The sequence below is a fragment of the Apodemus sylvaticus genome, chromosome 4 (genome assembly GCF_947179515.1).
Source record: "Apodemus sylvaticus chromosome 4, mApoSyl1.1, whole genome shotgun sequence".
Classification (NCBI taxonomy): Eukaryota; Metazoa; Chordata; class Mammalia; order Rodentia; family Muridae; genus Apodemus; species Apodemus sylvaticus.
This window is the reverse complement of record NC_067475.1, coordinates 142462446-142591301: the sequence shown is the minus strand read 5'-3', so window position 1 is coordinate 142591301 and position 128856 is coordinate 142462446. Positions and strand designations below refer to the sequence as shown.

Genomic DNA, 128856 nt, shown 5'->3' with positions numbered 1-128856 from the left:
GCAGGCAGAACTGAGAGTTCTACATCTTCATCTGAAGGCTGCTAGTGGAAGACTGACTTCCAGATAGCTAGGATGAGGGTCTTAAGCCCACACCCACAGTGATACACTAAGTCCAACAGGGCCGTACATTCTAATAGTGCCACACCCAGGGCAGAGCATATACAACCCATCACAGGGTCTTGTGTAGTTCAGGCTAGCTTCTAACTGACTATGTATCTGATTGAGCCTCTGATCCACCTGGCTCTACTTCATGAGTGTTGGGGCTACGGATATTTACCAACCACCACAACAGGCTCATAATTATGAAAATCATAAGTTTCAAATATTACCTTAGCTGTGCATGCTGGGGAACAGCTATATCACCAGCACTGGAGGAGATGAGGCAAAAAGATTGTTTAAGGTTAGCCTGGACTACAAAGCAAATTCAGAGTCCTATCTAAAACTAAGCAAAGAAAAATCTCAAATTTTACATACACTTTTAGCAAACTGTAATTATAAAATTATGTTTATAGCAAAAAATATTACTATTTTTAAACTTCACCTGTTAAAAAGCATTACGTTTGTGGATACGAATGTGTGCTTTCTACTGCTTCTGTATGATTATCATTATTATTTTTGGTTCTCCATAGGTGATGTCTCCCTGGAGTTTGCCATAACCTTTAGGGTTATGGTATCCAATGAACATGGCACAGCTAGCGATGCAGAGTAACCCAGGCTCCGAGGGCCAGCGTGCTGGGCCTGGCTGATCTTCCCAGAGCTGAGCTACTAGCCTTCCACAGCTTACATTTCTTCTGATGTTTTAGTTTTTCATGAAATAGTCTATAGTGGAACTTAGATCTTTCATGTAGGTGGGATAAAAATCAATAAGAACAGACACCTGGCTAGAATTTTAATTTATATGAAGATGTTACAAAAATAAGCATCATGGGGGTATTGCGACTTCCAACTGTAATTCTAGAACTCGAGGAGGCTGGTGCTGGAGACGGTCCAGTTCCAGGGCAGGCCGAACCACTTAGCTAGGACCTTATCTCAAAAGAAAGATTTCAGAGCATAGCTAGGAACATAGCTCAGCAGTAGAATGCTTGTGTGGTGTTCATGAAGTCTTTGTAGGGAAGAAAGAGTAATGCCGGGCTGGAGAGATGGCTCAGTGGCTAGAGCACCGACTGCTCTTACAAAGGTCCTGAGTTCAAATCCCAGCAACCACATGGTGGCTCACAACCATCCATAATGAGATCTGACGCCCACAACCATCCACAATGAAAGCTGATGCCCTCTTCTGGTGTGTCTAAAGACAGCTACAGTGTACTCACATATAACAATAGATAAAGGCCAGAGCAAGTGGGCTAGAGCCAGCAGAGGTCCTGAGTTCAATTCCCAGAAACCACGTGATGGCTCACAACCATCTGTACAGCTACTGTGTACCCATATACATAAAATAAATAAATAAATCTAAAAAAAGAAAAAGTAATCCCCAGTTCACTACAAGAAAAGTAAGAATACAACCTGAACTTCAAAAGCAAATCTCTAAAATGAAACACTACACACACACACACACACACACACACACACACACACACACACACACACACCTTCTGATACCAATCCCAGAAGGTGCTATTGTAGGCTGCTGAGAGGAAAGACACCAAAGGATTACTCAGCCCCGCCTGCTGTGGTGCTGACTGGGCAGGCAGGATGGAAGTACTCACAGCTGCAATCGTGGCATGTCTGTTATCGGGGAGAACAGATTGCTTTCTTTTGTTTTTTAATTCAATACATTTTTTATTTACATTTCAAATGATTTCCCCTTTTCAGGACCCCCACTCCCCAAAAGTCACATAAGCCCCCTTCCCTCCCCCTGTTCTCCCACCCACCCCTTCCCACTTCCCCGTTCTGGTTTTGCCGAATACTGCTTCACTGAGTCTTTCCAGAACAAGGGGCCACTCCTCCGTTCTTCTTGTACCTCATTTGATGTGTGGATTATGTTTTGGGTATTCCAGTTTTCTAGGTGACTGATTGCTTTCTGATTGGATTGGAGGTGTGTTCCAGAACATGGAGTTCATGTTTTCTACCAGAATCCCGGTCAGAAGGCCATGGCTGCGCAGGTCATAGGTCCCAGAGTTAAATCCACTATTGTTATCTGCTTCAGCGGTCGCGTTGTCAAATCGCCTCCTAAATACTGAGGTTCATACCTACAGACATGGGGTGTTGCCTCCTAAATACTGAGGTTCATACCTACAGACATGGGCTGCTGTTCTCAGTCTTGGTCACAGAGGCTTCTGGTCATAGAAGCTTCCATTTTGCAGTGGGCAGTCAGTCAACATAGAGACGTAATTGATCAAAGTCCCGTGAATAAGGGACTGAGTACTCCTAGCTAATTAACATGGCCTGTCTCTGTCAAGTCTTCCCACACTCTCCCACCCTGACTCTGCCAGCCCTCCCCCACCGACCAGGCGCAGGAAATAGCTCAGAAGAGGAGGAAGAAAGACGCTAGGAGCAGGACAGTGGGGAGCAGGGCTAGGAAATGCTTCTGGATATGCCATTACTGTCACACGCACAGACGGAGGGCAGCGTGGTTATTGGCACAAGCCTAGCATGAGATCAACCCAGCCAGGATTCAGGCAGAGATGGGGAAGGCGTTCTCCAGGCCTCACCCCTCCCGAGGAGCTGCTGGAGGGGGGAAATCACTGTTCTGAGTGTGTTCCAAATGAGAGGTTCCATGCTCCAGGGGATGAGCCCGCACTCATCCACATATGGACTGCACTAACTAATTAGACTTAGTGAGTGAGGAAGAAGAGGCAGAAGAGGAAGAGAAGGAGAAGGAGGAAGAAAACACGAGGTTAGGAGGAGGACATGCTGGGGAGGATTTGGGGAGGGAAATGGGGCCTGGATATGATCATAATTTAATATATGTATATGCAATTCTCAAAAATAAGAAAAAGTATAATTAGAAAAAAATTCTTCTGGGCTGGAGAGATGGCTCAGTGGTTTAGAGCACTGACCGCTCTTCCACTCCTGAATTCAAATTCCAGCAACCACATGGTGGCTCACAACCATCTGTAATGAGATCTGTCGCCCTCTTCTGGTGTGTCTGAAGACAGCAACAGTGTACTTACATATAATAAATCAATCTTAAAAAAAGAAAAAAGAAAAAAATCTTCTGCAGAGCTGACAATGGACACATTGCATCTGTGCATTTGAAGCAAGTCGTCTTCCATTGATCCAACCCCCTAGCCCCAAGATAGAGTTAAAAAGAACCCAAACAGCTGTTCTTCACCTGAGCCACTAAAGCCTGGTGTTAACTGTGAGCAGGTATCATGTGAAGAGGCAGGAAAACTCATAGCCAACCGCAGGCCGACCTCCCCCGCCTGCTCTTCTGCAGGCTACGTAAGGTTGTCATTTCTGGCCTAACTCACTTGTCATACTTTCAGTCTCTTAAATAGTCAGATCTCTCTCTACCTCAGATCTCTCCTGAGATCTAAATCCACACATTGAACTGCCCGCCAAAATATCTCCTTGGAAACACAAGTTTTCAGAAGAAGAGAGATAGCACAAGTTTTTAAACTTTAGCTTTAAATAGCTCCCCGATATAACCCTTTTCCCCCACACACAGACCTTCCTCTCTGCCTTAGCCACTCTGCTGTTGCTGTGAAGACATGCCGTGACCAAGGCAACTCTTCAGAAAGAGGAGGGCTTGCTTACAGTTTCAGAGGGGGAATTCATGGAGATCTTGGTGGGGAGCCCGGCAGCATGCAGGCATGCAGACAGTGCTAGAGCAGGAACTGAGCCCTCCATCTTCATCCCTAGGCAGACAGAGAGTCTGAGCCTGACATGGGTCTTTGATACTCAAAACCCATCCCCCACCCCAGTGACACACTTCCTTCAGCAAGACCTCGCCTTCTAATATTTTTAATGCGGTTCCCTAGTGACTAAGCGTGCAAATATACGAGTCTATGAGAGCCAATCTTATTCAAACCACCACATTCTTCTATAGTTTTTTTCTTGTGTTTTGGTTTTGTTCATTTGTTTCGACACGGGTGTCATATGTAGCCTAGGCTGGCCATAAACTATGTAACAAGTTATCCTGAACTTCTGCATTTCTGCTTCCACCAGCCAAGTGCTGAGATTACAGGTGTGTACCACAACACCCAGTTCACTGCCTGTGGGTACCATCTACCCAGCTGCCCATAATTCTGAGAACCTTGGGGTCCTGCAATATCCTTCCCTTTCTCAAAGCTCTAATAGCAATCCAGCAAAGCATCCCCTTCTGAAATCCATCAGGTCAGGGGAGCTCATTCCTAGAAGCCCTCTTAGCCAGGACTAAGGCAGGAGGATCTCTAGTTCAGAGTGAGCCTCGGGTATTAGGCAAGGCAGTGAGTGTCTCTAGAATCTAAAACAACGAAATCAAACCAAAATAAAATCTGTCACATACTGTCCAGGCCTTCTCCAGGTTGACATCCTTTCTTCTAGCCAATTAGCAAGTAGTCACTATCAGAAGGACGCCTTTTAAAATGCAAATTTGAAGGCTGTACCCAGTCTCTAACCCTCAAGCCAATTTAATCTGCATAGCTGCAAAAGCAAGGCTCTCTCTCCTCCTCCTTTATGTCTCCCACATCCTGTGGCATGGGAAAAGGCTCTGCCCAGAGTTTGTTGGGTATCAGAGATGAGGAACGCGCACGCGTGTATATGTGTGTGTGTGTGTGCTTGTTCATATATACAAAATAAAGTATCTCCCCAATGATTGGTTAGAGTGGCTTACAGTCTGTGGTCCAGCTAGTCCCATAATGGCTGTATCCCAACAGAATGTCCGAGCATCCAGCGGTTGTTCAGTCCAGAAGCTAGGTGTCTCAGCAGGTCTTCAATGGATGTCAGGATCTTGAAGGCATCGTCTCCGATTCCAGTGAAGGAATGAATGCCTCAGGAGCTTGATCTAGGAACATGCTAGTGACACTGAGGGACAGGAGAAGGTGTGGCCCAGATCTAAGGTGGGTCTTCTGACTTCAAAAACGCCTCAGAGGTGTGCCCAGCTGTTTGAGTTTTTAATCAATCGCAGATGTAGTCAAGCTGAGAACCAAGAAGAGCCATCCCACGTGCGCACCTTGGAACTTTACCACTGCCAGGCGGCCTTCCTACAAATGAGAATCACATCTAAAATGAAATGATCCGCTAGGCACTGTGGCATGAGCCTTTTACCTCAGCGTTGTGGGCCTGTCAGCTAGCATCCTGGGTGTCCTGTCATGATGCTCTCAGCCTTATTCTGAGTTGCTGAAACAGAGTCTTTCCCTGAACCTGGAGCTGGACCGGCAGCCAGTGAGCCTGGCTGTATTTTTGCTTCAACCTCCTACAGGGCGGAGGTTACCGGCACTTGGGGCCATGCGTAGCTTTTTACATTGAGGTTGTGGATTCAAAGTCAGGTCTAAGTTTGCACTGCATTCTTACCACCTTCTGAGCCCGCTCCCCAGTTCTTGGCTGATTTTTATCATTTACAAGCTTTTTTTTTTTTTTTAATAATAAAGCTTATTATCTTTTGGAAAGCAGAGAGCAAGTAGATCCTCATCCTTCAACTCAAACACAGCAGATCAAAGGGACTAAAGACTTAAGAGTGACAACTGAGTGCTTTACACAGTCTGTGAGGCAGAAGTGAGCCTGTCTGGTTGGGAGACAAATCTTGTGTCGTAAACTAAAAGACACAGAGAGGCAGTCATGTAAGAGCAAGGTTTTGTAAAGCCAAAGAGCTTCCGTAGAGCAAAATAACCTACAGAGGGCACATGTAAGGCGGAGGATCTAAGCAGATCCTTACACTTGATGAGGTAAATGTCCAGAATATATGTAAGTTCAAGGCCATCTAACGGAATGGGCAAAGGATATGAAGAGGTCTTTCTGAAAAGGAGATTCAGAATACCCAGCAGGCTATGCTAAGTACAGCATTCCTAATTCCTATCACATTCCTAATTATAATGTAAACACATTAAAGATAGTTTAAAGCTCACAGCTGACGGACGGACAGACGGGCTGATAGAGAACACAGAAGAATCTTCATGGAAATCAGAGCCCTTTGAGGACAGCCATGGTGTATAAATCCAATGATCTTATGGAGACTTCTCCCTACTTCTAAAAGGGGCAGAACGAGAGTACTAAAGACAGCTCGAGAGAGTTTGGATCCAGACCCACAGCACCCCACAATCGCTAAGTTCTAGTTAATGAGCATTAAAGAACCTCTGACACACTCATAGCTTTTCCCCCTCCGAATTTCAGTTTATAAGATACTCAAATGGCATTTGCTCTCACGGCCTCCTGACCAACCAACACAATATTGTCGACAGGTTAACCATCCGCTTTGCGATCGCTTCAAACTATGCACTATGCACTTGGCTTGTTTGATTTAAGCGACCTTTAAGGAAACAATGCGATCAACCTTACGATGCTGAGGACTCGCCACGCGGACTCGCCACGCGGACTCGCCACACAATCAATGTCCTCAAGCGGACCAGCAGCTTTGACCTTAAACCTTGTTCCCTATTTCTCCCGCTCCCAGCTTGTTCCCAACTCCTCCACGCCTCTGAATCAGAGCATGTGTGGTGTGTAAAGTGTGGTACTTAGACCCAAGACCCCCAGAAAGCAATGATTTGAAAGCGAGGAGTGATCCAGAGAAAGGTTGAAAGCGACAGGTTGGTAGCATCCGTCTGCGGTTTTGCAGTTCTGGGTCAGGGAGGTCAGAAGATCAATCTCTTCAAGAAGTAGAGCCTTTGTAACAGATGACGACAAGGCTCCTCCATCCATTCCCACGCCACGTTTGATGTGCTGTGCCTTCCTTGGGGGGCAGGCCCACTCTTGGATAGCCTGGTCTGGGAGTAGGTCTCCTTTCTTTGCCTTGGTCCTGCCACAGCCAGGCAAGCCTTGACCTTCTGACCTGCCTACCTGCTGAGTGCTGGGCTGACAAGCACCTGCCCGTCTTTCACTCTTTCATGCAGGGCTGAGGTTCAAGCCAGGGAGGGGGGGATCTTTGCAGGCTGGGCAAGCATTCCACCAAGAGAGCGTTATCCTCAGCCTGGGTTCCTTATTTCAGAGCAGGAGAGGTGAGTGATAGACCATCAGGATCCCTGGATATGGACTTGACTTAAATCCTAGCTCTCGCCAGCTGGATGGCTACGGGTGAAAAGCCTCTCCCTCTGTTTCTCGGTCTCTCTCTCTCTCTCTCTCTCTCTCTCTCTCTCTCTCTTTTTCTGTCTCTTTCTGTGTGTGTCTCTGTCTCTCAGTCTCTTTCTGTCTCTCTCTGTGTCTCTCTGTCTCTGTCTCTGTCTCTGTCTCTCTGTCTCTCTCTCTTTCCCATCCTTTCTTTGACAAGACCTTACTATGTAGCCCTGGCTGGCCTAGGACTCACTATGTAGACCAGGCTGGCCTTAAACTCCTAGAAATCATCCTGCCTCTGTCTCTCAAGTCCTGGTATTAAAGGCCCCCATGCCTGGCCACTTGTTTCAACGACTCTGTTTTCAGAGTAACAAGAACGGTTCCCAGAATTGTTATGAAAACTAAATCCATTAATCCTTTTAGAGTGATTACCACAGGATTTAGCTCACAGTAAGCTATTATTGTTATTTGGTCTCCCTTGTGTATTTTCCTTGCACTTCACAACCACACTCCAATAACAACACACACACACACACACACAAATTAAAAAGAGCAAGTGCAGCCTGTTAGCACATGACAGTAGCCCTACTTGGGAAGTTCAGGTAGATAGGAGGATTCAGAGTCCCCTACAGCTATAGAAAAGGGCTAGCCTGGGCTACATGTAACCCTGTCTCAACAAGCCAAAAATTTAAAAGCAAAAAATAAATAGAAAGTTTGGGTGGTGGGGGCACATACATTTAATCCCAGTACTTGGGAGGTAAAAGCAGGTAAATCTCTCTGAGTTCGAGGCCAGCCTGGTCTTCAGAACAAGTTCTAGGACAGCCAGGGACATACCAAGAAACCTTGTCTTGAAAAACATATACATGCCTTGCTACATGTGGTGGCAAGTGCCTGTAAAGTCGGTATTACGGTCTGAAACAAGAGGATGATTCTATGCTGGGAGATCCTGTCTCAAAAAACAAACACTAACATAAAACAAAAAACAAAACAAAAACCAAACCCCCAGGGTTGGGACGCAGTTCAGTGGTAAAATGCACGCCTGACGCAGGCGGGAATCTGCACCGAGCACGGAGAGTCGGTTCCTTGGTCTCGTTCTTCAGCCCTTGTCGTTCCCAGTGTCATTTGTGGGGTGAATTGAAGCAAAAGAAAGGATGATGAAAGGGTTTTCATTTATCTTAAGTTTTTTAATCATTAAAAACCCTACTAAGAAGAAAACAAAACAGCCGGGCGGTGGTGGCGCACGCCTGTAATCCCAGCACTCTGGGAGGCAGAGGCAGGTGAATTTCTGAATTCGAGGCCAGCCTGGTCTACAAAGTGAGTTCCAGGACAGCCAGGGCTACACAGAGAAACCTTGTCTTGAAAAAACTAAATCCAAAAAAAGAAAGAAAGAAAGAAAGAAAGAAAGAAAGAAAGAAAGAAAGAAAAAGAAAAGAAAAAGAAAAAACAAAATTCCTTCCCAAGCTATGAAGAAAGCACCAAGAATCACTGTACTTTCTTAAAACAAGAGCAGTCACTTAGGGGTGAAGGGATGACTTGGTAGTTAAGAGCTCGCTGATTTTCAAAGTATTGCAAAGGACCAGAGTCCAGTTCCTAGCACCCATGTCAGGCTGCTCAGAATCACCAGTGGATCCAGTGGATCACCAGGGGATCTGGTGCCTGGTGCTCTCCTCCACAAGCACTTGCTCTCCTGTCTGTCTGTCTGTCTGTCTGTCTCTCTCTCTCTCTTTCTCTCCAGACAGTTTTTTTTCTGTGTATCTGTAGATCAGGCTGGCCTCAAACTCAGAATTTCACCTGCCTCTGCCTCCCAAGAGCCGGGATTAAAGGCACACGACACTTGTTATATTGTCCAGGATGACCGTGGCCTTCCTTCATCCTTATATCTCCTCCTTTCCAAACCAAGGATAACAGTTATGTGTGCCAAACCCAACTGATTCATTGTTTGTTCGTTACAGTTCGTTTCCCTTCTGAGACTTTCTTTTCTTTTCTTTTCTTTTCTTTTCTTTTCTTTTCTTTTCTTTTCTTTTCTTTCTTTTCTTTTCTTTTCTTTCTTGGATTTGTTTTTTTCAAGACAGGGTTTCTCTGTGTAGCCCTGGCTGTCCTGGAGCTCACTCTGTAGACCAGGCTGGCCTCGAATTCAGAAATCCGCCTGCCTCTGCCTCCCAGAGTGCTGGGATCCCAGGCGTGCACCACCACCGCCCCGACTTCTGAGCCGGTTTCAAGTAGCTTATGCTGACCCGGAACGCCTCTTGCCACGCAACACCTTCAGAGGCAGCTTGGCATCGCAGGCAGTCATACCCGCAGTGTCCGCCAGGGGTTGCTGTGCGTCCTCCGGGCCTCACCACCCTGCTTCCTGCAACCTGGCGAGCCCGCAGCTCTTTGCAAGGACACAGCGGAGGGGGCACATCCGCGCTCCCACTTCCTCCCGACGCAGCCTGTGATTGGCTCGCAGCCTGAGGAGGAACACGTGAAACAGCTGCGGCTGGCAGAAACTTGCTGCTCGTCTCCCGGGTGGCATCGCACGGTACCGCGGACAGCCCGGCCTGGGGACGATGAGGTCGTCTTGCGTTCTACTGGCCGCGCTGCTGGCGCTGGCCGCCTACTACGTGTACATCCCACTGCCCGGCGCCGTGTCCGACCCCTGGAAACTGATGCTGCTGGACGCCACTTTCCGCGGCGCGCAGCAAGTGGTGAGCAGAGCGAAAGGGGATGCCCCGTGTCGCCCCTGCTCCCCTAACCGAAACCCCCATCGCTTCTCCCGGTTGCCCATGGGCCCTTCGAGGATGTCACATTTGCATCCTTCTCCTGCAGTAGGGATATCCCATGTTCCCGTGAACGCGCATTGCCTCTCCCTGCTTCTTCTGATCCCCGGGCTCAGAGGGTATCGTGTTTGCATCCTTGTAATGCAGTGGGGGCACCCGGTGTCACCCGTGTTTTCCCAGGGTGCACGCTTCCCCAGGACCCCTAATCCTGGCACCGAGGGTGTTCTTTTCGCATCCTTGAAGCCCGTGGGCTGATAGGGGAAACGGGTGAAGTTCTCCTCGTCTGGCGTCTCTTGACAGCTGTTTAACCTTTCCTAGGTTCTAATTCGCTCCCCTGCTTTCATGGTTCTGCTGTGGCTTGAACCAAAGCCTCTAGCAATTTATAAACCACCCCGCCCCCACCTCAGTTGTCCCACCCGCAGGCAACGGAGGAGTTAAATGTTTTGAGCTAAGGGGATGGTGGTTTCCCTACGGGCAGAAGCGGGCGCGGGCAGCCTCCTAACGTCCCCAGGCCTTAGCGATCTGTTCTGGGGACCGCAGGCAAGGAGGGACCGGCTCTGACCTTCGCCTCTCTCCCTGGCACCTCTCAGCTCGGCGGAAGAAAAGAAGGCTGGGAGGCTGGCAGGCCCGGAGGGCTGTAAAAGGTCCCTGTGTGAAGGCTGTTTTCTGTTTGCCTGCAACATTTGTTTTGCGTCCTTCGATGTCTGGGAGATAACCTTGGCCTGAGGCAGAGCGGGGTGGCCTTCTTTAACCTGCAGGGTGGCTTTTCTCTGCACTGGATCCTGCTGGTGTACACTGCTCCCCCGTGGGGAGGACCGTGTCATTGGTTTATTCCATGCTAGGAGGATTGTTTTTAGTGTCAGAAGCACAGTCTGCAGCTAAGGCTGAACGTCATGACTGCATTGTATTTTTGGGTAGTCTGTTATGCAGGTTTCCAGCGCTCCTCTACCCTCTGTCTCTGCCCAACAGTGAGCCTTAATACTGGTTTTGTTTTGTTTTGTTTTTTTTCAAGACAAAGTTTCTTTATAACCCTGGCTATCCTGGAACTTGCTCTATAGACCAGGGTAGCTGCCAACTGGCCTGCAGCTGTCCCAGGAACGCTGAGAGGCAGGTGTCACTCCCCACCTGCTCTTTTTTTCTTTTCCCTTCTTTTTAAATAAGATAGATGAACATGCATTAACATTTTTTATTAATTTTCGTGTATGGTGTTTTGCCCGCATGTATGTCTGTATACCACGTGGGTGGAGTGCCCACAGAGACCAGAAGAGGATGCTGGGTCTGTAGTTAAAGAGGGTTGTGAGCCTCTATGTGGGTGTTGGGAATGAACCCAGGGCCAGTGCTCTTAACCCATTAGCTCCAGCTGGTTTTGCTTTGTTTGTTGGTTGGTTGGTTTTGTAGACAGAGGCTCCGTCTGTAGTTCTGGCTGGACTCTGTGTAACCTAGACTAGTCTTAAACTCTTGATCCTGCTTCTGCCTCCCAAGTGTTGAAATTGACTATGTGGGTCAAAGTGGCACTTTCTCATGCTGACATTACAGACCTGTCTGCACTCTGTGTGTGTTGTGGGGTGTTGTCTTGTAGCTGAGGCGCAGTCCTTGAACTATCCCTAGTGTTCAGAATTGCAGGTTGTTGTTGTTTTCTCTTAATTTTTGGTTTTTAGAATCCACACCTTGCTACCTTCACAAGCAAGCTGGCCTCAAACTTGCTATGCTATTCATGCTGGTCCTCTGGTCACAGTTTTCCTGCCTCAGCCTCCTGAGTGTCCTGGGAGTTTATTTAAAGGCACCTTCCACAGAGATCCACTGTGGTGTGTGAGACTTTAACAAAATGTGGAACAGTGAGTGCTCTGTTCTCGTCTCTACTTGCAACTGAGAAAGCCAGCCTTTCCTAGGAAGCACTCATGAAGTTGAGTGCGCACTTGACAGAGATTCTGGAGTCTAGAGGTGCATCCTATACTGGGCGGGCCATCTTCAGTAGGTTAGCATCAGGAAGGAACAGTGCCGTGCTGGTGAGGAGATCTTTGTCTATCCCGTGTTTCAGGTCACCGAAGAACTCTTCCGTGTCACGGTCATTTAGGAAAGTCCAGGTTTAGAGGAAAGCTTTTCTTCCCCAGCATACCTTCCAAACCACCAGGGCAAGGCTGTGCTTGGCTTCCATGGTGGGCCCTGCAACGTGCCAGGAACCCAGGGTGTGCGTGATGCCAGGCAGTCCCAGGAACTGAGGAAGTCATGTGTGTTCTCACCTGATGCCAGAGTGGGAGAAGATTTTCAGAGAGTGGCTCTGGTCACCTCCTTGCTAAACTGAGAATATTGGCAATAGCATGCGGACCAGAAGGAAGCCTAGCCTATTTGGAAAGCAATTTCCCTGAGATTTCCCCCAGACAGAGACTAGACTCAGGGTTCTGTGCACGCAGGGCAGATAGTGGGCACCGAGCTCCTCTCCTCTTGGCCCAGTTATGTCCGTGGGTCCTTCCTCCTCCAGCCCCCCTTCAGGGTCTCAGCATGCAGGTCTTTCTGGCTGGCCTAGAGGTTTCTATGTATACCAGGCTGGCCTTGAACCCATAGAGATCCACCTCCCAAGTGCTGGAATTAAAATTATATACCACCATACCCCTCGACTGTTGTTATAACTTCTGTTTGTTTGGTTCTTTTGAGACTTGATCTCTCTCACTGTATATAGTCCAGACTGACCTGAAATTTATTATAAGTTCTTTTTGTTTTCCTTAGTTTTTAGAATCCAGACCTTGCTTCCTGCCACAGGTTGGCCTCCGACTTGCTCTGTTGCTCAAGCTGGCCTTCAGCTCATAGTTTTCCTGCCTCAGCCTGGCATTTTATTTAAAGGCCGATAGCCTGTCACATGGAGAGTGCCTTCCACAGAGACCCACCATGGGTTGTGAGGAAAATCTGTAGGATTGTCCCAATTTTGTTCAAACTCTAAGGTCAACTGATTTATAGCTTTAGAAGCCACCATGAAATTGACATGGGCTTGTTTGCCAAATAATTTTGGTTTAGATCGCTTGGCTCGATTTAAAAAAGCAATTGAAGTTATTTAAGAGACTAAGCTTGGCCTTCTTTCTGATGTCAAGAAATTTGATCGAGAAATCACTAACACGTATTCACTGATACGCTAAAGCCAACGTAGAGCTCCAGCATTCACCTCTCCTTCCGGGCTACGGAGGCAGTGTGAGCAGCTGCCTCCGATTCCCATGCTACCCCTGCCCCATGGACTGCGTCTCCTTAACCCACACGCCAAAAGAGGTACTGCCTCTACTTAGAAAGTTAACACTTACCTGATATGGGTACAGTTTTCCAGTATGGCAAAGATCAGTACACTGGCGTCCTGAAGTTTCTAGCTAGGCTGTAATTTCAGTCACACCCTCACAATACAGGAGCACAGCACTCAGGAGGCAGAGGCAGGCAGATCTCTGTGGGTTCAAGGCCAGCCTGGTCTACATAGTAAGTTTCAGGCTAGCCAGGGCTATGTATTGGGACCCTGTCTCCAGATAGTTAGCTGAGTGCTTCCTTGTTCTGTCGCCTCCAGCCGCTCACGTTTTCTCGTGCCTCATGTCAGATTATTCTGATTATGTTGATTGCACTTTCCTTCATGGAAGCTGCTAGGGTCTCTCGCTGCTTTCTTTTGCTTTTTGTTGTCTGTCTTAGGAAGTGCTTCTTGAAGCAGGGGCTAGCCTTGAACCCCTTATCCTCCAGTCTTCAGCTCCCTAGTGCTGGGGCTGCCGAAAGCTCCTCCTGCCTGGGTCAGCCTCCACACCACATTTAACTTGGAATTCTGGATGCCTTCAGTGTTCTGAGCAGTTATTTTCCTGTGGCTGTAGGACCAGCATTTCACCCCAGCTAGGCAAGCACTGAGCTGTATTTCCTGCCCGGGAAGTGGTCTTTTATTTTTTATTTTTTTGAAAGTCCCCCAGGTGATTTCAGTTATAGCAAAACAACTTGCACTCCTAAGGTTGTTCCTGTATCATAAGGTGGGGCAAGATGGGTGCTTCAAATTCAAGGCCAACCTATGGTCTATACTGATACCATCTGTCAAAAAAAAAAAGGAGATTCCCTCAAATTGTATTATCATGTAAATAGGACATAATACATGTAATGGATACATTTATTTAGGATATTATTGGATATAGTAATGATAATACATATTTTGCTTAATCTATCCTGGTAATCCAGCCCATATGGCTAGGTTATAAGATTAGTTGGGTGAACTTCAAGGTCTAAATCAATGGTTCTCAACCTGTGGGGAGGAGCATCACACTTATCAGATATCTTGCATATCAGATATTTACATTGTAATTCATAATAGGAGCAAAATTGCAGGTATGAAGTAGCAGTGAAATAATTTTATGACCTGAGGTCCCCACAACATGGGGAACTGTATTAAAGGGTCACAGCATTGGGAAGGCTGCGAGTTGCTGGTCTAAGGGAGTAAGATAGTCATGAGGCAAATTTCAGAGTGACAGCAGAGCTCTCAGACTACACAGCTGAGGGTGTGTAGTCTGAGAGGGTGGAGGGCAGGAATGGAGCAGATGATGAAGAAGTCCAAGGACAGGCAGGAGTCATGTCTGAGAGCCTCTTCGAAAATGTCCTATTTATAAGCAGGCTGGGCTTGTAGCTCACTTGGTAGAGAGCTGGCCAGACGTGATCAAGGTTCTGGTTCAATCCTGAGCTCCGCCTGCACCAGGTTTGGCCGTACATGCTCGTAATGCCTGCATTTGAGAGGCAGAGACATCTCCATGACAAAGCCTATCTCAGGCTAGTCTGGAATACACGTTAAAAAGGAAAGAAAGAGAAAGAGAAAAACAAAAGGTGGTACAGATGCCCCTGGGCGCTGTGTTGGACTTTCAGAGCCGGGCACTGATGGGCAGGACATGATTGGCAGTGCCCATTGGAAACATTGGACGCATGTTTTTTCTTGGCCGCCGGTCCTTTTGGGTAGACTTTGTTGCATCACAGACAGAGGCAAGGCTGTATGTAGCTAGAGGTGCAGATACTTTACAGGGTACATGGTCATTTGTAAGAAACAGAGGAAACAAACACTGCGTGTTAAGGGAAAGAGAGTTGGAGCACAGTGTAGTGGTAGAGTGCTTATCTTGCATGTGCTAGGTCCGAGGCACCCCGAAATCATTTAAATGAAGGAAAATTCAGGAACAGTAGGGGAGGAAAGTGGGGTGTAGCTCACTGGTTGACTGCTTGCCTGGTATGCGTGACACCCTGAGTTTGATCCCTAAACAAGCAAAATATTACATTGTAGTCAACTCAGGGGTTTTTTTTTTTGTGTGTGTGTGTGTATGTACTATACAGCTAGAATGTTTATATTCTAATATAATGGTTAAATAATGGTAAAATAATGGTTAGTAGGTGCTGGGGAGATGACTCAGGCAGCAAAGTAAAATGCTTTTTAAGTATGAGGACCTGAGTTTGAATCCTCAGTATGCATGTAACACCTGTATATAGTATACATACCTGTGTTCCCGGTTCATACCTGCACATGCCTGTGTTCCCAGGACTGTAGAGGCAGAGACAGGAGGATCTCAAGGGTTTTCTGGTCATACACTCTGGCTGAGTCTGTTAGCTCAGTGTCCAGGGAGAGAGACCCATAGGACATCAGTTATGAATCTTCTCAGTGACATAATGTGAAAGAAAGGCTCCTGAAGTGGGCGTGTCTGCTGGCTTCCCCCTACTTCTGAGCACAGCACCACAGCCTGTCCTTTGTTTTATGGATGACGGAGCTTTTGAACTTGCTTGGGGGAGCTGTTCGATGTCTCCTCACACTTAGGCTGTAACGTGACCTCACCCGAGCTCCCTACAGGCCTTGCTGTGCTCCTGTGTTGTGTGGGTGTGACTGAAATTACAGCCTAGCTGGAAACTTCAGGACGCCAGGACCTTTGCCATACGCTTTGAACTGGAAAACCATACCCATATCAGGTAAAGTTTAACTGTTTCTAAGTAGAAGTGCCTCTTTTGACTTGTTGGTTGAGGAGATGCAGTCCATGGGGCAGGGGTAGCACGGGAACCGGAGGCAGCTGCTCACACCGCCTCTGTAGCCCTGAAGGAGAGGTGGATGCTGGAGCTCTACGTTGACTTTAGAGTATTAGTGAATACGTGTTAATGATTTTTTTTTGAAAGACTGTCATGCACTGTGACCAGGGCTGGCCTTACTACATCCTTGGTGGAGGCTGGTTTTGAACTTGTGATAATTCCCCATCAGACTCTGGAACACTGGGACTGTGGTAGTGGGCTCTATGCCTGGTAGGAGACAAATTTTGCATGGTACCTCCAGACTTGGGATGAAGACAACTTCTTCACGGAAGCTTGAAGGGTCAGTAGCCATAGTGATCTGATTAGCTAATTCAATTGGATTTCCTACAAAGACAGGGCAGCAGCGGAAAGGTATTTACTCTGTACGAGTTCTGGCAGGTGAGCAGGCTGGGTTGTGTTCTGTAGATAGCACTTGGGGAATGTAAGGTCAAGTTGACTCAGTTACCAGATATGTAAGGGAGTAAAATATTAATAGACTCATCTTAAATTTTCTCTAGCACTTCTGCAAATCCAGCCCTGAGCACAGAGAGGGTGTCCCTCGTACGTGATCTTTTGTGAGACAGCCTATCCCAAACTTGATCTGCAGATGTTCCTGTAGGGTGTGGAGCCTTTTTATTCTGAAAGGTTCTTTCTATGCATGGTTATTCCAAAAACACTGAGCAGGAGGCTGCGTTTAGCTTGACAGCAGAGTGCTTCTCCGGCATGAGTAAGACCTGGATTTTATTCCTAGCACCCAGAGGAGGTAAGAAGGGGGTGGGGGAGAAGGGGAGGGTCTACTTTTAGCTAGGTTTGGTGGTATACTTGTGTAATCCCAGTGGCTGGAAATGCTGACACGGGAGAAGGGCAAGTTTAAGGCTAGCTGGGACAGCTTAGTAAGACACTTCCCTCAAAATAAAAAATTAAACGGAGTTGGGGCAGGAAGAGGAGAGGGTAGAGTGTGTGCCTAACAAACACAAGGCCTTGGGTTCAAGGATAGTTCACAGTAGTAAATAAATGAATAACCAGCGTGTGTTTATTTTAGCCTCCAAGGAGACCGTATCATAATAATCTGCTTCTTTATTTCCCCCGTTTTATGCTTATAAAGGATGAAGGAAAGACCTAGTATGGGGTGGCGCTTATCAATAGGCCCAAACTTGGAAATGTGAGGCAGGAGGATTAAGAGTTTCAGGGTCAGCCTGAGCTGCGTAGAAATGGGCTGAAAGAATGATAAATGGGGCCTAGGGGTGAAGCTCGGTGGTGGAACTTACCTAGCATGCGCGAGATTCTCCGTTGATTCTCCAGCAACCCCGAAGGGAAGAGGAAGCCACTGAGTTGCCAAGCAACAGGCCTGGCAACGTTCCCTGGACAGTCTGAGGTGTGTCATATTATGAAACAGTAGCATTCTATTCTTGAGTGTTTCCAGAATCAAGTTAAAATCCTACCCCCTGGAAGTCATCAAATCATTTATACGTACATGTCATGTATATGTAACGTCGCATATAGTGTGTGTCCACATGCGTCGTGCACACATGGCGGTGTACTTGTGCAGTCCCAGTGGCTGGAAATGTTGACTCATGAGAAGGACAAGTTCAGGGCTAGCCTGGGCAACTTAGTAAGACACACGACCTCATGCATGCTAAGTGTGTCTTCCATCCTTGAGCCGTGCACTCCTGGGCGAATTCAATAAAGACATTTTTCTTCTATTCAGTGTGTCTGCCTGCGGTGAGTGCCTGTGCGTGTGTGTACTTTCACGTGTGTTTGAGCATTCCTGTGCCGATGTGTATGCATGTGCATATATGTAAAGTGTATAGACATGCACATGCTATGGCACACACGTGGAGGTCAGAGGACATCTTGCAGGACTCTCTTTTCTCCTTCCATGATGTGAGATCTGAGGATTGAACTCGGCAGCAGGTGTCTTAACTCACTCAGCCACCTTACTGTCCCTAAGTCTAGAATATTCTGCCATCAATCTTCCACCTTATTCTTTGAGGAAGATCTCTAGGTCAAACCGAGAGCTCTTGCCAGCCTGTTGAGGAATGCCCTGCCGGGCCTTCGAAGGCTGGAGTCACAGGCGGCTACTGTGATCCACAGTAAGGATCACATAGCAAGGCTTAAACCACTGAGCAATCCTCCAGCCCTCAACAAATATTAGCTGAACAACAGTTCTAGGAGTGGCAGAATGAGCGAGCAAGGGTAACTGCTGTGGGACTTTTCTCGATGAGATGCAAACGAGCATCTGTTTATCTAAGAGATGAGGTGGTGGTTTGACTGAAAAATGGCCTCCATAGGCTCAGGGAGAGACACTATTGGGAGGTGTGGCTTTGTGGGAGTGGGTGTGGCCTTGTGGGAGTGGGTGTGGCTTTGTTGGAGGAAGCGCGCGTTAATGCAGGTGGGATTTAGGGTTTCAGAGCTCAAGTCAGGCCCAGAGTCATCTCTCTTCCCGCTGCCTGCAGATCCAGATATAGACTTCTCAGCTACCTCTCCAGCACCATGTCTGCTTGCGTGCTGCCATGCTTCCCACAACGACAATAATGGGCTAACCACTGAACTGCAAGGCAGCCCCAGTTAAATATTTTCGTCTGTAAGAGTTGCTGTGGTCCTGGTGTCTCTTCGCAGCAATCAGACAGGAGGCATCAATGACAAGTCAAAGAAACCATTCGGCCCAAGGCTTGCTTTGCGAACCTCAGAGTCTAGTGTATACATGAGTATGCTACAGGAGCGTGGGGAACTCAAAGGCAGCTGTGTCATGGCATAGGCCACTCCAGCGTGGGTGGTGCTGTCCTGTGCTCCACCAGAGAGTCACCTGTCCCAGCCATTGTTAATTTGTATTTCTCTGTGGGTATGTGGGTGTGAATTTTGTAACTTTCATGAGCTTCCTGGGCCCTGTGAGTTTACTTCCTGCGCTCTTAGAAACGGTCTTCCCAGAGTGTCTCAATTAATATTATATAGCTACACAACAAACGAGTTGCCAGTTGCCAATTGAATGAGATGTGACAGACCATCTGATAGTGACTGGGGCTATACTCAAATGGCAGAGTGTAAGTTACAGATGGGGCTTTATTGGTCCCTGCAATATCCTGCAAAAGGACATCAGACATAGACCTGGGGTCCCTGGGGTCAGGGCCGGGTGGCACACACCTGTAATCCCAGCACTGGAGAGGTGGGGGCAGGAGGATCAGAACGTCAAGTGTGCATGAGAACAAACAGCAGAAAGTAGCTGTGGGTGCTGGGCGTGCTCCCTTTTCTAATCTGTTAGCGAGGCTGAGTGTTGACAGACACTCATGGTCTTCAAACACCGTGAGCACCACCTCTCCCAGATCCTGCGCTTCGCGTGTGACTCACTGTGTCACTCCAATGACTTGACATTTTTCTTCATGTGGCAGAGGAGAGGACTCAAAAGGAAGATAAGTAACCTGCTCAGGAGGTGGGGCTGGGTGAAGGGCAGGCCGCCTTGCTCCCATGCTCAGAGCCATCGCCGTTGCCTCAGTGCTAGTTGACATGGTACAGGGACCGGCTGAGAAAATGGAAGTCGGGCACTTACCAGAGCTGGGCAAAAGGCATTTTAGCCAGAGCAATGATATATAAATGAGGGGCCCCAGGGGAGATGGTGATATAGTTGAGAGCCTAAAAATAGCTTAGACCAGCTATTAGAGCCTTAGACGTTTTAAGACCAGAGTGGAAGTCAGAGGGAAGCGTGGGCTGGGCTAGGAGTGGCTTTTTGTCTGTGGTCTAGAAAGATGACAGGAAGTTACATGGCGAAGTCTGTGCTTTAGAGCAATCGTCAGCATTTGTTTTAGACTCTCGCAGCCCAGGCTGGCCAACAACTCCATGTAGCCTCTGAGGACCCTGAGCTTCTGACATTCTTGCTTCTGTCCCCCAAGTGCGGAGATCACGTGCAGATACCATCCTGCCTGCCGATGAGGTGCCGACTTCCCCCGTGCTAAGGGAAGCGCTTCCCAAGTAAGGTAGCTAGGACTGCTAGCACTCAGGAGTGCGCTTGCTTCCTGGTTCTGTTGCTCGGGCCTCATGCACTCTAGGTGTGGTGGTTTGTATATGCTTGGCCCAGGGAGTGGCACTATTTGGAGGTGTGGCCCGGTTGGAGTAGGTATGGCTCTGTTGGAGTGGGTGTGTCACTGTGGGTGGGGGCTTTCAGACCCTCACGCTAGCTGCCTGGAAGTCAGTATTCTGCTAGCAGCCTTCAGATGAAGATGTAGAACTCTCAGCTCCTCCTGCACCACGCCTGCCTGGATGTGCCATGCTCCCACTGTGATAATAATGGACTGCACCTCTAAACCTCTAAACCAGCCTCAATTGAATGTTGTCTGTCCTCATAAGACGGTCATGGTGTCTGTTCCCAGCAGTGAAACCCTAACGCAGACACTAGGCCAGATCTACATCATTGAGCTATACCCCGAAGCCTTTGAAGAGTCCCCACTGGTAGTGTAGAAAATGGAATTTCAAGCAGAGTCCAGCAGAGAACATGAAGAAATGGGTTAGGAGTGGTTTGGAGGGCAGCTGACTGGGGCTGCCACCGTGGGGGATGCTGAGGGATGATGGGTGAGAGGGGGGTGCTCTGGTGAGCCCAGGGGCAGATTCTAAGAGCTGCAGCGATGGTGTCAGTGAGCCTGGTTGAGAGGGTCGGCTGGTGGGTTTCCGTCCTTGGAGGGCACTGCTGGGATGTAAGACGTCTGTAAAGAGTTGGGTATACCGGTTCACTGGAAGGTGACCTGGCTTCACGTGTTGAGGTCAGGGTCGCAGCACAGGGTGGTCGTGTGTGGAGTCTTGTCCAGGGCACTCCTGGGATCCACAGTGTCTTACTTAGGGTCTCCATTGCTGTGAAGAGACACTCTGACTTCCACTGCCCCATACCTAATATTCTAGCACTCAAGATGCCAAGGCATTAATATTGAGAGCTCGGGGCCAGCCTGAGCTACATAGTCTGAGTTAGCCCAGGCTATATACAGACACCTCATCCCAGAAAATTAGAACCAGCCAACCAGTCAAACAAACCTGACTTTTATGTACTTTGCACAACACTGTAGGGCTTGCGAAAGATGTCACTTACTGCCTCATTTAATAGATTAAAGACCCAAAACAAAACAGTTAACTAGCTGCCAGTGCTGTGTGTTTTGTCAGCTGAGAAGGTGAGGCTTGGGAAAGGTCAGGGACCTCAAGCTCATGCGGCCGGCGAGCTGCAGTGAAGGGTCAAGGCTCCCCGGTGAGGGGGCGGTGTAGCCTTTGCTGTGATGGCAGTCTTTGCATCCTGACTTTCTTTTCCTTGTAACTTATCCCGGGTTGTCTAGAGCTGGCCAAAGGCTAAGGGTGGCCTTGGCTTTGAACGCTTTTTAAAAAAAAACTTATTTATTATTATATGTGAGTCCCTTGTAGCTGTCTCCAGACACACTAGAAGAGGGCGTCAGATCTCATTACAGATGGTTGTGAGCCACCATGTGGTTGCTGTGATTTGAGCTCAGGACCTCCGGAAGAGCAGTCAGTGCTCTTAACTGCTGAGCCATCTCTCCAGCCTGGCTTTGAACTCTTGATCCTCCTGCTACCATGCTAGGGTGGCGGGCCTCATCACCATCCCCAGCTTTTTGCAAGTGCTGGGTGTTGAGTTCAGTACTTTTTGCATGCTAGACATACAGTCTACCAATGAGCTGCTTCCCAGCTCCAAGGACCTGTAAGTTACAAAAGCAAAACATTTATTGATTAGTGTGTGTGTGTGTGTAATGTGTGTGTATGCTTGTGTGCATGCACATGTATGTGCATGGTGTGTGTGCACATGTGTGTATGTACATGAGTAATATGTGTGTGTGTGCACTTGTGTGCATGCTTGTGTGCATGCATATGTGTGTGCATGGTATGTGCACGTGTGTATGTACATGAGTAATGTATGTGTGTATGTGTGTATATGCTTGTGTGCATGCACATGTGTGTGCATGGTATGTGTGCACATGTGTGTATGTACATGAGTAATGTGTGTGTGTGTGTGTGTGTGTGTGTGAGTGCTGCTATGTAAGTCGAGGGGTAACCTATAGGAATTGTTTCCCCTTCCGTCATGCAGGTCCCTGGGGTCAGGTCTCAGGCTGTCCGGCTCGGCTAACATCTCTTCTAGCTGAGTCTCGCTGGCACCGAGGACAACAGGTTAGACACAGTTATTCCTGGACAAACCTAGATGGGTGCTGGCACTACACTTATTTGCTGTCCAGACCCTAGGCCTGGGTGTGATGGCTGTAAAATGTGCCTTGTGCTTGCTCTGGCTTTATCTCCGGTCAGCAGTCTGGCCCAGCTTCCTGTCCCAGTCCAGCCTTGCTGTGGACTTCTTTGTCTTTGTGCATCTGACACCTTTTCTCCAGTCCCCTGTGCCTCAGAGGCCCTGCTGCCCTCTTGCTTTGCCCAGTAGCCCACACATCTTTCAACACCAACCTCTCCCCTCCTCAGCGTTCCTATCCACCAGGGAGAGTTCCCCCTGACTGGGTTTGGTTTCGAGAGAGAGGCTGGAGGAGTTTCTGGTTCTGATTTCCTTCACTCTGCTGCCCTAGCTGCCTCAAGGACCTGACCTCAGCGTTCACGTGCTTCTGACTCTGAACTTGGCTAAAAACGGCCTTTTGTTTCTTCTGCAGGCTTTTTAAAATTTTTTTCAAGCCTGCTGTTTCCAACTTCCTCATAAAATTTTTGAAGATTTATGCTTGTTTTTGACTTTGGAATTAATTAACCACAGACCTTTTTTCTGTTTTTTTGTTTGTTTGCTAAATACTAGCTGCAGTTCTAGGCCATCTTTTCCAAAGATGGCTGGCAAGCTTGCGTCTTCACAGGGAGGTGGTCTAGCCTTCTCTCTCCCGGTTGTATTCAGAGTTCCTCTCCCTCCTTCCTTTCCTGTTTAATGAGACAGGGTCACACCATACTCAACCTCCTCCTGCCTCAGCCTCTCAAGTGCTTAGGTTACAGGCTTGTAAGTCTAGGGGTAATGTATAGGTATCGGTTTTCTCTTCCGTCATGTAGGTCCCTGAGGTCAGGTCTCAGGTGGTCAGTGTGTGTGTGTGTGTGTGTGTGTGTGTGTGTGTGTATGTATGTGTGTGTGTGTTATGTAAGTTGAGGGGCAACACACACGCATACTGACGCATACACTGACATACATACACATTACACACAAGCATGCACACACATTACACACACACACACACACACACACAGGCACGCACTTAAAAAAGATTAAATCCAATCACCTTTCTGTATAATAGGCGCATAAACTCAGTCCTCCTATCTAGCTGCGTCTTTCTGCCCATTAGTGGGTCTCTTCCCTTCCCCCTCCCTGTCCCTTCCTCTCCTCTCCCAGCTAGAACCTAGACTCATGACACACTAAGTAGCCTCTCTGCTTGCTTCAGAATGATGTTTGCAATAGGAGGGCAGTGAGCCTCCTCACTGAAAACGGAAGCCACTAGTTCCTCAGTCCGTCGTGGAACAGTTGAGGTGCACACCATACTGCAGTTGAGGACAGGGGTCAGTGTTTGCAGGTCACTCCAGGGGCCGAGGAGATCTTTGTGGTTATAGATGCTGCTATTGAGCACGTCCTGGCTGAGGCTGAAAGAACGAGAAGCAACGCTGATCCCTGGGCCAGGACTGGGGAACCAGGAAGTGGCAGCTGAAGTCTCAGGAGACGCCCATACTGGGTCGCTGTTGCAGGAGGTCCGGTTACCAATGTACAGTTCCTTGCCACTGCTGCTGCCACCTCCTTTTCCTCCTCCTCTTCTACCACCACTTCCTCCCCCTCGTGTTCTCCCTGTTCCTAGTCCTCCTCCTAGTCCTCCTCCAAGTCCTCCTCCTAGTCCTCCTTTTCCTGCTTATTCCAAGATAGCATAAGATGGTCATATAGGAAGCCACTTCTGTTGAGTCCATAACCAAACCTGTTTGTGCTCATCTGGGCAGCACATATACTAAACCCAGAATGCAGCTGAGATTAGTGCGGCTACTTGGGAAGAATAACGTGCACATTCCAAAAAAATTTCTCTGTTAAGAAAAATCTACTCTACACGTTTAATTGTGGCACTTTCAGCGAGTTGAGGGCAAGATCACGACAGCATACAATGTATGGTTTTTCAGGAGTACTATTTGGTGAAATAAATGGTGTATTAAACATTGGGGGTGGGCTGAAGGGGTGGCTCCGCAGTTAAGGGCACTACTAGTCAATCGGAGGGCTGGACTTCGGCTCCCGGCACCTCTGTGACACATCGGATATCCTGTGTCTACCTGCAACCCCAGCTCCAAGAGAGGCAGAGAGAAGAGGATCGATCAATCTCTGGGGCTTACTGGCTTCCAGCCTAGGGCCCCCCATGGGAACCTCAGGTGCAGGGAGAGACTGTACCTCAGAGGACAAGGCAGAGAACAAGAGAGGAAGCTACTCGATGCCTTCTTCTGGTCTCATTTACATGTACACACACACACAGTAAATAAATAATAAATAATATTCAAAATAATAAAAATGGTAGTGCTCTTGCCTTGTATGTGAGAGGTCCCAGGTGGTTAGCATCTAAAACAGACAAAGCCAACAGCAGAAAACTGTCGTACCCGTACAATAGCTTGTAATTTTTATTTATTTTTATTTTTATTTTTTGTATTTGTTTTTTTTGAGACAGGGTTTCTCTGTATAGCCCTGGCTGTCCTGGAACTCACTCTGTAGACCAGGCTGGCCTCAAACTTAGAAATCCGTCTACCTCTGCCTCCCAGAGTGCTGGGATTACAGGCATGCGCCACCACCGCCCGGCGGCTTGTAAGTTTTATTATTCAGCAGAAAACAACTTGGCTTTCCCCCCCTTGTTTAGATTTAGTTGCTTTTTGTTTTCAGCAAAGACATCATATGAATCTGTCCTACTGGGCCCCTAGCCCATTGCTTCAGACAGTCATTCTTTGTTTACACTTTGAACCAGACACTGAAATGGTTGGTGGCCGTGGCGTCTTAAGTGAGATTGAAGCGTTGCAATGTACAGCCAAAGGATGACCCTGTGGACAGGGAGCAGGGTTTTCCCTTCTCCTGTGGGTCCAGAGAGGCATCTGACTTTGTAGCTTGGATGGTTTTGAACTTCTGGCTAGTCTTCTGCCTCAGCCTAAGTGCTGGATGATGGCTGTGAACCACCATCCTCTGCTTCGCTCAGTTACCTTTAAATAATTTGTTTCCCCCAACGAAGTCTGTCTTCCTCTGTCTAGTTAGAAGAGTGTCTTGACAGGAAGGGACAGGGCTGCGCTCCCCGCCCCCACCCTAGGTACCTAGCTTTGAAAACTTCCCGCCACCAAGTAAACCTCTGTCAATTTCTTAAGCGAATAAGTGGGTAAGAGACGGGGAGGTTCATCCACAGAAGCTTTGAGCGCAGAGGGCAGGGCGCTAATACCTCACAGGAGGTTACGCCCCCTTCTCAAGCCAGCTGCCATCCTGCAGGGCCTGCCCGAAGATGTTTGTTTTCCCCTACATATCCGTTTCTTTCCCATGAAGAACCTAAGTAGGAAGTGGACAGGATAAGTTGTCCACTGCTTCAGAAAATACGAACCTGGGGGTTACAGGGAAGAGAGACATAGACTGTGGTACTGTGCATTCATTTGTTCAATCATTTTCAGGTAGGCTTGGTGGTGGTACGGGAGGCTGGGATAGAAGGAACTCAAGGACCGCCTGAGCTGCAGACCAGCCTGGGCAATGCTGTGAGACGCTGTCTCAAAACAAAAAGTGCTCCATTGTGTAAATATACCACATTTTCTGTATCCATTCCTCCATTGAGGGATATCTGGGTTCTTTCCAGCTTCTGGCTATTATAAATAAGGCTGCTACGAATATAGTGGAGCATGTGTCCATATTGCATGCTGGGGAATCCTCTGGGTATAGCAGGATCCTCCGGAAGTGACGTGCCCAGTTTTCTTAGGAACCGCCAGACTGATTTCCAGAGTGGTTGTACCATCTTAAAATCCCACCAGCAGTGAAGGAGTGTTCCTCTTTCTCCACATCCTCGCCAACACCTGCTGTCTCCTGAGTTTTTAACCTTAGCCATTCTGACTGGTGTATGAATTCATGAATTTTTTAGGCAAATGGATGGAACTGGAAAATATCATCCTAAGTGAGGTAACACAATCACAAAAGAATACACATGGAATGCAATCATTGATAAGTGGATATTAATTAGCCCTGAAGCTCTGAACACTGAAGATACAATTAGCATATCAAATGATTCCCATGAAGAAGGAAGAAGAGGGCCCTAATCCTGGAAAGGCTTGATCCAGCATTGTAGGGGAGTACAAGGACAGAGAAAAGGGAGGGGGAAAGATAGGAGAATGGATGGAGAGAAGAGGACTTATGGAACATATGGGGAGGGGGGACTGGGAAAGGGGAAAGCTTTTAGAATGTAAACAAAGAATATAGAAAATAACTAAAAAAATTTAAAAAAAGAACCCCCCCCCCAAAAAACCCAAAAAAAACAAAAAAGTGGCTTACATTTTTCCCACGAGTGGGAAGTAATTAATGCAGTGGCCATGTGGGGCCACATGTGAGCCTGCGCCTCTTTTGCAAAGGCAGACGTGGTCCTGTCCTGTCCTTGCTTTGGTCTTCCGTTTGGCTCGCCGTCAGCTCCCACTGATGCTTGCTTGTACAGCCCTGTGTGTCCGCGGCACTTCTGGGCCACCGAAAAGTCTACAGCTCTTTGCCAACCTCCAGGACAAGGGTCAGATGACATTGTCATCTGTTGACATTGTCTGTGACCCTTAGCACAGTTTTGGGCATCGCTCAGTATAATGCCAAGTTATAAATAGCCTTGTTCCCGGTGCCTAGTGGGTGTGAACCGTAGCATCCCAGGTAAGTACTGAGAGAGACAGCGTGGGCTGTCTGGCTTTTCTAGATAGGTCAGTACCATTCCTTCTAAATATTGTGTTTTACATTTATTGTTCGGGGGTGTGTCTATATTTGGAGCCTGCTTGTAAGAAAGCCCCTGATAGTTTGTCTTTCTCTCTCTCTCTTTTTTTTTTTTGGGGGGGGGGGGAATTTGGTTTTTTCGAGACAGGGTTTCTCTGTATAGCCCTGACTGTCCTGGAACTCACTCTGTAGACCAGGCTGGCTTCAAACTCAGAAATCCGCCTGCCCCTGCCTCCCAGAGTGCTGGGATTACAGGCGTGCGCCACCACCGCCCGGCTCTCTTCTTTTTTACTCCCCACTTCTTCTTTCTTTCAGACCCCGGCTCATGTAGGCATTGAGCTGACAGCCTCTCCCCACTCTTCCCATGCTAGGCAAGCATCCTACTGACTCCATCCACTTTCAGTCTCTACCTTTTGGGTTTTTGTTGTTGATGTCGGTTCTTTTTTTTGGGGGGGGGGGGTTCAAGACAGGGTTTCTCTGTGCAGCCCTGGCTGTCCTGGAACTCACTCTGTGGACCAGGCTGGCCTTGAACTCAGAAATCTGCCTACCTATACCTCCCAAGTGCTGGGATTAAAAGCGTGCACCACCACTGCCCAGCTGTGCAGAAGCCTTTTGACCTCACGCAGTCCCACGTGTCGATCCCAGAAGTCAGCACATGTGCCACTGGAGTCCTTCCTTTTCGGAAGACCCTTGCCTCTGTCTCAGAATGTGTTTCCTGCCTTCTCCTCCGGCGCTTTTAGAATTTAGATCTCACATCCAGGTCTTCGATGCAGTTTGACTGGATTTTTGCACACAATAAAAGATGCAGGTCTAGTTGCATCTGTTATGTGTCTATCCAGTTTCCCAGCACCATTTGTAGAGCGGGGCGTCTTTTCTCCATATCGTATGTGACAGGAGGTTCACTTACACACTTTCTGTGGCTTATGCTGTGTTGAGCTTATACTGGGCAGCCATCTGCTGTGTGTCAAAGCTGCGTTCACTTTGCAGTCTTCCCTTCAAATACCCAGGGCCTCTTCTGGCCACACTTAGAGTGTGTGCTGGGCAGGTCTCACCCTCCTCAGACATCTCCTGAGGGGTCTAATGTTCTAGCTGGGAAGTAACACTGGGGTGTGTGGAGCTACAGCAGTGAGGCCTGTATGGGCAGAGGACCCGGGTGTGTGCACGTTCAAGACCTCCGGAGTATTAATCACTGCTTTGGTGGGACACAGCTGTGGATGTCGGCGTGACCACTGGGCTCTAGAGAGCTGGCTCCCAAGGCCAGTCCACCTGTTCACCTCAGGCTCTGGCTATTGCCCATGCCACCAAGGAAGGCGGTAAAGGTTAGGGAAAAGCCTGTGTTCTCTCTGCCTGAGCTGAACTTCCTGTCCTTTGCAGCTGGCCTGCAGCTGGCCTGCCTGCTCTCTCAGCTCCTCCCAGGCTGGTTTCTCACGCATAGACTATAAGTTGTCTTCTAGTGCTCCCTGCTCTCAGGTCCTCAGGGTCAGTCACCCAGTGTTAAACAATAGGCTGTCTCTCAAGAGGAGCCCCCCCCCCCCACCTCTTCTAAGTCGTTCAGTGACAGATGGGTTTTTCCTCCACTGCTAGCCTGTGGAGGAATCACCGATGCCTCTCCTGAGGGAAAGACTGCAGTCTCTTTTCTCCAGGACTGCCTTCCTGGTCTTTTGGGTGCTCCTGTTCCTCAGGGCTAGGGCAGCATGGCTTGGCTTGCTTCTCTTTAGCGCACTCCCTTTTGTCTTTCTCCACCGTGTGCTTGAGTGCCGGCCAGTGTTTATCAGCTCGATCCTATCTGGGAAGAGGGAATCGATTGAGGAATGGCCTCCAATGATGGCTTGTGGGCAAGTCTGTGGGGCCATTTCCTTGATGAGTGATTGGGGGCCCAGCCCACTGTGGTCCTGGGAGGGTAAGAAAGGCCGCTGAAGGAAACAAACCAGGAGGCCGCTCCTCTCCGGCCTCTACTTCAGTTCCTGCCTTCAGGTTCCTTCCTAGAGCTCCTGCCCTGGCTTCCCTCCATGAGGGACTATATAGCGTGTAAAACTTACTAACAAGTAAGTTTTAGTCAGTGTTTGTCACAGTAACAGAAAGCAAAATAGGACAGCTAGCTGCCTTTATCAGTACGGTTGGATTGTAGTCCAAGATGGAGGGAGTCCTGTGAGAGTTCTGAGTGCTGGTGAGAAAACTCCCAAGAAAACAAGAGTCCCGTGACCTCAGCTTCTTCAAAACACAAGAGTTATTCTTGGGATGTGTTTGCATGCTCCTGCCAGGTGTGTGGGATAGGAGTGAGTTTCCTTCAGCTGTTCTCATTCACACGCCTCTGTGGAAAATAGTTTTGCCACTTGTGGCTTGTCCTTGTGATTGGACACCTTAGTTGTGTGACTCTTCCTGACCCTCAAAGTATAAACTGTCTGATGTGCTAAATAAAGTTGACTATTGTGAGAGACTTTAGCTTGCCCCATGTTTTTTAGGCCCCGCTCTGCCAGGTTCACGCTGCCAGCTAGAGCGGGAATCAGATACCCAAAGCTCTCCTCCTCTCTCTCTCCGGAATGCTCTGTTCTGTCTCACACTGGCTCTCTCCCTTACCTGGGTCATGCAGGAGCAGCATGTGTGTGCCCTCCTGTTCTCCACCAAAGCACCTTTTACACCCCTTTCCTTACTTCTTTACCCTGAGTGGTGGGGGTGGGAGGGTGGGAATTCAAAAGAAGCCTTCGTTCCTCTCATGATAAGGTTTCTAGAGCCACTGGAAGGCTTTGGTGTGAGAGTAGGGGAAGGAGAGTGGGAAGGTTCTCTGTGTGGTTAGGAGACAGTGGAGAGGAAGCCTTGCACACGCACCTCTCTGTCTGTAGAGGGCCCTGTCTGTCTTCACCTCCGCTCAGTCTCCGCTGTGAAGAGTCTCAAGTGCACTGTCTTCTCCGGACTCTTTCTTCTGGGGTTGTCCCTCTCGTTTGCTGGACCTGTGCGAAGAGTCCTCCGTTGACTTTGCTCCTCATGGGGCAGCATTTAGTAGCGAGAGGCACCAGCAGCACAGCCTTTGGATTTTGGATCAGGCAGGAGTAAGTGCGGACGTATCCCGTTCCTTCCCTCACAGACGGAGTAACCACTTGTGATCTTTCCAGGTGAAAGGTTGGGTGTCAGTGTAGACGGACAAACAGTGCTTCACAGGTAGGACTCGCTCTTTAGTAGACTAGAGCTCTGGTCCTGTCCTCTGTCCCGGTAGGAATTGGGCCTCATCTGTAATACAATCGTGCTGGACTAGCTCCAAACTAGTTTTTAAAGCGTGGTTTTTAGATTGGTTTAATTTTATATGAATGCTTTGCCAGTATGTGTGTATATGCATCACACGCATGTGCAGCACCTGCAGAGGCCAGAAGAGAGCCTGGGGTGTTCTGGAGCTGTGGCTATCAGTGGGCTGTGAGCCCCCAGGTGGGTGTTGGGCCTTGAGCCTGGGTCCTCCCCAGGAGCAGCAAGTGCGCTAAATCACTGAACCTTCTCTCCCTTCTGCTCAGTCAGCCGGTTTTAAGAGGCGTTCGTAGGTGTGAAAAGATTAAACGGAGTTTAATAACTGTCTTTTTTACTACTAGGATTTTCCCGTGTCTTTAAAAGGCTGAGCTGTCTGAGCCTGAGAAGAGAACTGATCCCTGATTACAGACACAGGGTTCTTCAGTCTCTGTGGCTAGCACACTGTTACTGTAACTGGAGCTTTTAGGCCAAAACTCTGGAAACAGGCCGCCCCGAAAGGCTAGGCTTGGCCACTTTCCCATCGTGCCCATTAAGGACAGGGTAACAGGGAGGAGCAGAGTAGCATGGACATTGGGATGAAGCGGTCCATAAAGGGGTCCCCAGGTCCATGCTATGGGGTCCCGACATAACCTTAAGGGTTAAATGGAAGATCTGGGCACTGGGCAGAAGATAACCCTAGTTAAGCAGTCCTGGTCAGGGTGTGGGATCACCCATCATTTTCTCAGCTCCAGTCTAGCAAGGTGAAGATGTCCTTATTGCTCGAGGGGTCGGGGATCAGGATAAGTCTCAGGGCGTGGTTACTTCTCTTTGTATAGAACCTGGTAGCAGAGTGGGAACTTGGTACCAGGGCCGAGAAGGAATACATCTACGTCTCTATCTCCTATCATTTATCTATAAGGCTGGAAAGATGGTTCAGGGGTGGAAGTTATACACTGCTCTTACAAAGGAATGGAATTGGGTTTCTATTTTTTTAAGTTTTATTTATTTATTATATGTAAGTACACTGTAGCTGTCTTCAGACCCTCTAGAAGGAGGGCATCAGATCTCCTTATGGATGGTTGTGAGCCACCATGTGGTTGCTGGGATTTGAACTCAGGACCTTCAGAAGAGCAGTTAATGCTCTTAATCACTGAGCCATCTCTCCAGCTCCCTGGAATTGGGTTTCCAGTGCCCACATGAGTCAACTCACAATGGTTGGTAATTACAGGCCTCAGGGACCTGATGTTGTCTTCTCTCCAGTTCCTTCATGAACATTGTACTCAAATGCGCGTGCAATGGAGAGGTGTTCAAACCTACACTCTCACACACACATGCACGCGTAATTAAAAATAAAATCTCTGTGTTTTGAAACAGGGTCCCGTGTCATCCAGGCTGGTCTCATACTTGGTGAATTCTTCGGTCTGGGCATGGGAACCTTCTTCTCCTGCTCCTGCTTCCCCAGTTCATCGAGTATAGGCTTAATTGATTGATTATACAGCATCATGTGGTATAATGACCCTTCATTAATATTCCTGTACAGACTAGGTTTGATCCCACGGAATCTTTCTGGGACATCTGAAAAGACTATGGCATCAGTGTTTGTGAGTTGAAGCCTAAAAGTTTTGCCCCCGGGCTGGGGCAGCTCAGTTGGTGCAGTGGGCATAAAACCCTGGCTTCAGTCCTAACACACACAAGCTGTGTGTGCTGTACTTCTGTCATTCAAGCATCACTCAGAGCAAGCTTGAGGCCAGCCTGAGCTGTGAGATCCCCCGTGACACCCTATGTCAAAAATATTAAGCAAAACCAAAATAATAAAAAGTTGCTCCAAAGCCGCCCAGAGAGAAAACATTGTGTAGCCCCAAAAGAGCATGAGGCCCCAAGCTTCAACAAACGCTAGTGTGGTGAGCCGGTTTGAAGTATTGGCCTTCAAGTGTCATCTCTGCCCTTACCTACTCTACCTCTGGTTGTTGACCGAGTGTTATAGTTGAGTGTTAGAATGAAGTGTGGAAAATAGATCGTGTGTTTTCCTTATGGCTTGTGTGCATGAGTGTTCAGCGTCAAAGCAAACATTTGCTCCTTCAGGCACATGTGGGTGCCTCTCAGGTGAGTGTGCACATGTGGGTGCATTTTCAGGTGACTATGCACATGTGGGTGCCTCTTAGGTGATATGTGCACATGTGTGTGCCTCTCAGGTGAGTGTGCACATGTGTGTACCCTCTCAGGTGAGTGTGCACATGTGGGTGCCTCTCAGGTGATATGTGCACAGGTGTGTGCCCTCTCAGGTGAGTGTGCACATGTGTGTACCCTCTCAGGTGAGTGTGCACATGTGGGTGCCTCTCAGGTGAGTGTGCACATGTGTGTACCCTGTCAGGTGAGTGTGCACATGTGGGTGCCTCTCAGGTGATATGTGCACATGTGTGTGCCTCTCAGGTGAGTGTGCACATGTGTGTGCCTCTCAGGTGAGTGTGCACATGTGTGTGCCTCTCAGGTGAGTGTGCACATGTGTGTACCCTCTCAGGTGAATGTGCACATGTGTGTGCCCTCTTAGGTGATATGTGCGCATGTGTGTGCCCTCTCAGGTGAGTGTGCACATGTGTGTACCCTCTCAGGTGAGTGTGCGCATGTGGGTGCCTCTCAGGTGATATGTGCGCATGTGTGTGCCCTCTCAGGTGAGTGTGCACATGTGTATGCCCTCTCAGGTGAGTGTGCACATGTGGGTGCCTCTCAGGTGAGTGTGCACATGTGTGTACCCTCTCAGGTGACTGTGCACATGTGGGTGCCTCTCAGGTGATATGTGCACATGTGTGTGCCTCTCAGGTGAGTGTGCACATGTGTGTGCCCTCTCAGGTGAGTGTGCACATGTGTGTGCCCTCTCAGGTGAGTGTGCACATGTGTGTGCCCTCTCAGGTGAGTGTGCACATGTGGGTGCCTCTCAGGTAATATGTGCACATGTGTGTGCCTCTCAGGTGAATGTGCACATGTGTGTACCCTCTCAGGTGAGTGTGCACATGTGTGTGCCCTCTCAGGTGAGTGTGCACATGTGGGTGCCTCTCAGGTGAGTGTGCACATGTGGGTGCCTCTCAGGTGAGTGTGCACATGTGGGTGCCTCTCAGGTAATATGTGCACATGTGTGTGCCTCTCAGGTGAGTGTGCACATGTGTGTACCCTCTCAGGTGAGTGTGCACATGTGTGTACCCTCTCAGGTGAGTGTGCACATGTGGGTGCCCTCTCAGGTGAGTGTGCACATGTGGGTGCCCTCTCAGGTGAGTGTGCACATGTGGGTGCCTCTCAGGTGAGTGTGCACATGTGGGTGCCGCTCAGGTGAGTGTGCACATGCGGTGTCCTCTCAGGTGATGTGCCCGCATGTGGAGTCACAGAGCCACTTCGGAACCACCCTGTTCTTTCCTGTCAGCACAGTCTCCTCATAGAACGTGGAGCTCCAGAGGCCCTGGGACCCTCCAGTACAGGGTGAGACCTGATTCCCAAAAAGAACAAAGCAAAAAGAGTGGATGAAAAATACACACGAGACCTTTTGCGTGTAATGGCCCATCAAATGTCCTGGGCAGGGCCGTCGCTGTATTATTATCCCTGTGCCCTGTAGGTGCTTTGATGTTGGCTGGGTTGCCTAGCATTAAACAGTGTGCATTGTTGTAATTGTGGATCTAGATGAAATGGTTTCCTTTTATTTAAGATTTATTTTATTCTATTAGATATATTCTTTATTTACATTTCAAATGATTTCCCCTTTCCTGGTTCCCCCATCCCCCCAAAATCCTATAAGCCATCCCCCCCACCCCCTGTTCCCCAATCACCCCCACTTCCCTGTCCTAATACTCCCCTACACTGCTGCATCGGCCTTTCCAGGTCCAGGGGCCTCTCCTCCCTTTGATGTCCAACAAGGCCATCCTCTACTGCATATGCATCTGGAGCCATGGGTAACTCCCTGTGCACTCTCTGGTTGATGGTTTTGTCCCTGGGAGCTCTGGGAGTACTAGGTGACTCATATTGTTGTTCCTCCTATGGCACTGCAAACCCCTTCAGCTCCTTGGGTCCTTTCTCTAGGTCCCACGTTGGGGACCCTGTGCTCAGTGGCTGGCTGAGAGTGTCCCCCTCTGTATTTGTCATGCACTAGCAGGTGCATGATAGGTGCACCAGGTGTCAGCTATATCTAGTTCCGGTCAGCAAGCACTAGTGGGCATCTCTAATAGTGTCTGGGTTTTGTACCTGCAGATAAAGATTTATTTTTATTATGTCTGTGTATGTGGGGCATGTGCATATGAGTGTATGTCCCCATGGAGGCCAAAAGAGGGCATCGGGTCCTGGGGAGCTTGGGTGCAGGCAGTTGTGCAACATAAGACATGGGTGCTGCGAACTGTACCTGGGACCTCAGGAAGGAGCAGCAAGCTCTCTTAACTGCTAAGCCGTCTCTCTGCCCCCTAAACTGTGTGTTCTCAACAGGAGTGAGTTGTTTCAAGTACCTCAGTCTGCAGCAGGTTCCATAAACAGTGTAGAGTTTAGGAGCCATCCAAAGCCGTCCTCTGACTGCATCTGTGAGCCTTGGGCTGAGCTTGCAGGCCAGTGTGCCTCCTGAGGTCTCCACACAAGTTGCGTCTGGGTTGTTTGAACTTGAGACTAACCAGTGGCTGTGGGACCGTTTCCTTCTGTAAAGCGCCAGGCTTGTGTTCCGATGCTGATTTTCTCAGACTCCCTTGTTGTACAGCTGATCTGTTGGCAGGCAGAGTTTGTGGGGTGTCTCATATCCTGCTTCCCTTCTTCCAGATTTTAAGTTCTGCACACTGTAATGTTGCAAAGCACAAGTCATAGGAGAGGTGTGCCTTGGGGCGCTGTTTGGGGAGTGGCTGCCTTCCAGCTCTGAGCAGTAATATTCAGAGCGGTGAGTCAGAATCAGGTGAACCCCTGAGTCAGAGATACTCAGGTGCTGGTGCTGTAGGATCCCAGCTGGCCACCCACATCTCAGCCTCGAATGAGCGTCAAATCAGTGGGCAGCTCACCCTTCCTGTTCATAAGACTTTAGAGAATCCAGAGAGGGGAAGTTCAGATGGTTCTAAAGCCACACAAACGGGTACATGATATGCTTATATGATATTCCATATAAAAATATTTTATATAGAATGTACTAGTTGATTATTATTGAATGATTGTCTTTTTTTGTTTTTGTTTTTGTTTTTTTTTTTTTTTTCGAGACAGGGTTTCTCTGTATAGCCCTGGCTGTCCTGGAACTCACTCTGTAAACCAGGCTGGCCTCGAACTCAGAAATCCACCTGTCTCTGCCTCGAGTGCTGGGATTAAAGGCGTGTGCCACCATTGTGTCATTGTGGATGTATGTGAACGGGTTATCATACGACTCCTCAAACACTGCTAAATATCTACAGAATCATTTTCCTTGCATGTTTAGACTCGGTGTACCGTTTGAGGATAGACATTATGTCTATCCCACCACGTAAGAGATCACACAGATTTTAGACTACAGAGAGCCCTAGATGTAGAAACAGGAAGTCATTCGCCAAAGGTCTCTTCTGATTGTCTGCTGCCTGACCTTTGCAGAAAGCAACCAGCTTGTGCAGTACGCTGTGGGCTGTGGAGCGTGTGTGTGGAGCCAGGCCCAGGGCATGAGCCGGCAGGCGGAGATTGCTGTCTTCCTGAAGGAGCTGGGAAGGCTTTGTTTGTGAGGAGTGCTGTTCTTTAATGCTGCAGGTTGAATCAGCTGCTGTTTGGAACAATCAAACAATTAAACAAGGGCCTTTTGTCCTGGAGAGCAGAAGATGCCTCAGGGGGCCTTTTGATTAGGATCCGAACCCAAGGCAGTAGAAAACATTTTTTTTTTCTTTTTCCTTTTTTATTTTTTGGCGGGGAGTGGGCAGCAAGAAAAAGAACCTCCAGTGGTTATTAAAAAAAATAAAATGTACGGAAGGTGAAAATGAAGGCTCCTGGTTAGGTGTCTGTCAGGCAAGTGTGAGAACTTGAAGTTAGGTTGCCAGAGCCCACGTTTTGTTTTCTTTCGTTTTGTTTTGTTTTCTTAACAAGTTGGGTGTGGCAGCACGTGCATCTAAGTTCAGTATGGGAGGAGTGGAGTTCTTTCAAAGTAAGAGACACTTTTGTGTGTGTGTGTGTGTGTGTGTGTGTGTATTTAAAAAGGTGAAAAGACACCCACCAGAAGGCGACTTCTGGCCTCCGTATACACGCACATATACATAGACACACGTGAACACACCCCACACTAATATGCATGTGTTGAACCACACACAAACCTACACAGAAAGACTATAAACCCACCCAAATAAAAGGAAATATTTCCAAATAATGTGTTTGAAAAGGGACTTATATCCAGTATCTATGAAAATCTCTTAAAACCCAATAATAATCACATACAAAGTGCTTAGCATTGCATTAGCCATTTGAGTCTTTTGCTTCCTGACACATAGGAAGAATGTAGGGTCACCCACAGTTTAGGTCTCTACTAAGTTACAGGCCCAGCCCCAGGAAGATCTGGGCTCCTTAGACGCAGACCTTGTCAGACTGGGCTCATGATATAGTCTGCACTGTGAGAAGCAGCAAGGAGTTAGTTCCCAAAGCTGATGAAGTCAGAGGCTGGCCCAGGGTCACCTTTACAGACTTGACTCAGCCACCTGCCCACAACAGACCAACTCAGTGAAGAAACCGTAGTGAAAAACGGAAGCCTAATTACTGAGGCTGTGCCAGGCAGAGGGACGAAGAAAGAGGCCCAGGGCCCTCCGAGGCCACCTTCAGGCTCTTGACAGGAGGTTTCGGCTTTACAGGAGGACAAGCAGTCTGCAGAGCTAAGCAGGCCTGGCTACGGTGTGGTCCCACTGCTCAGCCTTGTCTGGTCTCTCCTGCCTGGCCTCTAACTAGTCAGACTGTGAAATTGCCTCCTAAGAGACAGGTTCCTCAGGTGGCCAGCATTGGGCTTCAGCCCTTTCCTTCTTTCAAAGTAACATACTTAAGAAAATCCCATTTTTGGGGGGTGGGGAATGACTGCATCAATAGTCTGATGGCCTAGGGGAATCTTTAGGCCAGGGTAGTGTGTCTTTAGAATGAACACTGCCAAGGTGTTTCATTACGAGTAGAAACGAGCTTAAGTCTTGTCCGTCTCCTTTGACTGTGCTGAGCCTCCGTAAAGTCGTCCCCAGCCAGAGCTCTGACTTTCCATTCTAACTCACACGGTAGGGAGAGCAAGACATGACTGGGGCCGAGGGTGTCACAGTGCGGGGGGAGAAGGGCTGGGCGGGGCATTGGCTCCTTGTGTCTGGGCGGGGCATTGGCTCCTTGTGTCTGGAGATGCTCTTCCATCACTGCAGAGCCTGGGAGAGTCCTGTGTCATTCTTTGCTATCCCGGCCTCCTGGCGTGGTGCAACTGTAACAGGCTAGATGTTCCAGATGGCTTATGATGGAGATCTGATTGTAACTGGATCTGTTGTGGTTTGTGTATGGTAGTGATTTTACATTCTGGAACTGGATAGGCGGGGCAAAGTCAGCTCCTCCCCAGTTATTACCTCAGGCTGCTTTTGTCTAAGCTTCCTCCCCCGTGGTAAGAACAGCTCAGAGCAGCCGGTGGCAGCACACGAGATCTGTTCAATTGGGTCTTCGTCTTTTAGAATATGGGAGACTTTTGGAATTTAACTGGCATGTAAGTGCTAGCCTTATGGAAACGACTGAGTTTCTGGTGACAGTGAAGACAATGACAGACAGACAGGCAAGCCACAAGTAGGGACTGGAGAGGTTAGCGCAGCCTCTGCTTTCCTGAGATGAAGGCAATCCTTTGAGGTGTTCTCCCCAGAGGGAGACAGCAGACAGCATTTAGAGGGAAACGTTGGGGTGTGTTGAATCCCTCGTTCTTTGGCCTAGAGTCTCTTGGAGAGTTAAGGTTCTAAGGTTTGCTTTGAAACCTGTGATAGAATTCGTGGATGCGCAGATCAACAATCTGAAACAAAATGAACAGCTCTGTCATAGAGAGGCCTCATGACAGCCTTGCTTTTATAGAGCTGTAGTATCAGAGGGCGACTGTCTGTCATCTATCTATCTATCTATCTATCCATCCATCCATCCTATTTTAATTTTTTTTCTATGCCAGGCTTCTTTGTGTACCACTGGCTGTCCTAGAACTTGCTCTGTAGACCAGGTTGGCCTCAAGCTCAGAACTCAAGAGATCCACCTGCTTCTGCGTCCCGAATGCTGAGATTAAAAGCGTGCACCACCACTGCGGGACTATTTTTACTTACTTATTTTTTGGAGACAAATTCTCTTGTTTCTTGGGTGGGCTGGCCTTAAACTTGCTGTGAGACTGAGGATAACCTTGAACTTCTGTTCTTCCTGCCTCTCCCTTCCAAATGCCAGGATTACAGTCACACACAGGCACACCTCATTTATGCAGTGCAGCAGCGGATCAAACCCAGTTTTTCAAGGAAAGCACTTTACCACCTGAAGTACAGCCTCAGCCCCCAGGGTGACTTAATGATGTTCTCTAGTGCTTTTCTGTGGCGTCTATACATCTGCACACCATAGAGAACTCTGGATCCAGCACAATCTCAGTGTTGGAAGAACAGGCTTGACAAAACAGAGCAAGGAGAGATATAGGGGTGATTTGAAAGTATATGGAACCTCTACTAATGGTCAGGAGTCTGAGTAGGTTACCCTGATTTGTAGTGGGTGCTGATTTCCATGATCAAAATATCCATACTGTGGAGAGGCTCAGGTTCCTGGCTACTGTAAACTGATGTATAGAGTCTCTGTAAAGTTACCAGCTGCCTTTTGTGCTTGCAGGTGCTGTGCCTGCTTGCTTCCAAAGGGCACTGCCCAATAAAATAGGAGGTAAAAGATAAGTTATACAAGTTATGCATGAATACAAAGGGTGGGGTGCTGAGAAATGAGACTTATGTAGAATGGGAACCAAGCTGGAATGCTTAGAAGGCATAGTAACCTCTGCCCCAGGGAACAGGAAGTTCTGCTGCTGCCAGGATAATGTGTCAGCTTTAGGGCAGGAACCGTAAAGGCAGTGGGTAACAGGTTGTCAGGGTGTTTTCTACAGTTCTGGTTAGTAGGGCAAGCTCTGGGAATGCGGGCCATTCTCATCTAGGCAGCACTGGCGTGAGCGGTGGTATTACCAGACATATATCATATATTTACACACACACACACACACACACACACACACACACACATTCTATCTATCTATCTATCTATCTATCTATCTATCTATCTATCTATCTATTTATCTATCTATCTATCATCTATCTAAAATGTAAGTTACAGAGTCGGTATAGCGTGTTAAATTGGCGTCTTCAGAATTCAAGGAGTTTCAAAGCTCCCACCAGAGGCAGAGGTAGAGGAGGTACTAGGAATGCAGAGAATCTGAGGGTGTGCAGAACGCTGTAACCTGTAAGATGTGGGGATTGAGCTGATCTGATGATGGAGGCTGTTGAGGCAAAAGTGTGACATCACTTCCTGCCAGGCAAGTTTTTCATCTGGTTGTGTTTTTAGGTACTCCCAGCATGGCATTCTCTGGGGCCATGGTTCAGTAGTCTGATAGCTGAACAGAAGAAAGCAGAGTGTTTGTCTCTAGACCATCTCCCTCCTACCAGGGCTTCAGCACAGGGCCACTGTGACAGTGGAAGCCCAGTAGAGCGACCTTTAGAAAATGTTGGCCAGTTGAGTAGAGAGATGACTCGGGGGCTGCTTGGAAACTGCGAGAAACAAGGAAGGAGGTGGGCCAAGAATCAAGCTTTGTCCAAGAATCAACCTCCGTCTGCCTTAGAAGCTAGGTGGCCAGACAGTCCGTGGAGAAATAGTGAGCCACTGCTGTGCGGAGGAGAAGGAAGGGCAGACCCTGTTAATTGTGCTTATCTATGTAAACAGGGGTCTCATCGTGTAGCCCCGTCTGCCCTGGAACTTGCTGTGTAGGCTGGTCTTGCACTTAGCTTGGTAATCTGCCGGCCTCTGCCTTCCAAGTGCTAGGATTTAAGGCGCAAGTCACTAAAACACCAGTTCTCAACCTTCCTAGTGCTGTGACCCTTTAATATAGTTCCTCGTGTTGTGGTGACCCCCCCAACCATAGCGTTATTTCCACTGCTACTTCATAACTGTAATTTCGCCACTGTTCTGAATCGTACTGTAAACATCTGTGTTTTCCAGTGGTCTCAGGTAACCCCTGTGACATGGTCATTTGTCCCCCAGAGGGTCGTGACTCACAGGTTGAGACCCGTAGCACTAATGGCTAAGTGGGTATTCCTTTTTTTGTGGTGCTTGGGATTATTAGTTACTTAAAAATTACTACCCCCAAATACCTGAAGCAAATCGACTTAATTGAGGATTTGTTTTGGCTAATAGTTTTGTTGTTCTCTGTGGTTTGGGGATACAGTCTGTCTTGGTGGAGAAGGCATGGCGGTTAGAGCATGAGGCGGCTGGCCACGTTGGATCTGTCGTCAGGAAGCAGGGACAGAGGAATCCTGATGCTAGTTTTTGCTCATCTTTCACCTGGTCTGTGTGGGAACTCAGCCCATGGGAGTTGCTGCCCATCATCAGGGTGGGTCTTCTGTGCTCAATTAAACCTCTCTATAAATGACCTCAGCAGTATGTCAGAGCTGTGTCCAGTGAGGTTGGCAATAAAGATTAACCACCAGGGGCTGCATGGCCCTGTCTATATAAATTTTGAGGAATTTATAAGCTAGCCCCTGGAGATGGTTGGAAATGTGAATCCGAGAGTCTGAAAAAGACAGATGGGGGGTGGGGGCCAGAGATGGACACAATCAGTATTCAAATAGAGTCCCTTCAACTCTAGTTAGCGAGAAGCCAGTGAGTCTCCTGCGTGCCAGTCACCGGGCCATTGTGAAGCTCATTTTCCTGTAAGGCAAGCAGAAAAGGTGATATTGAGTGAAATAAAGTATTGAGCTTTGAGCTTTGTCTAATGCAGGCTTGTCAGTCCAGCTGCTCAGGAGACTGAGGCAGGGGGATTGAGAGCTCAAGTTGGGGCTAGCAAGATGGTTCAAGATGATTCAAAAGACTTCTACTACGTGTGCATGATGACTGAGGTCAACTCTTGGAACCCATGGAAAGAACTGATTCCTGAGAGTTGCCCCTTGACCTTGTCTCTGTCAGGCTTACAATTGCTGTGATGCAATACTGTGACCAGGAGCAATGTGTGGGAAGAAGGGTTTATTTCACTCACACTTCCATATAACAGTTTATCATCAAAATCATTGGGCGGAAACTCAAACAGGGCAGGAACCTGGAGGCAGGAGCTGATGCGGAGGCCATGGAGGGCTGCTGCTAACTGACTTGCTCCTCATGGCTTGCTCAGCCTGCTTTCTTATGGAACCCAGGGCCACCTGCTCAGGGATGGCTCCACCCACAATGGGCTGGGTCCTCCCATCAATCACTAATTAAGAAAACGCCCTATAGGCTTACCTGTACCTTGATCTTATGAACGAATTCCCTTAATTGTGGGTCCCTCCTCTCAGATAACTTCAGTTTGTGTCAAGGTGACATAAAACTATCCAACGAGAGGTTTAAAATCAAAACATTCAGGGCTAGAGAATTCATAGAGGACCTGTGTTCAGTTCCTAGCATCTGGGTTGGGCAGCTCATCTGGGTTTTTTTTTTTTTTTCTGGACTCTGAGAGCGGCTGCTCTTACATGTGCATATACCTGTACACACACACATACTGATCTATGTATAGAATCTGAAATAGAAGTTTTAAAAGTTAAAGACTCCTCTGGGAAACTTAGTGAGACCCTGTTTCAAACAGAACGGTTTAAAGGGGTGGGGGAGGGGATGACTCAATGGTAGAACATTTATCCAGTGTTTGGGAAGCCTTAGGGTCTGCCCCTAGGACCACAGCAAAATAAAACAATAAAAGGTAGAACTTTGGAGACATCGTTATTTAAGAAAACCCTGAGTCAGGTGGCAGTGGTACACGCCTTTCACCCCAACACTTGGGAGGCAGAGGCAGGCAGATCTCTGATTTCAAGGACAGCCTGGTTTTACAGAGCAATTTCCAGGATGGTCAGAGGTACTCAGAGAAACCCTGTCTCAATACCCTTCTCACCCCCCTCCCCAAAATTCTGGACCAGAGATGAAGAACTAATCTATCACAGATACACACAAAGGCAGGCATTCGTCACATTGGCCACACCTGTAATCCTGACATTTAGGAGATTGGGGCAGAAAGATCCTGAGTTTGAGGCCAGCTTAGGCTGTATAGCTAGACCTTGTCTCAACAAACAAACCAAACTCTCAGTTGGTGGCCAACTTACATGACATACAGGGGACCACAGGATTCCTAGCATGGTGTACATGCCTGTAATCCTAGAGGCATGGTGTACGTGCCTGTAATCCTAGAGGTAAGAGGACCAGAAGTTCAAGGCTATGTTTTATTACATGGTGAGCTTGCAGTCAGTCTGAGCTCTATGAGGCTCTCTTTTAAGAAGAAGATGAAAGTTGCCTCCCAAGTGATAAAAAAATTGAGTTTTGTGGAATAAAAGATAGTAGACCATGCCGGGAAACTTGGTGAGGTAGAGCGGGTCTGAGACCCCAGTGTGCTCCATGCTAATAAGATATTTAGAGGTCCTGAGGATTTAGCCAATAAACTTCTCTTCCTGGACACTCTTTCCTGCAAAAGGTATTTAATCTCTGTTCCACCCTGAGGAGTTGGTATGCGTTTATTTTCCATGATGAACAGTCAATAAACGATATGGATGAACACGGGCTGTCTCTTTCATCTACAACCACCTTGGGGAGAAGGCCTGCGCCTACAGAGCCACGCCCTAAGTTTCCTGCAGAAGGCCTCTCTGCGCTTCCAGACAACCGCAGTTAGGCTAGGACTTTCACCAATGAGCTAAGCCAGAGTTCCCCATTTTCCCTGGCCTGGGGTTTGTGGTCATCCTCAGCCTGTGGGTCCCCCAATAGTCCTGGCTAAGTCAAGGGCCCACAGACCCCCCAATCCTTAGTTCCAGACTCCTCTGTGCGGCACCCCAGTGGCGACTGGATGTCTGGGAATCAGGGAATACCAACTTTGGCCTCCCCCATCTTAGACTGCATTCTTCACCCCCGAGTAGTGTCTGGGCACTTCCCTAAAGCCCAGTATCCCAGTGGACCCACAATAGACAAGATCCTGGAGAAGTTAAAGGGGAGGAAACTTTGGGGAGCAGGTTTGTAGGTGCTTGACTGAGCAGGCTGTTGGTGAGCTTAGTTTCCAGGTGTGGGGCTGAAAGTCAGAATGTTGTAGGTCACATGGTTGGAAGACAGACAGAGAGAGAGAGAGACAGAGAGAGAGAGAGAGAGAGAGAGAGAGAGAGAAGAAGAAGAAGAAGAAGAAGAAGAAGAAGAAGAAGAAGAAGAAGAAGAAGAAGAAGAAGAAGAAGAAGAAGAAGAAGAAGAAGAAGAAGACCACCATGTGCATAGAGACACTTGGGTGTGCATCTGAGAAAGCTGTGACAGACAAGGTTACAGAAAAGGATGGTATGAGTTGTGATCCTGGAAAAAGAAAGAAGAAATGGGACCTGGAAAGCAGTGATGGGTTGGTCTCTGAGAGTTCACACAGTAATTTACCAGGATCTAGCCAAGGACTGGGGAAGCGCTACCTTAACCCTCCTTCCTCCCCCCCTTTTCTTTTGTTTCTGTAATCCATACTGGTCTGAAACCAGTGATCCTTTTGACCGTGACCCTTGCAGCTAGAATTATAGTCTTGCATCAGTCCATCTGTCCATACATATATCCATCCATACATCCATACATCCATCCATCCATACATACATGCATACATGCATACATACATACATACATACATACATACATACATGCATCTGAGGGAAGGGAAGAGATAGCTAATTCTTAAGTTGTTAGGTAGCTAGGGAAAGAGGCCCTGGTCAGGGTGGTCTCTCAATTCTTTCCATTTCATCCAAGATGGCGGAATTCCCATTTCTTGCCTGAAAGGATTCCTCTTCTGGTGGGGTTTATTCCTATCCGGGTACAGGCCTTTTTCTCCATGAGTATTTCAGAAGTCCACTTCCATCTGGTCTGCTATCACTTAATGTGACCCAACTCACAAAGAACATCTTGGCTATCCAGTTCAAGAAGGGAAAGGGAACCAGACCCTGTCACATACCCTAAAAAAATAGCTTGTGGAGCTACCTTTGCATCAGTAAGGCTTGGCTGTGTGCTATGGACAGCAATGGCCTCATCTTGCAGTTCTACACCTGAGAAGTTACCAGAGAAAGGATTGCTAACGGCAGCATTGTCTGTCTGTCTGTCTGTCTGTCTGTCTGTCTGTCTGTCTTTTGTCTCATGCCAACTGGCCACTAAAATTATGTTGTTCTTCAAGGTTCAATTTTCTTTTGAGATAGAGTTCCACTATGCAATCCAAACTCCTGCTTGACTCCCTTGCCTCAGTATGCTGGATGTTTGTGCCACCATAGACACAGAATCCCTTTTGCAGTTTCTTAGTATTGTGTGTAAAGAATAAAAGCAGGAAGGAGGTGGTCTGGAGAGATGGCTCAGCAACCGCATGATAGCTCACAATCATCTGTAATGGGATCTGATGCCCTCTTCTGGTGTCTCAGGTGTATATAGTGTATTCATATACATAAAGTAAATCTTTAAAAAGCAAAGCATGCAAAGGTGCCATAGATGAGAATTGGACACGGATACACTAGAGAGAGGAAACCCAAGGGCGTGAGCTTTCGGCAGCTGCTGCGGTGAAGGGGTTGGAAAGGGACGGAAGTACCCTTTGTGGAGCTGGAACTCAAACGGGGGGTGGGGGGGAGGGGGACAGGTCCAGCGAGGGAAGCATCCAGCTGCCCTGGGGGATGGGTGGCGTGTGGGGGATGAAGCTGTCATTTCACCACAGTTGGGTCTTTTTGAGGACTTTGATTTCTTCACATCCTCTTTCTGTCTTTGCTGGGGTTGAAATGTGGGGCCCTGCCCACAACCAGAGACACATCTCTACACCACTAGGCTCCTTCTCTAGCCTACAGTAGTCATGGAATTTTAGTGCTAACGACAATTGAAATGAAATCTGTCCTTCAAGCTGATCACAGTAGCCTTTAATCCCAGCCCTTGGGAGGCAGAGGCAGGGGAATCTCTATAAGTTCAAGACCAGCTTGTTCTACACAGCATGTTACAGGACAGTCAAGGGCTACATAGTAGCCTTTCAACCTTCTCTTCCCTAGATCTGTACTTTATATACTTAGACAAGACCTACCCCGAGTAAAAGCTGTAATAAAGTCCACTCAAACCTTACAGTGTTCAAAAAACATGACCAGAGTGTGATGCAGAAAGATTATTATTTTCTTGTTCTTGTTCTTCTTGTTCTTCTTGTTCTTGTGTTGTTCTTCTTCTTCCTTCTTCTTCTTCTTCTTCTTCTTCTTCTTCTTCTTCTTCTTCTTCTTCTTCTTCTTCTTCTTCTTCTTCTTCTCCTTCTCCTTCTCCTTCTCCTTCTCCTTCTCCTTCTCCTTCTCCTTCTCCTTCTCCTTCTCCTTCTCCTTCTCCTTCTCCTTCTCCTTCTCCTTCTCCTTCTCCTTCTCCTTCTCCTTCTCCTTCTCCTTCTCCTTCTCCTTCTCCTTCTCCTTCTCCTTCTCCTCCTCCTCCTCCTCCTCCTCCTCCTCCTCCTCCTCCTCCTCCTCCTCCTCCTCCTCCTCCTCCTCCTCCTCCTCCTCCTTCTTTTACAGATTTATTTATTTTATGTATGTGAATACACTGTTACTGTCTTCAGACACACCAGGAGAGGGCATCAGATCCCATTACAGATGGTTGTGAGTCACCGTGTGGTTGCTGAGAATTGAACTCAGGACCTCTGGAAGAGCCGTCAATGCTCTTAACTGCTGAGTCATCTCTCTAGCCCCCCCCCCAAAAGATTATTCTTTTGTCCTATATATTGCACTGTAATTGGTACAGAAAAGCAAAATGTGAAGAGGGGAATTAAAAAGATGCTACACAGAAAGAAATGAACATGCTGGAAAAATGGAAGCACTGAAGACATAGAGCCTAGACCATCAGATAAGAGAATTAAGCAGCTGCAATGGAGTTTTCTGAGCAGTGGCTCATGTTGCAGCGTACTAAGATATTTATGTGGCTGAGCATCCTACCACAGGCTCTTCCCAAGTCTCCTCTCCCTGGATCCACACACACTTACTGTCTTAGTAAGTTTTCTATTGCTGGGATAAAAACTTCATGACCAAAAGCAACTTGTGTCAGCTTATAGTTTGTAGTTCATCACCCAGGGAAGTAAGGGCAGGAGCTCACAGTAGGAGCTGATGCAGAGGCCCGGGAGGACTTGCTCCTCTTGGCCTGATCAGCTCCCCTTTTTACAGCACCCAGGACCACTGCCCAGGATAGCACTGCCCACGGTGAGCTGGGACCCACACACCAATCACCAGTCGAGGAAAGGTAACCCAGGCCAATCTGGTGGGGGCAGTGTAATCAATTGAGGTTCTCTCTTCTAGAATGAATCTAGTAGACATACCAACTACACATAGCCAATTACACATATAAAAGTTTTCTGGAGGTAATTTATTTACAACGTGTAGCCAACAATTTCAGAACATGGCTGTCATCGTTTTGTTTTGCATTTTATTTTATTTTTGAGAGACTCATGCAACCCAGGCTGGCATTAGGCTATGTCACAGAGGACGTCCTTGGACTACTGATGTCCTGTCTCACCTCCCAAGGGCTGGGATTACACGTGACCGCCAACTTTTGCCTTAGTAGCTAGTATTATATTATAGATGGGAAGTCGTGCATTGAGGGTCTTGGTGACTGACCCAGAGCCCCAGGACTGGTAAGAGGGGAGCTGGGATTTTAACACAGCGGCTCTGCAGCTGACACTGTTGGCTTCTGTACACTGTTCTTATCTTCTTCAAATCATCTCTATATAAATATGCATTGTCAATTTATTACTGATAATTTCATACATGTTCACACACTATTATATCCACCCCAACCAACATCTTACTGAGTCCTTACTCACTTAGTTCTGCCTGTCGAATGGTGACTGATGTTGTGTAGGTAGTCACAGCTGCAGTGAGGTCATGGGCACAGTGACCATGTCATGTCAGGAAGATAGACAGCACTTCATGGCACAACTCCCTGGCCTTCGCGCTTCTTTCTTTCTGCCCTTTCTTCTGTGGTGTTCCTTGAGCCTTCCTTGGGGAATGAGGAAGTGCTGGATGGGATGGGGGGGATACAGATGTTCCTTTAAGGCCAAGCACCAGATTGAGGAGGGGGTTATTACCACCCCCGTGCCCGTGTGCCGATTTGCCGCCTCTGCTGCTTTGCCTTATCTGCCAGTAGGCATTTGATTAAGACGCCTGCCCATCCCTTTCGAACCTGAATTCAGCACTTTGCTAAGTTGCTCATATCTCATCTTCCTCCCGGCTTCGTTCAGGCTGGATGCTTTGGTTGGATTTCATTCCTCTGTCCGTGCGGAGCCCCACAAACCTTTGTTGGGGTCCAGGGGTATCCAGCCTTCTGGCATTGTGGCGTGGCATTATCATCTGTAAAGATCACACTTGAGAACGATGCGGTGGAGTTATAAAAAGCCCAAGCCAAGATCTAGTGTTTTAAGTGAGTGCACCGCTGTGTGTGTTGGGCTGTATTGGAAGCTCCCGTCAGCTTCACACAGAGTGCCCTGCCCTCCTGGCTTAGCTGCTGGTGTGCTAGTGTTGGTTCTCCTCTGTTTATCTTCGTGCCTCTTCTTATTTTAATTTTCTTATATTATGTGGTAGAAAAGCTAGTTCTTACAGAGATGTAGCTCAGGCTAGCCTGGAACTTACTCTGTAGCCCAGGCTAGATTTAAACTCATTGTAATCCTTTGGACTTAGCCTTCTAATAGTTGCCACCATACCTGGCTTGATTTTTTTTTTTTTTTTAAAGAAAAACATCTTACTGCAATGGCCTAGGTTGGCCCAACATTTATTATATAGCCCAGACTGGTCTCAAACTCTTGGTGGTCCTCCTGCCTCAGCACAAGTATGTACTACTTCTTTTCATTTCCAAAGACTGCCTCTTCCCCCGCCCCCATGTTCTCCACATCCCTGGAATTGTCCATAATTTCTCCATTGAATTAGCCACCAGAGATTGGCCCACTTCGGAAACAAAACAATTTGTCTATTAAGAAGCAGAGAACAGTTTCTGGTCGTAGTCTGTCATTTGCTCTTTGGCCATCAGACCTGGGGGGGGGGGGTAGACACATTTTGAGTCAGGGGCTCACAGCCCAGCCTAGCTTCTACATAGCTTCTACAGCCTGCTACATAGCTAAGGAGGACCTTGAGCTGCTCACCTGCCTGCTTCGGTCACCTCGGATTCCAGATGTGCGCCCCCACACCTGGTTCACATAGTGCCGAGGACTGAACCCAGGGCTTTGCACCTGATAGACAAGCACTGTCCTAACCGAGCCCCAGACCTCGTTTTCAAATTCGAACAATTATAGTGATTGTGGGATGGCTGCTGGCTTTGTTGGGACAGGGACCCACATATCCATCCCCGGCTGGTCTGGCCCTCACTGTAGCCAGTGTGGTCAGGAGCCACCTCTCCTGCCAGATGCTGAGATCGTGGGCTGGCACTGTCGCGCCTGGTGCTGGGACAACAGCTTGCTTGCTTCTCTGATTTATCAGTAATTTTAAATGTCACAGTTCTTGTGGCAGCTTTCTGGGTGCTTTCTCTACCCCCCTCTTTTTTTCCCCTCTTGCTTTCTCTTCTTGACAGTCTCTTCTCAGTGCCACCCCCACCCAGCCACCGTTGCAAACAAAGCACACTGTCCTGCAGAAACACAGCTAATATAAGTGAATGCAGGCTAAGAAGCAGAAGTGTTTCTGGGAAGGCCTGGGTAAACTGAGGCATGCATTGGACCAGCAGGTGGCACCTACTCTGGAATCTGGATGGGTGAATATGGTGACGCCCTGGTCCTTGTAGCCATTACTTTAGTCAGATTGGTAGTTTTCTTTATGCAAATCAAATGCCATTTTCTAATTTGCTAAAGAATTTAAATTGAGGATTGCACACACAAACACAAACACACTCTGTTTATTTATGTTTTACTTATCTATTTGAATTGAAGTAAATAAATTTATATTTATTTACTTATCTAGTTGAATTATTTTATTTAATGATTTGTGTGCACATTTACCACAGGCAGCATGTGGAGGTCAAAGGGTAACTTGCAGGAACCGGCTCTCTCCTTCCATGTGGGCTCCAGCAATTGAACTCAGACTGTCAGGTTTGGTAGCAAGTGTCACTGCCCACTGAACCATCTTGCTGGGTCTCCGTTTATTTACTGTGATGGATATTAACAATTATTTCAAGCCGTTCAGTAAAGTGAACAGTTACGTCAGAGCCTCTATAGCGATTGAATTATCAATATCTATTTTCCCGTTGTTATGGTAAACGAGTGTTCCCAGAACGCTCGTCACGGTTGCGTCCTTTACCTCCTGCTCTTATTTTGCACCGCCTGGTGGGCTTCCGAGGAATGCTTTCCAGCCTTCCCCGGGTAAGGCTGGGTAAACTGAGTCAAGAGATCATGGCTCAGTACATACTCCAAAGGAAACCCAGGGGGTGCTGGCTTGTCAAGAGAACGGTCTTAGCTGGGGTCAGTGAGTCAGGAGGAGCCTGGTCTAGAAACTGGGGGATGAAGGTGGCCTGTGGTGAAGAGGTGACTTACCTCGTTGTCAGATGCTGGTTTCATAGTCTGTAATAAAGCTCTGCCACTCTCTAGCTCTGCCCTTTGCTGAAAGAAATTTTTTTAAAAAACTGGTTTATTTGCTTGTGGTTTTGACTCTCTCTCTCTCTGTGTGTGTGTGTGTGTGTATGGGGTAAAGTCCAGATGAGGGCCTCTGACCCCTCAGTGAGGCTGTGGGAATTTTCAGGATGCCAGGCTTTTACGGGAATTCTGGGCTCTGAACTCCTGTCTTCGTGACTGAGCAGCCGTGTTCTTACACCATGAGCCATGACTCCGAAAGGTCTTCGCTGGGATTCAGACCTCTTCTCTACCTGGACTTTCTATGAGGCTTCAGTGCAGATAGCCTTTTGCTTGTGTTTGACACAAGGTTTTACTGGATAGCTCAGGCTAGCCCAGAACTCTGTGTAGCCCAGACAGGTTCTCACTTGCAGCAATTTCCTCTGTTTCCTGTGTTCTGGGTTCCGGCGCTTAAACCATGCCTCGCTTGGGTAGTCCTGAGCGATTTGGACCACGCTCCTGGTTGTCTTGTTTGTTCTTATAAGTGTGCCTGAATTCTCCCACTTCTTAAGGGAGCAGACATGTCTAAACACAGAAACTTTAAGAACACTCAAAAAATACTTAACTATAATAGAAAGCTTTCCTTTCTTTTGGCAACACTTAAGTGTTGTTCCTCCTGCCTTGGTATTTTATTGAGATTGTAGTTTGTCTATTTGGAAAGTTAGGCTGGCTTTAGAAGATAAACTTATTACAGTTATTTTTTATTTTGTTTTTCCAGATAGGGTTTCTCTGTGTAGCCCTGGCTGTCCTGGAACAAACTTTATAGACCAGGCTGGCCTCGAACTCAGAAATCTGCCTGCCTCTGCCTCCCAAGTGCTGGGATTAAAGGTGTGCACCACTACCGCCCGGCCATGTTACAGTTATTTAGAAAGCAGCAATCCAGCCTGGTGGTGCAAGTCTAAAGTCTCAGCTCTTCAAAAGTGGGCTACACAGGTGGTGGTGGCGCACACCTGTAATCCCAGCACACTGGGAGGCAGAGGCAGAGGTGGATTTCTGAGTTCGAGGCCAGCCTGTTCTACAGAGTGAGTTCCAGGACAGCCAGGGATATACAGAGAAACCCTGTCTTGAAAAAAACCAAAATCCCAAAAACCAAAAAACAAAAAAACAACAACAACAAAAAAAAATTGCCAGGGCTGGAAGTGTGACTTCGTGGTAGAACACTTGTCTAGTATTCTCAAGGCCCTGGTGAGCCCCAGGGATTCCCAGCACTGCAAAAATAAAGGATAATGTCTGGGAACACCATTAAAATAAGAGGGTGTGGGAGTTGGGGTGGGGGCAGACCTGAGAGGGTGTGGGAGTCGGGGGTGGGGATGGGAATGGGAAGGGGAGGAGAAGAGGGAGGGGGAAATGCTGTTAGCTCTAAGACCCAAAGGTTCATAGTTTTAAGTGTCCAGTGGCACTCCCTCAGGGCCAGGAACAGTTGTTTGCAGGAACTTAGTTGTCACCAGCCAGCAAGCCTAGAATCCTGAGTAAAGACCATCTTTCAAAACAGCAGAATGAACCAGGTGTGTTGGTGTGCGCCTGCCTTTGATCCCAGCACTTGGTTAGCAAAGGCGGGTAGATCTCTGTGAGTCTGAGGCCAGCCCGGTTCACTGGGCTGCAGGGGTCTTTCAGGGCCTGCAGGGTCCACATAGTGAGATCCTTGCTCCCTAGTGTGCTCTCTCCCTCCCTCTGTCTCTCTCTCTCTCTCTCATACACACACACACACACACACACACACACACACACACACACACACACATACATACACACGTACATGCTCCCTCTCAAAAAATAAAATCAAGCTGAGCACCCACCCCTGCATGTGTTGTGTTGGTGAGCACAGCTCTGTGGACCTGCCTGCGGCCTGACCACGCCCCTTCTCCACCCCCCTGCAGAGCAGCCTGATCCATTCCCTGGGACTGAGCCACCATCTGATCACACTGAATTTCATCATCATCTCTTTTGGCAAGAAAAGCGCAAGGTCTTCTCCGAAAGTGAAGGTGACGGACACCGACTTCGATGGGGTAGAAGTCCGAGTATTTGAAGGCACTCCGAAACCGGATGAGCCCTTGCGACGCAGCGTGGTCTATATCCACGGAGGAGGCTGGGCCTTGGCCAGTGCAAGTAAGTCCCTATCACCTTCAGGAGGCTCTCGGTGCTTGCCTCTGGGAGGGGTGCGATTACTGTTTAAGGGTGGGACCTTTAGCAGTGGTGGGGCTCGCCTGTAATCCCAGCACTTGGGAGGCAGAGGCAGGTAGGAAGGTTTTATTATAGTTTACATTTATTATAGTTTACAGTCTATGGTGTCAGAAAGGCAGGCCTTGGGCAGAAATATGAGGCGGCTTGTTACATTGTATCTACAGTTTTGTTGTTGTTTTGTATTATTGTTGTTGTTACTTTTTTCTTCAATCCAAGAGCAGGACATGGGATCCTACCATCCCCAGTCAGGATGGGTCTTCCTTCCCTAGTTATCAAGCCTAGAAACTTGTCACAGACCTGCCCAGAAGTGACTCTACATCTCATAAAATTGGCAACCAGTGCTAAGCCTTATAGCCGCTCTGCTGTGCTAGAGACAGAGATCCAAAACTGAATAAGATAGGGTTGCTGCCTTGGACAGATGGAATCTGTGGCACTGGACATGTGTCAGGTGAGATGAGATGTCCTATCCAAGACAGGAAGTATAGATGGCAGAATGGTGTGCATATGACGGTCAGCCTGGCCACTGCACCTTAGTTTTGGCTGGTGTGTCTGAGAGAGAGCTGGCCTGGTAAGTATGTAGGCAGACGTGCTGTCCTTAACCTTCTGTTTCTAAGGACCTCCTTTCCAAGTCTCTAAGGAAGGAAATATTAGGCCCTCTGCTCAAACAACAGTAAATCTTTTTTGTTGTTTACTTGTTTGTTTGGGGGCAGGGTTTCATGTACTTAGGCTAGCCTCGTGATGTAGCTACAAATGATCTTAAACTTCCGATTCTCCAGCCTTCGCCTCCTGAGTGCTGGGATTACAGGTGTCTGCTCCCTCCCCCAATTAATGTGGTGTTGTTAGGTTCAAACCCGAAGCTTCATGTCTGATAGGCAGTGTCCCACCGACTGCAGTACATCCCAGCCTGGAGGGTTGTAAAGCATTGGAAGGAAACATACAAGAAATCAATCCTCACCTGTTAAAATTATTTTGTTCCTGGGGACATTTGAGTCTCCTTTCTAAAAAATGCTAAAACATCCTAAAACTCCATCTCTTCTCTGTTGGCATAAAGAAACTACCCTATTCTTCGCATTGGTAGTTTTCCCGAATCACACCAAATGAGCCTGTTAAAAGTATAACATCTTAAAATTCTAAGGAGGAAACTGCTGTTTGCTGTGATTTGACTTGGTAGTGTATATTTGAAGAGCTTCAAAATCAGAATTAATGTGGTGTGTTTTATATAGCGCAGTATGAAATAAATGTTTAGTAAGTTAACATACTCAAAGCTCACTCAGTACTGATTTCCTGTTATGGTAATTACATTGTATCATAAACTGGATTTAATTTTTGCAGTTGAGTGTGTCTGTTTGTCTGCCTTTTGTTTTTCCCTCCCTTTCTAATCATCCATCCCTTCCTCCCGCCCCTTCTCTTCTCCCTCCTTCCCCTAACGCCCCCTTCCCCTTCTTCCTCTTCCCCTAACGCCTTCCTGTTTTTTGTTTTTTTTTGGGTTTTGAGCAGTCTCATGTATCCCAGGGGAATGCCCATGGCAGCCTCAAACCCCTGATCCTCCTGCCTCTGCCTCTCAGGTACTTAGATCAGAAGCAAGCGTTACGCACCTGGCTCACATTCATTTTCCAGTGTCTGTTGCTATTATTATCTTAGTCTAAAAGCAATCTGTATTCGGCAGTGTGTGAGAGTGGGCGACAGCCTGAATGGCTGCCTTTGTACTGATGAAATTCTTCTCTCTTAGAAATCAGCTACTATGACCAGCTGTGCACATCGATGGCTGAGGAGCTGAACGCCGTCATCGTCTCGATCGAGTGAGTAGCCACGGCTAGTCACAGCCCTCACTAAGATTTTTATTTGTTTCCTATGTGTCCACGTCGGTGTGTGGGTAGGTGCAGATGAGTGCTGGTGCCCACGGAAACCAGAAGCGTGTGTTCGATCCCTGGAACTGGAGTTGCAGGTGTTCGTAAGCTGCCCAGTAGGGGTGGTTGGTACAAAACTCTGGTCCTTTGAAAGAGTACCAAGCCCTCTTAACTGCTGAGCCATCTCTCTAGCCTCCAGTAGTCATAATTGTTATTAAGAAGACATTCTAAGTAACAGTCTAGTACCTTGGTAATAAAAAGAAAACATAGCATCAGATGTTGGGATTACAGGTGTGTCTGTCCACTTCACAGTTTTTGAACTGGGTTTAATAAGACACTGATTTGCTTTACCTTAAGTATTTGTGCATTTGTTGTTTGTCTGCAGTGCTAGGAACTCAACCCAGTGCTACACATATGCTCAGCAAGTGCCTGCTGCTGAGCTGCATTCCAGGCTCTTAAAATGTAGTCTTATTGTAAGTTTGACAGACACTTTTTAAAACTAAAAATAGTTGAAATTTTAAAGAGAACCTTGTTGACAACCAGTAAGTTTCTTTAACTCTTGGAGACAGCACTCTGCGCAGCCAACATTAGACATGTAACTGTTAGTAAACCTCCTGGTGGACTGGTCTCTGCTCCCTCTCTTAGACGCTGTTTTCTTGAGCAACTACAAAGTGACTGACTACAGCTGTTGCCATCACAACGACACATCTCATGTCTGTCGCGTGCCAGCGTGGTCCCAATGCTTTCGGTCCTTTGACTCATGCTTTCCTTCAGAGTTCCCTTTATGAAGGCCCTCGGTGACAGCTACACGGGAAACTCCAGCCACTTTCCCCTGTTTTACCACATCTCTGAAGCCGCCTTCCATGTCCGACAGGCCATACATTTAATCTATCACATGTTCGAGTAGGGAGTGATGCGCATGGAGACAGTAGGGATTTTTGTCCATTGCTGAATCAGCTGTGCTCAAAAACTTCCCAGCATGCACAGGGAATTCAGTTACTGGCTGTATGATGGGTGTGCGAAGAGTCTGAACTTCTAAATTCTCATGTAAATCGCCCAGGGTAGTAAAGCACGGTGGCTTATGCATGTAGCCTGAGTATTTGGCTAGAGACAGGAGACTTGCTATGAGTTCTAGGCCAGTCTGGTCTATGTAATAATTTCTAGGGCAATCTGGGCTGTAAAATGAGGCCCTTTGTTTCAAAATAACAACAGCAAAAATAAACAAATTTAAGCATAGGGAACTGACTTGGTAGATTAAGTGTTTCTGTGCAAGCATAAGGACCTGGCTACATATCTCTAGCAACCCCCCACCAAAAAATCCAAACAATAACAACAATGATAATAATAACAACAAATTGACAAAAAACCCCAAAACAGTTGTGGCAGTATATGCTATAATTTCAGTGATAAGGAGTATCCTGGAGATTTGCTGGTAAGCCAGGCTAGTTGAATTGCTGAGTTCCAAGTTCCCTGAGAGACCTTATCTAAAAAAAGAAAATAGGTAAAGAGCAATAGACCCAGGGTTAACCACCCTGGGTTAACCTCTGTCCTCCTCACACACATTTACAGGAGCATGAAGCAGCACACATGTCTAACATACACACACACACACACACACACACATACACACACACACACACATACACTTATGTATCCCCTCCCCCCCCCCAGTATGTATTCTACTATTTTCTTCACAGAGAAAAAATCAAAATCGAGTCATCTACAGGAGATCAGCTAGCTGGCTAGACACATAGGTAGGTAGTGTGTGGGACTGACTCCAGGCTAGGAGCTTTACAGGTTCCTTACTAGTTATTAAGCCTCGATTGAAGGAAACCAATAATGCCATATGACCAGACAGGGAAGGCATCGACTGCTTAAATGACCCAGGTTCATCCAGATCGTCCTCTCCTCGGCCCTCCTCCCATTCGTGGCTTTCAACCCTCTCGCCCTGCTGTAGATCTGAGGTGGGATTAGGGGTCCCTCCTGGGAACAGAAAACAGGAGCCTGGGTTCCCAGCTCCTTCTGTAAGGCCGCAATGTGAACACCAAGGGGATCGTGCTGACTTGGAATGGGGACCTCATAGACGTGTCTGGGGATCAGTTTAGACAGTTGGGCCTCTGGTGTTCATCTGGGAATCCTCCTGCCGTAGTCTAAGTGAAGAGGTGCTGTACTGAGGTATCAGGCTGCCCCATCCTGTCAGAGCAGCCTGGGCTCACACAGTGTGGCTAAGGAGGCTTCCACCTCAGCAGATTTAGTTGGAGTTGTCCGGGGCAGTTCCGGGCTTTTCTGAACCTGCAGCCAACCTTTCAGATCTCCGAGGACTCTTGAATGAAGTTCCTCATCGCAGGAATCATTCCATAAACATCTTTGTGTTTGCACCTGGGCCACTGGCCAGGGGACAGAAGGACACTGAAGGAGACAAGTCCTTAGAACAGGACCCTGGAATGTGGTATGAAAGAAGCTTCCGGGCCCTTCTTTTACAGTTATTTGCTATTCCACATAGATGTCTTAGGCCACAGAGGATTCCACCAAATTCCAGGAGAGCTTGGAGCTTTGCTGAGTGCTAGCTTCCTGCTCTTAGTTCAGTCACACAGGGTGCTGATGTGCGTGGGCTTAGATGGTTGTCCTGGTATAAGCACTGGACACTTCAGGGCTTTGTTCTTATTGTCCATAAAATTTGGGGCCACTGGCTTCCAAAGTCACGGCGCTTTTATGGGACACCGTGCTTAAGTAGCTTTAGGTATGTGGCAATATGAAAAGCACACGGTCACCTACCTCACTGTTAAATCTGCCTTGCTAAGTTGCAAATTGCTTCTTTCAAAAGTTCTTAGTTAAATTGTGTTGTCTCTCTGATGGCGTCTTAAATAAATTCCCTAAGGGGGAAGAAATGCTGAGGCCTTTCTCTTACCTGTGAGGTTCTTTAGAATTTGAGATTCGAGGGAGTGGTTCAGAGAGATCGCTCCTTTGGCAAAGTATTTACTGTGCAGGAACGGAGGCCGAAATCCCATTGGCAGAACTCAAACCCGAGAAAAGGGCCAATTTGTAATCCTAGTACAAGGTGGGTGGAAGAATAGCTCCCGGGGCTCATTTGCCTGCCAGCCTCGTCTGCCCTGGGAGTGCCAGGCCGGTGAGGGGCTGTCTCGAAAGGAAAGTGGGTGGCACCTTGAGAAATGCCAGCCAGGCTTGACCTGTGGCTTCTGCATATATGTGCACATACATACTTGCACTGTGAGACACATGTGCACACACACAGCTGTGCTGCCTTCACATTCCACTGGTGACTGGAAAATCCCCGTGGGCTGGGAAGCCTGGCTCCACTGGGCCTTGTGTATCCTCCCTAGCCTCTGTAGCTACACCAGGACAGGAAACTAGGAGCACACCGTGTCCTGGATAGCCGAGGTTCCTCCTATAGTGCTGTCCGAGTGTCTCGGCTGAGGTTCCTCCTGTAGTGCTGTCCGAGTGTCTCGGCTGAGGTTCCTTCTGTAGTGCTGTCCGAGTATCTCGGCTGAGGTTAAGGGTGAGGTTTGCTTCGGCTGAGGTTAAGGGTGCTTCTGAACTGGGGTGGGGGGTGGGGGTGTCAAGAGAAGCACCTGGGCCTGGAGTGTCTCCGCCTTTACAGATAAGTCTAGGGAGGCATTTCCTTCTCACAGCCTTGGGGGACCAAACTTAGGACCTGATGCATTCTAGGCAAGTGTTCTGCCACTGAGCTTTTGGGAGCCTCTGGAAGTCTCAAGCTGGGACCAGAACATCAGGAAAGTCACACTGTGTAAAAAGACTTCACATCTGGGCTCCGGCAGTCAACCTCTAAGATTTTTGTGGAGCCTCCCAATATTGATCTAATTTTTGAATCCCCACTGGGCGTATTTGTGTGTTTGTGGATGCATGTGACAAGCATATAGAGATCAGAGAATGACCACAGGCGTCCTTCCTCAGGAGCTGTCCGCTTCCCCCCTGAGACTAGGTCTGTCGCTGGCCTGGAACCCATCAAGCAGACCAGGCTGGCCAGCCAGCAAGACCAAGGACTCTTACCAGTGTCCGCCTTTGCTGTACTTGGACTAAGAGCATGTGCCACCATGCCTGGCTTGTTACGTGGGTTCTGGGGATTGAAACCAGGCCCTCCTTGAGTGTTCAGGGCAAGTGCTTTACCCACTGAGCTGTCTGTCTTCCCCCCACCTTTTTGAGACCAGGATCTCATTCTGTAGCCAAGGCTGTCCCATAGCTCAGTATGTGGACCAGGCTGGCCTCATACTCACAGAAGTCTTCTTTGCCACTGGAGTGCTGGGGAGATAGGAGGCACCATCCCTGGTTTATGGAGTGGCTGTCTATTCAGTCAGTCAAGTCTTTATACTCTAATGGCCACCCTCCTTTGCTGAAGGATCAGTGGTCAGGACGGCGTGAACGCTTCTTGCTCTCAAGAGTCCTGTGTTGAAAGCAGAAACGGCAAGGGAGACTGGTCTACGGTGTTCACACCCAAACTGTACTTCCAACAAAAAACAGACAGCTCTTGAATTACAGTATAACTGCTGTCTGAACTTCTCCCTCTTTTCCTCCCTCCTTCTTATTCCTCCTCCTCTTCCTCCTCATCCTCTTTTTTTAAAACAAAAAACAAAAAAACAGGGTCTCATGTAGCCAGAGCTGGCTCTGAACTTGCTACGTAGTTAAGGGTGACCTGTTCCGACCCTCCTGCCTGCATCTTGAGTAGGCTGGGTTTGTAGGCATGTGGCCCCATGCCTGGTTTTATGATGTGCTGCGGATGGAACCCAGGGCTTCATAGCAGGCACACCCTCTTACCAACCGAGCTCCATTCCCACCCAGTACTGTACGTTCTTTTAATAAAATAGAACTTCGATAAAGGAATACATAGATTGTTCCTCTGGGGCCGTCTATCTGCTAGAGAGCTTGAGCTGTATATAATTATTAACTTATGTTGGATTCCCCCTACTGAAGATCTAGGTTCTCTAAACTTGAGGAGAATGGTAAGCCTTTTATGGTTTCCATGATGGATTGGTTGAAATTTCCTTGGGGGAAGGAAAAAAAATAACAGTATCTGGAAAGGCTGTGACCCTTCTCTCTGTTGCACTGAATCTAACAGGAAGATGATTTCATTCTCCACTGTCATACAGCCTTTCACCCACCTGGCACAACCTGAGGTAGAAGTTGTCCTTCTGCAGACAGCAGGAGCCATCGCTTCCAGGTTGTGTTAGTTTTAAGGGACAATGCTTGTTCCAACCGTGTTGGACACTAGTGGGACTCCGGATGCCAGATTACCAGTCCCTCGGCCTTGCTTGCTTTCCACGGTCACTGTAGTGAATGCTAAAGTATGTATTCGGGGCTGGAGGTAGAGTGCCTTCATTGCATAAAATCTGGTTTTTATACCAGCGCCATTTAACCCATGTCTGTAACTCTGGAACGCAGGAGGAGGTGTTCGAGGTCACCCTCAGCTTTGTGGTTTGAGGCTAGTCTGGGCTCCAGGAGATGCTGCTACAGCAAAACCAAGCGTTCACCCACCGGGCCACTGCTCAGGAGAGCTCCCTGACATTTGACTAGACTTCACCTTTCTTCTCTCAGGAAAGTTGAGGTGTCTGAGTTACGGTGTATTGTCAGAGGGCTCTGCTGCTAGAAAGAAGGGACTCAAAAAGTTATCGAAAGAAGTGTCATTTGGAATGAAAGGTAGGGGACTTTTGATGGGGAAATGATAGGGAAGAATCCTTGGGGTGGTGGGGAGGGGACCAGTATCCTGCAGTGGAAACAGGAAGTGCCCAGGGAGGGGTGGGGAGGAGAACATGTGATAGGGTTCTGGCGTGTCTGACCTGGTATAACCCTGGGACTTCTTGGGGATTTTTCTTTTCAGATAGATGTTGGATAGATCCAACAGTAGTGGAGTTGGAATATTTGGGGGGCGGGCAGGGCTCACACCTCAGTGTTTTTGAGAAACTGCTAGTGTTAGGTGAAATGCAGGTGGAGTTGGTAACTTATCAGGCTCTGGCTGGCCTGCACTTGCTGTGGAGCTCAGCTGGTCTCGAACTTGTGACGTCTCTCCTTCCCTGTCTCCTCAATGTTGGGATTACATGTGTGTGTAGATTAGCACAGTCTGGAATTAACATGTGTGTGCAGGTTACCACAGTGCTGGAGTGACATCCATGTGTAGATTAGCACACTGGTGAGAAAGATAATGCGCTGTACTCTGGGTAAGGCCTTGTGTTGTTTGTGAGGTGCAGCTCAGGTTTGCCCCTGGCTCACTACACGGCTGAAATCGACCTTGAGTTTCTGATCTTCCCGCCTGTAAACCCTGAGTGCCAGGATCAATAGGGGTGTGCCACCTCTAGGAAAAGCCGGGTGTTCATGCGTGGTAATTTTTTTATCAAGAATTTTGCTAATCCACCCAAATCAGGTTTGCTCTGAGGCACTGAGAACCTAGTTTGAGGATTTACTGTGCAAATGAAGTAATGTGACCCTTCAGTGTGTGGCAAAAACCACCTAACTCACCACACACACACACACACACATACACACACACACACAATTCTAGCTCTGAGTGGGTGTGGTGACACATGCTTTTCCAGTGCATAGGACATAATTTGGAGCTTGCGCAGCAGACGGCAGGCGCGCTCTCTCCCTCCGTCCTGCCCCTCCCTCTCGGGGCTCATGCAGACTTGGCAAACACTGTGTCACTGAGCTGTATATCCAGGCTTTCTTTTGTTTCTGTTTCATATCTTGAGGAAGGATCATCTGCAGTTGCTGAGGTTGGCTTTGAACTCATGCTTGGGACTCAACTCGAGTCCCAGCTCTGGTATGCTGACCTCTGCCACGAGGCCAGGCTGTCTCCTTTCTTTAGATACACCACCCATGAATTTCCTCCTGACTCTAAGTTCTCTCTGTCTGTAAATACACTGCAAACGTCACTGGCTCTCTTGGGTAAATGTTGCCGTGTTGAAGTGACAGGAGTCACAGCTTTCAGGATACTCATTCTCTGCTCTACAAGAAGAGGATCTAGGAACATTTTAGCTTGAGCAAAGGTGCTGGGTATGGCGGTGTGCACACGTGATCCCACCACCTGGGAGGCAGAGGTAGGCGGTGGAACTTTGTGAGTTCTGAGCCAGCCAGGGCTACACGCTTAGAAATAGTCTTTAAGAAAAGGGTTGCACAGAGACCAAATGATTATGTGTATGGTGGCACCAGAGATACTGGTGATTGAGTCACACATGCTAGGTCACTGTTCTTCCTTCCCCTAGAGGGATTCTTTTTTTTTTTTTTTAAAGATCTATTTATTATATCTAAGTACACTGTAGCTGTCTTCAGACACACCAGAAGAGGGGGTCAGATTTCATTACAGATTGTTGTGAGCCACCATGTGGTTGGTGGGACTTGAACTCAGGACCTTCAGAAGAGCAGTCAGCGCTCTTAACTACTGAGCCATCTTTTCAGCCCCCCTCCCCCCAGAGGATTCTTAATGAGTTGCCCAGTCTGGCCTTGAACTCACCTTATAGCCCTGTCTTGAACTTTTGGGCTTCCTCCTGGGTCTCTGGTAGTTGAACACAACCTAGTACCACCAGGCTGGACCAGACTCTGCATCTTCATAGGCGCTAGTATGATGATCTCCTGGCTCTTGGGACTGTTTGTCTTATTAATTCAGCAAGTTACTGACAGGATTAATCAATAGGTTACTGGTTTTCCCAGATTTTATTTCCCTCAACACAAAGGCCTTTTGTAGAACAGTGCCTGGAGACTCAGCTTAATGCATGTGTATATATCCTGGTACAAATTTGTACTGACCTCTTGTGCAACTGGGAAAACTGCCCACTCATCATGACATGTGGGGTAGGGACCATGCTTGCTGGTCTCATGACAACTGGACACACAAACCTGAGTTATCTGAAAAGAGGGAACCTTGATTTCGAAAATGCTTCCATAAGATCTGGCTGTACAGCATTTTCTTAGTGACTGAGGGGCAGGGCCCGGCCCGTTGTAGGTGGTACCATCCGTGGGTTCTATAAGGAACCAGGCTGGGCAAGCCAGCGAGCAGCAGCCAGCAAGCAGCAGCCTCCATGGCCTCTGCTTCAGCTCCTGCCTCCATCTTCCTGCCCTGAGTAAACCACTCCTCACCAACTTGCTTTTTGCTCATGGTGTTTCGTCACAGCAATGGAAACTCTAACTAAGACAATGATGGAATGGAAAAAAAATGTTATTTTCATGTCAAGACTCCTGAAGTGCATCTGTTGTTTGTTTGTTTTGTTTTGTTTTGTTTGAAATCAGAAACTACATGGAGAAGCAGGGATAAATACAATCTTGTGAGATGTCGCCACCTAGTGGAATAAGTAGTGTAACCCTCTCCTGTCTATGTGCCTATGGAGTAGTAATGCGAGCTATACTGAGCTGTATCCCCAGCCCTTCCTTCCTTCCTTCCTTCCTTCCTTCCTTCCTTCCTTCCTTCCTTCCTTCCTTTTTCATTTTATGACAAGGTCTCACTAAGTGTCCCAGGCTAGACTTGAACTCACAGTGTGTGAACCAGCAGGACTTTTGAATTCCAGATTCTGCCTCAGCTTCGTAAGAGACAGAGATTACAGCCCAAGGCACTTCACCTCAGCCCCAGAAGCATAAGGCTCCAGGGATGAGTCAAGTTAAGCCCAGGAGGATGCTGGGAAAGCGTGAGACCCAGACTGAACCGCCCATACAGAGACATCTTGAGCGTGGGCCCTTGTCACGATCAGGGTTCTGACACTTTTTACAGAATAAGATGTCGGAGGCCTCAAGTGTTGCAAAGGGTGCCTCAGGGGGAGACCCCAGAGGATCTGGATGAGGCTGTGTGCTAACTTAGTTTTCCTTTTGTAGTCAAGAAAACTACAAAAAAAGGAAATTTTACTGGGGCTGGAGAGATGGCTCAGTGGTTAAGAGCACTGACTGCTCTTCCAGAGGTCCTGAGTTCAAATGCCAGCAACCACATGGTAGCTCACAACCATCTGTAACGAGATCTGATGTCCCCTTCTGGTGTCTGAAGACAGCTACAGTGTACTTACACATATAATAATAAATAAATCTTAAAAAAAAAAAAGAAGTAGAAGAAGACATTTTACTAAAGTTCCAGCGTGCATATGCATTCTTTGGGTTGAATGGTTCCTGGCATAGGCCTCTCCAGCAGACAGCTTTATTGTAGTTATCGAATGAAGCGTGGTAAATTGAAGCCAGTGAGTTAGTTGGCTGATGCTGTTAGCTAGCTTTTAACCCAGAGCCTCTGAGAGTGGTAGATAGACTTTCTGAGACTAAATCCCCAAAGTTTCATAAGGATCCTCCTGAGGACCGCTTGCACACTCCAGCCTTGAGCTGATGGGGGACAGGGAAGTTTGGTTCTGAAAAGCTGCCTTTTGAGATAGGATCTTGCTATGTGACCCAGGCTAACTTCAGCCAGTAGAGGGCACAGAGGTCCTCTTACTCCCAGAATGCTGAGAACAGATGTAGTTAATAGCCTAGTGACCTCTGTGCTGCCCGTAGGGCCAAGACCACACCCGATCTGTCCCCAGACCCTTGGAATGCCACATATTGTCAATATATAGAGCCCATCTTTACGGAAGGGGCCACATGTACTTTACAAAGAGGAATTTTTTAAAGATTTATTTTTATGTATATGAGTACACTCACTGTAGCTGTCTTCAGACATACCGGAAGAGGGTGCCAGATCTCATTACAGATGGTTGTGAGCCACCATGTGGTCGCTGGGGATTGAACTCAGGACCTCTGGAAGAGCAGTCAGTGCTCTTAGTAGCTGAGCCATCTCTCCAGACCCCTACAAAGAGTTTTGATGCAGTCAAGCCGTAAGCTTTATTGGTAAATGAGATGGAGTTAATTATCACCAGGAAACTCTTTGTACATTGTACTTACCTGAAATAACCTGCCTAGTGTTAGACTCTGGAAGTGTGATCGCACACCAGCCACTGAGTCATCTTGAATAACACTTCCTTCTTGCCTCACACGGGTGGACACTCTGCTGACCTTTGTGATCACAGAGACGCTCCTCCCCCCACCAAATCAAACTGCAATCCTCCTGCCTCAGCTTCCCCTGGGAGTAGCCATGTTCACCCACCACGATTAGTGTTATAGTTTGATTTTCTGTTGCTGTGATAAAACGTGACCAAAAGCAACGTGACCAAAAAGCAACGTGGCCAAATAAGAAAAGGCTGACTGGGCTCGGCGTACACAGCCTGGTTCCAGTCTGCCATGAGGGAGGCTGGGAGAGATCTGGGCAGGAGATGAAGCAGAAGCCACAGACCATCTCTGTTCACCGTGTTGTTCCCTCTGGATGGGGCTCAGCCGGCTTCCATAACAACCCTGGGCATCTGCCCAGGGGGTGCCGTCCTCCGCAGTGTGCTGGGTCCTATCAGGTACTTGAATAAGCATGAAAATGCCCCACAGAGGAGCCCACAGGCGGATCCGATGAAGGCAGCTCCCCAGTTGAAACTCCCTCAGCAAACACTGGGCTATGCCCAGTTAACAGAGGACTCTGACTAGAGTGCCAGCTTGAACATTTTAAAGAACGTTGTCTATACCAAGTTACTACCTCTGCCTGCATTACAAGGAAACGGATGGTTTATTTGTATATCTTTTAATTTCTTGTCTATTTCTGGCGTTTTGCCTTTTTTCCCCCCTCTCTAAAGGTCCAGTGGCCATTAAAACGCGGTGATGTCCTAAAATGAACACTGACTTTTGTCTTCACAGATACAGGCTGGTCCCACAGGTTTATTTTCCGGAGCAAATCCATGATGTCATCCGCGCCACTAAATATTTCCTGCAGCCGGAAGTCTTAGACAAGTACAAGGTCGACCCTGGAAGGGTCGGCATTTCCGGAGACAGCGCTGGTGGGAATCTGGCTGCAGCCCTGGGACAGCAGGTAACAGCAGCACCGCTCAGGGTCCTTAGGGTAGGCAGGGCGGGGTGAGCATGTGCAGCCGATGCCCGCATCCCTCACACATGATGCTGGGCCACCCACCCGGTGGCTGCTAGCTAGCACCATTGTGTGACTTCCGGGACCTTTCTCACAGGGTTTTTTTTTTTGAAGTGAGTGCTGAAGGGTGTCCCAGAAAATGCTAATGTTCCTTAGGAAGATGTGTGGACGTGGGGTAACCCCACTGGCCTCACACGGTTTGACTGGGACAGTGGAATATTTTGGCTTAAATTTTAGTTCTTATGTTGTTTTCTTAGAGTTTTAAGAGAAATTAAAATACTAAGCCATTTTTCCAAAGTTGTATTTATTATTGTTATTTGGGCTTTTTTGTTTGTTTTTTGTTTTTAATTTTTTGCTTGTTTGTTTGTTTAAAGTCATGCAGCCCTGGTTAGTCTCAAATTCTTTCTGTAATTTAGATGACTTTGCACTTCCGGCCCTCTTGCCTCTGCCTCTCCAGGCTTGAGATTCTGGGCCTGTATTACCACACCGCCAGTATCTATTGCTTCTGTTTGTGTGTTAGTTTTGAGACAAGGTCTTACGGGGTAGCTCAGGGTAACCTAAAACTTCTGATCCTATTGGCTTAGCCATCTAGAGTGCTAGGATTGAAGGTGCATACCACCATGCCGGCCCATGGGCCTCAAAGACAGATTGGAGAGCTGTGAGTCTGTGGCTAGCTCCCTTTGTTCCGTGAGCCTCGGAAACGTAATGCCATCCAGCTTCAGGCCTGTGACAGGCCTGTGGGGAGGCCATATGCACATGGTTGTTCCGTACATCGTACCGGGAGATAGGCTTCTAAAGTGACGGCTGTTCCGTTACTGTGAAGCACGCCACCATCTTCTTAGATCCGCAGGCAGGATGTTAAATGCTGGAATTACAGTGTAGTCACCCTGTGGGGACACCGGCAAGCTGAGGCGGTGGCATGGGAAGTCATTACCCTTCCACTCAAGCTCACCCTGGGCAAGTGCTCACTGCCCGCCTGTCCCAGCAGAGAGGCCAAGGTCCCAGCTTGTCGCCGAGCACCTGTGAACCCTGGAGCCCCACCATCCCTGCGTTCACTCTTCCTGTCTTTCCATACAAGAGGAAGATTTGTGACTTTTTTCCCCTATTCTAGAAGCCATTGCCGTTGGACATAGGGAATAAAAAATTAAATGTGGCCCACACTTTACTCAGGTAATATGCAACAAGGCGTGGACTTAGGAATAGAGACAAGTAGAGTGTTACTGGGCATTTAGGGACCTCAAAGGTCACATAACCATGAGTTGGTTGAATCTATGCGTCACAGACAGTAACCATTCCTTAGGGATTGTCCGGTAGCTTGGTGTGCTTGAGTTCTGGAGGGGAAAAAAGGTGTTAATTTATTTAAAGGATTCTGTAAAAGGATCCGTACAAAATGAAATAATGTTTCTTCTATTCTAGTTTACCTACGATGCCAGCCTGAAGAATAAGCTCAAACTGCAGGCTTTGATCTACCCGGTCCTGCAGGCTTTGGATTTCAACACACCCTCTTACCAGCAGAGCAAGAACACTCCCATCCTGCCGCGCCACGTCATGGTCAGGTACTGGGTAGACTACTTCAAGGGCAACTACGACTTCGTAGAGGCGATGATTGCGAACAATCACACTTCCCTTGACGTAGAACGGGCTGCAGCCCTCAGGGCCCGTCTCGACTGGACCTCCTTGTTGCCCTCATCCATCAAAAAGAACTACAAGCCTGTCCTGCAGACCACAGGGGACGCCAGGATCGTCAGGGAGATCCCCCAGCTGCTCGATGCCGCGGCCTCTCCGCTCGTCGCAGAGCAGGAAGTGCTGCAGGCTCTCCCCAAGACCTACATCCTCACGTGCGAGCATGACGTCCTGCGCGACGACGGGATCATGTACGCCAAGCGCTTGGAGAGCGCGGGGGTGAACGTGACCTTGGACCACTTCGAGGACGGCTTCCATGGTTGTATGATTTTCACAAGCTGGCCGACCAACTTCTCCGTGGGGATCCGGACTAGGAATAGTTACATCCAATGGCTGGATCAAAACCTGTGATGGAGGAGAGTCCTCGGACAGCACGGAGCTCTTGACCTCCGTTTACTTTGGGAAGACCTGCGCATTTCAATCATCTGCACCTTTTCCTCGTTTTGCATTAGTTCTGAAATCTGGACCCTACAGACCTTATGATCCTTTACAGAGTGACTCTGACTCACGCGGTTAAAAAAACGTCTGAACTTGGTTTCCCAAGTGACTTGCTTTTGCTGTTCTTTTTTGAAGCCCAAGTGCTGAGTCGGAATGGCCAGTTTGAGGGGTTAGAAATAGCCTTAGGTCCTGCCTCTGTTGTGTGCGTTCCAGAAGTAGGTTTTGTTTTTTTTTTTTTGTTTTTGGTTTTTTTTTTTTTTTTTTTTTTTGAGACAGGGTTTCTCTGTATAGCCCTGGCTGTCCTGGAACTCACTATGTAGACCAGGCTGGCCTCGAACTCAGAAATCCGCCTGCCTCTGCCTCCCAGAGTGCTGGGATTACAGGCATGTGTCACCGCTGCCCAGCCCAGAAGTAGTTTTAACAGCATTTTTAGGTGAGGTAGTAAATTCCTAGGAACAACAACAGCGACACAACCATGCGCTTTTCTTCCGTTTGCGCAGGTTGGTGTGGGCTGCAGAGCAGAGGCCCGTGGACACCCCGAGGCCAGCCCTTTGGACTGCGTGTCCCCAGCCTCGAGGATGGTGGTGTTTCCTTGTGGGAATTTTGACAGGATTTCTAGCATGACAGATTTCTTCTCAAAAGCTTTTCTTCCTCAGGAGTATTAATTTTCTCAGCTAGATGCTGCAAATTCAGTGAAACTAAAGGGATACTTGAAAGTTACTTTCTACTGCTAAGAAAACGTGAGGCTACGTGCACTGGATGTGTCCTTGGGAAAATCTTTTGGGAACAACCTTATTTAACTGTAGAGTAAGTTTCCTATTATGAAATAAGTAAAGGTAGAAAAATAACAGCCTGTTGTTACTTAAGGATACTCCTGGCATAAATTACTAAAAGTGGTATGTATATATTTGGGATAGAAAGGAAATAAATTATGTTTAATAATAGCTTAAGATGATGAGAAATGCCTTTGTCCATGTTTGGCAGAAAACCCAGTGCATTGAAACTTAACCTTTTCACGGGTAGCTGAAAATGGGACTCTTTTGGTATAGCAGTTGTTTTTTTAAGTTATTTACTGTCAATATATATATAGCTAAATAGGGTTTTTCTAAAAAAATTATAAGAAATTTAAGATAAAAGTTATTTTAAAAAGAAAATTACCATAAAGTTATATCTACATGTACTTTTTGTGAGGAGATAGATAATATAATAGTACCACATGTAAGTAAGGGTCAAAAACTTTGATATTTATGTGCATATGCAAATTAAAATAATTAGATATATGCATATGCAAATTAAAATAATTAGAGACGTTACCTAGTAAGTCATGTTGTACTAGGTACATGACGCTGGTTGGCCATCCTTAATCCAAAATTTTGAGTCAAGTTTTATGATAGAAGTGGAAAATCCCAGTGAACGTTTATTTTGTATATAAAAGCATTAAGCCTATTGTGTGAAGCTACCCTTGGGCTATGCAGGTCCGATGTATAAAAAGCACAAATGTCTCAATTAGATTTGGGTTCCATCCTCAAGATATTTCATTATGTATATTTAAATATTTTAATGTCTAGAAAAAGTAAAACCATGGATACTCTGGTCCAGAGCTGTTCACATGAGGGAGAGCCGACCTGTAGTTTAACAGCCTAGGTAAGACTCATTCTGCCCACGATGGCCAGGGGGACCTCAGGGAGGCCTCGGGTGAAGGGCAGATGCCAGCACTGCCCGTTCCTCTCGGTTCTCCTTCCATTCCTGCCCTGAAGTTCTAACTGCCGAGCCTCACCTTCATAGAAGGTCTTCACTGCCAGTGTGGGCATCTTGGGCATGTTACAGGACTACAGATTAAATATAAGTTGAGCACCCTGCCCTTCTACCTATCACCCCAGCTTCTGCCGATGACCCATGCTGTTTTAAGGGACTGTACGGAGAACACTCAGCCAAGTCATGATCCAGTTCGTCATGAAGAGACTCTATGAAGGGTGGTGCTTCCGGTTTCCGGTTTCCGGTTTTCAGCAACTAGATAACAAGGGAAAATTTGCACACTGACTTTTCATTTATCCTAAAAGCTACTAGCACCTTTATGTACAAAACAATGTAACTGTGTGTGTGTGTGTGTGTGTGTGTGTGTGTGTGTGTATGCATGCTCTGTGCATATGGAAATAACTACACAGGCTATTTTGCTGATGTGTGCGGTATACATATGGAAATATTTGCACAGGCTACCTTGTTGATGTGCCCATGTCACTGGTCTCCCTTTTATCGAAAATCTAAGAATAGAATAATCTATTCTTTGAGGCCTCTTCCAATATTAGTCTTTTCTAAAGTGATTTTTAGTAGGTCATAATTTGGTATATACTAACCTACTCATCTCTGAAGATTGACTTTGCTTATAAATTGTTTTTTTTTAATTGGCCACCTAGCATTAATACCTCTACAGGAATCACATTTAGGATATAAACTGATACTCATCTTCAGTTGAGGTTCTTATGGGGGGGGGTGGGAATCACAGAGTGGTTTTGTTTGTTTGTTTGTTTGCTTGTTTGTTTTTTGAGACAGGGTTTCTCTGTGTAGCCCTGGCTGTCCTGGAACTCACTCTGTAGACCAGGCTGGCCTCGAGCTCAGAAATCCGCCTGCCTCTGCCTCCCAAGTGCTGGGATTAAAGGCATGTGCCACCTCTGCCTGGCTCACAGAATGTTTTTTTTTTTTTGTTTGTTTTGTTTTTTGTTGTTGTTGTTGGTTTTTTTTACATTTGGTTTTTTCGAGGCAGGGTTTCTCTGTGTAGCCCTGGCTGTCCTGGCACTCACTCTGTAGACCAGGCTGGCCTCGAATTCAGAAATCCGCCTGCCCTCTGCCTCCCAGAGTGCTGGGATTACAGGCGTGCGTCACAGCCGCTCGGCTCAGAATGTTTTTTTAAAACCTGATATTTTTGTTCCTCCTTGAGTGACAGCCATCTTCTCAAGGTGCTGGGCACGGAACCCCAGGCCTTACATGCTTGGCAAGTGCTTTACCCCCGAGCAACCCCCGAACCTCCATTCCTGGTCTCTTCTGCACCATTTAAAGGTGGGAACTATATTTTGACTTTATCTACCTCTGAGAAAGAGGAAAATGTAATTATTCACAGAGTTTCTCAAAATGGCATTTCTTGTCCCAAACTATGAGCCAAATTCTGCAGAAATCGTGGTCAGTAAATGGGGGCAGATGTCTGAAGAGGTCTCAAAGATGCAAAGAGAACATGGGGGCAGAGGGGCCACCCACGTGTCTGGTGACAGATGTGAGATTCATTGTTCTTTAGGGTTTTATTCTTACAGGTGTGTGGCTCTCTCCAGCCTGATCTCTTCAGCCTCAGACAGCCTGGCTTCGCTTTCCCGTGTTATGAAAAGGTCACACTTTGGAATACTGAAGGGAAGTCCTGAGGTGTTGCCGAGTGCGGTGAGCACCTCTTGGTGTTTTCACGTTCATTTGTGAGGATTCGTCGACTTACCGAATGACCAACGGAATGTTTTGTGCATGACCTTTTAACCTTTGATTTTTGCCAATTCCCCACTGCAAAGGGGAAGGCAGATTTTATGAAGAGTTTTAAGAATAAATACATTTTATAGAATGAAAACCCAGTATGATAACTGGGGAAGTTTATTTATGCTTGCAATCTTGTTTGGAAATAAAATGGGTCCATCTGGAAACACGCCTCTGGTCCTTCCCTTGCCTGCACTGTCTGGTTCTTGGAACCGCTGACTCCTTCCTTTCTTTGTATCCAGGTCACAGCCCCAAATCTTCTTCCCCTGGACTAACTGTAACTAATTTTGCCACAGACAGGTGGTTCTGTGTCCCTTCAGATGACACTATTCTCCCCCATTCAAGTGACGCCTTCTGTGGACGGGCTGTAGAGTCCCATGTCTGTCCTCAGTGCTGCTATTAGAAAAGATGAGTGTGGTCTTGAACCATCTCAGCCAAAGAAGTATCAGTAGTGAAAATGAGTACTAACGCAGGCTGTGTTTCCCCATTTCGTTCTGTTATTGTATTTCGTACTTGAATGTCTTATGCTAAGTTCTGATGCTGGGAAGGGCCATGACCAAGGCAGCTGTTAAAAGACAAAATAACTTAGGGGCGGGGCTTGCTCACAGCCTCAGAGGTTTAGTCCGTTATCAGCATGATACATTACATTCCATTCTCTGGCTCCCAGAGGCTTGTGGCCATATCACACTGTGAAAATGCGTTCAGTCCACCTTCAAAAGTTGACCCGTCCAGCAGGTCCAGTTATTCCCAGGTCCCGAAGGGGTACTACCTGAGGATCAAAAATGAGGGGGAGAGAGAAAGGAAGCCAAGCATGCTAAGAAAGACAAGTCAGTCTGGGTTGTGCCATGGCTTCATTTAATGGCGGGGAGGTAAGTGGGTTTTAAGGCTTACAGAGAAGGAATTGACCTTCACACCAGACAAAGGAGGGAAAGGCTAAGATACCCCTAGGGGTTGAAGCAGGAAGCAAGCGAGGAGGTCATCTGGTCATCTGGAGAGGACACCCAGAGTTAACGCAGGCAGGTACATTCCGTGGTTAGGGCAGGAACATCTTGTGGTATTCTCGGAATCTTCTCACACCGATAGCTCACGGGGAAGGTTCTAGTTAATTGTTCTTATATTTTAGCAGCCACCACCTTAGGGCCATGAGTAAGCATTAGTCCGAATAGCTCAGGATGACTTCCCACATCTCCTTTTTTCTTTCTTAAATTGGGGAGTGGCTATGGAAAGAGGGTCGGTGGAGAGCCTGTTTTAGGCTATGTGGTTTTGCCCCCACGTCCGCAGTAACTAGGCCTTTTTAGATCCTAGTAGGGCAGGGCCTCTGCCTTAGGCTATGTAAGTTGCATCCACTCCTGGCATCACATCCCACTCCAATGGCTTAATCAGGCCCTTGGTGGGTGTGATGGGCATCCAGGTAGCGGACTCACAATAATCCCGTCTTGGAGTCACCCTGCAGCCAATAGGTGGTGTGCATCTGGCTCGTGGCACCACAATATTTCCCATCATTGGCTACTCCACAGCTTAAGGCCCTCAGCCACTATTAGGAGCCAGAGGTCACCCTCCCTGGCATTGACGTTTCTACTGCTTAGGAACCAAGAAAGCTCTATGCCTGCAGCAAGGGTAGAGAACTGAAGGCCGATGGTTGCTACTTCCGCGTCGGCGGAAGAGAGGTTTTCGGCTGAGTCTTGGATGTCCAGCTGATGATAGTGGGCTGCAACTGGTCTGTTTATGGCAGAATCGATCTGTGATTTAACAAAACTGGTTAATCTGTTAAAGGCCCAGGGGCCAAATGACAAAAGCAACAAAAGACCCAGGAGGGGCCCCAAAAGGCTAGGGAGCAAGGTGGAGAGCCAGGGAGAAGTCTCAGCATCAGCATACTCTGGCAGCTAGCATGTTCCTTCAGCATCCTGTAGAAAGAACACAAACATGCCTCTTCTCTACACTTAGAGTTCCCTGGCATTAAAATTTTTAAATTTTTGTGGTATATAGAGATGTAATTCTCCCTTCTTTTATTATAAAAATATTGTTGTAAAGTTCTATGGGCCTGTTCCATAATATCTTGCCTCTGCAAATTATGAGGAATCTCAGTAATATGACTAATATTAGATTATAAATAAAACATCTCAAATGACTGACTATAATAATCAGTTATAATATCTGTCTTAATCTGATTTGGAACATTCAGTATAAAAATAATATATGTAAAAACAGTTATAACTAGAAAGCTTGAAAAGCTGTCAATGGTCATATGTATATTTTGATTAATTTTTTGAATTGCATTTGTATAAATAATTGAAAAAGTTAAGAATTAGTAGCATAAAAGAAACAATTTCAAGCAATTGTAAGCCATGAGTTATATATATATTATTAATATATAAATCAAAAGTTTGATTTTTAACATTTTAAAAGAACAGCTACAGCACCCAATTCAATTATCTGTGCTGAAGCAAGGGGACACTCAAAAGAATAAACATGTGATCTAATTATATGAGCTTTACTCCCATAGTAGATGCATTTTTATAGGATGATGTATAAATCTATAACAATAAAAACATGTATGGAGGTATATTTTTAACAATTTATCTTTTAGATAACAATTATTAATTTTGCCTAAAAAAGGCTTGCCATGTAATAGATCAACCATCAATGTTTTGTAATAACCAATTTGATTGCTGTTTGAAACAAGGAACAAACGTTTTTTTACCTTGAAAACAGGTTTAGGTCTTCCACGGGCAAGCTTAAGATGAGGTTAATATAAGATAAAGCCAATTAATATATCCTAAATCCTTTAAAAATCATTTATGTAAAAACTCTAAAGGCCTATGGTTAGGAGAAAAGGCCTGTAATGAACATTTCATGAACATTATATACTGAAGAATTTAAGATCCTAGCTTCTTGTATTGAGATAGAGACAAAATATCTTTTCTCACTTAAGGTAAGGCTACTCGCCATTCCTTAAAGAAAAAAACCTTCTAATGAAATTGTTTTATTGCTTCTTTAGAGTTAGAAGCAGATGCTTTTATAATTGTCAGAATTTAAAGCAAAAAACATTCTATACATTTTGTATGGAGTAGACAGGCCAAATGTTAATGCCTTATTGACCTTTTATAGATTTTAACTGTATTTTAAACCACACCTGGATAAGGATGTAAGGAATGTCCTTTTAGCCAGACTTTCCCTAGTTGAGGCCTGTAAGGCAAAAATAGTTTTTCACAAGTTTCCACTGAGGCAGCCCCAAGCCTTGCATTAACTCAAATGTAAATTCCTCTTTTTTTTTCCCCCAAGGACCCACCTTGGGTCCTAGGCTAGGACATTACTTGTGCTTCCTCAAACTTAACCACCTTCTAATCTGAGCTTTTTATCTAAGACCAGACCCAAACCCGCCCGTCCAGTCCAGCAAGGACACCTTGAGGATTGAATAACCAAAGGAACCTGCAATTCCAGGATTCCGGGAAAGATCCTAGTTTCACTGTAGTCAAAGGAGCCTGTTTGATATCAAATAAATTTCCACTGAGATCTCCCTTTTAATTTTGGAGGGTTAAATTTTGCTTCTACCATTGTAGCCTATAAACTTGTGGAAAAGTAGCAATGGGCCTAAAATGGCCACAGCTGTATCATACTTAAAATTATCTTAATTACAAAATATGTTAAGAATCATAAGCCTTTAACAAGGCTGTAAACTTAAAACTGCAGCCAATGACACACTGGCAATTTTTATTGTAACTCAATTTTTCCTTGCAATATTAGAGCACAACTGCAACTTTGGAAGCAAATTCCAATTTTAAACAATCTATTTTCTTTAAAATCAAAGGCAAACATATTATCTTTACAGCACAAGGTTTGTCTGCCTGTTCTTATGTTCAAGTGTATGACAGTGTAACTTATTAAAGAGACATTATTTTAAATCATATTTCTTATAAGTCCAATCTCCAGGCCAAGATTCACACGAAACACCATGCCAATTGAGAAGCATCTTAGAGGCCTGTATTTCCTGGGTTATGTCATGCCGCGTGTAGCTAGTTAAGATGGCTCTGACACTGAATCGCCAGTTTTAAACAAACCTTTTCTTAATAACACTATACCTTTTAAATCATAGCCAATTAATTTATTACTCTATAGTAAAGATATGTAAAACCTTATACCATTAAGACCTAATTAAAAACAAGAATAAAGCGATTACACAAATTTTATGAGTTAAACCAGAGTTTTCCCAAACTGGAGGTTATTGGTTCTCTAAGAGAAAAGTTGAGCACGTTGCCGCTGCCGGGTCTACCGGCTTATGGCCTGCAGAATTCCAGGGTCCCTCCAAGCTGGAGCAAGGCCAAGTAACTTTGAGGCGCTAGCACTCTGCCTCTGGCCGCTCGCCAGGGCCAATTGCCCATGGTCTGCAGAGTTCAGGGCTTTCTCTGGCCGCTGTTATTGCCTGTGCCCTGCGCGCCGTGCGCGCTGCCCTGTGCTCTGCCTCCCAAGTGCTGGGATTAAAGGTGTGCGCCACCATTGTCTGCTGCTGCATATATATATTTTTTTTTCTTTAGCTGTGTTTTACTCCTACTTATGAATGTGAGGCACCTCAAATTAGCCTCCTCTGTGTAAACTAGGCTGACAGGACTGCCAGCAAATAAAGCTTTTTTTTTTTTTTTTTTTTTTTTTTACCATTTTTTTCTTTTTAACATAAAACATAAAAACGACCAAACATTCAGCCAAACAAAACAATGGACAACACAAATTGACACACATATAGACAAGTTTTGGTGCACCAAAAGACAAACAACAGACAACGAGGGAACTTGATGTCCCAAAGAGATCCAAATATCTTAACCTGAACTAAAGAGCTCTCCAGTAGGTTTCAGAGAGAAAACAGGATGTCTCCCATTTTCCTGTCCTCACCAGGAGAGTTTTGAAATAGCTTCCAACCATTTTTTTTAAATACCATGTCCTACACATGGACAAACTGCTTTTCTGAAACCTGCTTTTTCTCTTGTTTAAGATTTAGCAAGGGGGAAGGAGGATGCCTAGTCGAACACACACACCTGTGGAGAGGGAAGAAGAGCCCAGGAATTTCTCTGCAGTCCAGGTCTCTGCTGCTCGTGAGAGGTTTTTCTCTGGCCGCCTCAGCAGCAGTTTCTGACTTCTACCTGCATGGGTCTCCCCTGTCCATTTCTGCCTAGTCCCTGTCCAGGGAGATAGCCCTGGGAGAGCATTTGTTGAGCAATAACCTCATTGGGACCACACATAAGGACTTTCATTTGAGAGAGAATGTCTCTTCCCCAGAGGTTAACAGGCAGACCAGGGACCACGAAGGGCTGAGTAGAGCCAGTATTTCCCTCACTGTCCTCCCAAGTCAGCAACTATGAGCTCTGGAGAATATTTTTAGATTGTCCAATCCCCTGCAGATGGGTCAGAGAGGCTTGCAATGGCCAAGCAGGGAGCCAAGCACATTGCGAGATCACAGTAGAATCGGCACCTGAGTCTAAGATGCCCTCAAAGCTTTTACCATTTATTTTAAGGCTGAGTATAGGACGATCTCTGGTGATTGCCTGGACCCAGTAAAGGTCTGAGGAACCTGGCTGAGAGGAGCCGCGCTGCCTGCCTATCGCTGGGTATAGGGTGGCAGGCCACGTGGAGGGGCTTGTTTTGGCTCTGGCTTTTTCTAGGCATTTGACTTTGAAATAAATCTTAGAGTTACCATTTGCACTCTGAATGAGCCCCCAGTAACTAAAGAATGTATCAGACATTGGTTCACCTGTACCTGTTTTCAAAATCTTATTAATTTCTTTACCAACCCTATTCCATGTTAGCGGGTGAATGTCAGGTCCACTTAAAACCAACCAAGGACATTTATCATGACAAAACAAAAAGACCTTGATTAAATCTTTTTTCTTAACTCTTACTCCTCTCTCCCTGAATGATTGCTTGATTTCTCCTATAAATCAAGCCTCTTTAGACTCTTTTAATAATTGTTTCCCCATGACAATCGGACGACAATGTTTGGCCACTTACCTGCCCCTCCAGCGACGCACGAGCAATGCGGTCTGTGGGGTCCTTGATTCCTTTTCCCGGGATTTCTCCTCCGTCGTCCGGTAGTTAACCGTACTTCGGGTCCCTGGTTTGGGCGCCACTATGACCCGTCCAGCAGGTCCAGTTATTCCCGGGTCCCGAAGGGGCACTACCTGAGGGTCAAAAATGGGGGGGAGAGAAAAGGGAAGCCAAGCACGCTAACAAAATCAGAGTCAGTCTGGGTTGTGTCAAGGCTTCCTTTAATGTCAGGGAGGTAAGTGGGTTTTAAGGCTTACAGAGAAGGAAATAACCTTCACACCAGACAAAGGAGGGAAGGGCAGAGACACCCCTAGGGGTTGAAGCAGGAAGCAAGCGAGGAGGTCATCTGGTCATCTGGAGAGGACACCCAGAGTTAACGCAGGCAGGTACATTCCGTGGTTAGGGCAGGAACATCTTGTGGTATTCTCGGAATCTTCTCACACTGATAGCTCAAGGAGAAGGCTCTAGTTAATTGTTCTCATATTTTAGCAGCCACCACCTTAGGGCCATGAGTAAACATTAGTCCGAATAGCTCAGGATGGCTTCCCACAAAAAGTCCCCATAGCCTTCCAATCTCAACACAATTTCAAAGACCAAAAAATCTCTTCTGAATCTCTTCTGGCAATCTTTTAATGGACAACCCCCCCCCCAATGTAAAATAAAAAACAAAAGGCAGATCACATGCTTCCAACATATGGCACGGGATATGCATTACCATTCCAAAGGGGAGGAGAGGCAGTGTAGTGGCTCAAAGCAAGATTGAAAACCAGCTGAGCAATCTCCAAATTCTGTTTTCATGTCTGAATCTCGTCAAAGCTCTCTTCAGATCTCCAACTCCTTTCAGCCTTGTTGACAACACATTTCTACCTCCTGGGCTGGTTCTACATGTTAACAGGTTTCCTTGGCTGTGGCATCTCCATCATCTGGGGGTTTCCAGGGAAGTCCAGGCCTCACCCTCATACTTCACACATGGCCTCTCTGGGCCTCCATGCAGTGATACCTCTGACATATGCCTGGTCTCAGCAGCTTTCCTAAGATGGAGAGGGAGATTCCATAACCTCCGTGATGGTTTGTATATGCTAGACCCAGGGAGCGGCACTATTTGGAGTTGTGGTCCTGTTGGAGTAGGTGTGTCACCGTGGCATGGGCTTTAAGACCCTCCTCCTAGCTGTCTGGAAGTCAGGCTTCTGCTAGCAGCCTTCAGATGAAGTTGTACAAGTCTCAGCTCCTCCTGCACCATGCCTGCCTGGATGCTGCCAAGTTCCTGCCTTCATGATAATGGACTGAACCTCAGAACCTGTAAGCCAGCCCCAATGAAATATTCTTATAAGAGTTGCCTTGGTCATGGTGTCTGTTCACAGCAGTAAAATCCTAACTAAGACAACCTCTGTCTTCTAGCTTTGACTCTAAAGCCAGAGCCACGTGGCTGAAGCTGCCAAGTTCTGCTTCTTGCTGGAGTTGGACTTGTCCCCTTTGTCAGTTTGATCAGCACCAGCGTTCCTCCCTGACGTCACTACTCACTCTATTCCATTTCATTGGTCTTTTCTTTAAACCCTCTTTCCCTCCGTCCACTGGACTTAGCTTCTTTATACTCTTTGTTACTTCTTCCTGTTGTGTTCCGTAGCTGCCTGCGGCTACTATGAACTGGGTTGCTGGAACAGAAGCTGAGGGATAGATGGGGAAGGGACGAAAAGAATGAGGCCAGGATGATAGTTTACCCATCAAGGCCCCAACTTTAATTGAGGTCAGACCTTTTAACAGTTTGGGCAAAGCCCCTCCCCCCAGACTCCGGACTGAGTTCCGGTGAAGGTCTGCCTTCACCTGGCAGTCCTTTACTCTGGCAGCTGGGTAGGTCACCTGCTAAATTCAGGAATTTGTAGACCCGGAGGAACAATGAACTTAACCTTCACTCTGAGCTTCTCCACCCTAGGATAAAAATTCCTGCTGTAACCTACTTTCCTATATTCCTACTCAGATTCCTGCCCGAAGCCAGGGATTGTCCTTGGCCAATGTCAAGTTCCTATATAGCTCTGTACATCTTCCCCCAGACTATACATTTTTTATTTCTCATTGTCCAGCTGGCTCCTTTTCACTAGAGATCTGTAAAGGACTGGCCACTAACGGCCACACAACATAATCAATTCTAAAGTATCCTGAAATCTCCTCTGCCAGTGCCATTGGTTGAAAACTCTCTAATGTAGCCACAGGAAGATTTTGGGGGAAAGTGGGAGGATGAGGGCAAAAAGCAACATTCTTCCCAAAATATAATAACTCTGTAAGCAATTTACTAAATATTCTTTCCCCCTGACACCTCTTGATCTGGGCTGTCATAATAGCTACATTACTCTGAGCACCATTGTCTTCCACACTCTCTTGGGATGGCCCGTTGAAAGTGTTCAACTGCCTTTCTAATCCAAAGTCCCAAAGTTTATATTTCTAGAACAAACAGCATGGTCAGGCATGCCACAGTAATACCCCACTTCTGGTACCAAATTCTGTTTCAGTCACTGTTCTATTGTTCTGAAGAGACACTATGACCAAGCCAACTGTTACAAGATAAAGTATTTAATTGGGTGCTTGCTTGTTGTTTCAGAGGTTTAATTCAGTATCATCACATTGGAGAGCATGACTAGGCATGCAGGATCTATCCAAGAGCTGTATTCTGATCCATAGGCAGAGAGAGACAGAAACAGAAGGACAGACAGACAGACATACAGACTGACTGACTCTGGGCTTGACATGGGCTTTTGAAACTTCCAAACCGACCTCCAGAAACACACTTCCTCCAACAAGCTACACCTCTTAATCCTAACCCTTTCATATGATGCAGCATCAAGGTAATCAAATATATGAGCTTATGGAAGCCATTCTTGTTCAATCTATAACAAATATAGGCATGGAGAAAGTTTTCTCTCTGGATTGATTTGTCTAAATTGGTATCTGTGGTGGTTTGGATAGGAATGACCTCACACACATGTGTTTGAATACTTGGTCTATGGTGTGGCCTTGTTAGAGTAGGTGTGGCTTTGTTGGAAGAACTCTGTCACTAGGGGGTGGTCTCTGAGATCTCAGAATCTCAAGCTGGTTCTCTGCCCGATGCCTGCAGATCCAGATGTAGAACTCTCTGCTCTTTCTCCAGTACCAAGCCTGCCTGCTGCCATGCTTCCTGCCATGATGATAATGGACGGAAATTCTGAAACGCTAAGCCGGTCCCAATTAAATGTTTTCCTTTATAAGAATTGCCATGGTTACAATGTCTCTTCACTGCGATAAAGTCCTAACTAAGACCATATCAGATAGTCACATACCACTTGACACATGCCTGCAATACTAGCCTTCACTGTGCAGGGAAAAGGCAGGTTTGAGACCTTGGCACACATATGAAAAAGAGGCTCCTACATAATGTACAAATTAGGCTTTCTTGTTAATTTAGAGTTATTTTCATGCTGTTCAATGAAACCTCTGGTGCATGGTGTATTTTGCTGGAAAATTACCAGTGGGGTGCTAGGGATGCTAGGGGGCTGGTAGAGGGCCTGTCTGACATCACACAGGGCCCCGGACTTAACCCAGCATGGTGGGACATGCCTGTGTTCTCAGCACCTGGAGATCCAGGTCGGGTGCTTGGAAATTCAGGGTCATCCTTGAACATGCATAGGGAGTTTGAGGCTAGCCTGGGCTACATTAAGACCCTATCTCAAAAGGAACCAAAACAACAGCAACAACAAAATTAAGATCACTAATAGTTCTAACCATTTCTTCTGTGGGACTTTAAAATAGGACCCAGCACAATTGTTTTGTTTTCAGACAATTTGAGGTGTCTTCTAAACCTTCTGTTTAATATTGTTTTAAAAATTGTTTATATTATAATTTTTTATTCATTTTTGTGTATGTGTGTCTGTTTCTAGTCGTCACTATGTCATGACACCTGTGTGAGGTCAGAGCATGTCCTTTGGGAGTCTGTTCTCTCCTTTCACAATGGGACCCCCAAACCTGGATTGTAAGGTTTGGTGACAGACACTTTTTAACCACTGAACCATCTTGCCAGCCCCTAATACTGTTTTCATTCTCTTTTTATGCCTTTCCCCCTCCCTCTCTCCCCTGAGCAGTACCTTATGTTTTCTGATGAAGTCACTATTTAATTATCTAGGATATTGCTTTTACGATCAGGGTACCCAGTTACAACGATTGAAAAAGTCATTTTTTGATTAAATATCCATGGCTCGTTCAACCATATCGCTCAGCACATAATTTTACCTTGTTGGACAATAGGAGGGACTGGAGACATCATCTACCTATTTTGGAGGGTTTACTTTGTGGACACTTGGTGCAAACCTTCCCTCCTCTGGGAAGCCCCGCCTTCGGGGAGACTGCGCATGCGCGTTCCCTCTCGCCCCTGCCTTTAGCGGGCCTTTGCGCTCCGGGGTCGTGTTTGCTCTCTCACATCTCAGTTTGAAATAAATGATTTCTGTGCTCCTTTCCTTCGCCCTGTGCAGCTTCTGTGAGCAGGGACCTTTTCTGTCATTTCGATTTCATCAATGTTTAAGCACATAGCAAACTTTAATTTTTGAGACATAGTCTTATGTAGCCCAGGCTGGCCTCAATCTTTCTTTGTAGCTGGGGATGACCTTGGACTTCTTAGTCCTTATTCCTCTACCTCCTGAGGGCTGGAATTAGGGTTGAGTGTCACCATGCCCAGTTTAGCAGAGCAGACTTTAAAAATAATGTTTGTTGTTGAAAAATTCTCCCCAAGGAAAAAATTCATTTTGTCAGAATTATGTAATTATTCTCTGTGCTTCTACAGGTAATGAGTTAGGGTCAAATACAGTTAAGGCAGGGTGACATGAGGGTCAGATGTACAAGGCCATCCTTGACTACACAGGAAGTTCATGGCCAGGTTTGGCTACTGAGGCTCTGCTGAACAGAGACAAGAGACTTACCTACAAAACCAAGATAATTTATGAAAAATAAAAATACTGACTTTTGTGTATTTAAGGCAAACCAGCCTTTCCCCCTTCATGGTGTTGGGGTCAGTCTCAGGCCTCAGGTATCCTCAGCATAAGCTACATCCCATACTGTCAGGGCACTATTCCAGGGCCTGTGAGTGAGCACAAAACGTTCCTTGGAAAGACCGAGCATGAGGGACGTAAGTTCAAGGGTTGTGATAAACCTTCTACCACACGAGGTTCGGACACACACTCAGCTGCCGTGCTGGGCTAGGCTGGGTCTCACAGCACAGCGCTGCCCGGTCAATATCCCTCTCACCTTTGCTTGTTTTATACAGCCCTGCTGCGACTGTTACCTCTTACCCACATCTGAACTTTTAAAATCTGATGTAATTTTTTTATTTTTATTTTTTCGCAATGAGTGTGGTGGCACACACTTTTAGTCCCAGCACTCGGGAGACAGAGGTAGGTAGAGCTCTGTGAGTTCATGGCCAACATGGTCTATGTAGCAAGTTCCAAAGCAACCAGGACTACATAGTGAGGTGAGATGCTATCTCAAAACTAAGCGTGGGTCTCCAGTATTAAACTGAGGTCGTCAAGTTTGGCATTAAGTGAATATACCCAATGGTCCATCTCTGCTTCCTCCCTTTTTAAAATTCATTTCTTTTCTTTTCTTCTTTTATTTTGTTTTTTGTTTTGTTTTTGTTTTTGTTTTTTGTTTTTTTTTTCCAGATAGGGTTTCTCTGTGTAGCCCTGGCTATCCTGGAACTCACTCTGTAGACCAGGCTGGCCTCGAACTCAGAAATCCGCCTGCCTCTGCCTCCCAGAGTGCTGGGATTACAGGCGTGTGCCACCACCACCTGGCTTAAAATTAATTTCTTAATAGGTGTTTATATATCCCAGGCTTCTCTCAAACCCATTGTGTGGCTGAGTGTCAGGTGCAATGTGGCTGCGAGACACAACTGATGCTTGTCCTTGGAAGCTGAGGGTCACTCTGAACTTTGGATCTTCCTGTCTCTGCTGGGATTAGAGTTGTGCTTGCTCCGTTTTACCCAACATTTCTTCTTCTTCTTCTTCTTCTTCTTCTTCTTCTTCTTCTTCTTCTTCTTCTTCTTCTTCTTCTTCTTCTTCTTCTTCTTCTTCTTCTTCTTCTTCTTCTTCTTCTTCTTCTTCTCCTCTTCCTCCTCCTTCTCCTCCTCCTCCTTCTCCTCCTCCTCCTTCTCCTCCTCCTCCTCTTCTTCTATGAGAGAGAGAGAGAGTCTCACATATCCCAATCTGTTCACAAACTCTCTGCGAAGCTGAAGATCAGGCTGTTGGGTGTGTGATTTTCCCACTCCACCTCCACAACGTTGGGTTTACAGGTGTGCGCCGTCACGCCAGGTTTCCATAGCTTCCTGCGTTCTAGGCAAGTGCTCAACAAACTTAGCCGGGTCCCTTCTCTCCCTTCTTGCTGTGTAAGACAGGGTTTCACTTTGTGTCCCATGCTAATTCAGACATACTATGTATGCCCTAGCCCAGGCTAGCCTGGAACTCCGTGTAAGCCTCCTGCCTGAGCCTCCTAGGTCCTGCCGTTTAGGTATGTCCAGTCATTCTTGGTTTATGGGACTTTATTTTTTTTTGCAGATGTTTTCTTTCTATCTAGTGCTTTAAATCTCATTTCATGAAAACACAACAAAACACTGAAGTCAACAATAGACTATAAAGATAAAAAAATAAAAATAAAAATAGAACTGTCTCCAGCAGGTGCCAGCAGAGGGCGCCCGTGAAAGTCACAGTTGCTAGCCAAGTCCTGCATACACTATTTTCCTTACAATTGAAAAGAAAACATTTCCCAGTAGTTTTCTTTTATTTACAAAAGATGAACAAGAAGCCGTGTCATATTTTGTCACAGAATAAATTAAATTATGTATGGTTTGGCAGTAGAGGAAAAATTCTGAATTCTCCTGACTACCTGAAAGAAAATGAGTTTTCCAAACAAACAGACCAGGACTCACCCTGATCCTTTGTTGAATCATGACTCATCCCTCTGCCCACCAAAGGGTTTCAGCTTGTTAACTTTTATATTATTTCCATGGCTTTATTCTAGGTAGATATATTTGCTATCCACTTGGGGGGAAATGGCCTTCTGTGTTTTGAAGGCCTATTCATTGTAGCGGGAGAATACAAGGCCGTTCTGGCTTTGTTGTGCTGTTGGAAGACCCCACGCACACATCACGTTTCCTCAGATGTGATGGAACCACCGCAGAAAATATCAAGCGAGACAAGACTGTGTAGCCTTCCGAAGTCAACACACCAGGTCTGTTCCAGCAAAGCGCAGCAGGGATTTCTACGAGATGGCCACAGTTTAAAGGAAAACCAGATATAGTATGTTCCAGGATTAAGGCTAAAAGCTTGGCCATAGGCTCACCCGGGACAGACGACACGGCAGAAACTAAACGTGAGGAACAGGTCTTAGTTCTAGTTCTGCAGTCCAAAGGTCAGTCTGGAGCAATGGCCTCAGACTTACCTGGACCTTGCTGGACAAGACACAGCCCTGCAACCATGGACTCGGGTGCTATGAAGTGCTGTGGGCCACCATGTGGGTGCTGAAAACCACACCGGGTCCTCGGGAAGAGCAGCCAGTGCTCTCTCAACTAGAGAGTCATCCTCACCCCCCCCCCAAGTCAGTATTTCTTAAATGTCACCCTGCCTACGGGAGTCAGTCCAGCCTCTAGTCGGGATGCAGATCCCTGTTCAGAAGGTGAGGAAGCCTAGGGATTTTCTTCTCTGGAAAGGCGAGCCTGGCGCTGGGAGCAAGCGCTGGGCACCAGGGACCTCTATAGCTCATTTCACACACGTGTACAACTGCTGCTCAGGAGAGAGTGGCTAAAGATAGGAAGCAATTTTCTGAGATTACCGGTGGCTTGTTAACGTTTTTTGGTGTGGAAAGAGGAGTAAATTGTATTTTTTTTTTTTAAAAATAGAAAAGCAAATATACAACTCAGAATGCATTTGAGGCAAATTGTGCAATGGGCAGATTTTCTCTGAATGTCTAAGCAAAGTTTAAAACACAATCAGCAATAAAAGAAAATGTCTCTGCTGGAAGACCAGCACACCAAAAAAAAAAGATGTAGGTCAGGGGTGTGGCTCAGTGACAGCTTATCTAACAAACATAAAGTCTTTTGTTTGTTTGGATCCCCAGAACCCCAGGAACCAAGTGTGATAATGCACTCCTCTAATCCAAGTGCTTGGGGGAAGTGTAGACAGGACAATCAAAAGTTCAAGGTCATCCCCAAATGTAGAAGGAGTCCAAGGCCAGCCTTACCTACATGAGATCCTTTCTCAGAAACAAGTAGTCTAGTAGTATATTTTTAGTTTCTGTTTTTATCCATCTGAGCCAAGATAATGGACATAGATATTGCACTAGAACTACACTTATTATTTCTGCTAAGTGCCATTGAAATTGAAGAGCAATTGCTCCTGCAATGGAAGAGAGCCAGCTTGCCCGTGTGAAACGGAACAGTATCTTCCTGCTTTCGGTATCTGTCCTGCAAAAACACCGGGCACGAGATTTAGCCTCCAGACCCTACACACTCAATGTCCTCCTTCCGGATCCCTCACGACCCATCATTGCTTGGCTATGGACCAGAAAGTCAGACCAATGCAGATGGCATGGGGGCCTCTGTTGATTCCAGTTCAGGGGCGTGGGAGGCATAGGTGGACAGATGAAGTCCAGACACCGCACCCCTCTGGTTCCTCCATGGCTGGCCCGTGAAGGGAACTGGCTGATGTCAAGAATGAAGAACTAATTCTTTACCTGCTTCCTAGGCCCTTGGGTGAGAGTTCCCTGTGGATACTAAACCCAGCACTATACTGGGCTGGCTGTGGTGTGTGTGTGTGTGTGTGTGTGTGTGTGTGTGTGTGTGTAGGTTAGGAGACAACTTTGTGGAGTTGGTTCTCCCTTTCAGCCTTTATGTGGGGTGCAGGGATGGTACTCCATTGAGCAGACTAGTGTGGCAGATGCCTCTGCACCATCTTGGGGCCTGAATTTGCTGGATTTTAAGCTTGTTGCTCTTCCTCACCTATTGGTATAAAGTGACAATTCCCGTATTCACTACCAGACCAGGCATTGGAAGAAGGGCCACTTTGCTAGTTAGATTTCTTGGTGTGTATGTGTGAGTGTGTGTGTGTGTGGTTTTGTTTTGTTTTTTTGTCTACTTGACCCAAATCATTTAGGAAGAGGGAAACTCAATTGAGACAACACCTTCATCAGATTAACTTAGAGGTTAGTCTGTGATACATTTTTTAAAATTAATGGTAACATGGGAGGACCTATGCCACTGCGGGCAATGCCATCCACTGTGGGCAATGCCATCCATGGGCAGGTGGTCCCGGCCTGGGTAAGGAAGCACACTGAGCCAGCTAGAGAGAACAAACCAATTGTCATCTTTCCTCGGGCTCTTGCCCCCACTTCCTCAGACTGTGAACTGAAAAAGATGGTTGATAAGATCAATGGGGCAGAATCTACATCCCCTAGAAGACAAACTCCTGGGTGTAACTACGAGTCTTTTTAGATTAGATTAATTGAGAAGGGAAGACATGGTCAGGCTCCACAATAGAAGACAAACGAAAGAGCAGGAGAGCTCCATCCATTCATCTCTCTCTGCTCCTTGATCACCGACATTATGTGAGCAGGTATCCCACACTTCTACTGCCATGACTCCTCCACCAGGATGGACTGAACCCCCAAACTCTGAGCCTCGATAAACCATCCTTCCTTAAGTTGATTTTGCCAGTTAAGAATGAGAAGAACAGAGCTTGGTGAGAAAACACAGAAACGGGAGGCCTGAGACAGATGTGGGCAGATGTGGGCAGGGGGAAGGGATGCTGTAGAAGCAGGAGATGAAGCTACCACCAGGCAGCGTTCCATGCTTCAAGACTTCCCCGGGGTTTGGCCCCATCATCCACATGGGCTCTACAATCCTGCCCCAAGTTCGTTCCTGGGATTGAGACTGTAGACAGGTCAGTTAGCAGCAGTCTTGGATTGTTTGTTCCAGTTGTGCTGAGTAGGAGTCAAAGAACAAGATAACGTAATGAACAATGTTCTATTGCCCTCATGGTCAACGTTTGTTCTTTTCACTGCTCCCACAATAAATTTGCGTCCCAAACGGCACACGAAGTTCCATGTAGCCAAATTAAAGTGACCTCTAAGCCCCAATGACATGGTTGCTTTTATTGATGGTTTTCTAGTTCTGAAATTGGCATGACGTAATAGAGAAAAATTGCTGTAAACGAGCAGGGACGTGGTCGCTGTTGATGGAGATGGTCGCTGTTGACACAGAGAGTTGCCCTCCCTCCTCCTTGGTGTGGCTGCCGTGCTTGGTACATCAGAGACAAAAGGAGTTGTATGTAGCATTATGTTAATTTCAAAACGGAGGATGGAGGAGCTCATGACACAGCAGTGTCACGGTGTGTGGGCCAGCCTTCATTTCAAATTGTAGATACATTTCAATGGCATTAAAAACCGCTAAATATACGTACTCACGCTGGACTAATAGCACACTCTCAATGCCGACATGCTGAATGTAGAGACAGGAGGACCACAAGTTCAAGGCCACCTTCCACTGCATGTGAAGTTCAAGCACAGCCTGACCCTGTCTCAAAACCAAAGCCAAAATGGAGCAAAATGACTTGTAAGCCACTCGGAATCATTTCCTATTTATAAACTGGTTTCTGTGTCACCTGAGATTCTAAGTGCAAAACATATTTTTTTAAAAAAAAATACTGCATAAACTTTAGTTTGCATAATACCAGCAATAAGATACAGGAGATATTGAATGCTCATACTTGTGATAATTATGTCACAAATGTTTCCTCCAATGATCTCTTTTAAGCTTTTGTGCTTTATGAGTCAGGAAAGTGGTAAATTAATTAGTTTATTCAAGAGCACATATGTTTTGATCTTGGCTCTTCAGAGAAATTGGAATATATTTTTTTTCTTTGCAAATGTACTTTAAGGTATGTATATATTTTAAATTTTACATTTTTTATTCATTGTGTGGTTAAGTGCCTGTGTAAGCATATGGCACGTGTGTTGGGTGTGCAGAGAGGCCAGAGGAGAGTATCAGATCACTTCGTGTCTTAGAGGATTTCTATATTGCTGTGAGGCGCCACTTTGACCATGGTAACTCTTATAAAGGAAAGCATTTCTTTTATTTATTTTTATTTATTTATATTTATTTATTTGTTCACTTTACATTCCCGTTGCAGTCCCCTCCCCCCAGTCCTCCATCACAAGGCTCCTGACCCATCCTCTTTTCCTTCATCCTGGAGACAGTGGAGGTCCTCCTTGGGTACCAAACCACCCCAGCACCTCAAGTCACTGCAGGACCATGTGTATCCTCTCCCAGGGAGGCCAGACAAACAGCCCATTTAGGGGATCAGGATCCACAGACAGCAACAGACTCAGAGACAGCCCTGCTCCAGTTGGTGATAGACCCACATGAAGACCAGGCTGTAGTCTGCTACATACATGCAGGAGGTCTGGGTCCAGCCCATGCTTGCTGTTTGGTTGATGGTTCAATTTCTGGGAGTTTCCAAGGGTCCAAGTTAACTGGCTCTGTTGGTACTCCTGTGGAGTCCCAATGCCTTCTGAGTTCCTCAATTCTTCCCCCAACAACTCCATAAGACTTCCCAAGCTCCATCTAAATGTTTAGCTATGGGTCTCCGCCTCTGTTTCCACTGGCATCTGGGTGGAGCATCTCAGAGGATAGTTACAATAGGCTCCTGTTTGCAAGCATAACAGCATCATGAATAGCATCAGGGATTGGTCCTTGCCCATGGGATGGACAAGTTGGGCCAGCCATTGGTGGCCATTCCCTTAGCCTCTGCTCTTTGTCCCTACATTTCTTCTAGACAGTACAGATTTGGGGTGGAAGGTTTTGTGAGTGAGTTGGTGTCCTTATCCCTCTCCTGGGAATCCAGCCTGGCTACGGGAGGTGGCCACTTCAGGATCCATATCCCCCATTGCGAGGAGTCTCAGCTAGAGACTCCCTGACACCCTGGAGCCTTCCCTATCCCTGGTCTCTGTCACAGAACATGGAGAAGCACTCCCACGCCACCCCTGCCCAGCTACTTTCCATCTCTCCCCATCCCTTCCCCCACCCAGTTCCCTCCATTCACCTCCAATGTCTATTTTATTTCTGCTTTTGAGTGAGATTCAAGCATCCACCCTCACATCTTCCTTGTTATTTGGCTTCTTTGTGTCTGTGGATTGTAGTTGGCTATTCTGTACTTTGTGGATAATATCCACTTATAAGTGTGTGGAGTGGGGGACTGAGAGAGGAAGCCTGGTCAGGTTGAGCTAGGAATTGAAGCTCTGGAGGCCCAGAAGGGATGGTAGGAGCTTCACCAGCTCCTGACTCCAGGCCCCTTCCATGTAACCACAGAGCAAGGGAAGCACACACACACACACACACACACACACAAAGAGAGAGAGAGACAGAGAGACAGAGAGTCAGAGAGACAGAGAGCCGACAGAGTGACAGAGAAAGTTGTGGCCATCAGTCATGTAGGGGCGGCACCCACAAGTCCTTCCTCATGCAGATGAGGCATCTTAGGCCAAGCCAATAGGAAGCACCCGCTGTCAGACCCCACCCACCCCAAAACTGTGTATAAGATCCTATCCAGAAGGAATACAGGTGTGAGAATTACTACATCATCTGAGAGCATCTATCACTCAAGAGCTCTAACACTGCCTGGGAAAAGACTCTATTAGATAACCCATGACACCAAGGCTTCTGAAACCAGCCAGCTGTTACTTCAGGCTCACCTCCAAGCCTTTGATACACTCATCTTTGGTAATAGATCACCTCCCTCCTTACAACCCCCGACTTCCCTGTTAGCACAGTTAACACACATTTACACTTAGTGCTTCAAAGACAGAGAGATTCAGGAACTAAACGTAATCTCTTGAACTACTTTTTAAAAATTGTTTTTACTTACTTTGTGTGTGTGTGTGTGTGTGTGTGTGTGTGCGCGCGCGCGCGCGCTGGGACACACACACACACCTGATTGATGTGTGTGCTGGGAGCTGAACTCAGAGCAGAAAGCGGTCTTAACCACTCAGCCATATCCTAGACCCCTGTAATCTCAGCACAGCTAAAGGCAGGAGGATGCAGTGTTTCAAGCCAGCTTGGGTTATATGAGTGAGACCCCTTCTTAAGCCCCTTCCCCCGCACCCCAAAAGAGTGGGATACTACATGTTTACATTTGAAGTTTTAGATTGCTTGGCAACAGCATTTCCAGTCGGTGTTAGCTTTTTATATTTTATTATATACATTTCATGTACTATGTAACTTATATTAATATTTATGCATCCTGTATTCATATGTATAATAAGACAGAATTTGCATATAACTTGTATGCAAGTTATATGACTCTTAAGAGTTTATCTATGGGAGTTAGAGAGATGGTTCAGTGGTTAAGAGCACAGACTGCTCTTCTGAAGGTCCTGAGTTCAAATCCCATCAACTACACAGTGATCACAACCATCTGTAATGAGATCGGATGCCTTCTCCTTCTTCTGGTATGTCTGAAAACAGCTACAGTGTACTAACATATAATAAATCTTTATTTAAAAAAGAGTGTATCTATAGAATGTCGCCATCACTCCACAATGGTTCATCCAATACACCCTAACCTAGAATGGCTGTTCTGATAGCTGGTTTCTCAGCTTTTAAATACTGCGTAAGTCATGTATTTCCAATGTCTGGTTTCTTTACCACTTGATACGTATCGGGACTTTGTTCTTTTACTTCCATGGGTTTCTTTTTCTTTTTTTCTTTTATTTATTTATTTATTATATGTGAGTACACTGTAGCTGTCTTCAGACACATCAGAAGAGGATATCAGATCTCGTCACAGATGGTTGTGAGCCACCATGTGGTTGCTGGGATTTGAACTCAGGACCTATGGAAGAGCAGTCAGTGCTCTAACCGCTGAGCCATCTATCTCTCCAACCCTTCCACGGGATTCTATTATGTACACTTCAAAAATGCATCTATCCTTGAAGTCTGCTCCTCCTGGTTCCGCCTTCAGTTTAGTCCGCGCTGAGGAACTAACACAGGGCTACAGACAGGTGCTCTGGGCAAGTCCTCTGCCAACTGACCAAACTCTGCTCCAGCCTGCTCGCCCCTGTTTCTGATGCACGTGTGTGCTTTCTGTTCTGGAGAGATCGGTGCTCTGCCTTTGTCTCCGTGTGTGTAGTGAGGCTCTGCACCCAGCTGATCAGGAGCTCTTCTGGCCTTCAGGAGTCTCTTCATTGTCATCTAATGTCCTATAGGGCCATGTGCCGCTTCTAAATAAAAACAAACTCACATCTTATGAGTATTCTTGTGCTTCTATTTTGGCACGAGTCCTTGTAGTAGTAAGTCCTTGCGCATAGAGACATAACCTAAATCTCTACATAGATGCCTAAAACCACCAGCAGTGCCAAAACCCACATACACTGTTTTTCTATTTTCCTATAATACATATCTATAATAGAGTTTAGTTCCTGGGTTGAGCAAATGAGGCCTAACAATGAAATAGAGTAATTATAAGCATGGGTGGCCTTCTGTTAACACACACGGAGGCCAGAGGTCAACATCAGGTATCTCAATCTCTCTCTACCTTATTCTTATTTATTTTTAAGTATTGTTATTCTTGTGAATGTGTGTGTGTGTGTGTGTGTGTGTGTGTGTGTAAGTGTGCCGTGTATATTCAAGGACCCTCAGAGCTAGGAGAGGACCTCAGATTCCCCGGAGCTGTAGTAGATCTGGTTGTGAGATGCTTAGGTCCTTTGGAAGAGCAGGAGAGGCACACGCACATTTGCACACTCATACACAATACACTCATGTGCACCCACACACAAAATAATAAAAACTTATGAGTGTCTCAAGAAACTCATCATGGAGAATTTATTTAAGTTATTTTACTTATTGTCCTTGAAATACAGTCCTAATTATAAAAGGATGTGCTAACTTCAGCCCTATGTTGGTACCATTTGCCTTTGGTTCCTGGAAGGTCTGTAGAGACGGAATTATTCATTACATCCATGCCGTCTCGGGCATTTTGCAAGGAAGCTCTTCACTTTGCAAAGAGTGTAACATCACACAGAGCGTGGCTAAGCGATCCAAAAGGTCATGGCGGCTCTGCTAAATCCACGTCTGCCTGCCTGCACAGTCTATGCTTTTCAGGTCAGAATGCCTCCCAGGACCTCAAATCCAAGATGATTTCTTAAACTCTACGCCTATGGTTGTTGAATGGGGCACCGGTACCTGCATGCTCTCTCTCCCTAGGTAAGTAAACACTGCATTGGGAGCGCGGCTCGTGTGTGCACAGAACACATGTGGCAAGGTTCCTTCACACGGGTTCTGTGTGAACATCTCTGATATCAGAACATGCCAGGGCTCAGAGGGTACTTCCAAATAGTCCTACATTCTTATGTCCATGAAGAAGGAACAGAACAAAGGCTCACAAGTACAGTAGAAGTAAGGTTGGTTTATTAGAAGATACACTTCCAAAGGAGGAAGCAGGTGAGGACTTTGTGTCATATGATGCCAGTGGTTTGGATAGGCAGAGCGCAGGCTTTTTGACTCATTTGCATGTTTTGACTTTTCTAGGAATGCCCTATCTGTTACCTGTAGTTCTTCCCCCCCCTCTTCTCCCTCTTGCTCCAGCCCTGCTCACTCCAGTCCCTGGGTTTTCTTTTTATTTGTTTCTCATCATGGATGGTTGTGAGTCACCATGTGGTTGCTGGGATTTGAACTCATGACCTCTGGAAGAGCAGTCAGTGCTCTTAACTGCTGAGCCATCTCACCAGCCCCCCACCTGTAGTTCTTATATTCAAGTTGCATCTTCCAAGGCTCATTAGCATCTAAAACCACCACTCAAAAATGTAATTAAGTAGTGTGTGTATGTCCAATGTACCCTGCTGGTTCCAGGTGCCTATAAAGGCCACCAGAGGGCGTGCGAGTCATCAGAGCTGAAGCTACTGAGTGTAGTGAGCTGTAGGCTGTGGGCACTGGGAGCCTACTCTCTGTAAGAGCATCAAGTGCTCTGAACCACTGAACCCGTGAGTGCGTGTGCATTTTAATGTTACCATCGACTGCTCCAGATACTCCGGAGTGACTCTGCATCTGTACCAGTGAGGGTTTGGTTTCCAGGCTTCCTCTTGACCAGTTATAGTTCTCATATGCTAATTTCCAGTCCAGACTGGTCTCTTGCTCACTGTCTACCACATTTGGACGGGGTAGAGAAACTGAGGCTCAAAAAAGCTAAAATGGCCTTTGCAGTGCTCAGAAGCTGCAGGGCGGTGCCTGAATTCGTCATAGAGACGGAGCCATCAGGGCTGGCAAACAGTAAACAGTGATACAATCTAACTACTTTGGCAGGATGCTGCCTTTGTTTGAGTTTGTATAAATCTGGCCTTAGCAGCCAAGCCCTTTCCTTTTCCCCTTCACCTTGGGCAGCCTGTCTCTGTGTGTCTGTCTATGTAGACTTATGTGTGGCTTGAGTGCCAATCTGCCGCATGTGTGCCTATGCCTGCCTGTGTGCAGTCTGTGTGTGCCAGCACATGCCCAGGTACCTACCATTGTCTGCTGCCTAGCGGTGCCTAGCGGTTCATCCCGTACCACTGGTGGTGCCTAGCGGGTCTTCCAGGTACCCTTCAGAAAGTGGTTCTCATAGTCCCCACAAGAAGCGGCTCTAAAATCACAGTTTGTCTCACAGTGGAGCCTGAAGAAAGATTGTCTCAAAAATTGCATCACTGCCAGGCAGCAGTGGCACAGGCCTTTAATCACAGCCCTCAAAATACAGAGGCAGTCATATTTCTGAGTTCAAGGCCATCCTGGTCTAGAATGAGTTCCAAGACAGCCAGGGCTGCACAGAGAAACCCTGTCTCCAAAACCCAACCAACAACCAAATGAACAAACAAAACAACAACAACAAAAAACCCAACAACAACAACAACAACAACAAAACCTGCATCAGTAAGAAATCCAGCAAAAAATATCCTTCAGGTTTCTCTTGTCCCACCCAGTGTGCTATAAACAGGATTGCTGATGGATGACTGTGGTGTTAGCTTACAGGAGATTCCACTAGGCTCCTCCCAGGAACCGAGCAACAGGTTACCGGGTGCTTCAGGTGTGTGCCACTTATAACAGGACTGCTCCACTCAGCCACTCCAGCCCCTGTTCCAAGGTTTCCTGGCTGGTCACTCTCTCTCCCTTTCTCCCTTCTCTATGTTCCATCTTCTTCTCTGACCTCATGCACGGCTCTGCTCCTGTTGGTCTGTCTGTCTGTCTGCCTACCTGCCTGTCTACTCCTCTGCCTCTTCCCCTTCTCCAGGTCCGCACGTCCCTCCATTTCCATAAATAACCCCCCTTATACCAGATCTGTTTTACGGCACGATTTCTCACGGGGACACCTTGGCATGGGCCCACCAGGTACCTTTTCTCTGCATTATATTCATAACATGTGGGAGCACAGATCCCTTAAAAATGAACAATGGATTGGTTATTTTCTCTCATTGACATTGCTGGCTTTATGTTGTCATCTATGTCAGGGGAAGGCTAAAACCACAGCAACAATACAGAGAACAGCAGTGAGGACATGGGACAGACACTCATGGCTCCCTCAGAGACCCCACTCAGGGGCAGTCAAGATTCTGAACTTCACAGCAGAAAAGAATTTCAGAAAAAGTCAATATGAAGCAGATTTGTAGTTTATTAGAAGATATTAAAAATAAAACCATAGGTATAGTAAGACCCTGTCTTGAAAACAAAACAACAAAATCAAATGCTGCAGTGCATACCCAGCCCGTTTATTATTATTATTATTGCTTTTATTGTTGTTGTTGTTACTATTATTATTATTATCTTTGATTTATTTTCTTTTACTTTTTGAGACAGGATCTCACCATGTGGCTCTGACTGCCCTTGAACTCACAGAGATGCACCTGCCTCTTGTCTAAGACTTGATTTTTATTATTCTAATTAAAAAGCTTCGTATTGAGGATCCTTCCGGTCTCCATCTGCTCCCAGAGCTGACCCTGTACTGCAGCTCTCGGTATCCAAACTTCGAAGGGAGAGAGCTGGACTCTCTGGAGTGCTGACACACCTGAGAGCACAAGTAAGACCACCACTTCTGCTCAAATACCTGGCCTAAGAGGGACCTGGCCAGAGCCCTAAGGCACAGGAACCAAGGAGCAGCCTGGGACAGGATCCTTCCAGTTTCTATCTGTGCCCCGAGCGGACCCTGTGTCACAGCTCTCCATGCCCAAATTCCTCCTGGAAAGAGCTGGTCTCCAAGGAGGGATGATATGCAGGCTTGCAGGATGGACAAGCCACAGTCAGAGACAGCAAGACCAACTAAAACCAGAGATAACCAGATGGCGAGAGTCAAATTCAAGAACATAAGCAACAGAAACCAAGGCTACTTGGCATCATCAGAACACAGTTCTCCCACCACAGCAAGCCATGGTAACCCCAACACACTGGAAAAGCAAGACTCTGGTTTAAAATCACATCTGGTTTAAAATCACATCTCATGATGCTGATAGAGGACTTCAAGAAGGACACAAATAACTCTTAAAGAAATACAGGAGAACACAGGTAAAGAGGTAGAATCCCTTAAAGAGGAAATACAAAAATCTCTTTAAAAATTACAGGAAAGCACAACCAAACAGGTGAAGGAATTGAACAAAACCATCTAGGATTTAAAAATGAAAATAGAAACAATAAAGAAATCACAAAGTGAGACAACCCTGGAGATAGAAAACCTAGGAAAGAGATCAGGAATCACAGATGCAAGCATCAGCCACAGAATACAAGAGATAGAAGAGAGAATCTCAGGTGCTGAAGATATCATAGAAAACATTGACACAACAGTCAAAGAAAATGCAAAATGCAAAATTTCCTAATCCAAAACATCCAAGAAATCCAGGACACAATGAGAAGACCAAATCTAAGGTTAATAGGTATAGAAGAGGGTAAAGATTCCCAACTTCAAGGGCCAGTAAATATCTTCAACAAAGTTATAGAAGAAAACTTCTGTAACCTAAAGAAAGAGATGCCCATGAATATACAAGAAGCCTACAGAACTCCAAATAGATTGAACCAAAAAAGAAATGCCTCTTGTCACATAATAATCAAAACACCAAATGCATTAAACAAAGAAAGAATATTAAAAGCAGTGAGGGAAAAAGGTCAAGTAACATATAAAGGTACCTATCAGAATTGAACCAGACTTCTTAACAGAGACTATGAAAGCCAGAAGATCCTGGGCAGATGTCATACAGACACTAAGGGAACACAAATGCCAACCCAGGCTACTATACCCAGCAACTCTCAATTACCATAGATGGAGAAACCAAGATATTCCATGACAAATTACACAATATATCTTCACAAATCCTGTCCTAAAAAGGATAATAGATAGAAAATTTCAATACGAAGAGGGAAAGTACACCTTACAAAAAGCAAGAAAGTAGTCTTCTTCCAACAAACCCAAAAGAAGAAAGCCACAAAAACATAATTCCATCTCTAACAACAAAATAACAGGAAGCAACAATCACTTTTCCTTAATATCTCTTAACATCAATGGATTCAATTCTCCAATAAAAATACATAGACTAACAGACTGGATACATAAATAGAACCCAGGATTTTGTTTGCTGCATACAGGAAACACACCTCAGTGACAAAGACAGACACTATCTCAGAGTAAAGGGCTGGAAGCAAATGGTCTCAAGAAACAAGTTGGAGTAGCCATTCTAATATCTAATAAAATTGACTTTCGACCTAAAGTTATCAAAAAAGATAAGGAAGGGCACTTCATACTCATTAAAGGAAAAATCTACCAAGATGAACTCTCAATTCTGAACATCTATGCTTCAAATGCAAGGGCACCCACATTCATAAAATAAACATTACTAAAGCTCAAAGCACACATTACATCTGATACAATAATAGTGGGAGACTTCAACACCCCACTCTCATCAATGGGCAGATCATGGAAACAGAAACTAAACAGAGACACAGTGAAACTAACAGAAGTTATGAGCCAAAAGGATTTAACAGATATCTATAAAACATTTCAACTAAAAACAAAAGAATATACCTTCTTCTCAGCACCTCATGGTACCTTACATTAGGCAAAGAGTATGGAATACCCATGATACAACTCATGGACCATATGAAGCTTAAAAGGAAGGAAGACCAAAGAGTGGATGTATTATGTGAAATATTAATATTACGTGAAATATTAAAAAAAGTAGAACCAGCACATTCCACGCTTGTGCCTCTGCCCCGGTGGCCTAGCTGACCATGGCAGGCAATGGTTGACTTGTTTTTATCTTGTGGAAATTCTGACTCTGAACTTCACAATCTCTTCACCCAGATCACTAGGTTCCCACTGGCGAGTGGCTACCATGCTATCCTTGTGCTTCAAATCCTCCACAGCCTTTGTGGAGCACCTCAGGCAAACCCACGCTTGGCCACTGTACCTTTCTCTCTTGAAACCAGATGAGTCGCAGGAAGGAAAACTCAACACAAACTTAGTTCAGAAACATTGGTAACTCAATCCCTGGGTGCAACAACTGAAACCTAATCTTGTGAGCCTTATTTTGTTTTTTTATTTGTTTGTTTGTTTGTTTGGTTTGGTTTTTTGGAGACAGGGTTTCTATGTATAGCCCTGACTGTCCTGGAGCTTACTCTGCAGACCAGGCTGACCCTGAACTCAGAAATCTGCCTGCCTCTACCTCCCAGAGTGCTGGGATTACAGGCGTCTTCAGCAAAACTGAAAGCTATTCTGTTTGGTTTTGCTTTCTGATTTCTTTGCCCTTCTCTATGAATAAATAAATCAATTTGGATTTTTTTCCAAGCAAGGGAAGACTTTGAATTTTTTTCTTTTTGCATTAATATAGGCTTTAGCTCACTTAATTAGTTAAATATAGTAAACTGGGACTACAGCCAAGTGAATGTGTTCCTGTGACAGGACCTGAAACCAACAATACATAACACCACCCCCACCAAAAGCACACACTACCTTATTATTTTAAACTCAATTCAAAATCTATCTATGATGTACTCCACCCAGTTTCCTGAAAATTATAAGCAAACTTATTTTCTGCCAGCTACAAAATTAATCTCAGACCTGGAGAGATGGCCCTCAGTGGTTGAGAGTATTTGCTACTCTACTGGCCCCATCAGGCATGTATACACACGCATACAAGGCATACACTCACACACACACACACATACACTCACACACACACATACACACACACACACACACACACACACACATACACACACACCTTACAAATTTTTTCAAACGATTAAAAAAAAAGCCACATTAATCTCTCAGGAGCTGTTTCCAAGGGACTAAATCTGCAGTGCTGACCTCAAGTCCTGCAGAATTCATAACACCTCATCACATGGAGAAGAAAGGGACCGAGGAAGATGATTTCTACTTGGGAGAACATCTGGCTGGCAAAAGTATTCAGTGTTTAACAGGTATGCAAGCCACATGTGGTGGCTAATGCCAGCAATCCTAGCACTCGGGACAACCAGAAGTTCAAGGCCATTTAATCAACAGAGTGGGTTTGACAACATTTTGGACTGCATGAGACCCCTACTCACCCCCGCCCGCCCCTTCAAAGAATGTAGACACACAAATAGTACACATTCATTATATGTGAACATATATGGCATGTTTCCCACAGCAACTAGCTGTCACAGTTACTTCAGACACTGGTTCTCTCAGGGTAACACTGTCTTTATGGATGTAGCTGGGGAGAAGCAAGCACAGGGAGAAGCAGTAATGACACTGAAGTTCAGTCAAGGTTACTTGGCAAGTCTGGCCTGCCTTGGAAAGTTATAACTACCTGTTGTGCAGCCACAGAGTTGACAGCCCTCCGAGGAGACTTCCTGCAGTGAGCCCTGGAATTTCCAGAAATTTAAAGAGAAACAAAGAATCAAATCCTTTGTTTTCATTGTGCACAGAGCAAGCCTGGTGTCATCATTCTGTCAAATTGTTAGGTTTGATAGCGGAGACATCCTGGCCTGTTTTCCTTTTGAAAAAGGGGAATCCTTAGCCCCAAAGCCTGGATTTGAATAATACTGTCTCCACCAATCTCTGTCTCTGGGTTTGCTTCAGCGGAAGCATGGTTAATTAGTAGGACCTCCAGTAACAGGATTAAGGCTCTACTCTGAGATGTAAGTGAGTTGAACTTTGGCTTTCCTTTCCTTCAGTATTTCAAGTTCACTTCTCAGAATTTTTCTTCAGGGGAGAAACACTTGAATAGCTACTGCTGCTCAGCCCAAGGCTGACCTGCCTTCTGTAGCAGGAAGTGTCAGGGCAGAGAACCCTGTCCCTCCCCCAGGGCCAGGAGGCAGCTGGACTGAGACAGAGGGTGCCCCCTTTCCTCTTCCCTCCTCAGCCACTGGAGACTAAAATGGTCTGCTATTTCAGTGCTCTGTCTACCTTGATAGAGCCGTTTTTTTACATGAAAGACTGCCAACCATCTCCAACAAAGAAAATTTGCATTCAGAAAATAATCTAGTGAATGTAACTTTGTCGTTGAAAATATTTAATCCTAATCTGGGGTTTTTACCCTGGCTTTGATCCTTCAGTTCCTGGAAAAAAGACAGACAACTTTTATTATTTACAATAAGCCTTAATCAGCAGTAGAGAGCTGGGCAGATACCTTCCTGCTATGCTATTGTAATCTATTTCCTATTGATAACCCTGTTTATTACTTACTGTGTTTCATCCGGGTTCCACGACTCACCTAACCTGTGGAGTTTTTCTCCTCTCTTCCCCTCCTCTCCCTCTGACCCCAGCCCAGAAACACCAAGCACTACCTATCTAAAGTCAGCCCAGCTATGGGCATCGTTATTCACCAATCAGAAACAACTTGGGAGCAAGGTCACATAGCACCACTTGGGTCTATGTGTGGACTCTCTCATTCTGGGGGCAACCAGGTCTTGGAGGCCCACACTTAGCTCTAGAGTACATGGCAACAGCCCAAACCTCAACACGACTTAATAAACCAAAAGCAGCAGAGTGAGCTTTTATGCTGTTTTCTTTTTAAAAAATACAGTTCTTGTTGTCAATGTTTCTTCTGACAAATAATGATTTTTTTTCTTATGCTTAGACTTAGATTCTTTTCCCTCCTGTTTTTCTCTCTCGTTTGTAGGGTGGGTGGTCTGATGTGAGTCAGGGTCTCATTGCATAGCCCAGGCTAGCCTTTAACTCAGCCCTCTTGTCTCCACTTTCCAGTCTCTGGGATTATGGGTATTTAACTCATTGTAGAAAACATTTATTTTTTTTTTTGTTTTTGTTTTTTGGATTTGGTTTTTTCAAGACAGGGTGTCTCTGTGTGGCCCTGGCTGTCCTAGAACTCACTCTGTAGACCAGGCTGGCCTCGAACTCAGAAATTCACCTGCCCCTGCCTCCCAGAGTGCTGGGATTACAGGCGTGGGCCACCACCACCCGACAACATTTTTTTTTTCTTTTCTTTCCATTTTCTTCTCTTCTTCTGGCTCCCCTTTCTCTGCCCCCCCGCCCCCCGCCTCTTTTCTGTAGGGACATAGGAGACTTACTTTATAGCTTAGGCTGTCCTCGAACCCATGGCAACACACACACACATATGTATATATATATTTATATATATATAAATGTGTGCATGTGCACATATGTATATATACATTTGTGCATTTGCATATGTGCATATATATATATATATGTATAGTTTTGTCATTTTTTTCTTTCAATCATCTACATCCATCTCTCTTTACCTAGTGGTAGAAGAGAAAAGATGAGTCAAAGGAGAAAATGCAAGGCAAACATGTACTGACATGTGTAAGCATTGCTAGAATATTCTTTTTTTTAAGTATTTTTATTTTCTATATTCTTTGTTTACATTCCAAATGGTTTCCCCTTTCCCGGATCCCCCCTCCCCATATGTCCCATAAACGTTCTTCTCTCCATCCCTTTTCCAATCACCTCCCTCCTTTTTCTCTGTCCTTATATTCCCCTCCAACCCTAGATCAATCCTTTCCGGGATCAGGACCCTCTCCATACTTCTTCATGGGAGTCATTTGTTATGCGATTTGTGTCTTGGGTATTCAGGGCTTCTGGGCTAATTAATATCCACTTATCAGAGATTGCATTCCATGTGTTCTTTTGTGATTGGGTTACCTCACTTAGGATGATATTTTCCAGATCAAACCATTTGCCTAAAAATTTTGTGAATTCATTGTTTCTAATTGCTGAGTAGTATTCCATTGTGTAAATATACCACATTTTCTGTATCCAATCCTCCTTTGAGGGACATCTGGGTTCTTTCTAGCTTCTGGCTCTTATAAATAAGGCTGCTATGAACATAATGGAGCATGTGTCTTTATTGCATGCTGGGGAATCCTTTGGGTATATGCCCAGGAGAGGTATAGCAGGGTCCTCCGGAAGTGTCATGTCCAGTTTTCTGAGGAACCACCAGACTGATTCTAGAATATTCTTATACTGAAGTAAGTAAACAGAAACACATAACTCCAGGTATGCCTCTGTTATCCAGCATGGCCTGCCTTGGGTATTTCCAGTTTAGTCTGAGAAGGCTCAGAGACCTAACCAACCCAGGAAAGTTAGCAAGGAGCTGACCTTACCAGACCTTTCTAATATTTACAAACAACAGGCTCTCAGGAAAGCTGTTTCGACGGGGTATGCCTACAGATACTTGTTTTTGTGCTAATTTCCAACTGTGAACCATTTCCCAGAACAAGACTGGTTTTCTGGCAGTCTTAAGTTTTGTTTTGTAGACTTTCACTTTTGTTTCTCTGCATGGATTACAATCAGTGAATGATTAACTCCAAGTCACCCATACATTTGTATTGCATTAAGGAGAGAAAGAAAGTTGCTTCCCCTTGGAGGCATGTAATCAAGATCTAGTCCAGATGTGAATTCTCTATTTCCGGCTTCCTGTGTCTCTGTCCTCTGTTGTGTGAGTCAGAATCTTTGCCTGCCTGAAGAAAGTAGTCGTCTTGTGAATCTCTCCCTGTGTCTGTCCATGTGTGACTGAGCATGTCCGTCCCTAACAAAGGTCTTTGCTCTCACAACATAGAAAGCATCATACTGGGAAAGGAATAGGGTAACCTACAGAAATCTTTCCCAGTTTTACAAGGGATTAAGTCACTGGCTCCAACTGATCTGTCCCAGACAGCAGACATCATTGTTTATCAACCAACATCCATAAATGTCGCACTGAAGCTTTATGGTGGATTCTAGGAAGTGGCTTTCAACCTCTGTATCTGCGGCTCTCAAGCAAACCAGACACAGCTTTATCTGGGTCAGGGTACATAGTTCACAATTACAGTTACACATTAGTTTAGGCTATAAAAGTTGACTCTGGAAAATCCAAGCAATTAAGGTTGATTGTTACATTGTTTCCTTAAAAGCAGGTTAAAGAAACTGGCTGAGAACACAGCAGAAAAGCAACACAGCAGAATAACGCTCTGAAGTCTTAAATGACCTGCGGTTAGGTTATTAACTCTGGCTGTAAGGTCCAGGAAAGGTTCCCGTCTCAGAATTTCAGAGGTGATTTCATCACAGCGCATCGCCATATCTCCTTCCAGATGGGATGACGGAAATTAGAGCTGGAAGCACCCCACTCTCACATCATGCATTCAGAAAACGAAGACAAGGGCTGGGCTTCAGTTGTTTGAGTGTTTGTGTAACCTGCATCAGACTTCAGTGTAAGCCCTGGAACTGTGTAAATGAAGCATGGTAGCAAATGACTGTACGCTCTTGACGCTGGGCTATAGGTGTGTACTGCCTGAGCCACTTGGGTGTCATTGTTACGTAAAATCCCACTGCCTCTTTGTCTTCATTTTGTGGAGATCCTCCTGCCTCAGCTTTTCAGTTACCAGGAGTACAAGCTTGTGTCACCAGGCCCAGCTCCTTCGCCACTCTTGGATTAAAGCTTACAGTTTTATTTGAAGCACTCTGAAAGTCAGTTACAGTAAGATGATTATCCATCAGCAAAAATCATTCAAAAGAAACCAGTGAGACGGCTTTGTGTGTAAAACACTTGCTGTCAAGCCGGCGGACCTGAGGTCAAACCCTGGGATGCACACAGTGGACTTCCACAAGCTGTCCTCTGACTTCACGCTATTGTGTGATTGTCGAATTTATAATTCAGTGTAACATTTCATGTAGTACCTCAATTTTTATTTTTTTTTATTTTTATTTTTTATTTTTTTGCTTAGAATGAAGCCAGAATCAGTAAAAATGGCAGGGACTCTTTTACACGACTGGGCTGAATTTCAGGCATGGTGAGCAGGTGTGGTCAAAAGCCATTAAAATTTTCTCCATTCTTGACCATTTTCCAAGACTTTCCCCTGTTCCATCTAGATAAAATGCTACACACCCAGAAACTACAGACTCTGTTGCAAACCAAGGGAAGATTTTTAGTCATGGTTACTGTTTTAGGCAGGGTTTCTATTCCTGCACAAACATCATGACCAAGAAGCAAGTTGTGGAGGACAGGGTTTATTGAGCTTACACTTCCACACTGTTGTTCATCACCAAAGGAGGCCAGGAAGCAGGAGATGATACGGAGGCCATGGAGGGATGTTACTTACTGGCTTGCTTCCTCTGGCTTTCTCAGCTTGCTCTCTTATAGAACCCAAGAGCACCAGCCCAGGGAAGGCACCAACCACAATGGGTTCTCCTCTCTTGATCACCAACTGAGAAAATGTCTTACAGCTGGATCTCATGGAGGCATTTCCCCAACTGAAGCTCCTTTCTATGTGAGAACTCCAGCCTGTGTCAAGTTGACACACAAAACCAGCCTGTACAGTTATGTTTGTTGAGGACTCTAGAAAAGTCAATTTCATATAGTAACTCACAAGGCGACTGAAAAAAGGGACAGAGTTTGGTAAACAATATTTGATGGCTTCATAGGTAGTCCTCATTACAATTGATAATTTAAAGACGGACCCTGTATAATGTTAAACCCACTCACAGAGTGAGCCTCTTAGTGCCTAGGGGTTTGAACCATTGGGCTACACAAGTATTTAACTGAAAATGTTTGCTCTATTCTGAAATAAAAGGAATACTTTTATTTTATTTCTCAGATTCTCTTTTTTATTGAAAAAGGAAGTAAAAAGATTTTATGATAAAATATTTCTGACAAAATTGAAGAAATATATAGAAAACATGCTAAAATTGACAATTTTCATGGAAAATTAAAGAGTAGACATAAAAACATTGCTAAATTAATTGAAAAAGGAAGTAGAAAGATTTTATGATAGAATTGAAGATTTACATGAAAAATATTTCTGATAAAATTGTAGAAAAATATAGAATAATGATGTTAAAATTGAAGATTATCTTGGAAAATTACACAGATAAAATGGTAGGTATAAAAATATTTCTAAGTTGATTAAAAGTGGAATTATAAACAGTTTTCTGATAAAACTGAAGATCTATAAGGAAAATACTTCTGAAAAAAATTAAGAAATATATAGAAAAACATGTTAAAATTGACTATTTCATGGAAATACAGATAAAATGGTATGCATAAAATATTTATAAGTTGATTGAAAGTGGAATTAGAAATATTTACTGATAAAATTAAAGATTTACATGGAAAATATTTCTGATAAAATTGAAGAAATATATAGAAAAACATGTTAAAATTGAAGATTATCATGGAAAATAATTCAGATAAAATGGTAGACATTTTACTAAAAACATTACTAAATTAATTGAAAGAGGAATTACAAACATTTTCTGAGAAAATTGAAGATTTACATGAAAAATATTTCCATTAGTCTATGTCTTTTTATTGGGGAATTGAGTCTATTAATATTAAGAGATATTAAGGATTAGTGATTGTTGCTTCCTGTTATTTTTGATGTTATTTTTATGTTTGTGTGGTTACTTTCTTTTAGGTTTGTTGGAAGAAGATTGCTTTCTTGCTTTTTATAGGGTGTAGTTTTCCTCCTTGTGTTGAAGTTTTTTATCTCTTATCCTTTGAAGGGCTGGATTTATGGAGAAATACTGTGTAAATTTGGTTTTATCATGGAGTATCTTGGTTTCTCCATCTATGGTGATAGAGAGTTTTGCTGGTATAATAGTCTGGGCTGGCATTTATATTCTCTTAGGGTCTGTATGAGATCTGCCCAGGATCTTCTAGCTTTCATTGTCTCAGGTGAGAAGTCTGGTGTAATTCTGATAGATCTGCCTTTATAAGTTACTTGACATTTTCCTATTACTGCTTTTTACTATTCTTTCTTTGTTTAGTGCATTTGGGGTTTTTATTATTATGTGCCAGGAGGATTTTCTGTTCTGGTCCAGTCTGTTTGGAGTTCTGTAGGCTTCTTGTATGTTCATGGGCATCTCTTTCTTTAGGTCAGGGAAGTTTTCTTCTATAATTTTGTTGACAATATTTACTGGCCCTTTAAGTTATAAATCTTTGCTCTCTTCAATACCTATAATACTTAGGTTTGGTCTTCTCATTGTGTCCTGGATTTCTTGGATTTTTTGGGTTAGGAGATTTTGAATTTTGCATTTTCTTTGACTGATGAGTCAATGTTTCCTATGGTATCTTCAGCACCTGAGATTCTCTCTTCTATTTCTTGTATTCTGTTGTTGATGCTTGCATCTATGACTCCTGATCTCTTTTCTAGGTTTCCTATCTCCAGGGTTGTCACCCTTTGTCATTTCTTTGTTGTTTCTAGTTCCATTTTCAGATCCTAGATGGTTTCGTCCAGTTTCTTCACTTGTTTGTGTTTTCCTGTAATTCTTTAAGGGATTTTTGTGTTTTCTCTTTAAGGGTGTCTACCTGTTGACTCATGTTCTCCTGTGTTTCTTTAAGGGAGTTATTTATGTCCTTCTTTAAGTTCTCTATCAGTATCATGAGATGCGATTTTTAAATCTAACTCTTGCTTTTCCAGTGTGTTGGGGTATCCGGGACTTGCTGTGGTAGAAAAACTGGGTTCTGATGTTGCCAAGTAGCCTTGGTTTCTGTTGGTAGGGTTCTCGTGCTTGCCTTTTGCCATCTGGTCATCTCTGGTTTTAGTTGATCTTGCTGTCTCTGACTGGAGCTTGTCCTTGTGTCTGTACTCCTGGGAGACTAACTCTCTTCTGGCAGGGTCTGTGCACAGAAGGCTGTGGGGCTGCCTGGCTCCCTGGTGTAAATGGTGCCTGGAAGGCTCCTGTCCCAGTTGCTCCACTGATCGTATGCCCCATGTGCTCCTAGCTGTTCCCATCCAGAGAGATATTGGAAAGAAGATGGAGATCTCACCTCTGCGCTCAGAAGTGAAAGTGCTGCTGGGAGATCACTCTCTCCTTACAGGCCGAGGAATTATTTTATTATCAATTATAATTATTTTATTGTCAACTAAAATTAATTACTTAAGTATTCTCTTCACAGTCAAATTCCTTGCCAACCAAAATTAATTATTGGGCTTTTGTTCTTTTTGATATAATTTCCTTCTGCTGATTTCTAAGAAGAGATAGGCTTTTTTGCTTGTTTTTAGTTCTGTGCTAGGAAGAAACACAAGTCAATTTTTTTTTAAATTTTGATTTCTTCCTCTCTCACTCCCCTCTCTCCCTCTCCCCCATCCCCGCCACCTCTCTGTGTTTCCATTGCTGTGACAAAAGCACCATGACCCCGTCAACTTACAAAAGAAAGCATTGGATATGGGCCTCATGGTTCTAGGGGTTTAGAGTCCATGACCACCACGCTGGACAGCATGCAGCAGGGAGACTGGCATGGTGTCAGAGCAGGAGCAGAGAGTTCACACCTTGGTGCACACAGAGGCAGAGAGAGCTAACTGGGAATGGCTTAGGCTTTGGAAACCCCAAATCCCACCCCTAGTGATGTATCTCCTCCAGCAAGGCCACACCCCCTAATTCTTCCCAAACAGTTCCTCCAACCACAAATCAAGCATTCAAATATGGAACTATGGGAGTTAGTCTCCTTCAAACCTACACCCTGTCTTCAAGAAATAAAAAAATAAAAAGAGCAGGTACAGTCTTAAAGCTGTTCCGCCTTGAGTAGTCCTTGCCAGAAATACTGAAGCAGTAGGATTTGGATTGTTTTTAGATGTTTGAGAATTTGCGTACATACAATGAGGCACCTCTGAGGCAAGACCTGTGTCCAGAGGTGAGATCTGTTTATCTGGTCATATGCATCTTACATGCACGATCTGGTGGAGATTCTATTTAGACATCTTGGTGACTGTGCTAGCTGCAGGCCATTATATCAGATCAGGTCTGGAATTTCCCATTTGTAATATAATATCAGTTGCTCAAACAGTTTCGAAATGGGAAATAGAATTTCGGAGTTTTGGATTAGGGACATTCAATCCACATTGTGGTAATTTTGGTCTATGATTCCATCATTTTTGGCGGGGGGACATAATTTTTAGAAATAACTGGACCAACATTTGGGGGAATGGTGTGGTCCACTTTTACCTTGTGTCTTCCCACTCACATTAATCTAACAATTAACCAACACTATCCCTTACTCAAGCCCAGAGGCTGAGTCACACCTCACAGGTGTGCCTGGAGGTTTCTAGCGCATGTCAAGATGACAGGTAAGTCTAATCTTCCATCACACAGTGCCTGGAACAAGGTACCCTCTGCATCTTTAGCATTTTTTAAACAAAAGGTCACAGGTATGTGTCAGGCCTTGCTGTAGATTGACTTTAGTGTTTTGTTTATGAACCTGGGAACTTCATGGTTAATGGTCTTGGTGTTGATTTGTGTGTTCTAGTTGTATTGGTTTGGTAGAGGGACATTTGCTATGTCCATTTTCATAAACAACAAATATTTTGGTTTTTTGACTAGGCTATGTTTTTGTTTTGAGATATAGTCTGTTTCCAGTCTGACCTGGAGAACTCAAGATGACCCTCTACCTCTGCCCGTGGAGGGTCACAGGTTTGTGCCACTGTCCTTGCTAGCACGGGGCTCATTTCTGCTGTAGATCTACCATCTTGAGGGGTTAATTTGGTTTTGTTTGTTTACAGTTCTCCTGAGTCTGTAGGGAGGTCACTGGATATGGTCCAGAGATCTGAGGTGTAGCACAGAGGGTGGAAACCGGAGCTGGCAGCAGCCTGTGTGCCTGGCTGTGTTTGAGTTTGTCCATAAGGGTGCCGAGTCTTGTCCTTCATGGGTCACGATTTGACCATGCAAAGAGCAGAGAGTGCTGTCATTTGGCAGAGTGTGGTTTGGGTTGTTCTATCAGTGAACCAGACTATGTCCCACAGGAAACCTCCTTAAAGGAGAGGCCTTTAATTTGTAGTACTGTTTGTGTAGTAGTAGTGGTGGTGGTGGTGGTGGACCTTCTAGAGTTTCTGTGAACTAAGTGCTTACTGGCTCTTGAAGGTGTGTGATATTCTGGAGCCCCAAGTAGGCATGGTCCTCTGTGCTGTTTCTATTTAATGATAGAAGATTTAATGACAGCTCGCGTTGGCCCAGTTGAAAAGAGGTAGATTAGGTCTCCGCAGCACTGATAGCTCACAGGTGGTATTTTCTGTCTCTATTAATGTCCACTGACTGGCCCATCACTGCTGTTTAAGGACAGGCATTTGGTCAGTGCTACCAGGGATTGTGCTCAGCTGGGACCAGCAGTGCCTTCTTCTTGTGATCAGCCCCAGTTGGCATAGGCAAGTGTTGTCCAGAGTTTTAGTTTAAAAGAACCAAGGAGGGATGCGGGTGCAGTTCAGCTGGTACAGTGGTTGCCTACCAGGTACAAACCCCATGGCTCTGTCCGGGCACTGCCCAAAATCAGGGATGGTGGCACATGCTTGACTTCATATTGATTTGAGCCCAGCCTGGGCTGCATGGGATGAGACACTATCTCAACAGTAAATGAACGGTAAAACTGAGGACTTTTAATCTCACAGGCAAGATTTGTAACTTTTCTGGGGTTCTTTTTGGGGGGAGGGGCTAAGCAGGGTTGAGACAAGGGCTCACGGGGTCTGAGTTCGACTTGAGCTCACTATGTCTTGGAGGCTGCTTTTGGACACCTGACACTCCTGCTGTGACCTCCCAAGTGGTGTGGATTACAGGTGAGTGTCACCACACACAGCTATGCCCATCTTCCTCTGTGGTTTCATTTAGGGGTGGGGAGGGGAGCAGAGGAAGAAGGAAATGCCCAGCAGTAGAACATGCCGTGTCCAGCGGTCAGGTCTCACTGATTAAAGGTGCTTTTGTTTTAGAGCTTAGGAGGCTAATGGTCATGGCTTTTTCCTTAAAGCTTGCTTGGTTTGTTACAGTGTACTCTGACCTAAATTATTCCTTTCAAAAAGTTATTCATCTGGCTGGCCCTGACTTTTATCAGAATTAATGATCTACCTAGTTGAGGTCATTGCCTGGAACACATTGTCCCTCAAATGAGATGTTTTTATCTGATCACTGTCAATCACAGTGATGCTATTTATGTAATTCAGACAGAGGACCTATGTCGGGAGCTCATCCTTCTGCTGGTCCAACGCCATGGATGTTGTCTCACTCCTCGCTTCCCTAGCCACAGGAAGGCATGTTAGTTGTGGCCAAATTCTCCCTAAGGAAATGGAGAATGAAGCATTGGCGGGGTCAGTGGCAACCTGCCAAGGCCTGTCTGCTTGTACACACATCTGAAAGGCCTGGGTCAAGAGGTGCTGTGGAACTGAGCTGGTGTTGGCTTGCTGTAATTTTCACATCCTGGACACATCCCTTATAGAGCAGACTTTTCAAACTGGAAAATGGAAGGGACTGGAGAGATGGCTCAGTGTCAAGAGAACTTGCATCACTTTCAGAGGACTAGAGAGTCAACACAGGTAGACTCACAACTACCTGTAACTCCAGCTCCAGGGGATCTGACACCCTCTTCTGTCCTCCATGGGCGTATATACATACAATTATGTACCTACACACATGCACACAAATAAAAACATATACGTATTTTACACACACACACACACACACACACACACACGGACACACACACACACGTGTCTATACTATTTCCCACTTTTCTTTCATATGAACGAAACAAAACAGGGAAATAGTTTTGTTTCACAAGATCCCAGCCTCCATGGCTTCTTAAAATAGTTATCGTCTTTTGGGCTAGTGTGGTGTGGTATGATACCAGTTTGGACCACTTCCTGTGACATACGCTGCCCTTAATGATCTTCTCAATAGAGCCACATCTGGGATGCACCAGGACCAGTGGTTTGTTCTGTGTACAGGAGGCAGTCCTAGCTTCTAGCCTGCTACAGATGCCAAAGGACTTGGTTACATGATGTGTCAGCATGGATTCTGAATTTCTGAGGCTCCTCTGACATTTGACCCACAGGACAGCAACTTGGACACCTGTGTCCAAGATCTCCACAGACATTTGCATACATAATATGTAGGCCATTGGTCTTCAGTAGGGGTCTATGCCTCAGTCTACCCCTAGCCTGTCTTCTTACAATGTGATAGGTGGGGTCACAGTGATGGCCTTCCTCTAAAAGTGGCACACATTCTAGCATCCCTTGACGATGCTGAGGGGCCTGTGGAGATCAGAGGCCCATCATCAGGATCATCCCAGTCAAAGGACCTCCCTGCGACCTGAGCGCATCTAACTACGCATCTCCCTGTATCTGTGACGGTGGCTCCTCAGCTCAGTTGAGGACCTCAGTTGTGGGGAAAATCTTACCGTCCCATCGTGGACCCTGCGTAATCACCATAGGAACCCAGACCTCCCAGGGACTCAGGGCCTAGTCTGGGATCCGTTTTTGCATTATTATTCTTATTGTGTACATATGCAAGTGTATGTGACACGTGTCAGTTCTCGCCTTCCTTGTTTGAGACAAGTTTCTTATTATTTACTGCATAAGCTATGATAGCTGTCCCCAAAGCTTCTGGGATCCTCCTGTCTCTGCCTCCAGCCGTTTCTGCCTTCCATCAGTGGAGGCCTTGGGATTACCCAGAGTCCCTTGCTTTGTGTGGGTTCTGGGGATTAACCTCAGGCCCTCATGCCTGTGTGGTAAACATTTTATCAACTGAGCCATCTCTCTAGCCATCTTTCCTCGCCTTTATAAAAATCATTTTCATTTATAAAAATCATTTTCATTTCGTAGGTGCATGCATGCCTGTGTACCCTCGAGGAGAGCCCTTGATCATCTGGAACCGGGTTTACAGGTGGTTGGAGGTCACCATATGGAGCTTAGGAATTGAACCCGGGTTCTATGGAAGAGCAGCCAGTGCCCTTCACTGTTGAGCCCTGCCTCCAGTTCCCAAAACACGCACATACACATTTTTATTTTTAAATGGGACAAGATCGAGCGTATACCAGGCTGGCCTCGAACTTGTTTTATAGCCAAGAAGGACCTCGAACTTTTGAACCTCCTGCCTCTACCTAAGCGCTGGGGTGACAGGCATGTGCTCCCATGCCTGGTTTCCGTAGTGATGAGGATCGTGCATGTTAGGGAAGCTTGCTTATGTGAGCTCCATCACTGGCCCTTTGGCCCACTCTTGACAGCATATTGCTTTCCAGCAGAGATCATAAACGAGAAAGGTTTCTTTCCCTACACTGGGGACCCTTTTAAACGAAATAAGGCCTTTCCATTCTTATTCCATGAACGTCCCCTACTTTAACATTCTTTAACTCTGAAAAAGGGGGATGCGTTTTCATCCGGACTTTGTCAGGGGAAAGCATCACCTAACATACCCTTAAGTCCAGATCCAAATTTCCCAGAGTGCATTGTGAAGACAGTCTCCATTTTTCTCAGTCTGATGGTGTCATTTCATCGATCTCAGCACTGCCCCTGGGGTAAATTCCTTGGAATCTCTGAGTTTGTAATTTCTGGGAGACAGAGAGACTCCAGTGACAGAATACTTGAGATTAGACTTAAAATAAAACGTGCTTTGTGTAAGGCTTATCAAGGTTACTGTGAAGGGGAAGAAAATGACTGGAAGTGGCTCTTATCGAAGTTGGCTGCGGATCCTGGTGAAATAGTGTGTGTGTTGGGGGTATCATTTCCATTTCAGCTGTAATTGCCTCCACGATCACACACATTAAGCTGGCTGCGGGCTGCCTCCAGTCACGGGATTAGCAGTTCATACACCGCCCGCCCCCTCCCCACAGGACTGCTCGTTCAAGTGCGGTCTTCTGTCGGAGAATGTGCTGCTCATTTAAATGCATCTGCGGTTTTGTTTACATTTCTCAGAGATTTCATTCCCATCCAGAGATGATAGGGAGAAAGGCAGTAACAGCCTCCGCCTCCTAACAGCTCAGCATTTCTGCTCTCTTATCTCCCAACAGCACAAAAGGTGACCCCAGTGGAAACACAGAGTCGGAGGTCATTACCAGAGGCACTGGCGATAAACACTCCCCCATCTTAAGGCAGGGGCATTCCGGCCAGCCAGGCTGGGAGAATGCAAAAGATTTCTTTTACCCAGAGCAACCTTTGCTCTGGCTGGTGACCATGAAAACATACAGGATTCATTCCACTGACAGCATGTGACCTTGTCAGCTCCCCGGGAGAGAGCAGGAGGTCCCCTTCTTGGCACTCAGTTTTTTAATGGCAGTTTTGCCCTCTAGATTTTCAGCTTTTGAATACCCTTTTCAAAATATGTGTGTGTGTGGGGGGGGAAGGGCGGGGGTGAAGAGATGTGAATTCTGGGGGATTTGCAGTGTCATTTATTCCAATCTTAATTACTATATTTCTTTATTTGTGTGTGTGTATGTATATGCCAGAGCGTACATCAAGGTCATAGAACAACTTCCAGGAGTTGATTATTCACCCTGTGTGGGGGTTGCAGGAATTTAGCTGAGTCAGCAAATGGCTTTACCCAGTGAACCGCATCACCACCCCCAGGTGCCACAATTACTGACAATAAGTCTCAGAAAATGCTCTGCACATCAAGAGTAAAGTCTGTATATATGTGCATTGCAGAAAAGTGACTATGAGTTAGACAGCTTCGCAGGGTTTAAGGAGGCAATGGGGCCTCGCTGGAGCCCGGAACTTGATCAGATGGAAAGACAGCGCCGCGGTGCTTAAATGAATTGTTTTGTTTGATTTTGTTTTGATTTGCTTGGTTTTGGTTTTGGTGACTCTTAAGTTACTTAAAAGCTGTGTGAGGGCTTTATATATATACATTTTCTTTTTCAGTATTTTAGTTAAAAAATAAATGATGTTTATATGTGTGTTACTTTGTGGGTATAAACACTTATGAGTGCAGATCCACCGGAAGGCCAGAAGAGGGCGCTGGATCTCTGGAGCTGGAGTTACAGGTTGCTGCAAGCTGCCTGCTACGGTGACGCTGGGGTCTGCAGGCTGCGCTGGGGTCTGAACTCAACCTTAGCGAGAGCAGCACATGCTCTTAACTATCGAGCCATCTCTCTAGCCTGGCAACTGGATTCTAAAGTGTTAATATATTTTCAAGTTTGCCTTTATATTTTAAATGTCAATTAAAATGTGTGAAGCAATGCCCTGATTTGTAAAATTCTTTTAAGTGTTCAAGAGTTCAAGAAGCAATTTTTTTTTTGTCGTTTTTATTTTTTGAGATAGGGTTTTTTCACTATGTATTTCTGGTTGTTCCTGGGACTCACTCTGTAAACCAGGCTGGCCTCAAATTCAGAGATCTGCCAGCCTCTGCCCCGAGCGCCACTGGCCACTGAGTGGTCCTCTCCACGCGCAGTCCATGCTCTTAATCACTGAGGCGTCGTCTATCTCCCAACACTGCTTCCTTGAGAAAAGATTTTATTTTTACTTGTAGTTATATGTGTGTGTGTGTGTGTGTGTGCCTTGTGAGTGCACATGTGGGCAGCAAGACATTTATTTCAGCATCCTGGGCAGGTAGAATGGTAGGTAAGAGGGAAGACTGGAGAACAGTGGGGCAATCTATGTGGATCTGAGGCCCAAGATGTCTGCTCCAGGTTTTCATTTTTTGCTAGAGCTGTGAGCCCTTCCCGCAGTCCCGCACACTTGTTAGCCTGTGTTTGTTTCTTCTTAATTTGTTTTTCCCTGCGTTGTGTACTACAGTTCATGTGCCAAGGCCAAATCTGACTTTTCCACTGTCAGCAGGAAATGCAGTGCAAGGACTGTCCTCGGGAGCCTGCAGAACAGGAAGTGCGGTTTGTCCACAGAGCCTGCAGCACGCCCACGCAGGAGCACTCAGACTCACGGGCTGCTTAACTATAATTGAAATCTAAAATTTCAAAAACTACCCAAGCTCTTATTTTACATTCCAAAATAAGTAACAGAAGCCTTTTCAAACTCACATAAGCTAATCCCTCCTTAAACAATTGTGGTACGATGGGGGTATTCTTCAGCAGTAAAGAAAAAACGAGATTGTGTTGTTTTGGTAGAAAAATTGGATGGATCTGGAGTTTATCATGTCTTAGAAAATAAGCACTTCATAAGATAGATATTACATTTCTCTCTCAGAGGACACGCACACACACACAGAGAGAGACACACACAGAGACAGACAGACAGACAGACAGACAGATACACACACACACACACACACACACGACATGAAACTTTAAAGGGAACACTGGGAAAGGAATCAATGAGAAATCCCAGTGGGACCTGACAGGGCCATGGGGGGGGGGGGGTAGGGCTGATTATGTCAAAGCACGTGACTCTCTCTCTCTCTCTCTCTCTCTCACACACACACACACACACACACACACACTAGACCCAGACACCCACTCTCTGCTGCCCCTGTCTATTGTGGCAGCCTAACACACCCCTGCTGGCACTTGTCACACCTGTCCCGGGTTCCACATTCATAAAACACTAGCAACGGCACACAACCCAATCATCCCATCACCCTCTCCTTGCGTAAGATCCTCCAATGGCTGTATGAAGGTAGTGAGTGTAGATTCCTCACGTCCAGCCCCTGCCTGCTCGCCATCCTTCCTCTGCTTCAGCCCATCGGCCTTGCTGTGCTTCTGTGGTGTGGGGTCCCCCGACCCTAGGACTGTCACAGTCCATGGCTCCTCTTCTTGGCAAGCTGTTCCTGAGATATTTGCACAGTGGACATCTTCATGCCATCCAGCCTCTTGTAAGTAAGTTGGTGTGACTTCAGTCACAGCCCTGGCCCACCGCTGCTGCTCTTGGCCATTACTCAGCCCAGTCAGCACACCCCAAGGGCAGACAGGCAGACAGTCCAGGAGGAACGACAAGAGAGCCGGAGCTCCCGGGCTCACTGCCTGGTTGTCTTTCTCTCACTCACCAAAGGGAGCAGAATGGCAGGGTTCTACCACGGCTTGACTCCCATAGGAACTACAACTGAGGTATCAGAACTCGTGTTCGGAACCCCGTGGAAGCCTCTGATTAACTGACCTCTTGTGTTTCCATGTCTTTCAACACGGTGGAAGAGGATCTGAGCTGTAGTGGTGGCTTCGCAGTTAAGAGAACCTGCTGATCTTCCAGAGGACCAGAACCTGGTTCCCAGCACCTGTGTCAGATGGTTGTCAACTGCCAGTGACTCCATTCCAAGGGGATCCCATAGCCTCTCTGGCACAAAGTGGCATGTGCCCCCACAGCTACACATAAAATAAAAATGTCTTAAAAGTTCTAAAGAAGATCTGAGTAGATTGTTATTTTAATAAACCATAATTCATATTTTAATGCTTTTATTATTTTAATATACATATTACATAACAAAGTATGCACATATGAAAACTTAACAATAAGACTCATTAGTTGGTCTAATGAACCTACGCTATAATTTTTTTTAACTGAAAAAAAAAGTTGTGGTAAACAACACAAGTTTGCATCATCCTTGTGTAGTTTGGTGGCCTTAACTACACTAGCGTTGGGTGCAGCCAGTCTTCAGGCTTTTATTCTGAAAGAGGATGCAGCAGACGCCTCCACAGCTGGATGTTGCAGCAGACACCTCCACAGCTGGATGTTGCAGCAGACGCCTCCACAGCTGGATGTTGCAGCAGACGCCTCCACAGCTGGATGTTGCAGCAGACGCCTCTGACAGCTGGATGTTGCAGCAGACACCTTCGACAGCTGGATGTTGCAGCAGACGCCTCTGACAGCTGGATGTTGCAGCAGACGCCTCCCAACAGCTGGATGTTGCGGCAGATGCCTCCCACAGCTGGATGTTGCGGCAGATGCCTCCCACAGCTGGATGTTGCGGCAGATGCCTCCCACAGCTGGATGTTGGCGCAGACACCTCCCACAGCTGGATGTTGGGGCAGACACCTCCCACAGCTGGATGTTGCAGCAGACGCCTCTGACAGCCGCCCTTTCCACCTTCCTTGAACTAGCGGCAGCCTCTGTCTATACATTGTATCGCTATAAATTCCTCCTTAAGTAGAATCATGGGTTCGCCTTTCACTAACTTCATCCACCCCAAAGCTTTATCCACGTTACAGCATGTTGTTGGGTTGCTTTCCTGTTTTCCTTGAAAGATTTAGTTTATTTTTGCTTATGTTTGTGTGCCCGTGTCTGTGTGCATGCACCTGTCTGTGGAGGCTTGAAGAGGGGGTCCGATTCCCTGGAGCTGGAGTTGTGAGCTGCCTGATCACAGAACAGGAAACAAACTCCTCTTCTCTGAAAGAGCAGCAAGTGCTATTAAGTCCTAGACCATCTCAGCAGCCCCTCTTTTTAAAGACCAAATAATATTCCACAAAGGTACCCTATCTTCTTTATTCATAGCTCTATCAATGGATAGCTATAGAAATGTATAGTGATTTTCAAAAGACCACAAGTGCTTCTCTCTCTCTCTGTCTCTCTCTGTCTCTCTGTCTCTGTCTCTGTCTGTCTGTCTGTCTCCCCGTGTGTGCGTGTGTATGTGTGTGTGTGTGTGTGTGTGTGGTGTGTAAATATGGAGGTCAGAGGATAACTCATGGGAATTAATTGGCTCCCTCTACCAGTGTGCGATCTTGGGATCCCACTCAGGTCGTTAGCCTTGGCTGCAATTGTCCTTACCTGCTGAGTCTGTCCTTGGCTCTGGAAGGGAATTTTGCACCAGCCCTTCACCGTCGAAGTACAGAGGAAGCCGTGGCTCCCACTTTTGCCAGGGCCCCTTAGGTTAAGGTCAACTAATGCTTCTTGTTGGGAGCTTATTGACAAGGATAATTGATTGATTAATTGTTAATTGATTCTGGGAATCTGACCGGCTCGTACTGCTAGAACATTGAAGCTTACCCGAGGAACATTTTCCTAAAGGATGGGTCAGGTACCTGAAGCCACAGAACATGGGCTTTTGTCATGCTGACATGAGCAGGCGACCTTTACCTGTACACATTTGTTCTTGTGGCAGAATTCTGCCTGACCATTGTCTTCATTGTCAGGAGGAAGTCAGCTTGCAGGAAGAGGAAATGTCTTTTTTTAGTTCGGGCTCAGTTTCTACAATAGTCCAGCTGTTTTTCTTAGCTCAGAACGCTCATTAAAACACTCAATGGCCTAGCTGCCTTTACTTTTTGTTTTGATTCCTGGGCTCTAAGGATGACAGCCACACAGATGTAACAATGGGAAGTTATTTTTTCTCTCATTATTTTGCTCTGGACAGAGCTGAGAGGCTGACAGGACTCTGCAGCCTCTGGAACTATTTCCAGACAGGTGCACAGGACACATTCTCAACAGATTCCTTCATTTCCTCACGGCTCCCCCCTTATCAGAGGTAATATGGTCAGAAAAATAAATGCAAGTTCGGCTATACATTGAGGAGAAGTCATTTTCTCCCTTAACTTTCTAGAATCATTTTCCTCCCATTTATAGATGTCACGCTCTCCAATCCACACTGCCTAATGATTTTCTTTTCCTCTTTTTTTTTCACCAATAGGATTGAACCCAGGACCTCCCCAGTGCTAGGCAAATACTGAGCTATGACTACAGCCCACTTATCTAAACATTTAATTATTTGTTTGTTTGTTTGTTTATAAACAGGGTCTCACTGTGGCCCTAACTGACCTGTAACTAGCTCTGTGGCTGATCTTTTTTTTTGTTTGTTTTTTGTTTTTTGTTTTTGTTTTTGTTTTTTTTGTTTTTTTTTTTTTTTTTTGTTTTTTTTTTTTTAAGACAGGGTTTCTCTGTGTAGCCCTGGCTGTCCTGGAACTCACTCTGTAGACCAGGCTGGCCTCGAACTCAGAAATCCACCTGCCTCTGCCTTCGAAGTGCTGGGATTAAAGGCATGCACCACCACCAGCCGGCTTCCAGTTTGATCTTGACCTCTCTGAGATCCTCCTGTGTCTGCTTCCCTAGCACCTGAAGCAAAGGCATGCGTTACCATGCCTGGCTTTTATGTCCGAAGGTGGTGTTTTTTTATTGCAAACAAAGCCCTAAGGACACTTGACTCTTATGGAGTAATATTTTTATTTTCTTGTTATTTTGTGATGGTGGAGACTAAACCCAGGGCCTCATGTAAACCGGGCAGAGGTCTCCATGTGACCTGTATCCTTCACCCCAGCCTGTCTGTTTCTAAGGTAGTAGTAGGACTCACCGAAAACATTAGATGTGAGGGAAGTTCACTTACTCACTATGCTGCACGCTGAAAGCCAACGTCAGACCATAGCTGCATGTGTCATGAAGAAGCAGTCATCTGTGCATGCATATGTGCTGTGCTTTGAACACAAATTGTCCCCTATAGCCTCATGGGCTTGACTACTTGGTCCCTGTCTGGGAAGGTTACAGAACCTCTAGGAGTCTCTTCCAGTCTGTCTGGGTCAGTGCCCTGAGCAGACCTTGGGCACACACTCCACAGCCAGTCCCACAACACCCAGGGGAAGCTCCACTCCCAGGCGCGTTTACATGGCCAAGATCCTGGGATCCCAGGAACCTGAGAGCTTGGTCACACCAGGATTTCAGGGTCCCAGAGGCAGCATGACTCCCAGGAGCTGGAACACACCCAGGATCTCAGGTTCACAGGATCCCAGAATCACAGGATCACAGAGACAGCTGGGCTCTGAGGAGTTCTGACACAACCAGCATCACAGGAAAGACAGGCTGCAGTCATATATATCGTTGGCAGGTTGCACTGGAGATAATCAGATGGCGGGAGGTAAGCGTAAGAACGTAAGCAACATTGGTATGCTTGTTTACCCAAAAGGACAACAGCAAATGGACTCATAAGACGGAAGACTTGAGAACTCAGAAGTATTCGATGCCTCTCTCTGAAGTGATTGAACCCTGAACCCGAGGTGTCACACATGCTGAGTCAGCATTCTGTCACCGAGTTACATTCCCCCACCCCCACCCCCACCCCCCACCTCTCTTCTCAATTTGGTAACTCAGTCTTGCTGTTTAACTTAGGCTGGCATGGAATTTATACAGCCCATGCTGTTCTCAAACTTATAATCTCCTGCCTTAGCAGTCATAACCTCTCTTCCCATATCTCTGTCATAGAAAGTTACCACTGCTGATGGATCTATATTGTGTTTCTTAGTGAAATGGATCAGAGGAACCAGCACCAACTACTGCTGATTTGGAAGACAAATGAGTAGCCAAAATGTTGAACACCAACACCTTCTATGTCTAAATAATATAGTTTCCCTCATTTCAACTCGATCTCCATAAGACCCCTTAACTTGCCTTATTACTGCCTTCATCTTATACAGAGACAAACATGGACTCAGAGCTATTAGGCAAGGACCCTTGCCTCAGAGGCAGTTCTAGGACCAAGGCAGAGCTCTGCATGCTGCTGCTACCAGACACTGCCCCATACAGTCCCTGTCCACATGAGCCTACTTAGTGACTCTACATTTTCCCAGTAACTCCTGCCAGCCTTTTTCAATGTGCTGTTTTGTAAAGAACCTTGTGAAGAACCCCTGGCTTATCACCAAGTCAGGAATTCTCAGGTCCTGGGAAAGAGTTTCCTCCAAGTCCTTCTGAGAAAACATGCTGGACATTGAAGTAACTGAATCTGTATTTTTAAAAAAGCCATGTGTCTTGGAGTTTCCTCATGACTTTCACCATTTGCTGGATTCTTTGACATGCTTTTGTCCTATAATGTGTTTTGGAGTGGAGTGTGGAGTCAGTTCGATTGGATTTCTCAGCATTGTCTAGGATGCTAGTGCTCAGGGGATGACCAAGAATTTCCCCAGTTCACCCCCAATCCTACTGGGCAATGATATCAAAACCATTGCACCACGATACAGTGAGTGCGACTCAGTGAGCGACAGACACAATACAGTGAGTGCAACTCAGTCAGTGAGAGACAGACCCTCTGGCTTTTCTTTTGCTTTTCTTTCTCTGTCATGAGCTTCAGCGAGTTTTCAGGATTTCCAGCAACCCTGGATCAGCCTTTGCTATCCTGCCCCATGCACTGGTCAGCCTGTGCAAGCCACACACCCCCACCCCTGATTCTCTTGGGAAAGAGCTCCCCTTCAAAAATTTTCCCCCCACTGAGCATGTTTTGGCTATCTAGGAAGCACGAGGAGGGCTCTTCCCAACAGGCTCTGCTCCTCACTCAACCGTTCAGCCACAGAGCCAATCCCAGGGTGGATGGTACAGTGCTTGTCCTCAGGGACCAGCATTAGGTGCAAAGGAGGAAGGTCAATGACCAGTTTGTGAAAGATTCCAATGGAAGCAAAGTGGGTGGTGGTGGTGGTGGTGGTGGTGGTGGTGGTGTGTGTGTGTGTGTGTGTGTGTTGGTTAATGTGTTTATGATTACAAAAATAATGCCAAGTTATCATGGCCAGTTAAAAGTGATACACACACAACTATGCATAGGCATAAATTCATAGTCCCTCCCATGGGCAATACATGTGTGCCAAGCTACCACATGAGTGTGTACCCGCCCAGCACTACAGGGCATTTTCTTCAGGGTCCTGCTGTACCCTATTTTCTCTCTCACCAAATGCACTGTGATTTTTTTCACTCTATTAAATATTCTTCCACCCCATGATTCTTTAATCCATGAACCTGGTTTATAAATCATGTCCAATCTGTAATGTATTTGCTACATGGGCACTGAGGCAGTTGAATATAATCAGTTTTATGGGCTTCAATCTGATATCTTCCTGTTGTTGGATTCTTGGGTTATTTCTATTTTTTTTAATTTTGTGGGCAAGGATACAATGAGTATTTTGCACATAAATCTCTCTGCAAAAGTAATTGTTTTCTTAGGATGGATTTCTAGTCGTTGGAACGGCTGGTCAGACAAGGGTGGACGCTTTTATGGCTTTGATGTATGGGGCTAATTTCCCTCCTGGTTAACGTTGACTTGTATCGTCCTCATGTCCTTACTGCTATTGATTTAAATTCGGTTATCCTGTTCAGCTAATTCTAGTGTTAACTCCAGAAAGTCACGTGACCTTTAGTTACCTTCTTAATGAAGTCTTCAGTTTATATTTTGCAAAGCACTGTCTTTGTATGTGAACAGACTTCATAAACCCTTAATTAATGTAGGTTCAAGTAAAGTGTGATGCAGTCGCCACAGAGAGGGCAATATAGCAAATGGGAGACACAGTGCGGCTCTAGTGTGCAGGATTATGCACGTACACTGTATAAGGGAGACCTGCAACCTACTCTCTGGAAGGCAACAATTGAATGTCAAAGAATGACAATATTCCTCCTAAGGCACAAAGTTCTAAAAACATTTTTTTTTTTTAAAGAATAAAATAACATGAATCAGCCACAATGGGTCGTAAACTTGGCTGAAAAATCCTGAGTCTGAGGATTGGTTTAAAACCGCATCATGCTTTGGAAATTAAAGCAAGTGCCGAGTTGGCTCTTGACTTGAAAAATGTTATCCAAAGTACCACCCAGGCAGCTTAGAATCAACATCCTTGTAAAAAAAAAAAGAAAACCAGCATCAATTTCCCCTCCACACACTGTCTGGGTCAATGGTACTTGAGTCACCACCTTCTGAAGTCCTTTCCCCCACAAATTATATACCCTATCAGCCCCTAGCATCTTGCTTCTCCAGTTCGACCTTATCAAGTAATTGCTAGTTTTATAGCTTGCAATTGCTTTTAAGAAATTACTTTGTGGAGACAAGACAAGACTGCTATGATATTTAGACTCAGATAAAACTACTGAACTTTGAGACTCCTGCAGAAATGTGTTTACCACAGGATAGAAAATGTGCACATAGCATTTGCCTGCACAGTCAATGGCAGACATGTGCGATATTGAATTATTCAGTTAATCTCTTTGTTTGGATTAGTAAATTATATTAAGAAATTATAGTCCTTTTGGGCTGCTGTTGCCAAGAGGGGCTTGCTGACAGGAACCTGGTGTGGTTGTTGCCTGGGAGGTTCTGCCAGCGCCTGGCCAATGCAGACTGGGCTGACCATCAGACAGAGCTGGGGACCCTAGTGGGGGAGCTGGCAGAAGGGATGGAGGAGCTGAGGGGAGATTGCAGCCCCATAGGAAGAACAGTGTTGGCTGGCTGGACCACCCAGTACCCCTAGGGACTAGTCCACCAACCAAGGAGTGTTCAGGGAGGGACCCAGATACATATGTAGCAGAGGATAGCCTTGTTTGACATCAATGGGAGGAGAGGTCTTTGGTCCTGTGGGCGCCTTCACCAACAGAGCCATCTCTCCAGCATGGATCTACAACCTAAATATGTCAGACAACACTGAAATACTACTCGTCAAGTCAACTAAGATGTTTTACCAGCATGGCGTGAGAGCGACCTTGTGCAAAGGCTCCGGAGCGTGTGCGCCACAAGAGCTGGCATCGCTTTCTGTTAAATAAACTGAAAGTGTGAGCTGGTAAAACATGTCTGAAAGTAACTTCAAAATATGCGTTTAAAGATATTTCCAAGTTTTAAAAAAATTTTTTAAATATTTTTATTTTCTATATTCTTTGTTTACATTCCAAATGATTTCCCCTTTCCTGGATCCCCCCTCCCCATATGTCCCATAAACCTTCTTCTCTTCATCCCTTCTCCAATCACCTCCCTCCTTTTTCTCTGTCCTTATATTCCCTTCCACTGCTAGATCAATCCTTTCCAGGATCAGGACCCTCTCCATACTTCTTCATGGGAGTCACAAAGATATATTTATTTTATTTATATGAGTACACTGTAGCTGTCTTCGGACACACCAGAAGAGGGCATCAGATCCCATTACAGATGGCTGTGAGCCACCATGTGGATGCTGGGAATTGAACTCAGGACCTTCAGAAGAGCAGTTGGTGCTCTTAACCACTGAGCCATCTCTCCAGCCCTCAGTGTTTTAAATACAGTTTTATTTGGAGTGTGTGTTTGTGTGAGGGTATACTATGTGGGTGTTCTATGATGCCAGAAGAGGGTATTTAATTCCTTCGGAGCTGAAGTTACAGGTGGCTATGAGTCACACAACATTACTCCTTTGGAAGAACACCAAGGGCTGTTAACCACTGAGCAACCCAGTCCCCAAAATGTACTTTTAATAGAGTAATAATTATTTATGTTTTTTAACATAGTAGTTCTGCTGAGTCAAAAGAGCCATTAGGTATGTGAGAAAAGATTTGCCATAATTTCCCTTAGATCGTGGCATTATTTGGAAGTATTCTAGAGGTCAGAAGAATTCGTAAAAATGCTATATGATCGGATGTGATTGTCATGAAATGTTATGTTTTGAGAAATTTTTTATAAAGTGAAAAATAAAATGTTGAATGGGTGAGCAGATGTATAATCCAAATGCTGTGTGTGTCCATGCATACACACTGGTACCCCTCACCCTATAGATCTATCACTATAGACTTCCATGAGCATAGAACAATTCTTGAGGGAAATATAGCAAACACTGAAAATATCCCAGGTAATATGATTCTTGACAATCATTGCTTCTAACTTTTGCACTTCTGTCTCATTAATTTCTCAAAGAGAAATATATGTATTAGCTTTCATAAAGTGAAAGTTGTGATAGATAAGACAATGACTGGAAGGAGGGAGGAAGGATGTAAGGAAAGGAGGGAGGAAAGGAGGTGAGAGGGAAGGAGAGAGGGAGGAAGGATGTATGTGAGGGAGGGAGGGAGGAGGGAGAAAAGGAGGGAAGCAGGAAGGGAGGGAGGAAGGGAAGAGGAGAAAGGAAGGGATGAGAGGAAGAAAGGAGGGGAGGAGAGAGGACTGACTCAGAATGGTTTGGAAGTAATTATTGCTGTATTTAACAACCACTAGGAGCGCTGGGAAAAAAAATATGGCAGTGAAGCTGTGATTCTTTCTCCTTTTCAACTCTTTCTTCTCAGGATGAAGAAGGACAAGTCATGTGACAGAATGAGCACAAATTGCTCACATTAGGTAGATTTTGGTCATTGGTGTTCACGAACCAAATGTAAGTGGGACAAATGTGGTGCTTGTTTTGTTACCACAGTAACTGCACCAGCTGCAACTGACACAGTCCCAGGGCCTCTCCTTCAGTGAGGCACTTCCCTGGCTGCTCATGTGGTTGTCCAGTATGTTGTCCTATTGGATGCACTTGCCACATTGCTTACTCTAGGCTTGCCTGGCTATTGCTTTCTCTGTTGCCTGGTACTAACTGCCATGCCAATTGTTCAACTAGTGTTAAGAAGAGGATACATTTTGTCCAGATTCCCCAATGTTACAACCAAAAACTGACCCTGGACAAGTTAGAAAGATAAAAAGAGTCATTAGTAGTATTAGAATAAAAAGGCTAGGGATCCAAACTTCAGGATGGGGTACAACTGTAATCCCAGAACTTGGGAGGTTGAGGCAGGATGAATGCTTTGAGTGTAGGCTACAGAGAAAGACAAAACAAACAAACAAACAAACAAACAACAACAAAATATCACAAACAATCATAGCAGGAAACAAAGGAAGCACTACCCAGCCAAGACTTTTCACAGGGATGCTGTCACCATGGTTACCCATGGATAATCAACTATGTTCTCACTGTTGCTAAGCTGCAGAATTCTCCTAACACTGGATTCTGGTATCTTGACTCCTGAGACTAGTCCCTCACAGACCTTCTCATAGGCCATTCTCTCTAGTGATAGATTGTGTCAAGTTGACAATTAAAACTGTCACACTCACCTTTAGAATCTGAGACTAGGCTGGGCTACATAAGACCTTATCCATTGATAAAAAGCTGGCTGGTCCTATGTTGTGAATATAGAACTAGGAAAGTCATCTGGTCAACCTTTTGGGTAGGCACATTGAATGGATGAGATCCCTTCACCCTGGCAAAGGCAGTGTTCTTTTCTTGCTGGGTACAAATTTTTCTTTTTTGTCTGTAGTGTCAACAGGACTGCCCAAAGCTGATCTACCATAAAGGGATTCCACAGAATATTCTCTCAGATTAAGGATCTCTGACACAGAAGAAGAAATGAACTGATAGAAAGATGATGGAATCCACAAGCCTGACACATCCTTACATTCTTTTTGTTTGTTTGTTTGTTTGTTTTGTTTTGTTTTGTTTTTGTTTTTTGTTTTTTGAGACAGGGTTTCTCTGTGTAGCCCTGGCTGTCCTGGAACTCACTCTCTAGACCAGGCTGGCCTCGAACTCAGAAATCCACCTGCCTCTGCCTCCCAAGTGCTGGGATTACAGGCGTGCGCCACCACCGTCCGGCTTACATCCTTACATTCTGTAGCCTCCATCATTCCTAACCCCAACAGTGAAATGGTGGGGGTGGCAGATACCACTTTTGTCTCTTCCCCCTTTCCTCCTTCACTTCTCCTTTCTCTGCCCCCTTTCTCTCTTTCTCTTCCTCCTTTTTTGCTTCTTTGACAGCATCTTAGGCAGCCCCAGTTGCCCTTAGATTCTTTATATAGCTGAATGTGCCAGTTCTAATTGTCAACTTGAAACAATCCATCATCAGAGAGAAGGGCCTCTGGAAGACCTGCAAAAGATTAGCTTGACCAGTAGTGTTAAGAAGAGGATACATTTTTATCCAGATTCCCAATGTTACAACCAAAAACAGACCTTGGCCAAGTTAGAAAGATAAAAAGAGTCATTGGAAATGTTAGAGTGAAAAGGCTAGGGATCTAAACTCCAGGTCATGAAGTATGGGGCACAACTGTAATCCCAGACCTTGGGAGGCTGAGGTGCCACCCACCGTGAGCAGAACCCTTCCCTGAACAGTCATAACAAACTTTATAAGCAAATGAGTACCTAGGGGGTAGCAAATACACAGAGCCTTAGAAATTAACTATCTGCAAGCTGGTACATCCATTCTGGAAATCAGTCTGGCAGTTCCTCAGAAAACTGGGCACAACACTTCCGGAGGACCCTGCTATACCACTCCTGAGCATATACCTATAGGATTCCCCAGCATGCAATAAGGACACATGCTCCACTATGTTCACAGCAGCCTTATTTATAATAGTCAGAAGCTGGAAAGAACCCTGATGTCCCTCAATAGAGGAATGGATACAAAAAATGTGGTATATATACACAATGGAGTATTATTCAGCCATTAGAAACAATGAATTCATGAAATTCTTAGACAGATGGATGGATCTGGAGAACATCATCCTAAGTGAGGTAACCCAGTCTCAAAAGAACACTCATGGTATGCACTCACTGATAAATGGATATTAGCCTAGAAGCTTGGAATACCCAAGACATAATCCACATATCAAATGATGTTCAAGAAGAAGGAAGGAGTGGCCCCTGGTTCTGGAAAGGTTCTGCAGCAGTGTAAGGAAATACCAGGACAGGGAAGTGGGAAGGGGTGGATGGGGGAATAAGGGGAGGGAAGAGGGCTTATGGGACTTGTGGGGAGGGGGATAAAGGAAAGGGAAAATCATTTGAAATGTAAATAAAGAATATATTGAATAAAAAAAGAAATTAACTAGCTAGCTAACTAACTCACTAACTAAAGCAACATTCTTTTCAAAGGGCTGTGTTCCATTTTTGATGGGGATGGTTGAAAAGTCATACTCATTTTTTACAAAAGCACTTTTTTCTTTTTTTCTTTTTTTGTTACTCCCACTGTTTTCACAGAGGCTGGTTCAGGAAACAACCAGGTTACAATGTTGACATATTGTTTTTAACCTCTCTCCTATTGCTGAAGATCCTAGTACAACCTTTGTCACACCTGTTAAAAGTCAGAGCCATGTGGTAGCCTTCCGAGGTCCCCAGCATGTCTGCTTTGAAGGCCCCTAATTTCAAATGAAACAATCTTTATGACTGCAGTGCTTAAAAGACATTAAACACAGAGCCCAGAGTCTAATCTAGTGGTTGGTGACTCCGAAGCCTACAAACTCCATTCCTATAAATTCTCAACCTGAGTCAGATGGGCCAGCATTGCTGAGCCATAAGACACGATCCCAACATCTTCATCAGCAAAACTACAGGTAATAACCAAACACAGGCGACAGCCAGGAATGCCAGAACTGCAGGTGGCTCCGGGGCAATCAAACTAATCACAAAGGAGACATCTTCTTTGCTAGAAAAAAATAAAGTTGCAAGATTTATTTTTTTTCCATGCTGGGAATTGAGTTGAGGGACTTAGCTGTGCTAGGCTAGCTCTCTACCACTACATCTCCAGGATGGACTTCATTTTAAACTGTACAATTGCTAGCATCTTATAAATGTTTCTTAAAAGGTCTGTTTGTCTATCTATCTATCTATCTATCTATCTATCTATCTATCTATCTATCTATCTATCTATCTACATACACGTGTGTGTGTGTGTGTGTGTGTGTGCGTGTGCGTGTGCGTGTGCGTGTGTGTGTGTGTGTGTGTGTGTGTGTGTGTGTGTGTGTGTGTAGCTCATATAACTCCGGACTGGCCTCAGGCTCACTGTGTAGCTGAGAATGGCTGGAGTTTTGATCCTTCTACCCCTACCTCCTGAGTGATGGGGTTACAGTTGAGCGACACCCTTCGTGATTTATGCTGTGGGTCAAGGCTGGGCTTTGTGTTCAGTCGTGGGGTGGGGGGTCAAGCCCAAGTTTTGTGTTTGTTGAGTAAGCACTCTAGCTACTGAGCCACACTGTCAGCCCTCCTTAGAGATTTGGTGAGTTAAATTCACTGTGGACAACGAAGACGTTTTCAACGTGTAGTAGTCACTTGTGGACCTTGGGTAAGGTCTTCATGTCATTGTCTGCAGAGCAATTCAGAGGGCCTGCCCGTGTGACCATGGTGTTGGTCTCCATACAGCAGAGCAATAATATAGGAAAAGTCAGAGAAAGTTCAGCAAAAGAATGAGAAAGCGCAAGGCACTTAGAAAACAACAGCGCGTTGACCACACCTTCAGTGAAAAAGGCCAGAGACATAATTAGAGGACAGGCTGGAGTCCCCCTTGCACAGCTCTCCGAATGATTAGCCCGACTCCAATCAGACATGGTGACCTCCATTATTGAGCTAATGGGGACACAAACAGCTCATGTGCCTTTATTTCCTGGCCAATTACTCAGGTCCACTTCCCTCTGAACTGAACGGGAAGGAACTAACCGCTTTTTAAGGCACAGGCCAACAAGATGTCTGGGACAACAGCCCTTACAATTATTTTGTTCTCACAGTGCTTTGTGGGGAAACATCCCTCAGGTGAGGGGCGCTGCTCTGTAGCGGAGGCAGGGGTGGCTTTGCCTCCCCTCCGTCAGGTGGTCAGACAGTAGGTTCAGGGGATTTTCAAGATCACAATGCTAGGCTGCGTCTTTACCGAGTCCGGGTGAGGCTTTGGCTGCCTTCCTTGGACTACAGAGTTTGATAAGGCTGTTTCTCTGATACGGTTTTTCTTTTTTTAATTTATTATTATTTTTTATTTCAGTACACTGGTGTTCTGACTGCATGTATGTCTAGGAGGGTGTGGATACCCTAGAACTGGAATTACAGACAGTTATGAGCAGCCATGTGGGTGCTGGGAATTGAACCCAGGTCCTCTGGAAGAATACCCAGTGCCCCTAACCACTGAGCCATCTCTCCAGCCCCTCTGATATGGTTTTAATGAGCCCTTGCTCACATGATCCACGCATATTTTGAGAAGTTTGGAGGTGACACCTTTTCCCTTTTAGGAATAAGTTGTCATTCTGTGGTGACGAACAGATGTTTCATTAACATCTGTTGCTCTGTTTACAGCGAGGAGCAGAGTCATCCTGCTTCCTCCCAAGCTGCAGCCAAATGCTGCTTAGATGCCGTGGCCCAAGAGAATACAGAGCCTGAAGGCTACTGTTTTATATCACCTCAGTGGTTTACAGCAGGCAGAGACTCAGCTCCACACTCCCACGGGAATAAATAAGCCAAATATTTCTAACACCACCCCTGCAGATGACTATGGAGGAGTCCTCACAGGCCCTGAAAACCGTCTGAGGAATGGTCCAGATTCCTCACATCTGCATTACCACAGACCAGAGCCCTGTGACCCAACCTACCAAGCTTGGTGCTACCCTGAAACTGTAAGAAGACGCTGTAAGAAGGCAGCCTTTCACAGAGCTAGCCCATGTAGCTGTTCGGCCCTGTTCACACAGGCTGTAGTGGACTCAGGTCGCTGTGACTTAGCAGAGAGTCCAAAGCCCAGGCTTCTACTTACAGGATGCTTCTTCCTCCAGAACACGCGGTCCTGCACAGAGCTGAGCCTTACATATAGCCGGGGACCTGTGTGCACCTGCATCTGGCTGATGGCTAGCCAAATTCCCTCAGAGAGGCTTCCA

At 46.0% G+C, this 128856-nt stretch overlaps 1 protein-coding gene across 1 annotated transcript; it reads left to right on the top strand.

The window, feature by feature from the left end:
- The first annotated feature begins 9579 nt into the window (after positions 1-9579).
- Positions 9580-70530, top strand: Nceh1 (neutral cholesterol ester hydrolase 1). The gene is made up of 5 exons (XM_052180726.1): positions 9580-9812; positions 51652-51880; positions 53685-53754; positions 64510-64681; positions 66152-70530. Exons 1-5 carry the CDS (start codon positions 9675-9677, stop codon positions 66767-66769), a joined length of 1227 nt encoding a protein of 408 aa, XP_052036686.1. The 5' UTR covers positions 9580-9674; the 3' UTR covers positions 66770-70530.
- Positions 70531-128856: the final 58326 nt, after the last annotated feature.

Excerpts from the sequence above, each read along its gene's own strand:
- Nceh1 (XM_052180726.1), top strand. The coding sequence starts at position 9,675 with ATGAGGTCGTCTTGCGTTCTACTGGCCGCGCTGCTGGCGCTGGCCGCC. Across the intron at positions 9,813-51,651 it reads TCCGCGGCGCGCAGCAAGTG|AGCAGCCTGATCCATTCCCT; the intron begins GTGAGCAGAGCG and ends ACCCCCCTGCAG. Across the intron at positions 64,682-66,151 it reads CTGCAGCCCTGGGACAGCAG|TTTACCTACGATGCCAGCCT; the intron begins GTAACAGCAGCA and ends CTTCTATTCTAG.